Consider the following 109,239-nt stretch of genomic DNA (forward strand, 5'->3'; position numbering starts at 1 on the left):
TTCCATCTTGCTTACCACACAGGAGGAAATTATTTCAGGTAGCAGACCGAATACTGTCCAAATCTGATTTGTGAGATTGGGAACCACAGAAGGTTTGTTGTCAAACACAGGTCTTTTAAGCGAGGTAATATACTTTATGTTCTTGAATGGAAAGGCTTGATAGTTTATCAGCGCACAAAACAAAAGAGGCATTTTGTCATAGGTTTTCAGGCCAGCCTACAATGCTATGTAATCCCTAGCATTTCAAAATGGGATGGTGTAAACCTAATAGTGAAAGAGGCTAGGGACTTCCAGAAAAGCCAAGGCTGCATGGGCTGTGCCTTTAAAAGAGTTGTTGCTTCATTACAATCTTTGCTTGTGTTTGGATCATCTGACATTCCAAGGATGTCTCAGAGAAGATTGGTGCAGTGGGATAAAATGGAGATTCTGCCTTATCTCCTGGAAGTGAACCCTATCCAGTCATTTCAGGACTTGTCTAAGTTTCTGCACAAAAGTTTTATTTGCTGGAATGCCACTAGAAAATCCTCCCAAGAATCCTTTTTATCTTCTTTTTTTAAAAAAAAAAAGCACTGGGCATTGCCATTAAGATGGTGTGCATATGCCGTATCTTGTGATCTATTATGTGGGGGAAGGGCTTACCTGCACCCCCCATATTTTATTCAAGTTGACACCCCTGGAGTCATTGACAGCTAGGGCTGGCAATCTTAAGTTCAGTTCTTCGCATTTCCACAGCAATTCATGATTTTTTCTCTTTTTTAAAAAATACCTTGAGAAAATTCATCAGGATTTCGGTACAAATTCATCCTCCAGCACATTGCTTTGTATTTTTCTTATGCAATTTCCCCTATTGTGCACATTTTGTAAAGCAGTTTCCTCATACAAGCATATTTTTGTATGTTGCCTCCACTGATATGTGCATTTTTACAGTGGTGGACTCTGGGCTCTCGGAATGGTGCTGCCGTGTGCAATGCTAGAATTCAGCTTCGCTGCCTCTTGGGCTCCGTTCTACAGCATTGTAGGGGCTCCCTCTGCAAAGTGGCCGGTTACACTACCCTAAAACTGCACTACCCTAAAACTGCCTCTGATTTTTGTGCACAGCATATACATTTTTGCCCTCATAACTTGGCTAGAGAATTCTACTGCAAAATCTGAAGAAGGGTAACTGCTTTTTGGTTTTCTTCCTCACCCCCCAAAGTGCAAACTAGGCAGGTTCACTTTTAAATGCAAACTGAATCCAATTTTTCCTCGACCCCTATAGACCGCTCTTGTGGCTGCTCTGCCTGACCCCCAATATCACTGCTTTCCAGGCCAACTCAATCTTGCTCCTAGCTGCTCTGGGTAGGGATAAATAAAAGTACCTTTAGTGCCTTTCAAACCAATCTTTGGAAAATCAGGTGCTGCTTTTGGATAAAATAGTATATTTTGAAATGCCTTGGTTAGTTAATTCCGGTATGTTGGCACATACATTGCCTGTCCAATCCTTGACACATTACCCTTTTATCTAAAAGTCCCATGTGGGAAACTCACTATTTGCTTGAAGTCCAGAAGAAGGCCTTCATTACTGGGCAGGGAATATTATGTTTCCTAGTTACAGCTGCAACCCGCTAGAGAGAGAATAGCTTGATGTACTGTTTGCTCAAGACAACAACCTAAACATTAGCATATGGTTATGGTAAACATCCCTGCAATTCTCTGTGCCCAAAGAGGCCCCCACTGCAACACAGCTAATACAAAACACAAACACCACAAATCCTAAAAACCTAACTTTCATGTCTTATGTAGTACTAAAAACTAAACATGACAGACCTTGGCAATCAAAATCTAAAGTATCCTGAAACCACAAAACACAACATTGCAAATAGTGGAGAGTTTGTCCAAATGAATCCCAATCATGCAACTATAACAAAAATGCCACTGAAGTATAATTTATGGCTCTGAAGCAAGCTCCCAGACTTCCCTGTGCAAAACTTGGATTTGGAGACACCCTCAGGTCTCTTAGTTTTCACTGAGACAATTCTGGTACCAGAGATCAGGCCATCCCAGCTCCCCTCCTGTCCTAGGTATCATAGCAGCCGCAGGGTTATATTACAGACTAGTGTTCCTTAACCATTTAAACTACGTGTTGTTCTCATCATCTGTCAGCCATCAGAATAAAAGATGCAATACAAATACACTTTTCACTCATACAGCACAAAAACTTACAGCCAGAGGTGGAGAATTACCCACTCCCAAGAATGTTATTCCCTTTGGGCCAGAATTAAACAGGGATAGGGTAAATTCGTGCTTCCACTCCAGTAGGTTTTTGCAGAACCAGGAATAAATCCATTGCGTGGCACCAAAACTCTGGAAACCCACAATTCCATAGTGAACACACACACACACCCTGTAGGTGCCCAAGCAACTACCAGGCCAGAGAGGAATGGCTTTTTGCATCTTTATATTGCATCTTTGTTTGCATCTTTATATAAGAGGCAAAGAGAGGCAGGATGCAAGCAGTGTGTGGTTTGCTGTGCTGTGCACCCCATGGCTGAAGATCAGCCCAGAAGAAGAATGGAGAAAAGATGGCCTCCCCCTCTTTTGATCTCTTTCAGTGCATGCATTGAAATGTAATGGATCGTGCTCGTGGTTTCCATTGTATTTACAGTGACATGCAGAGAGGAGCCCAGAAACGGCACGATAGATTTTGTTGTATAATTCCTCTCCCCTCTTGATAGGAATCCCCACAGTTCAATGTAGGGAGTTCTGCAGGCCACAGTCATGTATTCCGAGTTCCTGAGAATGAGGGTCTCTGGCTATACCTCCCATATCCCATCTGCCAATACACTCCTATTGCCTGTTTCTCAGTGGAGTACAAAACAATTTTAAACCATTTTAGATGTGGGTGTTTTTAATCACTGTTAAAATGTTTTGCTTTATGGTTAATTTCTTTACTTTTGCTACTTTGCTGTTTGCCATCCTTGGCTCCTTTGGAATGAAGGCTGAGATAGAAATTTCATCATCACCATCATCAACATCAAGACAAACTGGAACAAAATAATTACACATTTGATTCCTGCATTGCAAGGGGTTGGACTGAATGATCCCTGCAGTCCCTTCCAGATCTACAAGTCTATGATTCTATGAAAACAAACAAGGTGTACAAATGCACTCATGCAATGTTGCCCAACTTATTCCAGTTAATCAATGTGAACTAAGTGGTCACACAATATATGGAAGATGACATAGTACACAAAGGCAATTCATTAGCAATGGTCTCCATGTGGACAGAAGGAAGGAACGGGGTGGGGGGGGGAGCTTTGAACATTTGCAGTTTAATCTTGGAGTACTGGTTTTTAGGCTGCAGTCATATAAAATGTAATGTAGTGCAATGCACATACACATTCTCACCTGGGAGAAAGTCTGCTTGAACGTGGTGGGATTTACACCAGAGTAGGCATGCTTAGGATTGCCCTGTTAATAACCAAATATGCATTTTGGGTTATTAGAGTACTATACAAAAGCTGAATTCTCAGGTGCAATATAATATGAAGAAGGACCCATCTTTTGCAGCCCATAACATAAGTTGTTATGGGATGGTGGGAGGATTATGCTGAGATGCCTTGCTCCAGTCCTGATGATGTCACAGGCAGCCATACATAGACAAAGGGACAGCATAAAAAGGAATAGAGCGACCACCGGCTCTCACCGCGTCACTCACTGAAAAGAGAGCAGAGCAGTGCCACTCTCCGTCACTCTAGGGGAAAAGTAAGTATTCCTCTTCAGTTCTGCTTTTCATTGCCTGTTTCAGAAAAAAGTCGGGATGAGCGAGACTAAATAGAAGGCATGCTTTGTGTGGCACCTGTAGCCTCATCAAATAAATTTGGGGAGCGGTCTGAGTAAAATGGCTTTCCATCCCATGCCCACCGTGAGCATTTTCTAACTTTGCTGCTTTGTTGTGTGTATGTGGGCTTGTAATTTCATTTTAAAGTGATAATGGCTTGCTAGGGTAATAAAAACCAAAGGGGTTTCTAGCTAGATCTTCTAACAGCTTACTTTTATTTTCTGAAACCAAAGCTCAGGTATCCCCTTTTGGAGATAAACTAGTGCTGCTCCCAGTAAAACAAAAGAAATAGTAGATGGTGCTGTTCAATAATTTAGGATTTTCAAGATTTTCAAGAATAAAATTGTCCCTGCAATTATTTTAGGTATATAGCCTAAGATATTGACATCAATGACAATCCACTGGGAGGCAATTATTATGCCAGCTTTCCAGTTGGGAAACTGAGGCTGGGAAGCAGCAAGTGACCCAAAGCCAGTGTGTTGAGTTCCATGTCTAAGCTGTGGTTTGATTCAACCTTATTTCCATTTAGGCTTGCTGGTTTTCAGAATGAACAGTTTGCAATGTATTTTGCAGCCAATAAATACAACAACATGGTTGCTTTTGGGAAGAAGCCTTTAAAGGTCAGGGTATTATGTGAGGTTGGACAGGAAATGTGCCAAAATGCATCAGGACTTGGGGAAAGATGCCCCTAGTTCAGCAGGTGTGGTCAGCACATAGGAAAGAAGTTTCCAGACCCAGGAGAGGACCCATGCGCAACAAGTATGATGCTTAGAAATGGTAGAAAGCGTTGTGCTTTCTGTTGGGTCAAGGCTGCACACAGATCAGTTTTCACAGACCCGGCTCACTTTGCTTCCCGGCAACTGAAATCTGCACAGTGGCTCACAATTCCAATCAAATGTTAGCTGAAATGTCTTACCAGTTTAATCTGTATGATAAGTGCTGGGCATTTTTGAAAATTTGGCTATAGTTATCCTGACTACAGTCCCGCAAAACAAATGCATATACATGTCTATATGTGGGAGAAGAGCTTCACACACACAGCCGGAAGTGCCTTTGAACTTTCTGCCTCAGCTTTTTGCACAGCTGAACAGGCAAGCAAACTTTAAACTGAAAAGAGGCCGGCCCAAACATCGAGATGCTGGAGCCATTACAGTAGAAGTTTCAGAAGCATCTCCAGCTCTGCACAGAGTTCTCCCCTTGCACTTTCATGCCATGCTGTAGGACAGCAGCTCTAGCTATGAGCCAGGGCACGTCTGTTTTCTTTCTCTCACCAACAAAGGATTCAGGGAGAGACATAGCAAGAAAAATTGCAGACACCCTGAGAGTTAAAACAATTCTGGTTCCTTTTCAAAACACAAATTTACCTTAAGTTCTTTTACTTAAAGGCTGCTAGAGAATGATGGCAGTTGTTCTTCCATAGGTGAAAAACAACTTTTATTAGCTAACAGGCTAATGTAGAGTGAATGTTAAAATGTCCACATTTTGAAATACTAAATAGGAAATATTGAAAGTAAACAAGGGGCACCCCGATCCAAATATGTGTGTGTGTGTGCACTGCAGCTGCCCCTTTCCTTTGCCTGTGTCACAACTTGTGTGTGTGTGTGTGTGTGTGTGTGTGTGTGTGTGTAACTCTCTTCTTCTGCTGAGGCTTCCCACCTAACAACTTGAGAGCTTCTGGTCCTTATAGGACCAAGTAAATCATTTACTTATTTTCATTTTATCGTACTTACTCTCCAAAGAGCTCCAGGCAGAGCCAGGGACTGGCTCAAGATAAAGCTTTGCCTGAAAGGGATTTGAACATAGGATAGGGCTTCCCACTTTACACATGTGATGGACTGGGATGTGTAGAGTCGATTTCAGCTTCTGCTGGAGAATTGACAGACTTCTGGGTGATGCCTTTTTTAAAAGAGAGAGCGAGCCCATATTTTTCCTGGATGTCTCGATCAGGTATTGTCTCAATCAGATATGTATGGATAGACAAGGATATTCATTTTCATTCACATTCTCCCTCCCCAACCCCACCCCACCCTCTCTCAGACAGAGAGGATTTAGGCATAAAAAGCACCAAATCATGGAAAAAGTAGAAAATTTCTTTTTAAAAAATACTCTGTATGAGCAGAGTGCACTGCATTGTCAGAGACCAAGACTGCATGAGGAATGCTACTCAAATTCAAGCTCAGGGATGGTGAGGGACTGAGGACAACCTGCTCATGAAGACTTGAGGATGGGACTTGCATGTGCTCACTTTGAGCCTTTGCATGTTCAGGCAAATACCTGAATACAGCTGAATACCTTTCCCTTTCCTTTCCTTCCCTTTTCTTTTCACATCCCCCGCTAATAGTTCTTGAAATGAAAGTTTCAAACCTGTTGTGCATGTTGTAGAGTTTTGTGTTACTGCTGTCGCTCATCCTGAAGCGCACTTTTGAAGGGCACTTTCCTTGCCCGAAACTGATAGACCTTTCCCTTGTGACTGCAGTTGGGGCCTGAGCTTCACCAGCTTCCCCTTACAAGTCACAGAACCTTTGAAGAAGGAAAAGGAAACAGACATGAGGCTCTTCATCATCTGCCTCTTGTGCTTGCTGATAGACTGCCTGCTGCTGCCTGACGCCGAATGCCGAATCCTTGAGCGATCCATGGAAGTCAGAAGTAAGTTCTTGGGGACTGTACGGGGTAGAAGACAAAACTTTTAAAAGCAGCTGTGCTGAAGAGACTCTTTCTGAGGAAGCTGTTTATCACTGTAGCACTGGGAAATGGCCAGTGTCCCCTGCAGTGAGTTAAGGGACGTGGCAAACACTGATAACTGGATGAGCAGCTAGACCCGAGTGATGGGTGTGCAGCACAATCATCAAACTAGATGAAGTGGAATGTGAACTTTCATAAAGGAGTTCAGCTCAGGATAGGGTTTGCTGATCTGTAACATGCACTTGTGATGAGTCTTGAGGGACTTTGGGAGACAAGAGGAGGGAGCGCCTACAGAAGGTGGAGGGAACCTTTGGCCCTCCAACTAGAGGTGGAACATTTTTGGAAGTTTTGAAGCCAGGAGAGAAAAACATTCCCCTTTCCTGTGTCTCCCCACCCCCCAGGAAAAGTGGAAATTAATGGTTGGTTTTTCTGATAGCATTCCATATGCATAGAAAGTCACTTTGCTACATGATGTCCTTCCTTGTGTGCTTCTTTTTCACTCCATTATTCCTGCCACTGCCACTCCTAGCGCACAACCCGCAGGCGTATTAGGCAGGTGTGAAATTAGACAGGTAGAAAAAATGCCACCAGCTCAACAAGGGTAGTCTTGCAAAAAAGCTTTGCTGGTGTTGAAAAGCTCACATTGCCTCCCCCCAACAAGTGTGCCAGTGCTTTAGAATATGGCAGAGCAATGCCAGGTATTCCGGTGCAGGAGTGGGAGGACTTTTCTTTTTCCTAGGCTCTCAATACCACCTGGGCTTTGCCTTCCAGATCCAGACATTGATCCTTCCTGGTACACGGGGCGAGGGATCCGACCCGTGGGACGGTTTGGCAGAAGGAGAGCAGCTGGAGAGAATGCCCAGAAAAGTGACCACCGGCCCCAGCAAGCCTGCTTCCCCATAGGAGACAGCGATGAGCAGCTGCAAGATGAATGATGCCTCAGAAGTGAACGATCTCCCATCCCGACAAGAAAGAACATCACAATCTCTCCAGAGGCCAAATAAAAAACGTTGGACTTTTTGCCCTGTCTCTTTTATGTCTCATGCCAGAGGAGTAGAGTTCAAGAGCAGGGTTTGGCTGAAGAATTTCCTTAGACTATATCTCTCTACACCCTCACATTGTATTCCTTTTACTGTCAAATTCATTTTCAGATTTCTTGCACCAGTAAAGGCTGTCCCTTTTGTGAACGACTTTAATGTGTTGCAGAACAACTATCCTTAAACTCCACTCCAAAGCACCCATTTGTTGATGATGCAAGTTTTTGTTTCATTTACTTGCTTTTATAGTACCAGAGGTGTACATTCTTGGGACTTATGTAAGAGAACAGCTCCCTGCTCCCAGGCTCTTATAGCCCAAAATTTAATACAACAGAGTTAACAGAGTAAGGGACAGGGAAGGAGAGTCAGTTGTAAATAAGGAATTAATATGAATTTCTTTTAAATATGTACATACAGACTTTGACCAATTAAGTCCCCCACCCCAGTCAATATCAACACCATCCTGACCTTAACAGGACACCAAATCTAATATATTCCAAACTGAGCATTGAACCAGACATCATTAGAAACAGTTTCCACAAAGCTCCAATTTGCTCATACAAAGAAGGTCTGTGTATGGATGTTCAATGCGTAACAAGGGTGTGGTCTGCCCCAGGTACCCCCACTGAGGGGAGTGACAAAATGGTGGGTGGCACTCACCACTGGGCCTACAGCATGCCCGAGCCACGTGTCTCAGGCTCCCGCAGGCTCCACAATGTCCGCTCACTGCCTCCCCCCAGCTGTAGGGCAGCTGAAGCCCCGGCGCATGCGGCACGTCCCGTCCCTATGGGCACTGCGTGCCCCATCCCTATGGGTGTGGCTTGCACTGCTCCAGGTGCCCAAGAGGCTTCCTTCACCGCTGCAAGGCTCCCCATTTTCAAATTTCATGGAGTCTTCAACACTACCTCTAAAATCAGAAAGGTAGACTGCCGAGCATTGGGGTGGGTGGTCTCCTAGCAGAATCCTCTCCTAACTCAAGAACCCAACACTACAGGCAAACAATCAAGTTTGGTGGACTGTTGGACAGAGACCCCGAACATGGAGGTTTAATCTTGACCAATCATGGCAGCACCCATTCTTCCCACCCATCAAATTGATGCTGCACCAAGAAAGAAGCCTATCAGCAAGGCTGAGACAAGATAACCCCACCCCCAAAGCCACATCTCTGTCATGCAAGTCAGACTGGCATCCTCATCTGGGATTAAGCGGCAGAAGGCAATGGTTTTACTATTCACCAACACTGAAGGGAAATATTCGCAAGCTTGACAAATTAGAATAATAGAACCATAGAATTGTAGAATTTGAAGGGACTCCAAGGGTGACAGGTGGCCATCCAAACTTTGCTTAAAAACCTCCAAGGAAAGAGAGCTCACCACCTCTCATGGAAGTCTGTTCCACTGTCAAACAGCTCTTCCTGTCAGAATGTTCTTCCTGGTGTTTAGTCAGAATCTCCTTTCTTATAACGAAGCCACTGGTTCAGGTCCTCCCCTCCAGAGCAGGAGTAAACAAGCTTGATCCATCTTCCATGTGGCAGCCCTTTAGATATTGAAAGATAACTATCTTATTTCTTGCGTGCCCAGGCACCCCCGGTAAATAATGAGACCTGTGGTATTTGGGTGAAATCAGGCCACACCTTTATTGACTACAGGTGTAGGAGGCACTGGCATTGGCACTGGGTAGAAGCCCACCCCTTCTAGCCCATCTGCTGGTAGGACTTGCACCTGGGGAGTGCTGTGACCTAGCCCCCACCAGGGCATCTGGACAGAACCATCCCTTGGAAAATGGATAAGCCATTTTCTGCAGGGGCAGGCAGAGACAACAACCTCTTCTCCAACCAAGACTACGCCTATCCAATGCCTAAACCACCACTCAAGCAAATGCTCACTGCCAAACCGCTCACATCTGAAGCCAAAATCTTACGCCTCCCACCCGTAAGTCATTTCACACTGCAGACATGTGCACCCATCCTGCTGGAATAAGGCCTCTTAGTTGAAAGCGATACCAGGACACCAAATCACCCAGCTGCCCAGCAGCAGACCTTGTTTTTTATGGCTCAATTCCCTTTCTTCCTTGCCTTGTTCATGCCTGCCGGCTCAGGGGTATTGCCCCTCTGATCACGCCAACACCAACTCTCCAGTAGCTTAGATGCAAGCAGCAACCCTTTGAGATGTAATCAAGTTTCGAGTGATGTGCGTCGGGGCAAACCATCCTAATTTGACATATATGCTCAAGGGATGTGAACTGGCAGTGGCTGACCAGGAATGTGACCCTGGCCCACTTCACTTGTGCTACCGTGGTGTAGCCTTATTGGACTTTACCAATTGGTAGGGAGAGCGTTGCTCCCGGACAGGAGGAAGGAAGTCAAATGACACTGAAGGTTGGTTCAGAGAAAGAGTTTATTCTGCTCTCTGGATAGCAGAAGGCACTTGCGTGATCAGCTCACAGCAAGTCCAAAGAAATGAGAAATTTCATGCAGTATATATATCCTCCAGGCACCCTCTCCCCCTTCCCCAGGAATCCAGCCACGTCAGCTTGTACACGCAGGTTGACATCACAGATGTTCCTGCTCCGGTACTCTTAACCATAAAAGGGTTTTCCTTCCTGTAATCATGACCATAAAAGGGTATCCCTGTTCCTATGCTCTTATCTTGGAGCAAGAGGTCACCAACTCCAAGAACACACTCTGGTGCTGTTCCCGGATTAGGTCTATGCGTCAGAGTGTGGTAAGATAAGACTCAGACATGTCATCCCTACTCCACTGGAACAGCCAAGGTCATCCATTGCCGTGACTGATAAAGGAGAGAGCTTTGTTTATACAGCTGTGTTCTTGTTGTGCATTTGCTCAACAGCTCAAGTTAATGCATTTTAGAAATGCTCCCTTGGAGAAAGAAGAAAAGGGGGGTTGGGGTCCCGTTTCAAACTGACTACACAGAAACCAATTCCTTCAGTGGGAAGCAGGAGACTAGACAGGATAGACCACTACTTTGGTCTGATCTGGCAGGGATCTTCTCCTATTCTTATGAAATGACACAATGCTATATTTTCCTCTTCTGTTTATTCTCTTCATTACATTTGGATACCAAAGAAAAACTATACTATTGAAAGCTTTTACAAATAATTTGGAAATGTGTGTTGTTTTTATGATGTTAGCTGCTCTGAGCCCGGCCTCAGCCAGGGATTTTATTTAAAATTTTATTACAGTGGTACCTTGGGTTACAGACGCTTCAGGTTACAGACTCCGCTAACCCAGAAATAGTACCTCAGGTTAAGAACTGATGAGAACAGAAATTAGCTAAAGTGGTACCTCAGGTTAAGAACAGTTTCAGGTTAAGAACGGACCTCCAGAACAAATTAAGTTCTTAACCCGAGGTACCACTGTATTATTATTATTATTATTAAAACTTTTTAATGTCTTCTCACAGTAAAAAGGAATGAGGTAGGCACATAAAGCAGAGCAAACCCTCCGGCTTGGAGGAGCAGGCTTCCATTTTTTACTGCAGCAGCAACCCCAGCCACACAGAACAACTAATCTCAAATGGCTTGGCAGCATTTCGTTTGGGGGAAACTTGTTTCTCGCAGATCAACACGTGATTTCTTCCATTGTGTTGATTGAAATGTCTTCTCTCTCTCTTGTTCTTGTTTTAACAATTCATGAGCTTTGTGAGGAAGGGAGAAATGGTTATTTTTCTGTGAAATATAAAATTTACAGCCTTAATTAACAGTGCAAGTTTTTACTTATCTGCTTGCATGGAATAACAATTGTCCATGTGCAGCTGTTTCCTCCACCACATGACCAGTTGGTGAGCCTGAACCTGTTTCTGGGTTTCAGAAAGAGTAATGTGATGTCTCTGACCCTTGAAGGTCAAACAGTGGCCTTCAGATGCCCCCTGCCCTTTAAAGGCTAGAAGCGGCAGCTAGAATGGTCATGGAGTTGATGGCCAAATAATAGATCATTGGCCCAGTTTGCAAGACACAGTAAACCATAGTTAAGAACAAAACTTGGCTTCCATAGGTGGCCTTTTGGGAGAGAAACAAACCAGGTGGATGGCATGAGAGGCTAGACTATTGCATTTCCCAACAAGGCAGCAGCAGCAGCAGGACCTGGGAGAATGGGAGTGACTGCAGTTTCAGCCCTACGCATCAGCATGCTGCTCAACCATCTAAAACGAACTGGGTGATTGTTTTGCAAACGCGGCTATTATTCTGGAGCAATGATGTTAAACGGTGTGGACATAGAAAGTGGCTTTTCTCATCTATGCAAGAGTCATTTTACAGCCTCCAGCTCCACCTGCTACAATTGTTTCTTACCACTCTTATATGTTGAAGAGAAAGCAGGTGATGTGCTTTGATGGCTGAAGCAGACACAGGATAAAATGAGAAGAACGTGGAACAATTTCTACAGTTGTGCTCTTAGATCACCTTCAGAAGCACTCTGTCTTGCATGCAAGCAAACTGAGCACGGGCTCAAGGCCTTTAGACTTTCCCTCATCCAGCAGGCAGCAGCAACAGGAACCAAGGATGGAAGAGTCAAGGCTGAACACCATTCTCAACTACACAACTTTCAGAAGACATCTGAAGGCAGCCCAGTATCGGGAGGTTTTTTACGTTTGACATTTTATTACGTTCCCAGCCTGCACTCAGTTCTCACCTGCGGCTCCTAGAAGCTGTCAGGAGGCAACAGTGACCACACCCCAGGAAATGGCTCCAACAGGACAGCTAAACCAGGTGAGGGCTGCCAATAGGTCTCAAACCCTTATTGAGTTAGGGACTTGTCTATCCCCTGCATGCAAAGACACGCTCTGGTGGATTGAGAGGATGGGACCAAGCGTGGGTCTAATGGTCAAGAGGGTACTTTCTGCACATTCTGTAGAGGGAAGTGAGGGGTAGATGGGACCTGTCAACCTGGGAAGGTAGCCCATCTAGGAGAAGGAAAACTCCAACCTCTGCTGCCTTGTGGGATATCTTCAGGGGAAGAAAAGGCTAAAGAGCAAACCCTACACAAATCCAGACTGGAGTCCCTAAGATGGTTGGATGGTGCCTTGCACGCCTCCTTCTGGCAACTCCTGCAGCCAAGTTGCTCCCAAACATCTTGCTCTGCTTTCCTTTGGACCCCATTAGCGAGGCCAAGACAGGGGTTTTGTCATCTGGGCAGCCCAGGACCTCTAGGCACACGGCCCAAACTTGTGCCCCAGGAGGTCACTTCAGTGCTGCTAACACAGCAGTTTGGACAACACCCCCCAAGATGCACTCCATTGTCTCTTGAGACATATGGATGCCAACAACGAAACAAGATCAATACTTGAAAATGAAATAGAGTTTACGTTGGGTATTCAATCTTGAGAGAAGCATAAGAGCATAAATCAGAAGGAAGGCAGGCAAAAATTTGAGAGACAAGAGAGCACCTTTTGTTAAATGTTAACTGTGTAAATTAACTTACCCAGAGACATGAAGAGTTCTGTCACTTGGTAATTAGATTTTGCAGAGGTTTCCATGTACTGCAGGTTCTTTGTTTGTGCAAAATCCTTTGCCTCCTGGAGAAACAACATATCTATGATTTCAAGGAAGTAGACTGTGTGTGTGTGTGTGTGTGTGTGTGTGTGTGTGTGTGTATACAGATATATAGATTCATATATAACACACCACTCAAGGTGGGTTTCTTTCTTATTTATTTATTTATTTATTTATTTATTTATTTGCCTTCTTGAGTTAAGCGAGAGTGGTGGTTTATGTGTTTATTATTAAAAGGCACAAATTTGACCTGGAGAGCCAAATGAATCCCACCAACCATCTATGATTCCTGCATTGCAGCAGGTTAGACTAGATGACCCTCGTAACCCTTCCAACTCTTCAATTCTACGATTCTGTGATGGGCTGCCACATACATGAGAAACTCCAAAACAGCTATGTGAGATTGAGTGTTTCAGCAGAGGAATGTGAATACCTCGGGTTACATATGCTTCAGGTTACAGACTCCACTAACCCTGAAATATTACCTCGGGTTAAGAACTTTGCTTCAGGATGAGAACAGAAATTGTGCAGCGACAGCAGGAGGCCCCATTAGCTAAAGTGGTGCTTCAGGTTAAGAACAGTTTCAGGTAAAGAATGGACCTCCGGAACGAATTAAGTTCTTAGCTCGAGGTACCACTGTATATGTATGAGAGGGAGAAGGGGAGAAGGCCTACGTTTGTAAAAGTCATTGGCCTAAATACAAGAATAACGTCTACCTGTAATGTGACCTCCCGTTCGGCAGAAAGGTCCAGTTTATTGCCAACCAAAGCTATAATTATTTCATCAGGAAGGAATTCCTTCTCCAGTTCTGCCAGCCACACTTTTGCTTTCTCCAAACTTTCCTGAAAAGACAACTTATATGTAAATAACTGATATACAAGCAATAATGGAGCTATAATTTCTTAAGAGAAATTAGGTTCTGTATTAGTGTGCAAAATGTGTCATGTGCAACCAAACAACATTAAAAAGTGTGCTTAGTAATGAAGGATAGGGTTATACTCCCTCTGAAGGAGCAGCTATGTAGCTTGGGAGTCCTCCTGGATCCTTTGCTGTTGCTTGAGGCTCAGGTGACCTCGGTGGCACTGAGTGCCTTCCATCAGCTTCAGCTGGTGGCCCAGCTACGCCCCTATCTGGACAGGGATAGCCTAACTACTGTTGTCTATGCCGTGGTAACTTCAAGGTTAGATTACTGCGTCATGCGGAGGGCAGCCCTTGAAGACTGTTCAGAAACTCCAGCTAGTGCAGAATTCAACGGCCAGGTTGCTCACCAGGGCAAGAAGGTTTGGTCAACTGCACTGGCTGCCAGTTAGCTTCTGGGCCCAATTCAAAGTGCTGGGTTTGACCTATAAAGCCTTAAACAGCTCACAGCTGCAATTCCTCAAGGGCAGTCTCTCTCCATATAAACTGACCTCCCCCATAAGAGGTCCAGAAGATGGCAACACAGGAATGGGCCTTCTCTGCAGTGGCTCCCCATTTGTGGAATGCTCTCCTGAGGCTATGATTCTGTGAACAGTTCCATACTGCTAGCAGCCTCTTCCATACATCTCCACAAGTTAACGGGCTACTTGAGACAATTTTTTGGTAATGAAAGCTGCTCATTTAGAGAGGGCTCCTGGAGCAGAACTGAATGGCAAAGACCATCAGAGGCCACAGCCTTACTTTACATAAAAATTCATAATTCTCTACAACATCATCATATTCAGCAAGTTTGACATCCTTCATTTTAAGATGTTTTGTTTGTCAGTAACACTTTTGTGTCTGATTCATACGTTATTGTGCTTGGTTGACTTTTCTAGGAGATTTTGATTTACTCTGTTGATACTGTGATTGTTCCAACATGCTCCCAAATTGTCCTGGTTTAAGCCACTTTTAAAAAGGTTTTCCAGGACTTGAAGGTACAAAAATGCACCAGAGCAACCTTTTCATACAAATATAGAAAAATATGACAACTTCTCCTTGGAAAATAAAGCACCATTTGGAAATTATGCCAAATTACACATTCAGAAATGGTGAAATGGGGAGCATTCCTGCCTTACCTTCCTCGTTATATCATAAACCAGAATGGCAGCATTCGCTGCTCTGTAATAGAGATGGCAGACACTATGGTACTTCTCTTGGCCTGCAGTGTCCCAGATCTCAAGCTTAATTGTGGTGTTATCCAAACTTAGAACCTGCGTGAAGAAGGAACCTAAAAGCAAAAGAGAAATGAATCGCTTTCCAGTAGAAGCTGCAGACACAATGGAGATTAAAGGTAAAGGTAAAGGTACCCCTGCCTGTACGGGCCAGTCTTGACAGACTCTGGGGTTGTGCGCCCATCTCACTTAAGAGGCCAGGGGCCAGCGCTGTCCGGAGACACTTCCGGGTCACGTGGCCAGCGTGACATCGCTGCTCTGGCGAGCCAGAGCCGCACACGGAAACGCCGTTTACCTTCCCGCTGGTAAGCGGTCCCTATTTATCTACTTGCACCCGGAGGTGCTTTCGAACTGCTAGGTTGGCAGGCGCTGGGACCGAGCAGTGGGAGCGCACCCCGCCGCAGGGATTCGAACCGCCGACCTTTCAATCGGCAAGTCCTAGGCGCTGAGGCTTTAACCCACAGCGCCACCTGCGTCCCTTCAATGGAGATTAGATTTTTGTTAACTAGATGGCCTTACTGGCCGTAAACCAAACCATGGCTTTGCACAAATGCACAAGTGTGAGGGCTCTGAGAAAGGAGATCACAGCTCCTGTGATCTCCCCTGGTCCTCCCACTGCTGAACTGCCACGAGCAAAGTCTTGCTTGGCTTGAGATGTTGTCTGAGCCCAGACTCTTGGCTTGTTTTGCTCCAGACAAACCGTGCAGAGTAAACCTAAGAACAACCTTCGGTTACTAGACCAGTTATTGTTTGGCTGGAGTGAGACAAGCTGCAAGCCCAGGGTTGAATGACATGCTAAGCCAAAACATGGCTTAATGGTGGCAGCACAGCAGGAGGGAGGAGGGCAGCAAGGGCCAGGACTCTGCCCACTGGCATGAGTGCCCTAGACCAAGGCTTGGCTCAGGGCAGCTTGCTAACCAAGCCTCTTAGAACATTTGATCAGCCTATATAGATATGACTTTTCATAAGTCAACCGCTTAGCCAATTAATAAATACAACAACAATCTTTATTACAGTCCAGAGACCCAACAAGTCGTTACAAAGCAATACACAATTCATACAGCCTACCTCCAGGTTAAACAAGCATTTTGTTCAGAATATAGGGATCATTGGTTCTGGCAACCACCAATAAAAACTTTGCCACTGCTAATGTTCTAGCATTAGTCCGGTCTTCCAATAGGAACCTGACATAGTGATTTTCCCAGGAAAGTTACCAGCAAGGGTAGTATCAGTTCAGCCCTGGCTTGCTCATATTTTGCACAGTGCAACAAAATATTTTATGGAAATATGTTTTAATAAATAAAATAATAAATATGTTTTAATAAATAAAGCTATAAATAAAGTCATAAAACTATCAGTGAGAGAGAGAGAGAGTGCAGGGATTGCCTCTTTCAGGATGAGAACTGCTTCAGCCATGTGTACATCAATGGAAAACAATGTTCAGGTCTATTGTTTTTTTTTTCTCATATCCAAATAAATGTGATCAACTAATCTGCACTTCTATCAACTTCCAGACTCACAAAGCAGCTTCAGTAATGTTCTATATTAATCTTTTTCTACTCAAAAGTCAAGATATGGAACTTTGATGTGCAAGTAAGGTTCTACACCTGCCCAGGCATTGCTTTCTTTTAAAATAACAAGGTGTGCCGTGCTGGTTGGGGAGCCTTCCTGGTGCCGGCCAGATGCAGAGGGCCCTGTCCACTGGCCAATCGTCAGGGATGATGGGAATTGCATGTAGTCCGTCTGGAGGGCACCAGGTAGGGAAGCCATCCCTGTTAAAAATGAAGTGGTAATAGACTATGCATCCATTCAGATTACAGGTGACTTTAATTGTACAACATGCCGTCTGTCGCCTGCATTCCCAAGGTGCACAAGAGTGCAGAAATCAATTGTTATGCCAGTATATCAAGCCATCATATAGCTGAGAACCAAAGTCACTATGATGTTGCCCTTCCCAGTGAATGAGTCTGCTCAGTGCTTCTGGCACTGCTGTTTCCCGTTCCTGCACGTGAGCCACTTTCCCAAGTCTCCTTCCTCAACAGCCCTTCCTAGTTTGTTGCTTCCTTGCGCATAGAATCCCAGAGTTGTGAAGTTGGAAGTGACCGTGAGTGTCATCTAGTTCAACCCCCTGCAATGTTACGATAATGAAGCAATGCAGCTGCAAAGTCCTAGCTTGAAGTGTAAACATGATGGGAATGTTGGGACTGCTGTGGGAACAAAGGGGCAGTCATTTCACAGTGCGCAGCTCCGGAATTACCTCACAGTGTATTATGAGCTGTACAGGATGTACAGGAAGTTTTACTCTCAACATTGCTGGAATTTGGAGAGAGCAGTCATGTTTTTTGTAATGCTGCAAATACAGAAATAAAAGCATGTAAATACGTTTCTGTCTATCTCTTTCCCCTGCCTGGTGGGGGAGGCAGGAAAGAGGGGTGTGTTCTTCTCACGTTTGAGAAGAATCGCCCATCGAGACCTTGCCTGCGTCTGCTGGGGAATGCAGCCAGGGAGGTCAACAGGGAATTCAAGCCGGGTGCCTGGGACTGCTGCCAGCTTCTTATGAGAAGGGCTTGAATTTCCAACATGCAATGCTTCGCTCAGCCTCTGTCTATTGCTTCTTTAACCCTGGACTATTTTGAAAGCATGTGAACTCTGCCACAATCACTTCCACGTCCACTTCATTTCCTGGCAATTGGCTGATAAATACTGGGAAGGGCAACTCTAGGCCTCTCTCAATGTCCTCATGATACTTTGCAGGGAGGGGGCCCACGTGGTTCCACTTTCAAAATTGCTTGTGTATGTGACGTTAACATATGAGAGTGCTGGAGGTGAAATAGTTAAACAGGTTACCCAATCAGAACCCAGGGGGTGGAGTCAGAGGGACTATAAAACCAGCTCTGGGAGGGGCGAAGGGGAGAGTTCGTTAGGAGTTGGGTGGCTGGTTGGAGTGGGAGTGAATTGGGATAGAGTCTGTGGGAGGTTGAGTTAGTGTAGCCAAATAAGCCGAGTCAGGAACAGTTAGGAGCCAGGAAGAAAAGTAAATATCTGAGAGGTGGTTTAGTGAGAGCAGGTAGCGGAAGTTATAGGTCTGGATAGGCACCCCATGATTGTAATTGACCAATACCGTTTATGAAACCACACGCTTCTTAAACTGCAATAAATAAACAGAAGTTTATGTTCCAATTTAACCCTGACTGGACTCAGTATTGTACCAGGTAGGGCCTGGGTGCTGGCAGTGAGAAATAAAGTGGTGGCACAGGGATCAATAGACGGTGAAATGTCCAGGGACCCCGTGTGATCACCACAGCGTCTACAAATACACAGACACACCAAGAGGTTCTTCTGTGTCTTCTGGCCACGTTCTTCACCTCCTCATCCGCTGCAATTCAGCAGCTGGAGGGGGGTGGATAGATGTCAATTAGCCATGCCCCCCCCCATCACATGATGATGTTCAAGTTGTGCACTGTGTTGCTTTTATCACTGGGGGTCACTCTGTCACTACAGTTGCAAGGAAAGAGATAGTGCTCCATCCCTCTAGGGTGTTCTGTGCATGGTTGCCATGGAGACAATATTTCATAATAAAAATAGCTGAGGCTGTGCCAAAGCAGTTCCTCAGCCAAATGTTCATGACTTTCATCCTTGGCCTTATTCTGAGTAATTTGTAGCATGTCGGTTAATGCAAAAGGCAGGGCACCTTCAGACAGCGTTGGGATCCTACTCAGCACCATTCACTTACAGCCCACGGTAGGCAGAGAGTCCCGGAAGTCCTTCTTCACATAACGATAGGCTAGGCTTGACTTTCCTACAGCCGTGCTTCCCAGAAGAACCACTTTGAAAATGTAAGAATCTTTTAGGGAGGGGACATAAAGGTAGGGAGTGGCCTCCTTGTTCTGCACCCTTCTCTGAGCCATGTCCTGGAGAGAAAAGGGGAAAGGAAAGGGAATGATTTGGCAGCTCCGGAACTGAGAGAAAGAGGAGATGAAGCGTCACAACTATGCGGCAGTAAATGGAACACTTTGCCGTTGGATAATGACATTTCTCAACCTTTGCACCAAGTACAGTGCTACCTCGGGTTAAGAACTTAATTCGTTCTGGAGGTCTGTTCTTAACCTGAAACTGTTCTTAACCTTAGCTAATGGGGCCTCCCACTGCTGCCGCTGTGCGATTTCTGTTCTCATCCTGAAGCAAAGTTCTTAAACCGAGGAACTATTACTGGGTTAGCGGAGTCTGTAACCTGAAGCGTCTGTAACCTGAAGCGTCTGTAACCCGAGGTACCACTGTAGTTCCTTTCAGCTGTATTTTTTGCCTCTGAAGAATGCATTATCAAAATGCGTGGAGTTTTTTATATTCCACAATTAAGTTTTCCAAATGTGGGCACACATCACACCTCTTTGTTCTGAGTGTTGGCAACCAAGGAAACGGGGGCAACTGGCAGGGCCCCAGCTGGCTTCAGCCCACCGGACGGTGTGCCGGGCAATCTCGAGTCCTTGGTGCAGCATCTGCGACTTGAGCTTCAGAACCTAGGGCACGCTACTCTGCAGAGTCAACGCTACGCAACAGAAGTGGCTACTCTGCAGAGTCAACGCTACGCAACAGAAGTGGCTACTCTGCAGAGTAAACGCTACACAACAGAAGTGGCTACTCTGCAGAGTAAACGCTACACAACAGAAGTGGCTACTCTGCAGAGTAAACGCTACACAACAGAAGTGGCTACTCTGCAGAGTCAACGCTACGCAACAGAAGTGGCTACTCTGCAGAGTCAACGCTACACAACAGAAGTGGCTACTCTGCAGAGTAAACGCTACACAACAGAAGTGGCTACTCTGCAGAGTAAACGCTACACAACAGAAGTGGCTACTCTGCAGAGTAAACGCTACACAACAGAAGTGGCTACTCTGCAGAGTCAACGCTACGCAACAGAAGTGGCTACTCTGCAGAGTAAACGCTACACAACAGAAGTGGCTACTCTGCAGAGTAAACGCTACACAACAGAAGTGGCTACTCTGCAGAGTCAACGCTACGCAACAGAAGTGGCTACTCTGCAGAGTAAACGCTACACAACAGAAGTGGCTACTCTGCAGAGTCAACGCTACGCAACAGAAGTGGCTACTCTGCAGAGTAAACGCTACACAACAGAAGTGGCTACTCTGCAGAGTCAACGCTACACAACAGAAGTGGCTACTCTGCAGAGTCAACGCTACACAACAGAAGTGGCTACTCTGCAGAATAAATGCTACACAACAGAAGTGGCTACTCTGCAGAGTCAACGCTACACAACAGAAGTGGCTACTCTGCAGAGTCAACGCTACACAACAGAAGTGGCTACTCTGCAGAGTCAACGCTACACAACAGAAGTGGCTACTCTGCAGAGTCAACGCTACACAACAGAAGTGGCTACTCTGCAGAGTCAACGCTACACAACAGAAGTGGCTACTCTGCAAAGTCAACGCTACACAACAGAAGTGGCTACTCTGCAGAATAAATGCTACACAACAGAAGTGGCTACTCTGCAGAATAAATGCTACACAACACAAGTGGCTACTCTGCAGAATAAATGCTACACAACACAAGTGGCTACTCTGCAGAGTCAACGCTACACAACAGAAGTGGCTGTGTGAGCATATTTACAAGCAGTTTACTCAGGACGAAAGGGAACATGTCTGATCTCCTTCATGTCCAAAGCAAGAGAGCTAAAGCAAAAGCTATACACAAATGGAAGTTCCCAGCAAGCTGTGCTGGAGTGTAAACAGACATGTGACACGCAACAATCCACACGTCTGTTCTTAAGGTGGAATGGAATATCCCAGCACTGAGAGGCACCATGAGGATGGAGTAAAGAAAAGGCCTATTCATGCAACCGATGACATTAAGTATCTCCTGATCAAATAACATAATGATCCAAAGTATGGTGTTACTTTTAAAATGCCATGTAAACTGTGATTTCCGTAAATACATTTTTATCTTACTTTTTGATCAATATGATTTTCTTCCTGGAGTTCATGCACAGCTTCCTTGCCTCTCATGCCTACTTGGCTGAATAAAGTACACACACACACACACCAGTTATGTTCCGGCTTGGTTTGGGGACTCTTTCATTGAGTGTCTATTTACTTGCCTGTTCAAAGCACTTAAATAGTGACAGCTGCTAAAGTAAGTGTTATCAAGTTGAGGGGGTGCTAGTGTCCTTGTACCTCCACTGCCAACGGTGTGTGACCTCAGATGAGCCCAGAGCATCAGTGCCACTATCTCAACCGCTTGCCTTGCTGTCCTTGTGGAAGAAAATACCTCTGACCTGGACAGAGTGAAGCATCTCTTAAGGAAGTTGAGGGACTTGAGTGGGGACCCAGGGACTAGAGAATGGGTTGGGGAGAGGGAATGTCCACTGATCACGGGGCAAGAATAGAAGAAGCAAAAAACTGACATGGCTCTGAAAAGCTGCTAAATCTCAGGGGCTACAATGGAGAGGCAGGTGGTGGCAGCTGCTACTGAAGGGGAATCACGTTTTTCTGGGATATCACACTTATTCCCAAATGCTGCAAATAACAGCACAGGTTATTCTTTTCACTTGTGCCCGGCCACTGTTCAGTCCCCCGCCCCGCTTTTGTGAGTGGCTGAGTGAAGGTGACAATAAGGGTCTCTTTCTTCAGCTTCAACAAGTTCACCTGAAGGATCACTTTTCTCACATATGCCCACTCACTGCTTCAGCCTGCAGAAATCGTCCCTTTTCAAGAGCCACATACTGTTAATTCCACACTTGAAAGTAATTGAACCTTCAGCATGAAGCCATTTACCTTCCTGCCACAGCAGTACCTATTTATCTACTCGCGCTGGTGTGCTTTCGAACTGCTTGGTTGGCAGGAGCTGGGACAGAGCAACGGGAGCTCACCCCGTTGCAGGGATTCAAATCATCAACCTTCCGATCGGCAAGCCCAAGAGGCTCAGTAGATTAGACCACAGCGCTACCTGCGTCCCTCTTTAATGCACCTGAACTTGGCCACCTCCACTCCACTTCAGCAGTTGGACACATGCCTTTACAGGATGGTGCAGAAGAAATAAAAGGTCAAGTTTATCATACAAAATACTACTTTTTTTTTAAGGAATTGTTCAATCTCCATTCCGAATGCTTCAGAGGGTCACTTCTCCTGGAGCTTAAGCTAGCCTCCAAGTTTCTAACACAGCAATACTTAATAGGATGTAATCTTGAGTCTGAGGAGTAGCAGGTCCAGCAACAGCACTTGGCACCCCAGGAATCCAGGAGGGCCCACCCCCCACGGTGCCTCCAAGCCGCTATTTTAATTTCCTCAATGCTCAGAGTGGCACTATGCTGTGGGAAATTAAAATAGCAGCTCCCCAGTATGACTGGTGTGCTGTTGTCACTGCCAGGTGACTGAGGGGGCCCTTCAATATAAGGAGGGGGTCCCTCAGAGAATGAACAACTTCCATCCTGCTGGGATGTGCACATCATAGTGAGCTCATCATTCTCTTTCCATCGAGATGAAGCAATCGTTCCTTCTCTTCCTGCCCACATATTCAAACATTTCTTAGAAACATTCTGCAAATATAATTCCTGGGAACTTTGCGTAGTCCACACAACTCAGCAGTGGACCTCAGCAGAGGTTGAGCCAAAAAAGTTGAGGCTATTGCTACAGGTCTGAGGTGAAGAGACTGGTAGTGAAATAGAGGTCTTGGGGCTGAGGAAATCCACCCGTTCAGAAGGTAAGGAGAGCCTTGCTGGAGGTGCCATCATGAGTCCTCTTTCTCCTGCTTCTGCTCATCCAGCTCCCAAGAGGAAGGACCACCAAGTCTACTTTTCTGCTGGGTCTTCCCCTTTCAGCAATCCCCTCAGCTACAACTGAGAAGAGAGGAGCTAGCCTGAAAGCAGGATGGAGGGGAAGGCCTGGAGAACATGACCCAAGAAGCAACTGCAGTCTGGGACACCTCAGTGGCATCCCAGCACTGGAGGAGAGAGCACCAGAAGCAAAGCAAGAGAGTAAGGAAAGGTAGCTCTGGGCCCATTGCATGGAGGCGCCTGGGGAAGCCTGGGAGGAGCACAACCTGTTGCACTGCCAGGATTGCAATCCTGCACAAGCCACACAACTTGCCAACGTGCAACAAAGACAGGGAAGTGGGAGGCATTATTTATCCCAGGCTAACCTGGGCCAATCCCCAAAGTGGTAAAACTGTCCTATTTAGTAACAATACTGCTTAGCATTTATTAGGTACATGTTTGAAGCATATATCTTTTTACAAGCTTTACAAAGGACCGTGGTTGCATTGCCTCCCAGACTGCAAACAGGAAGTTGGGCTAACTGAGTTCAGGTCAGAGGGGAGATTTAAGCGAGAACTTCCTGAACTGTAGCTGAGAGGGCTGTCCAGTGGGATCCTTGCACAACAGACCTACTTCCCCCCCCCCAAAAAAAGGTTTTGTGATAAAGAAAGTGACAAGAAAATGCACAATAAAGACACTTCCTTGATGCGATGTCCTCTAACCTCCCCACAACAAATGCAAATGAATGCTCAGTACACAACCAATATCATCTAATCTCCCTGCAAACAAATCAGGATGGATTATTAATGAACAGGTTACCAGGAAGGGCCCTCAATCTTTAGCTGTTTGATCCTATGGCTATTTATTTGCCCAAAAGGAAATGTTATTGAATTTAGTGGAACGGCAGTCCTTAGGAGTGCTGCCCCAGATACAAATCACCTAGATGAGATTTGTAGTTTGGAGCACCTTTGGTTGTGGAAATGCTGTCCCATGTAGTAGTAGAATAACTATTTCTAATGTCTTTAATGGCTAAAGCTAATGCCTGACAGAAATTATCCACACTGGAAGCAAAATGGTTCCTCTTGCAAATTCACCGTGCAAGTCCGTATGGAGCCTGATTATCCCTTGTATTTTCCTGCTATTTTTCTAAATGATACAAGACCCATTTTACATGAGGACTAATCTAACCAGTTTCTCTTTTAGCTGAACATTCACCCACCTCTCATCCAGGCTGTCCATATCAAAGCAAACAAACCATTCTGGTAGCTGCATGTCACAAGTTATATATTAGCAAGTCCCGTTTCTCTCGTGGATCACTGAGTAAGCGTTTTGCTGAGTTTCTTCCATCTTGGTGCTTCTCTCTGAAGATCTTACCTTTCCAGATGTTCCTGCCGTGTTCTCTCCTTTTCAAGATTTCTGCTCATTTACTCGGGGGTGCTGAGGTGGGAGAACGGGCAGCCTCGGCAGTGGCACAGCAAAAGCAAGACTCCTCCAGTCAGGGAAGGGCTCTTGTACTTTCCCAGCTGCCTGCTGGTTTTATCAGGAAGCTGACCCAGAGTTTAAGGTCCACTGATTTCCCTCTTGGACAGTCACCTTCAGAATTGCACTGTAAAGAATGCAGAGCCATAAAACCTGATGATCCAGGTGAGTTGCAGTTGGCAGGGGGTGTTTCTCACAGGGTGGAGCCCTGCGCAACTCCGTGAACCTCAAGGCAAAACCTCGGCCTGATACCTGTTCCCAGCCATTTCCCACAACTGATTTATAGACCACTTCCTGTTTGGGTTTTCCTTTTTAAAAAAAAAAAACTGCAAACACTAGAAATCCAGGGGATTAACCAGAACTACCTACTTATTTCATAAAATCATAGAATCATAGAGTTGGAAGAGACCACAAGGGCCAAGCAGGAAACACCATCAGAGCACTTCTGACATATGGTTGTCAAGCCTCTGCTTAAAGACCTCCAAAGAAGGAGACTCCACCACACTCCTTGGCAGCAAATTCCACTGTCGAACAGCTCTTACTGTCAGGAAGTTCTTCCTAATATTTAGGTCGAATCTTCTTTCTTGTAGTTTGGAACCATTGCTCCGTGTCCGCTTCTCTGGAGCAGCAGAAAACAACCTTTCTCCCTCCTCTATGTGACATCCTTTTATATATTTGAACATGGCTATCATATCACCCCTTAACCTCCTCTTCTCCAGGCTAAACATACCCAGCTCCCTTAGCCGTTCCTCATAAGGCATCGTTTCCAGGCCTTTGACCATTTTGGTTGCCCAGCTCTGGACACGTTCCAGTTTGTCAGTGTCCTTCTTGAACTGTGGTGCCCAGAACTGGACACAGTACTCCAGGTGAGGTTTGACCAGAGCAGAATACAGTGGCACTATTACTTCCCTTGATCTAGATGCTATACTCCTATTGATGCAGCCCAGAATTGCATTGGCTTTTTTAGCTGCCGCGTCACACCGTTGGCTCATGTCAAGTTTGTGGTCAACCAAGACTCCTAGATCCTTTTCACATGTACTGCTCTCAAGCCAGGTGTCACCCATCTTGTATTTGTGCCTCTCATTTTTTTTTTTTTTGCCCAAGTGCAATACTTTACATTTCTCCCTGTTAAAATTCATCTTGTTTGTTTTAAAAAGAGTACCCTCATCATATTATCATACCACAACGTGGTGTTATGGGTCTTTGCAGTGACGTTGTAAGGGAGTTGATCCCAGACCCTAAATAAGCACACGAAAAGGCTTCCATGTGTTTTTGATTAAGCCTAGCTTTGTCTACCATTCAAGACCAGAGCGCCTTTTATCTAGCTCCTCGCCGTCTGATCTTACCTGGGCTACAGCCAGCCATTCCCCATGGCCTCCTCCTCCTGCAAGGAATGAGTCATTCTTGCTGTCTGCTGAAAGTGTTATGTTAGGAGCCACTTTCTGCAGCTGTGTCAGTCCACTGAGTGACAGAGTCTTGTGGCATCTTCAGAAATAACAAATGTTATGTGCAAGTTGTGATGGCGCCACTGCAAGACTCCACAAGACTCTTTGTTGATTTGGAACCAAGTTTTGCCAAAACTTTTACCTGCCTAGTTTGTTCTAAAAGTCTTCAAGAAAACTTTTGATAATGCACATCAGATAGGAAAAAGGCAAGAAATGACATTCCAACTAAACATTAGGAAGAGCTTTCTGACGATAACAGATGTCTGACAGTGGAACAAACTACCTTGGACAGCAGCAAACCTTCTTCATTGGGTTTTTTTTTTAATTAAAAAAAGGTTGGCTGTCCATCTGTCATGGATGCTGTGATCCCTGCATTGCAGGAGTGGGACTAGATGTCCCTTGGGGTCCCTTCCAACTCCCCAGTTTTATGTCTCAGTGAAAGACAGTGAACATCCAACGGTCACCAGTCTCATGTATTGCACTCTCATTCTGCCTTAGCCGCTTGTTGCATGAAGAACAGGAAGGAAAATGCATTTCTACAATTCTAGGAGCCAACTCCTAGGGCTTGAGGTCCCTTTGACTCTCCCCAATAAAATATTTGAGGGGGCCATTCCCTAAGTTGATGGATATTGTCATTCAACTGAGGTCTGTGCACACCCTCATGTGATCAATTATCTGGGGGCAGGCCTTACCTGCCCCCCCCCAATATTTTAGTCAAGTTGCCCCCCTGTCTACAATGGTCATTTCCAATCAAATACAAGCTCAAAAGCTAGCTTGAAAAAGCTGCTATCTTTTAAAAACAGCAACAGAAAATGCCAAATAGCAAAAGCTCTGGCAGATTGTTTTCGGATTGCAAAGAAAAGCCCCAGGTCCATCTCCTCAGCCCAGCCACACTTGGCTTATCACTAATCTTGTTTCTGAATGTATGGTTTTCCCAGCCTCCTTCTCCAGAATCTGTTCTGCTGTTAGCATGCAATCTGCAGCCTTGTGTAAAAACAGCACCTGAAGTTAGAGGCAAGGATTCTCCTGATCTGGTTTTGCGTAGTTTCATTGTGGTCTTCTTTTGTGGTGTCTTATGATCCTGTCCTTTTGTGCCATTCCTCTGTTTATCAGAAACCATATGTCTCATCCCACGGCTGAGTGTTGGGAGAGGGCGATTTGTCTATGGAATGAAATCTGTGGTGTGCATTTTAATTTCTTCCCTCTGTGCTGAATACTAATTCCCATGATGTCACACAAATGACATTGAGCGGTGCTAGGAGGCAGCCCGGCTTGTCTGTGCCAAGCTGCAGTTGCCTTTCCCAGCTACACCACAGCTGCACTCCCTCCTCCCCTGAAGGAATGACCTATATTTGGAGCTTTGAATTTTTGTCCTCTTCTGGGGCCAACTGCAGCCTGAGCGGAAGGAAGAATCGCAGAAAAGTGGCATTTCCTTCTCCTTTCAGTGGAGAGCTTGGAGAAATGACACAATGCGCACAATCCTGGCATGCTGTGGTGTTGCAACATGTGCCCCACTGTTATCTATTTCAAAATGACAGATGCCATGAGGGGAAGATCTACAGAAGCTGCTTCTCATGTTTGTTTTTAATACTACAGCAGATCTTGCATGGGGAGTCTACCATTCGTCCACTGGGTACTTTCTTTTGTGCCGACAGTGTGTAGCATGATGAATTTCAGAAATGGACATGCTCAGATTATAAATTAGCTGGAAGCCAATTCAAGTCACATGGCAACTGTGCTCCCAGCAGCTGGGTTCTGGATTCTCACCTCTTGACCACCCAGTTGGTTTTTACTGCAAACCTGGTAAACTGAGCTCTGGATTTCAAGAGCTTTATCAAGGCTGTAGTATCAAGGACCCCATGGGCGAATCCTGACCCACTAGGCCCTAGAAAGTCCTAGCCTCCATGCTTGCTCTGCCATCTAAGCAAGTGCTCTCTTGGATGGCGACATTGACTCAGTGCCCCTGCCTTTCTCTGGTGGGTTCTTTGGATCTCGGGCCCCGCCGGGCTTTGACTGAAAATCTGCTTCTGACTCATTTTGACTGATAACCCTCTCTGGAGAGCCAGCGTGGTGTTGTGGTTAAGAGAGGTGGACTCGTAATCTGGTGAACCGGGTTCGCTTCCCCGCTCCTCCACATGCAGCTGCTGGGTGACCTTGGGCCAGTCACACTTCTCTGAAGTCTCTCAGCCCCCCTCACCCCACAGAGTGCTTGTTGTGGGGGAAGAAGGGAAAGGAGAATGTTAGCCGTTTTGAGACTCCTTCGGGTAGTGATAAAGTGGGATATCAAATCCAAACTCTTCTTCTTCTTCTCCCCTGGGTCCTGCACCTGTAACATGGAGCTAGTTATGCTAGAGGTTCATTTTTTACAATGTAGTGCAGATCTGGGAGACTGTTGGCCTTCCAGATGTTGTTAGATTCAACAATGCCACCAGCCCCAGCCAGCAACATCTGGAGGGCAAAAGGTTCCTGAGCCCTGGCACGGTGAGTGACTCACTCCCAGACACAAGAGTTCACCAGTAAACAAAAGCACAACTGGCTAAAGAGCAGGCCCAGATGTTTCTAAAAGCTGTCAGCACATCGTTCTCGAAGTTCAAAAAAATGTTCAGACCTGACAAGCTGCAAGGGAGAGATGCTCTCTCTCTCTCTCTCTCTCTCTCTCTCTCTCTCTCAATAAATGATCTCCTGTATCTTTAACAGGCGCAGAAAATCAGTAGGTGCAGCCTTGCCCATCAATGTGTTGTCAGAGGCACAGCTTTCTAGGCTTGGCTCCATGCAAAATTCCAAGCACTGTTTTCTCTTTTTTTGCCTCGCTGCTTTCCCCAGGAAAACCTGCTCTTTAATGCTGAACTGGGGCAAATGGAAATCCAGGTTTTCTGCAGAACTGTTTTCAGCAATGAAGAAAGGGTTTTCGCAGGAAAGCACCAGGGCAAAAACCAAACAAAGCAAAAACCCACCGACACTCGGACATGGAGCTGTAAAGCCTGAACCTGTGCCTAGAAATGTCGCATGAAAGGAAATCTGGATGAGCCCTCGGAGTGATTTTTGGAAGATGTAGCCCTGCATATAAGTGGAGCTTAGACCAGCAAGTTAGATAACAAACTTCTTCATTTATATATTTGGGTGTTTTTCCCGTAAATCTGTTTCATGGAAATGGCATATTATTTATTTTATTTCATAAAAACATATACATCGCTTGATTCTAAAACCTCATAGTGGTTTACAAAGATAAAGCTGTAAAATCAAGAAAAAATCACAACCCAAACCTAATTTAAAGCATACCAAAGTTACAATACTAAAACAGATTAAAGTTATTTCAACTTTCTAAGCATCTGGGTAAAGGTAAAGGTACCCCTGACCATTAGGTCCTGTCGTGAATGACTCTGGGGTTGTGGCGCTCATCTCACTTTATTGGCCGAGGGAGCCGGCGTACAGCTTCCGGGTCATGTGGCCAGCAGGACTAAGCCGCTTCTGGTGAACCAGAGCAGTGCACGGAAACACCATTTACCTATTTACCTACTTGCACTTTGATGTGCTTTCGAACTGCTAGGTTAGCAGTAGCAGGGACCGAGCAACGGGAGCTCACCCCATCGTGGGGATTCGAACCGCCAACCTTCTGATCGGCAAGCCCTAGGCTCTGTCGTTTAGACCACAGTGCCACCCACATCCCCAAGCATCTGGGTAGACTTCTGTAAACAGGAGTGTCTGGGGCAGACACCAGAAACAGTTCTGTGTAGCTGCCTGCTTGATCTCAGTAGGCAGGGAGTTCCAAGGGGCAGGGAGTTCCAAGGGGCAGGGAGTTCCAAGGGGCAGGTGATGCCACACTAAATGCCATTTCCCCCATTAAACTTACTGAACCCCAAAGCTATTATTTGCCTCATCACAGAAATCTTACAGATTCAGAATTTCATCATTAGGTAAATCGCAACCTGGGGTGAATTCAACAAGGAAAATGAGAATGAGTTAAACACTCCTTCCCCTGATTCATGGTCCTGATTCAAATCACGTTTCTACTACAGTTTTTTTTTCTTAAAAAAAACAACAACTGAGACCCCTCTGCTGGGTCTTCTGGGTCACATCTAGTTTGGTCCTTGGGATGATTGTGAACCAGCAATCTTCTTAATTTCCATGTGGAAGGATCTAGAGGGAGAACTGAGGCAGGAATAATCATCAGCATAAAAAATAATTAATTTAACAAACATACTATTAGATACCCAAAGTTGTCAGCTTGGAAGTCTTTTAACTCGAGCTCATTTTGCCAAGTGGACAGTGTCTCCGTTTATTAGGTTCCCTGCCAGGGGGGATGTCAGATCTGCTCATGTGGGCACAGAGCTTTTCTCAGCTCATTTCTGCAGAGACCGTGATGACTTCAGCTCTCTCATTTCCTATTATGTCTTCTTTGCTTTTCAGAATGAGAGCACCCTTTCTTTGTGCCTTCCCCTAGGTATGTCTACATAAAAGGGGTATTTTGTTTTTGTTTTTCGCTTGCTGTGTATAGAGATTTACTTAGTTCTCCAAGAATGCTTTTTTCTTTTAAAAAAAAGGAAACAACAAATAATATGCATTCATGACATGAGCGCACAGCAGTTGAATTGGTTTTTCTTGCCTCAGCTGTGCCTAGGAGGGGATGTGACATTACTGAAGTCTGGTCTTTGAGGCTGATGTGTTCTGATGGCTTGTTCACTGGGACATTAAAATCATTGCCTCTGTCTGTGTGAAATACACAGCAAGGAGAGGGATGGGAACACAGGTCAGAAAAGGATTGTTTGCCCTCCTTTTGTGGTATAGGCTGTCACACAGAGAGCTCGGCTTGCTGCCTCTTCCAATGTCACTCCTTCTACTGAGCTATAAGACTATGGCAAAATTGGACTATTTGCATTTGGGAATTCAGTGACAAGGATCCAAAGAGTTCCTTTAGGAACACCCAAGGGCTGGTGCAAGCCCAGTGGGATTTTGAGTCCTTTGCCTTCAACACCAGCCCGCCCTTGCTTTCACTGGCCACAAGGCATAGCAGTGGGGCTTAAGAAACAAAAGTTCAAAGCCTCATTGCGCATAGAATTTCAATTGCTGGCCAGTATCTTCTTGATGCATAAATAGTGTTTCACAGCCAAGCTGAGACTAAAGAATACAGAATTAGAGCAGAGACCACAACACACACGCTGTCAAGCATCAAAATTGGTCGCAGGAATGATCAATGCATTTGTATTGTTCATAACTTGATGTGCAAAACTGAAAGCTGAACAACCTCACTGTACTAAACCCCAGCATAGGGAAAGGGAAAGGGACCCCTGACTGTTAGGTCCAGTCGCGGACGACTCTGGGGTTGCGGCGCTCATCTTGCTTTACTGGCCAAGGGAGCCGGCATACAGCTTCCGGATCATGTGGCCAGCATGACTAAGCCACTTCTGGCAAACCAGAGCAGTGCACAGAAATGCCGTTTACCTTCCCATCGGAGTGGTACCTATTTATCTACTTGCACTTTGATGTGCTTTCAAACTGCTAGCTTGGCAGGAGCAGGGACCGAGCAACGGGAGCTCACCCCATCGCGGGGATTCGAACCGCCAACCTTCTGATCGGCAAGCCCACAGCACCACTCACTGTCCTGAACCCCAGCATACCCAGAGGTAAATCCTGATGGTGCTCACAGCCCCAAGAGCAACACTAGAGAGGAGGCAGACCGTCCAAAGGGTCAAATATTGGTCCAGGTCCAATTCATTGAGCAAGGTCCAAAGTCAATCCGCAGAGTCAGGTTCTGCTCTCTGCAGAAGATCCAGGGTTGGAACACCTAGGGTCAGCCCCAAAGTCACAGTCCAGTGAGGTCCCCAAAGCAGCCAAGTTGTGCTCCAGCAGCGGAGAAAGTTGAGCAGACACAGTGCTTCTGCCTTGTGGTTTTTTTCCTTCCACCCAATCTTATTTGATGTATCTGAGTTTGTACCAGCTGTGCAGCTATGACCCTCACCTGCCCTGAGCCTCATCCAGCTGAGTGACCACAAACCTCATCCCAGAGCTAATGAGCCCTGTGATTTCCACCTGATTCCCTAATAATAATAATAATAATAATAATAATAATAATAATAAAATTTATTTATACCCCGCCCTCACTGGCCAAAGCTGGGCTCAGGGCAGGTAAAATCACAGTAAAAACATAATAGGTGAAAACGAGAGGGGGGGACAACCAATTTAAAATACAGTTTAAAATGCAATTTAAAATGCAGCCTCATTTTAAAATAGCTGATAAATCAAGACCATAAGAGAAGGGAAACATAAGGGTCAGACGGAGTCCAAACCAAAGGCCAGGCGGAACAGCTCTGTCTTGCAGGCCCTGTGGAAAGATGTCAAGTCCTGCAGGGCCCTTGTCTCTTGGGGCCAGTGCTGAAAAGGCCCTGGCCCTAGTTGAAACCAACCTAACCTCCCTGAGGCTCGAGACCTCCAAAGTGTTGTTATTTGTGGACCTTAAGGTCCTCTGCTGGGCTGGGTTTCCTTGCCTGCCTCAGTCTCCTGGATGCACATCTTGCTGTTCCCAGCTCCTCAGAGATGGCTGTGTTCCTGGAGATAGGGGCACCTCTGGTTCTAGTGATGTGTCCCCCTCCCCAGGCTCCCCTGGCCCCTGCAGCAGCCTCTCATGTCCCGGGAGTACCTCTTAAGTCCCCAACCTCCCCTTCCCTCTCTTCAGCTTATCCTGATATGTACCAATCAAAACTACACCCCTCACCAGGATCCTCCTCCCTTTCTTTGGTGTCCTGCCAGCTCAGGACACTCAATTTCACTGCTGATCTATTGTTTTTGAAATGGAACTTGGACCCCACAGCTGGCAGAATCAAATTCAGAGGGAATTTCAAAGTATCTAGAATCACTTATGCAGCTAATTCCCATTAGCCATACACAAAGGTTCTGTTCACTTAAGACATACATTGTGTGCCACAGATATAGACTGTCTCAGTTTGGGTACCAACTGTATAATGCGGAGTGGACAGCACTGTCAAAGATACATACAGAGAGATTTGTGTTAACAATCAAATTACAAAACTAGTACAGAATAATATGCTGCCGCTATTGGTTCCTCCAGAGCAGAAGGTCCATATCACAATGAAAGGTGACTATCTTTTTTTTACTCTTTGTACATAACATGCCAGTCCCAAGACAACCGTCGTAAAAAGGGTTTTCCAGTAATTAGCCTCAGCCAATGCCTCCATCAAATTCAGCCTTGGCAGGAGTGCCAAGGTTTGAAATGCTCATCTGCTGTGTTTTGTTAGCTGGCAGCCTCCCTCCTCCTTTCTTTCAGAATTCTGAAAATAATTCTGTAGCATCTTATCCTATGGCAGTCAGCACTTCTGTTAAATTTTCCACTTTATCTCTATAAGAAGATAAGATAATCTTAATCCTTGACATTTTCTCTCCTTGTCTCCTGAAGTGCAGAGTATCTTCATTTTGCCAGGGACTGAAGCTGAGTTACCTCAAGGCAACCTATTATCCAAATAACTAACAACCACATATATGGAGCCAGATCCAGAATGCTCTACTTCTTGAACCACAGTATCTCCGACCTAGTTAATTTCTCCAAAAGATGAGGTTTTTATGCAGCAAAGTATCAATGACAAATGTCTTCCCGTCTTTCATTGAATAAGGAGGCTGGAGGGGTTAGAGGACCATTAAGTCCAGCCCTTGCCCCAAGGTAGCTTCTTCCATACATCAGTCTCCTAAAGCTCTAATTCAAGTATCCAGGCACGCCAGGAGCAACAGCAAAATAAGTGTGCCATACCAGGAAAGACAAGGAAATGTCCCATATGCAAGATACAGTCAGTGGGGAATTCACAGAATACAGGCAAATGCTGCACTTTTACATTCAGTGAGAAATAAATAAATAGATACGGCTGTGGTTCCTGCAGGGTTTTATTTTGTACAACCAACAATATCAGAGAGATCTTGTATCTGAGTGTAGATTTTAAGTTGTTCAAGAAGGGGGGGGGAATCACAACTTGCTCCCAGAGATTTAATGTATATAAAATGACAGGCTATTCATAAAGCCCGCTTTCTGATTTTGGCAGGAGGCGGAGTTGCATTATCTACATGAAAGAGATAAACAATGAGTTGTGTTAGTTTAATATCTCCAGTATGAAAGAAATCAATGGACTCATTGAAGTCGAACCTGAATGAAATCAAATTTGCTAATAAATTCTAGTTCAGCAATTTTAGAGTTCTTTTTCTTCTTCCTCAAAGTTAGGAGCAAAGTGACCAGGGACATGGAAAGTTTCTCTTATGGCAAAGCTTTCCTGAATGCTGCTGTTTTTTTTAATATTAGATTTTCTGTTCATATATTTTCTGTCCATACATATTTCTGACAAAATATTAATAGCAGCAGTGTAGCCATAGTGATGTAGAAAGAGTATCACAGGATTTGCCCCCAAATGGTCTGATCTCATCTTTTCTTTTATTGCCTAGCAAGACCAGATTGTTTGGTTTGGCCAGTAACTCACATATAGTAACGCTTTGTTCCTTTCATCCGTGAAACTAGGCAAACTGCAAAAAGACACAGTGATATTTTCAGCCCAGCATGCACTGCACACCTGACTTTCTTTCAGATTGTATTTTCGATGAATTCCACTGTGCGATGGATGTGTAATGAATGAAAAAGAAAAATGAATTATTATTTTTTTTTTAATATATCACTGACTTCTGATTCTCCCACCTTGGTTTCATTGTCTGAAGCCCATCTGCAACAATCTACCAGTGCAGCGTTTCACACAGTAGCAAATATCTGAAAAGATAACCCAAACAAAATGTGCAAAATTTAAAGGTTCTATGGCCTTTCGCGGCGTGGAATATTCTTGTATTCCTTTTGCATCAGGTTCTAGCATAATTAGATACAGCATTATTTCTCAGCAATTATAATACTGTATTGCAGACCCAGTTGCAGTGATGCCCCACTTGCACCCCAGGGAATAGAGGCCTCGACAATGATAGGTGGGACACACTGCACAATACAGTGCTCTGGGATTTAAAATTGGCCACGCCTTTTATTGATTGCAGTTGTAGGCAAGCTTTTTGTCTCAGGCACTGGGTTCAGCCTCCAGATGGAGGGCTGGCACTTCAGCAGGGTTGTGCCTGGGATTAGGAGGCCTCCTCGAGACGCAGTTCCATGTAGGTGGTCCCCCGAGGCAACAGCCCATCTGCCCCCCCTCCCCGCTTGGCTTCTGGACAGAGACTCCCCTCTAACAGGGTACCCTGCAATCACACCTGTTCAGGATAGGGGCAATGCACCAGTTTACCCCGACCCGATATTAGACTAAGGATTCCACCCAATGGAATCTCTTATGTGCCCAAACTTGTTGCCAGTGGCAGAGGAAGGGGGGTGCGGTGGGAGTGATTCCTACCAGGTGTCATCCCAGGGGGGTGACATTCGGAGTGCTGCCCACCCGTGACTCCCAAGCTAACCCTGAGCTGTCGGGGGAAGCGGGGAGCTGCGCCACTTTGCCGGTGGCATTCCCCCCTTCCCCCTTCATTTTGACAGCTTGGGGGAGGCTTCGGAGTCACGGGCGGGCGGGCAGTGTGCCAAATGTCTGCCATCGGCGGCTCACTCCGCCTTCGTGGGCAGCTTGCTCCGCCCTGGACAGCGTGGGCATCTGCTCTACCGCTGACTGTTGCTTATGAGGAAGACAAACCTTCAAATGGGGCCAATCTGTTTGCAGGTAAACTCATTCCTGGCTCTGAATACAGCAACCATTAATGAACCATCACAAGGTCTGTTATGCAGTGCAGGGAAGAAAACGTTAGCATGCAAAATAACCACAGCATGGTTCTTCTGCTGACTGCAACCCCAAATTCAGGTGCACCCGGCCTAGATAGCTGGGCCCTCTGGTCACTGATTGGCTGATTCAAAACTTGGGGATCCTGCTCCCCTTTGTGGCCGACTGGGGGAATTCCCCAGCCACTGGCTGCACAATGGAGAAGACTTTTGGAGAGACCTCTGTGGAGTTGAGGGCCTGACGTGACGAGCTACAACTGCTGTCCACCTGGAGACTGGGTAAGCGGCCATTACGGTGCTCCCCAGTTGCTCGAGGTATTTCTAGATGTGGTGCATGAGGCATAATTGGGGCTTTTTTCCAGCCAGAACTTGCTGGAACTCAATGGGTGCCATTGCCATTCGAAGAGAACAAGGGAGGTGTTCAGGGTGAGGCATTTTTTTAAGTGAGCTCAATAACGCCCCCTAATGGAAACAGTGGAGTGCATGTGCTTTGAACCCTGGTTAATTGTCCAGAGAGGAGGGGGATATAAGCAATCCATTGATAACCAGTTAATGTCTTAATTTGACCCTTCTGCTTAATATGAACTTGAAGGTGAGCCAATAGTTAATTGTATTGATTTAGGAATTAGATTTGTTTCTGTGGTTTTGTGGCCTAGGGAAACAGAGATCCCGGACATTTGTTCTCATTCTCCCCATTGTTTGCTGCTTCCTCTTCACGCCCTTCTGAAATAATTAGTCAGAAAACAATATCCCTCCCAATGTGGAACACGCGTCAACCTTGCTGGGGGCAAAGAGGAAATTCATGTGGAGGAGGACATCTCTGACGTTTTCTGTGGCTAGCGAGATTCATCCTGTCTCAGCCTGCGTGGCAATAAAATGTCACGAACCATATGCCATATGATGTTTTGAATATGCATTCCAAAAGGCAAGCCTATTGCTATTGATTACATATACAGGATGCTACATGCTTTTTAGTCAGAAGGCCCCGATAAACTGAAAGCATTCCAGCATCACAGTATGAACCCTTCCTGACGTCCAAGAAGTCCTGCATTTTATTCTCAGGGTTGTAAAATTGCCAGCCACAACCCAGCTCCAGGAACATGGCATTTCGCCGCCTTGTATGTATTATATGGGTGGGAGGAGAAGACAGCCTTTTGCCTACTTGATTTTTAAAAGATCCTCAGTGTTTTACTGCAGGAGAGGAAGGGAGTGCAAGAACACATCCTTCCAAGAAGAAGAAAATGACGGGGTTTTGCCGCAGGAGGGAGGACTAGTATTGTAGTATTTTACTAGTGTTCACTATGATTTTGCAGGTCTATCTGAACACTTTTGCAGGACAGCAAGGGAGCGCTCAGTTGCCAGGAGAGTAATCAAATGGAATTAAAAAATAAATATTTTTTAAAATGCTGAAAGGCCACAAAATGACAGGCATGGATTGGAGACGTATCTCTCATCCCCCAGTTCTGTCTTTAAACTTAAAATCATGGAATCATAGACTCAAAGAGTAGGGAGGGACCCCAAGGGTCATCTAGCCCAACCTCTGAAATGCAGGAATCTCAACTAAAACCTCCAAGACAGATGGCTATCCAGCCTCTGTTTAAAAGCTCCAAAGACTAATCTCTTCTGAGGGAGTTTGTTCCACTGTTAAACAGCTCTTACTGACAGAAAGTTTTTCCTGTTGTTTAGTTGGAATTTCCTTTCTTGTTACAGTGGTACCTCGGGTTACAGACGCTTCAGGTTACAGACTCCACTAACCCAGAAATAGGGCTTCAGGTTAAGAACTTTGCTTCAGGGTGAGAACAGAAATTGTCCTTTGGCGGCACGGCGGCAGCAGGAGTGGTGCTTCAGGTTAAGAACAGCTTCAGGTTAAGAACGGACCTCCGGAACGAATTAAATACTTAACCCGAGGTACCACTGTACTTGAAGGCATTGGTTCAGGTCCTACCCTCCAGAGCAGGAGAAAACAAGCTGGCTCCACCTTCCATGGAGCAGCCCTTGAGATATCTGAAGATGGCTTCCATATCTCCTCTGAGTCTCCTCTTTCCCAGGCTAAACATACCCAGCTCCTTCAACCATTCCTAATCAGGCTTGGTTTCCAGACCCTTGATCATCTTGGTCACCCTCCTCTGCACATGTTCCAGCTTGTCAACATCCTTCTTCAATTGTGATGCCCAGAACTGGACACAGGACTCCAGGTGTGGCCTGACCAAGGCAGAATAGAGTGGTACTATTACTTACCTTGATCTGGACATATACTTCTGTTGATGCAGCTGAGAATAGCATTAGCCTTTTTTTGCTGCTGCATCACACTGTTGACTTGTGCTAAGCTTGTTGTTCCCTAGATCCTTTTCACATGTACCACTGGTAAGCCAGGTGTCCTCCATCTTATATTTGTACAGCTGCAGTACTTTACACTTGTCCCTATTGGAATTTATTTTGTTAGCTTGTGCCCAGTTCTCCAGTTTGTTAAAGTCATTTTGAATCCCGATTCTGTCTTCTGCAGCACGAGGTACCCCCTCCCACTTTGGTGTCATCTGAACATTGGATGAGCACCCCCTCAATTGCTTCATTTATAAAGATGTTGAACAACAACAGGCCCAGGACAAAACCCTGCACCACCCCACTTATCACTTTTCCTCAGTATGATGAGAAACCATTAATGAGTACTCTTTGGGTTCAGTCAGTCAAATCCGCCTAACAGTTACCTCATTCAACCCACATATCACCAGCTTCCTCACATGAATACCATGGGGGACTTTGTCAAAAGTCTTACTGAAGTCAAGATACACTATGTCCACAGCATTCCCCCTGATCTACCAAGCTTGTAACTCCATCAAAAAAAGAAATGAGATTGGCCTGGCATCGCTTATTTTTGAGAAACCCATGTTGGGTCTTAGTTATCTCATCATCATTTTATCAGTGCTCACAGGTAGACTGTTATATGCACCCCACCTTTCTTTTCTTCTTGAAACTGTCTGCATTTGGGCCTTCAACATTTCACCTTTAAGGACCTTACTTTTTCTTTTACAGAGTTTGAGTTCCACCAGATAACAGGGAAGCTGAAGTCTGCTGTGAGTACTATACCTCTCTTTTTTGAATGTCTGGTAATGTGCTCTAGGAAGGCATCATCCAAGTCTTCAGTCTGGCTTGGAACTCTATAGCAGACACTCACAGTAAGGTCACTGTTGTTTCTCTCTCCAACAGTTTTTACCCATATACTGCTTTCGATGCTCCAGGTCATGGATTCTTCACAAGTGTACATATCCTTTACATATAATACTCCTCCTGCTCTCTTCCTGTTTGGTTTATTCCTTTTGAGCAGGTTATACCCCTCAATTCCTGCATTCCAGTCATGATTCTTATCCCACCAGATTTCAGTAATGCCTACCAGGTCATATTTGCCACCCTGTATTAAAAGCTCCAATTTGTCTGTCTTGTTTCCCATGCTCTGTGCATTTGTATAGAGACAACTGAAACCATGAGTCATTCTCTCCAGCTGCTTCTTCCTTCTAGTTTCTAGTGTCAATGAGCATATGAATGGGATGTTCTAGAAAACATTATGTACTTAGACTTTCAAAAAGCTTATAATAAAGTCCTTCCTCCTGCCAACCTAGCAGTTTGAAACCACAAAGTGCAAGTAGATAAATAGGCACTGCTCCGGCGGGAAGGTAAACGGTGTTTCCGTGCGCTGCTCTGGTTCGCCAGAAGCAGCTTAGTCATGCTGGCCACATGACCCGGAAGCTGTACACCGGCTCCCTCGGCCAGTAAAGTAAGATGAGCGCCACAACTAGAGTCGGCCACGACTAGACCTAATGGTCAGGGGTCCCTTTACCTTTAAAGTCCTTCACCAAAGATTCCTGAGTAAGATTACAAGATAAAACGAATTGCATGCCCAGGCAGATATCCCCCCCCCAACACCGACCCCAGACGACACCCGGGTGGAATAATGACTCGTGACAATGTGTTATGGGATTAAAATTGGCCACAACTTTATTGAACTTTCAAATGTAGGAAGACCTTGGCTTAGGCATTGGGTGTTTATCCCTCCCAGACCCCAGCCGGGGATCTGGGGCGCAGAGGGCTGGCTCTGGAAGACGTATGTTTAAGCAGAGAGCCCACCCCCCATTTCACCGCAACACAGGGGAGTGCACTGACAACCTTTCAGTGTATGGCCAGTGACTCCCCTCAACACAGCCCCTTTAACAAGGAACCCTGGGATCGCCACCGCGGGGGGGGGGCGTGTCACTGCTTCAGCCCCCCCCCCCCATTTAGGGAAGATGGATTAAAGGATTCCGACCAAGGCCTGAAACTGCCAAAGTTGTGATGTTTTGCTACAGGGAAGGCAAAACCTGCCAATGCAGAGAAATTCCTTCCTGGTCCTTCAACAGCAACCATCGTAAGACCGTAGCAGCGCCTGTATAAAGAAGAAGTTAACCTGCAATAAAAGGCCTAAACGAAAGGAGGGTAGGGCGGGTGAAGCTCTGGAGCTGACTGAGAACCCCCATGCAGGCTCCCCCCCTTTTAAGACCCTACCCTTTCTTGGCCTGCTCCCCTAGCTACGCCTTCCCAGTCGCAATTGGTTCTTTGAACTGAGGTTTGGCGGGAACCTCAAGGTTTGCAACTTGGGGAGGCAGTCCAGGAGTGCTCGGCTGGGTGTCACGTAGCATCGGGGGTGCTGCTCGCAAAGGGCGCCCTCCATTTGATGTGGAGAGCGGTCATTGTATTATTATCGATCAATAAACAGGAATCAGAGAGTAGAAGTAATTGGGCAGTTCTCACAATGGAGTGCTGGAAGTAGTCCCCCAAAGGATCAGTATTGAGACCTGTACTTTTAAACTTGCTTATAAATGATCTGCATTGGGGTATTGGGGGGCGGGAATTGTGCATCCCACGAGCATGTGGTCCACCACTGTGTGATGAACAGGATGCTGGACCAGCTAGGCCTTTGGTCTGGTTTGGCCGGACACTTAGGTTTATATGTACTATATCCAGAGAGAGCTCCATTCACATGCAAAAAAATTTTGTGGGAAAGCTTTCTCAGAGACAGTTGTGGTCCGTTTTTGAAATGTATCAACAGGGTCTGTTCAGTAATTCAAAGCCTAATGCCACATGTGCTAATGAACTGTGTCCTGAAGTAAATATTTTAATGACCCTCCAACATTACCTTATTCTCTTCTTGAATTTCACAGTGGTTTTAATTTAAAGAGTGCTTGTTTTGATCCTCTAATCCAGCTGGCCTGCTATTGAGGGAGGAGAGTACAATGATTTTGCCATCTTATATAATTATTTAGTTGATTACTTGGAGCTTGATTTAGCCAAATGCCTTTCAATGAAGGACAACACAGATTCTGAGCTGGAAAGTACTGCAGTTTATCCTTTCAGGCTCCTGACTGTGTACAATTGATAACCCCGCATTGTTTCCAAGCAAAGGGTGGCAATGGAAAATCTCTATTGATTGCACAGTTGTTGTCTCTCTAGCATATGTGTTCTCACATCAGCAATTACTTTTCATATTTCATAGTATACTCAGTAGCAAGCCTGTTAAGAAAATTAGCACTTAATCGTTTAGAAAGAAACATAATTCAGTTTTCATATTGAAATTCAGGAATGTCACATTGAATACAACAACCTCTTTTCAATTCATCTACCAGACTGAGAAGACCTTTGCCTCTCTTCTTAATCTCTGTCCTGTTATCATATTTTGATTTTTTTTCACCATGGGAGTTTGGGCACCTTTTCCTATTGGACAAGGAAAAGTATGTTGCATCGCATGTTTTCCTATTTGCGCTTGCAGCCAGGACATTAAGGGTCAAACTCTGATTTTTAGAAAATATTTGTTATGGCTCCTAGTTGAACAAATAAAATCATCACTGCACTACTTAACCATTATAGATAGAACTAGTGGGAAGACCATTGTGGCTGAGCACAGGCAGGCAGAACAGACCTGCAGAAGTGAACAGTTTCAGTTCAAGGATTTCGGCTTGTGCAGTTGAACAATCTCTCTCTCTTTCCTTGCCCTGAGACCCCTGGAATTTCTTAGCCCCTTAACCCTCTCGAGCAGATCTGCAGATGGCACAAATCCTCGCAGTGATGGGTTGTGTTAGCTAATTACCATCCTAGGTTTCAAGCCTGAACAAGATAAAAACCCGTTCTTGTTTCCAACCTTGCAAAATGTTTTGATGTATCCTTTTGTTGCCTCGATAAGGAATGGCATTTATCTAACAATTCCATTCTTTACTACTCTGCCACAAAACAAAAGGATGCAACATACACACACACACACACACACACACACACACACACAGTATATATACAGTATGGTTGGGACCAAGACACTTGTGCTTGAAGAAAATCAGGGCAAGAAAATCAGGGCAGTTATAGTATGGGATCCTGCCATTTTGTTACATTTGTTCTAAACAATTGAGTTGATTGCTATTTCCACATTAGAGCGCATCTGAATCAGTTCTGGGAGCTCCGGGAATGCCACACCATCAATGGTCCTGATTTGGGGAGTGCCACAATGTACTTTGGTGTTCTTGGACATTCCTTGAGTTTCTGGCTAATGCTTTACATCACTCGAATAGACTTATTTTCATGAAATGGGAAAAAGAAACTGAGAAACATTCTGGCAACCCGTAACATGTATCAGAACCATTTGGTTTGGGATCCTGTTTGCACTTGGCTGATTCTACATTGCAGAAATGGCTTGGCTGCCACCTGCCATTGCTCCACCCATTCTGGTTATGTCTGAACTCAGGAGAATGAATGAAGTGCAGCGTTTAGCATAGTCACAGATTACATGTTTCCAGGATGGCCCCAAAGTACCTGGTTCCTGCCACTTGGATCTCTCAGGTTCAGCTCGTTGATATTATTGCAGTGGAGTGGAATCACCAAGGAGAGGCAATCTTGCTCGTGTTGAAACCAAAGAACTAGCTGCAATGGCCAATGGCCCTGATCCCTCACTTGAGTGGGCTTGCTGCTCTCTGCTATCCAGCCTCAAAGTGGGCTAAATAGCTGTATGCAAAACTGCAGCTTCTGCTCACGAAGCGTAATGAGTCCAGGAATCAATTCAGAAGAAAAGGTAGCTGACATTGACAAGCAAACAAACAAAAAACGGTCACTGTGAACAGGACAGATATGTACATTGGCACAAAGTAAACAAAGGAATCCTTTTTATGCAGTGGGGATGAGAGCGACCTACAGAGTGGATGGTCTTTAGCATCGGTTTTCTCGGTGAAAAGCAGATTGTCATCTAACATGCTACACTTGCAAACAGTAAAGTGGGGGCACATTACTATTTATATTATAGAATAGTAATAGTAGAATTATATCATACCTTCTGAATAAAGAATTTCCAACACATTGAAACAATAGAAAAACTGTCCCGTAACAGGGCTCTCAGAGCAGGATACAATTTTAAAAGAAACACAATAAAATCATTAAAAATGCAGCAGAACCCACAAAAATCTAGCAAAGCTGTACAGCGCCAAGATAAGTAACAATAATAACTGTTTTTCCTGGTTCAGAAAATACATCAAGCTTACCTATCAACAGTGTGACCAGAAATAATATATTCAGTTCATTGGTTTCAATGCCTTGAAATCCTTTGGGAAGCATCCAAAAAGAAACTTCTAGAAATAGTAACTTTGAAATTATACTTAGAATGGTGTCCATTTTCAATCTGCATATGTCATCTTTACATTAGCAAGATAGATTTGCCGGAGTGGAAACAGTTAAATAACTAGGTCACTACAGTAAGCTATATTGAGTGGTACACAACACCACTAGACAAGCCATGCGATTTAACGAGAATTACACTGATGTTGCACAATTCAGATGAATGTGCATATATTCATCAAAATTGTTTGTTCTCTATCTGTTACTTAAAATTAAACAGAAATAGGACTCCAAATGGTGAAGGAGTAATATTTGGCTAATTGCTGGATCCATCTCCCCAGTCACAGGGAACTCCTGTCTGTGAAGCCTTGTGGCCTGAGGGCAACCGATTGGCTCAGTGGCTTCTTTTTATTTGAAAAAAAAAATGTCATCAGAATTACGCAAACATCACTGTTGGTTGCATCCCATTTCAAGGAAACCAAAGGATTTGGGAGAAAATAGGTCACATGCACTTCATCCCATGTCACATGATTTCCATCCAGAGGCCAATGAGGGTTTAGACCTCTATGCATTTGAACAAGATAACACTGTAATTTTACCCATTCGCATTTTTCATCTTTTCTCAACGTGGAAAGAGTGACCATCTGTTTGAAACCCACAGCAAACTAAATCATTTCCAAAGCTGCTTTTTTAGAGGTAAGGAGATTTAAAATATTGTTTTGGTGGTGTGCAACAGCCATTCTAAAGACCCTCCAACCCATCTCCTACCCCAGTGTGTGTTAGTGAGGTGCATAAAGACAATGATAGATAGCAAGTGAGACGAAGGAGCCCTAAAGTATATCAGATCTGTATTCAAGGGGTTGCGATCCTCTGCACGCAGACCTGGGAGGAAGCTCCACTGAACACAGTGGGACTTAATTCTGAGTAAATCTGCATAGGATTCCTTTGCATGTGACGTCTCAGGAATGCTCTTGACAGGGAATCTAAAAGGAGCAGAATGGATGGAATGTTTTCTGTTTGAAAGAAAACCAAGGGAAAACCAATGGATTGGGGTGTCTTTTAAGAGAATCTCCAGACATTGTTTTTACTCAGATGTGCTTGTTTACTACTATAGGCAGAATTGCATCAAATACCTTGATGTAATAGTGATCATCCAATAATACAGTATGATGATTAAACTTAAATAAATACTTTCTCAGTGTGTCATTATGCTCTAGAATGCTCTAGAATGCTCTAGAATGCTCTAGAATACTCACAATTTTGGTAAAATTAAGACGCAGCAAAGAAAACAATACATCTTACAGTTTAGATGGAATCCAATATTTCTTTTAATATTTTATCTAATGTACACATGACATTATATGATCGAATCTCTTATTCCTTCTCTTAAAGTCAGATTTTTTTGGAGGGGGGAATATAAATTAATATCAGTTTTAGTTTAGTCCATAAGAACAGTGTAATGTAAATTAAAATGCATTAGGGTTTTGATTCCACTTTGATATCTAACATTTCTTTTAATATATCATAAAGCTGCATTAAATAAAATATAAATGTGAAATGTGAGTTATACAGATCCCAATGTTAAATAACTTCACAGATATTATGTTAAATTTCACAAATCCATTGCATGTAATATTTCTATTCTGGAATTAATTAATGTGCTATAATTATCCTAAAATGAATCATATACCACAAAACAAAAAAGCATTTCAATATTCATAAATAATAATACTATCAGAAGAATGTCACACAAATAATATTGAATCTTCATTGTCATACAGGTAAAAAATGTGGTAGAATTTCCATGGCATTTCTAATACGAACCTAACGTTTTAGATTACAGTGAAATAAATATTTGAAGTACAGCTCCCCAAATTTCACATCAAATGGTAAATGGTACAGGAAAAACATGCAGTGCAATTCTAAGCACGTTTACTCAGAAGTAAGTCTCGCTGAGCTCACGGGTGCTTTCTCCTTAGTAAGTGAGCTTCATATTACTGCCTTAAGATGTTTACAAGCATAAAAATTTAAAGAATTTTATTCTGAATTGTAAACTGTGCTGAACATTGCCTATTTTTGTAAAATTAAGAGATGGTATACTTATGCTGCAGTCCCCCCCCGACCCCAATGAAACCAGAAACATACACTGTAATCCTGAGCGTATTAACTCAGAAGTGTGTCCTATTGAGCTCAATGGTGCTTATTTCCTAATAAGTGTGCTTAGTATTTAAAACCCAAGAACAAAATGAATATTTGGCAAGTCTTTTATTTAGAAAAAGCTGTGTGTGTGTCCAAAAGTGTGTAAGGACTACTGCAGAGGTGAAACCGCATGTTTTCTGAATTACTGGGAAGGAAAATGGCTTCCTTATTATTTCTTAATGGAAACCCAGATATGAAAATTTGTTGTCTAAATAGAATAAAATGTGAAATGTGCATCACTTTGTAGCATGGAATGTGTTTTTCTGCTTCCCTTTTCATTCTCCACCGTGTAGGCAATGACTTTATGAATTCACAAGAGGGAGGATTTTCTAGAGTTAGAGAACACCTATGAACTATATTCACATTATAAAACTGCCAAAAAGGAGAAATCCATGATTTTTGCATTTTCTCACTACAGAGTGTAATTATGTTGATGAGGCTTCACTGATTGTTCACAAAAATCAATGCTACAACATATGTTCAAGAGTCAGTCAGTGCAGCCTTGAATAGTTAGTGCTAATTATTTCTGTAAAACAAGTTTTGATCATTTGCTTTTGTCAGGTATTATAAACACAGTGTACTGTCCAAGCCAAGGGAAAGAAATAAGGAATGTAAGCACATTGTGTATATATGCCTGTATGCATACATATATAGATATATGTGCATGAATACTCGGACACAAATAACAGTCCATTTATATTTAGATCATTTTAAAAGACTGTTAAGTATACATGAGACTAATTTGACAAACAAGACACATAAGTGTCATTTCTGGTTTCTGAAGAGGGCATATGGAGGATGACATCCGGAAATATAGAGAAGCCCACTCTTGAATATGTAAGGTTAAAGGAAACAAAAAAACCCAGTTACTGCATTTATTTTCATTTTGTACTTCTGCAATGATAGCAGTTCTGTGCGCATGGGGCGCATGATGCCTCCCCCACCTCCCTGTGACACACCAGTTCTCTTTCAGGAAGGAAAGTTGTGACTTTGCATGTGTCATGCATTTCTAGGGTGTAGAATGACTTAAGTGTATGTAAAAATAATCACAGTTTGTAGAGAACTAGTAAGTTGCTCAGAAATATAGGTAAGAATCCTGAAAGGAATGATCCAGTGGCCTGAAAGTGCAGGGGAGATCATCCTGGCTCTCCTCACAAGTGGCAATTTCAGGAGGAAATTGTCCCTCTGTACTGAGCACAGTCGACTCCGTCTGCTGAGCAGTCCTAACACAGCACGAATGCCGCTGCCTTGCTCTAGTCTTTGCAGCAGCCTTGCAAGACAAACGAGAGCATTCAGTGTGGATTTTACCTTTTTAGCAAAAATCTGTGTTACCCAGGAACAAAGACCACAATCCCACACAGAATTAAACTCACTTATATCAATAGGCATTAAAGAGACTTAACTGTGCTTTGGATTGCTCCCATATAATAAGATTCTTTTTTAAAAAACAAAACAAAACCCTTATCTTGATTTTAATTCAGGCTGAGATTTAGGTGAAGTGAAAACAGATCTAGACTGACAGTTTTAGAGCTTGCTGTCAAGGTCAGAATGGAGTGTGCTCAGTTTATGAGGCTTCGGATACTGAAGAGGAGAGAAAGATTTCTGAGATCCATAATCCTTACTGGCAAACAATAGCAATAAGATCATTTCATGAGCAAACCTAACACGAATTAGATGTCTCCGTTTTACTTTTATTTATATATCTTATAAGTTCAACAGAGTTTCCCTAAACAGCAATTCTGATCTGGTGCATCACTGCTGGGTGTCTGAGCCCCGTTATGTTCAATGAAGATTGCTCCCAAGTAAAGGGCTATAGTATTGCAGCCCCTCACACTTGGATTTTGTTATTTAGTATCTTCCAGCCTTTATGATCCCATTTGTGATAATCTGTTGCTCAGGGTGAAATCCTAACCCCAATGCGGCTTAATGGAGCACTGCGTCCATAGCCCCACGACACAAACCAATTGGGGCAGAAAGTTGGGAGGCTGGCAGTGACCGCACTGGGCTGCCTTAGCCCCTCCCTCAAAAGGCCCCTCCGTTTCAGGAACTTCTGCTGGCTGCTGGTGGTGCTTCTGTTTGCTCACTTGTGGAAGCTGGTAGGGTCAGGGGGAGGCCTCAACCCAAGCCGATCGCCCCAGGCCAACGCCAAGAGTATTTGGATGGTGAACTTAGTTATCAGCATTACCTCAATGCATTGCAGGTCCAGGTCCCTATTCAGTCTTGAAGCTCACTGGATGCCTCTGGGAGGGCTTAACCCTAGAATCTGAATGGTGGACCATCTACATACTGATGATATTGAACCCATCCTTTCTTGATGGCATCCCCAAGCAGTTTGCTCTGGATGTTTAAAAGTGTGTGCGTGTGTGTGTGTATTTCAGTTTGTCTTTGGTTTCTGAGTTTTTCTGCTTGGCTTTTAATCTTTTTATTTAATCTGCTGCTGTTTCAAATTGTATATGGATTCACCCAGTGTTCCAGCCATCGCTCCTTCTTCGTTCTATCACCTTCAACTCTACAGAAAACAAAGGGGTTGACTGACTCTTCCTCATGTCAGTCATGCCAATCATCTATCAATTGCTCCGGTCAACCAAATTTCAATCCCTATCCTGGAAACTATACTCCTCAGACAGGGCACTGCTGAGAGTACTGCATGCCCCAGAGGTGTGTTTAACATGTAGTAGAAACCAAGTTTTTATTGTTCCAGCTCCAGTCCCCTGGAATAGGTAACCAGCTGAAATTAGACTCGTGCCTAGACATGTTTCAGCATTCTTAAAGGACTAGAACTCAGCAAAGCCCAAGGATGCTGGACTTCTATTTTCCCATTCTGGTTCATCCAGTTCCTACCACTGTGTCTTTCTCACCCACCATCGATGACCCTGCAGTCCAGGTTCCAACTCCAGTTAACGGATTTCAGGTGGCAGGTGCTGGGTATTTTGGAGAGCTGCTGCCAGCCAAATTAGACACCACTGGGCTATGTGGACAAATAATCTGACTTCATATGTCCACTACTAGCACTAAAATAATCTATTTATATTATTAGAATAAAAAGCTAAAGTGTGGTCACACTACTTCAAAAAACTCTTTTAAGAGTCTCAACAGCGCTTTCCAAAGGATAAGGCTTTTCTGACTGGATAAGGTTTATTTACATTTAAATGATATGCAAAAGAGGGGGGTAACCAGAGATTGCATTAGATCTAGACACACCCTTCTATTGATGAAAGGATTCTTCTGTTTGTGGAAGGAGCTCAGATCCAGCTCGCACCCAAGGGAGAGGGGAAGGCACTGGACGCGGAAAGAGGAATCTGTGAAAATCATGCCCACCCCCTTCCACCTGTGGATATTTTAAACTGCTGACATAAAAAAAAAAATAGATATTCATTTTATTATCCATGCAAATATCCAGGTCACTGGAGGGAAATATTCTGTATATACACCACCCCCTTTTGCATAAATAAATGCTTTGCATTCTGAAATGCAGAGTCACACTAATCTTTATTACATTTACATAGAACTTGCATTCAAATACTGTACATTTTTAAAAGATTAAAAACAAACAAGGCATGAAATGGGGCCATTAAGATTGCTTTGCTCTTGGAATGAGAGGATTTGAGGGACACGGCTAGATCAAGAGATTGAAAACGAAGGCCGATTATTTGGAAGATATTGCCTGTGGGATTAAAACAAGAGCGATGAATGGATTCAGGCTGAGTGAACAGAGGGAGAATCCCAGATGTGGAGGTCATTGGCTCTTCTATTTCATTAATACGAAAGCAGTGGCATCGTGTCACATATAAGGAGAATGACTTTAGGTACCGTTTCAGCAGATGAAGACCTAGGAGGTGATAAGCAGTGCAGAATGGTTATTCACACAGCACTTATAAATGGGAGAGAAGTTCCATGATATATATTTAACTCTTATGTCTTAAGATATACAGTGGTACCTCGGGTTAAGAGCTTAATTCATTCCAGAGGTCTGTTCTTAACCTGAAACTGTTCTTAACCTGAAGCACCACTTTAGCTAATGGGGCCTCCTGCTGCCGCTGCATGATTTCTGTTCTCATCCTGAAGCAAAGTTCTTAACCCGAGGTAATATTTCTGGGTTAGCGGAGTCTGTAAGCTGAAGCATATGTAACCCAAGGTACCGCTGCACATGGATAATTGCAGAACATTTAACAATTCCACAGGAGACACCTTGTACTGTACAGCATGGGAAACCTGAGTCTCTTGAGCTTGCATGTGACTTCCTACACCCATTCAAACACCTTCCCTTCCTTCTTCCTGCTCTTTCAAGGAAGAACATAAAGGATGAGCACAGCTAGCAAACTAAGCAACTATGAGACCAGCAGTGAAGCAGGTCTTATTGAGTGGAGAGAGCCTCATGGAGAGAACAATGTCTGTCTGCATCAATGGTTCTAACAGATGTAACTTTAGATTCTCATTAAAATCTGGGCAGATAATGATGACTTAGGTTGGGCATTCCTATCAGCATGGCCTAGCCTACTTTCAGGCATGCAGTTATATGTTTGGGCTTGGATCTGAACCTCCCTTCTGTGTGCAGAAGGTACCTTACTTTCAGAGGAGGGCTTGTTTTGTATCTTGCATTGCTTGAGAAAAGTAAAATAAAAAACAAAGACAATTTCCTATTTGTTCAACACTTCCTACAAGCAGCTGAATTTCTCTGTAACACTGAAGAGTACTGCACCAACTCTTCTGCTAGAGTTGAGGAAGGGTTTGCAGAACACCATCACTTGTGGTGGGGTTTTCATTGTGATCATTCATCCTCTGAGGTGCAATATGTGAAAACCGCAGGCAGGAAGAGCACCAAGTTGTCTGCAATACAGACAGGAAGGTATGTTTTGGTTCTAAATTTAGGATTGAATAGCCTGGCTTTTGCTCACTGCTTTTGCCTTCTGCTGTCTACTTATTCGCTCCCTCATCTGGGTTTCTGTATATGGCACCCAGCACAATAGGCTCATGGTTTCAACTGAGACAGAAATGGTAGGAATAGTAATGGCAAAAACTTCTGTTGTAACAATTCTGTTTACAAGGTTTCTGTTGCAAAAACCCAGAAAAATACAATAACTTAAAGAACATATGATTTACTGCATACTTTATTCATATTTTATTATTCACACACAGTTTCCAGTGGGAGGAGGGCCAAACTGGACAGTAACAATACAGGAACAATGAAGCTAAACTAAAAAACAGAAATGGAGGTGATGATTGAAAGTAGAAACCCAGCGGCAGGGAAAGACAGCTTAAATAATATTAGCTTTAAGGTAGCCACTTACAAATGCATCACAAAAAAAGAAGACTTACATTTGCCTAAAATGTGCACCTGCTGGTTTATATGTACAGTGGTACCTCTGGTTACAAACTTAATTCATTCCGGTCCATTCTTAACCTGAAGCACCACTTTAGCTAATGGGGCCTCCCGCTGCCGCCGGAGCACAATTTCTGTTCTCATCCTGGGACAAAGTTCTTAACCCAAGGTACTACTTCTGGGTTGGTGGAGTCTGTAACTTGAAGTGTTTGTAACCCAAGGTACCACTGTATAGTATAAACCTGGATATAATTGTTATAATTTGATCAGAAATGCAGTGAATATCATCTTACTGGGAAAGATTGTGACAACTGACCAGTTGACCTGTGCGCCTGCCCATGTGCTCTGTAGATGGGCAGATTCCAGGACCCGATTCAGGGCCAGGCAGTCCATCGACAGGAGGGTGCCTCTCCAATAAAGGACTGTGCTCTGGGTCTCTTGCAGACCTTTGCCTTCAATGGACAGCTATTCTCTGTAAAGTAGGACACACGGACACTGACGGCATGCAATCACTCTTTCCTAACTCAAAAGCATACCCCCCCACACACACACCTGCTTTCTCACTTGTGCAGAAAGATATGTCTTCTGTCCGGGGGGTGGGGGGACTGGGAGCAGTATCTTGAAGACAATTTTGAGACAAAAGGTGGTGGAGAAAAAGGTTAAACAACCTCTCACACTGACTCCGCCAACCTATATTTTTAAGTCAAGAAACTTAAAGGATAACGTATAGTTTTGACTGCAGATTCTGTTCATAGCCAATTTTAGATTAGACAAAGCCATTGAAAACAATGGGGTCAAGAAGTGTCCCCAAGTCTGTTGAGCTGTGAATGTTGTCTGTCTTCCCTTGTTCAGGTGAAAGAGGACCTGGCTGCTGTCATCTTCCTTTACCGGCACAATAGGAGGTCTGTGGTTTTCTTAGCCTCTGGACCCTACAAGTTGTTGAGGGCTGCTAGGAAGTATTTTGAAGTCTTTGTTCTTTTATATGAGCTCCCCATTTTTATATACAGTACCAACATTGCCATAGAAAACTTTGTTACACTGCAGTTTGGTATCTCACTTCAGGACAAAGCATCAAATTGAATGACTGGTTGGAGCAGTCTGCTACTGTTTCAATTGATGAGGGAAATATGTAGCCTGCCTTATATTGACCCCATTCTGGGGTGTGTGTGTGTGTGTGTGTGTGTGTGTGTGTGTGTCTTTGTAGCTACACCTGAAGAGTCTTGCCATGCTGTGAAGCTGTTAAAAACACCAGCACAATAGCTGGCAAAGCTAAAATATTGTTGTACATGAATGTGTTGTGTGAGTAAAAATGCAAATTTGTGCTTGAATTGCATAGAGTTAATTTAGCTTCCTAGCGCATGGACGGTGAGCAGACACAGTTCAATGGAGGTTTCCTTTTCCACTGGACCTGACAATATTTTTTTTTAAAAAAATGATATTTATTGAAATTTCAAAAAAGGTTACAAAAGTAAGAAAAAAGTAGAAAAAAGAAGCAAGCAAAAAGAAAATACAAAATACAGAAAAAATAAAAACAATTAAAAAATAAATCCATCTTTCTATAATTTATCCTTCATTTACTTATTTCCCTGACCTCCCCACACCTCCCTTTTTTGTATTCCAGTTCAGTTGGTTAATTCAGCAAATCCTTTCCCTCTTCATTTTTATCTTAATCCTTTATCTTAATATATTATAACTTTACTTTCTCACCTATTAACAATCCATTTTCACATGCTCCCTTATAGGATTACTGCTAAAAACCACTTAATTTCATTCCAACAACATTCTAACATTCTTTAATTTTACAATATTTCTGTAAGTAGTCTTTAAATTTCTTCCAATCTTCTTCCACCGACTCTTCTCCCTGGTCTCGGATTCTGCCAGTCATTTCTGCCAGTTCCATATAGTCCATCACCTTCATCTGCCATTCTTCCAGAGTGGGTAGATCCTGTGTCTTCCAGTACTTTGCGATGAGTATTCTTGCTGCTGTTGTAGCATACATAAAGAAAGTTCTATCCTTCTTTGGCACCAATTGGCCGACCATGCCCAGGAGAAAGGCCTCTGGTTTCTTCAGTGGACCTGACAATAATTGGACAGATTAAAAGGCTGGGATTTTAGCTTCAGTGAGAAAGAGCAAAAGCACTAAACAGGCAGAGGCACCTGTGGTGGGAGAGTTTTCTGGTAGGCAAGCCGCAGCCACAGCTCATGGGGTTGTTTGGTTACGTATAAAGTAAATATAAAGTACAGTGGTACCTCGGGTTACATACGCTTCAGGTTACAGACTCCGCTAACCCAGAAATAGTGCTTCAGATTAAGAACTTTGCTTCAGGATAAGAACAGAAATCGTGCTCCGGCGGTGCGGCAGCAGCAGGAGGCCCCATTAGCTAAAGTGGTGCTTCAGGTTAAGAACAGTTTCAGGTTAAGTACAGACCTCCGGAACGAATTAAGTACTTAACCCGAGGTACCAATGTATAAAGTATAGCCTGCCTTTATGACGTTCTAGACACTAAGACAGTTACAAAAATGGTGAAAGAACTGTAGCAAAACTCTAACATATTCAACATTAAGCACTACCATTCTCTCTCTAAATTAGGCTGCTTAAAATTAGTATAAACTTTAAAACTTGATGTTGCAAATCATCTCTATGCATAAAAACACTTTATAGAACACCTGACACAAAATATTGAATAGAATAAAGCAAAATGTTATAATGCAAAATGTTGAGCATGGGGTTTGTGAACACAGTTGGTGGTTCTTCTGCATCTGTAACAGCAACACGTGGTAAAGAGTTGCTCTTTAAGGTAGGCAAAAAGAGGCATGGTCCAAAGTCAAAGCAGAATGAGAGGCACCTGTCTAACAGTGCTGGAAAACATTTTTTTGCATGCCCAAAGTCAAATACATATTCATGCTAATCTTTCTCAAGAATGATAGATTTGTGTAAATATTTTCTTTAATTAAAAAGACACTTTCATAAAATATCACCGTGATTACAAAAGGAAGAAAAAAGCAATCCAGGGTAGTCCCAGTCTAGTTTTTGTGGTGCTACCTTTCATGAATGATGTAAATAGAAGAATTTAGATGTTTTTTCTATATTCTTGTACAACCACTTTCTCCCCAGCTCTGCATACTGCAAGAGATGAACCATAAGTTTTAGGAAACCATATTTCCTCAGTGCCACAAAGGAAACCCTGCACTTAATGAAAAATATTTGCTTCCTTCATAATTACTTGCAATGAAATAGCCATCTCAAAAGACCTGTAGTAAGCACCCCACCCCTTGTATTTTCCACCCCTTCTCTTCTTTTAGATCTACAACCTTGCCTGGGTTAGTGAGAAAAAGCTATTGCAGGGGGATCTGTTGGAAGGATTAATGGGGAGATGGGGTGGGCTTCTTTGATGCCCTATCCCCCTTCTTCCATCAGAATTTGCTCATGAGCATGTGCAGTACAACAAAATGAAGGCTGGGTTTGTTTTTTGCCCATATTCCCTATCCAATTTCTATTCAAAAGGTAGACAAGATAAATCAAAATTCTGTAAATCTGAGGATCAGATTCTGCTATATGTCATTTAGTACCTATGTAAGCCTGAAATACAAAGAAGGAAAGGCAAAGGTTGTGTTTATTAAGGCAAATCCGCAGTGGTGCAGAATGCTTAGAAACCTGGCTAGAAAAGAGTGTGCTTCCCCTCTCCCTTTGTAGTCAGAGCCCTGAGCATGGCTCTTCTGCCAAATCAGCCGCAGGAATTGGCTCGTGTCATGCATGTGATTGGACTCGTCCAAAGAGAAAGGAAGGCAACTGTAAACCTGCAGCTGTGGGAACCGAGAGGATTTTTCTGAGCCTGGTACGGTTTGTGGGGGAGCGAAGGGGTTAAGAAGTATGGATGGCAAACACAGTGCTGTTGCTGCAGAGAATCTTTGTTCTCTCCCTGGGAGCCACCTTGCCCTGCAATGCAGGAAATGCACAGCATGGTTATAGCAAGTCACTTTGTACATGCTTTTGATCTGGTGTGCCTATGGACACATGATTGGGATTGGAAGTCACGGGGAAACGCACTTGCTCTCACAGAAGATGTACAATTCTGACATTTCCCCTCTAGGGATTAGGGAATTTGATGGCCTGGACATTGGAAATCATTATGCTGGTATTAAAATAGGGCAGGCTGCAGAAAAATGATGGTTATGGGCCACCTGAAAACATTACTGTTAAGGAAAATATGGTAAAGGAAGATGATGCCACACTGACTGTGTGGGACTGTGACTGGCCCAAGGTCACCCAGTGAGTTTCATGGCTGAGCGGGGATTTGAACACTGGTCTCTTACGTCCTAGTTTACCAGTCTACCACACTGGCCACCACAAGGTGAACTCGGTGCAGGCTTCTACCATAAAAAATGGATTAGTCTTTAAGTTGCACAAGACTCTCTTGTTTTTTCTGCAAGAGACTAATGCAGCTACTCTTTTCAAAATTGTTATCAAGGAAATGTAGCACTAAAAATCTCAGGTTTGATATTTTATTGTTTTTGAAAGAGAATCTGAAGGTTCAACTTCACCAAAAGCAACATGTATTTAGGTTAACCCATTTCAAAAGCATGGAAACAGCTCAGTAATGGGGAAAATTGCCCTCGGCTCTACATGAAGTAGCTGTTTAATGGAGATTTTAAAGCTCAGGCTGAAGAAGCGTTTGCCATTGATGCTTCTCCTACCAGCAGGTTGAATTATATTGCTGAGAGGGGCCATGCTGGCTTGAAATTCCACTAAATAAGCTTATTAATGCCCACAAGTTATTCCAAATTGCAGTGCTGAAGCTATCCTAAGAGTTATTCCTGTATGCATATTGTTATTGCAGGGGGGCAGCGATTAGTCAGGTTTAGCTTCCTTTGGAAGGAGCTCAAAGAATGCTTATGGCATCTGTAGTATTTCAGTTTACTTACAAATATACAAACACAGCTTAAACTCTGCAACCCAAGATAGGTAAAAAGGTAGTATGGCAACACCTGGCTACTTTAAATAAATTCAAATCTCCAGGGGCTGGTGAGCCACATCCAAGGGTACAAAAGAAGCTTGCAGATGTAATTTCAGAACCATTGCCCATGATCTTGGAGAATTCTTGGAGAACAAGTGAGGTCCCTGCAGACTGGAGGCGAGCAAATGTTGCCCCCATCTTCAAAGGGGGGGAGACCTAGGTAACTTACCGACCGGTGAGCTTGACATTGATACTAGGGAATGTACTAGAACAGATAACTCAACGGTCAGTCTGTGAGCATTTAGAAAAGGTTGCTGTGATTACTAAGAGCTAGCATGGGTTTCTCAAAAAGAAATCAATCAAACAAGCAATCAAACAAGCAAACAAACAAGTCATGCCAGATATCCATCCATCTCTATCTATCTATCTCCTCTCTCTCTCTCTCTCTCTCTCTCTCTCTCTCTCTTGGATGGAGTTACAAGCTTGGTGGATCAGGGGAATGCTGTGGACATAGTGTATCTTGATTTCAGTAAGGTTTTTTTGTTTTTTTTTTACAAAGTCCCCCATACAAGGAAGCTGGTAAAATGTGGGTTGAATGGGCAAGTGTTAGGTGGATTTGTAGCTGGTTGACTGAACAAACCCAAAGAATGCTCATTAATGGTTCCTTGCCATCATGGAAAAAAGTGGCAAGTATTCATCTATCCGTACCCCATTATTTCTTGTGAGAACCAGGAAGCAGTGGGAGACATTTTGGTCAGTTACTAGGCAACCACCCATATGCCTTTCCTGCTGTTCCTCCTTTCATGGTTATGGGCCTGAAGACTTGCTGGAATGAAGAAGGCTGTAAAATTCAAACTGTGGTGACAACCACAACCCACTTAGTAACTGTCCAGGGGCCTATTTACCATGGAGGGTGGGAAGGAACCAGCTGGGGGACCCATTTGACCCAGTGCTTGGCTCACACTCTCCAACATGTCCCAGAGGGAAACTGGAGCACACATCTTTCAGGGCCACAATAGCATGGCCCTCCAAAACGGGATGTCCCAATTAAATTGGGGCAGTTGAGGGGTATTTATTATAGCTTTACCTTATGCAATCTCTAAGCTAGCTGTTAACTCTGCATGTAGCTCCTTCCGTGGTCCTAAATTGCCTCTTTAAAAGCCCCAGGCAGAAGTGGATCCGCATATGAAAATGCCCCTTTCCTGAAATGTTGCGTTTTCCAATACTGCTCTGTTGGATAAATTAGGTTCCCCATCCAGGCTACAGAAACCTGAGCATGTGACATTTTCAGTTTCAGCCCTGTTTTTCTGGCACTCACTTCCAGTTGCTTCTCTTTGTATCAGGTACTGAGGGGAAACATTTCCAGCAGCAATTGTCTCATTACCTCAGTCCTCAATGTTGAACCCATGGTAGTGTCTTGGGCCACTATATTCTACTGACTCCCAGCAAGGGATTATCATTAACCCCAGTTTGTAAACAGATAGGGCCTAAGTGAGCGCAAGCGTAAATCAGTGTGGAGAGAAGTGACCACGTAAAATAGGTTCCTGGAGAATGGTATGAATTTTAAACAGGACATGTGAACAAACCATTCAAGGCTAATTCACACGTTGCAGTCTTGATGTGGGAAGCCCTGACATACTTCTTCTGGCCAGTGACTTCACATGGTGACTGCAAGAGCTGAGAGAAAGACGTGGAATAAATGGCCCTTGCACTCTGCAATCCTAGTGGAGGCTGCTATGAAGAAAGCTCTTGATGGTTCTCTCTAGGCATTCAGCCTGGACACATAACAGCAAAAATGTGTCGGAGAATAGGGAGAATAGACTGAACTCCAGAAGAGGGCTAATGCAACCAGGGTGTCCGTGGTGAGAAGCTCACATAAATTATGGCTCCATAACATAAAAGTGTTTTCCACAGCCTCTCGTCTGGAGATTAAATATGAGCATTACCCCCACAGTTTTCCAAGATAGATGCCTTTTAAATTTGTGCTACATCGTTTGGGTGACTAAACCTGAATATAGAGAGTGTTTGTTCTACATGCATAAAAATATGGCCTGTTCCAAGTTCCTACTGTAGATTTTCTCTACCTTCCACTCCCCTCGAGGCAAAAAATTATTGTGAAGTCTTCCTGCAGGATTGCAAAGTCCTAATAAGCTCTGTCAGTTTCTGCTAGTCTGGGCCACACACTGGATGATGCGGGTACTGAACTGTTAAATGCAATAAATCAAAGCCGTATTCTCTGTTCCCAAACTCTTCCTTTGATGGGCATATTCAATGGGGCAGCTGAGGCTTCAGCCAAATCCATTTGCCAGTACAGTACAGTAACTGGAACACATCTTATTGAGAAAGCATCAGGATCCACAATTGCACCACGCAGACAGTAAGATCCATGTCCCAAAAAAGACAAGGATCTTCTCTAGGTCAGGAGCCATGGTCCTAAATTGAATGTACCTCACAGTGTGGTCGTTCACCATTTATGTTTCTTTGACCTTTGACATTCCAGTGCAACTAGTCACACTTAACTATTCACAACAAGGGCTATTATTTATTATAGCACAAAACACTGTTGGGTTCATTTTTATAACTCATTTAGATCTTCAGATGTTGAAAAAGATGAATGCTTATAACTGTCAGAATAGAACTGGACATCTTGATCAGCACTGAGGGACACACCAGTCACAACATCAGTTTATTGCCCCCATTAGGAATGCTATCAATTTAGCACCCAATTCAAAATGAAGCACTTTTCAACCTAGAGTGGCAATTCCAGACTAAATTGCTGGTGTGGAAGCAACCCCTTTGGTGTTTTGGCTCTTGCTGGGATAATGTATCATACTAAGAAGACATCTTAGGAATTTATATGCTGCCACATTGAAAATAATGCAGTAAAACAGGTCAATAAAACAAAAAGAGCATAAAAACAAATGACATTAATTAGGCAGGAGCAGACTGAAAGGTGTGGAAAAATAAAAAAAAATGAAAGTCTTCACCTGGCATTGAAGACACGAAGGTAGGTACCAGGTGACCATCTCAGAGGAGGAGTGCAACCACGAAGAAGTTATTTTCATCCGTTGCCCCCTCCCACACCTGGAGGCACCTGAATAAGGGCCTCCAAAGATATTAAGGTCTGGGTGAACCTTAATGCAAACATGAGAAGTCAGTCTTCTTCTTCCTCTTCCTCTTCCTCTTCTCCTCAACAACCACATTGCATGTTAAGGAATAGTGAAGGAGATTTGATGGATCTCTCCACTGTTCTACATACATTATCACATATTTCAGCAGCATAATTTAGTTAAATATAGTAATCCACATGTGTCTGAAAATGTATTTTCAGAGATTACTGAACCATAAAAACCTCCCTCTTCCCCATTGCCATCTCTGACTTGACCATGATATGCAACATTAAATGATAATCCTGAGTTGTTTGCTCCATATACCATCTTAGCTGCTAAAATATAATGCTTATAATCACAGGATTAGGACCTAATAGGAGGATCAGGCGACAGGCAGTGCAGCAGAGAACATGCAAGAGGGTACTTTTAAAATGTTCTCCAGTCAAGAGATGGCTGAGAAAGGTCATGGAAATCAATGTTTTCAGCTCATCAGAATTTTAGTTTGCAGTCACTAACTGATGGAGGCTTTAGGGTAACGCCACAAGCTTAATGGTTTAGGGAACATGCATAGTTATAAATAAAAAAATCAGATCTCATCTTTCTCCCTGAAGCAAACATTGATACAAAAATGCGGCTTAATATTGAATTAGCAACTGGTCAGAACTGCTGTTTCTTGCTGACCATGTTAAGCTGAATTTGTGGGTTTACATCAAATGGCCATTATGTGTTAGATATCTCATGGGAATCATGAGCTAAAGCAAACCTCAAGTGTGCAGAATTATCCCCCAGATGACCTTGTGCTGCGGTTGCATTCTGGCATGGCTGATCCATTTATAGCATTGGTTTTTATTCTTAATCTTAGAAAGAAGTACTGCTATCACTGAAATATAAATGCAAATATTACGAAACATATAAAGCACAGGACTAAAATATCACATATTCCCCATGCAATAGCAATTGGGCAGACTACCATCTTCCAGAAGAACAGGAAAGGTATGCCCTTCCTGGGTGTTTCATGGCCAGCTGCTACACCTGAGGCTAAGGAATGGTATTAATGCTACTACATCTTCAATGACATAAGGACGGTTTGTGCATTTTGAATGGGTTTTTAATGTAACACTGAGCTTTTATTCAGCTGAGAAGCAACTAGTAAATTTCTTTAACCAAATAAACAACTCTTCCAGTGACAGGCCACACGCTTCTTCCTTTTGGAAGGGGGAACCTGCTATTGGCCATGGAGCATGCTGAGCATCTTCTCTTGTGAGCACAGCATGGTGCCAGCTATGGGAGTTTCCCATTGGGCAATAATCACAGAGGGTCCCATGACTGCTGCTGGGGGTGAAGGCTGGGAAGGAGGGGCTCATGCATTTCCAGCAGTGTGGAAGCTGCTTCAGCATATGGAACCCGGGGGCCAGCACTAATCATGTATGTCTTTCTCATTGATAAATTCTGAGAGCCCTGCCCACACAGTCACATCCGTTGTGTGCACAGCCCTGCGGTGTAGAATCACACCGTGAGGCAGCACTCCCTGCATATGAATCAAACCCTTGCTGGTTCTTCAAGAACTATAACGCAGGTACAGACTACAATTAGAAAGGTCTTACAAAGCTTCTGAAAGCTACACTGGCCTTGTTTAGACTTAACACTAAACTATGGTTAATGTTAGTAAACCATAGCTGAGGTATCTGACAAACAATCACTTGATTCTTGGATTACTATGTTGTAGAACACTTAAAGGCATCAGCAAGAACTGCTAAGGCTGCACACTTTTAATCTTCATGTGTGCAGGCAAGTGCCTGGAGAGGGCTTCTGTTCCCCCTGGATCTGTGGACATTGATGGTAAAATGGATACCAGGAGTGGTGATTCTGATTAAGGCGGTAATGGCATGGGACGTGTGGCAAACCATCATGGGAAAAGAAGGGTTTGGCAGAAGGGATTTGCTCTCTTTCTATTGCCTCTCCAAACAACAACTCCTGAGGAGTCAAGGGCAGCCACAAAATAGGCAGTTAAATGCAGAAATAACTGACATACTGTCAGGCCTACTCAGGCAGGTAAGGATGTCCCAGTTCCCTTCTCAGTTACTGACAGCTTTTTTGTGACCCATTTCCAGGCTCATTGAAGACAGATGAGTGGGTTTCTGTTGCTTGCCTTCAGCAAATCTGGCCTTTGCAGTGTTGCTGACTTGTTGGTTTTGCTACCAAATGTAGTGGAGTTTCAAAAGTGCATTCAGTGGGGTAAATTTCTGCCCTGTGGTCAGTTGGAGATGCTGTGTGTCTTCTTCTTTTCCCTTAGCAGAGGTCAGTGGTCTTTTTTTATTATTTTCAGTGACATTTCTGAATTGAGTTGGAAGCTGGGGAAATGATGTTTCTCAAGAGACTACAAGGCTTGTCTTATTCTGGCCAATAAAAGCCCATGGAGGATTTGAATCAGTCAGAAGAGTTCATGGCCAAGTGGATGGTGGCATGGTCTCTCAGGCGCCCAGGCCACTGTTTGCTCCCACTAGATGTCTGTGGTCTTCAGAGAAGGTCAAACCAAGAAGAGGGGGCTGTGGCCTTCAAGTCCCGCAGGTAGGCTTCCATACAGGCACCTTGTTGGCCACTGTGAGAACAAGGTGCTGGAGAACTAGACGGGCCTTTGCTCTCATCCAACTCTTCTTAGGTTCTTGTTTTTATTACTAAGGTGAGGACAATAGCTGGTTTGGTTTCCAACCACTAGCCAAGGTAAAAATAACAAATACTTTTGTAGCACCTTAAAGACTCACACTCCTCCTCCTCTTCTTCTTCTTCTTCTTCTTCTTCTTCTTCTTCTTCTTCTTCTTCTTCTTCTTCTTCTTCCTCCACCCTTCATCCAAAGAACTAATAACTCCCCGCCGTCCCCGCCACCCAAGCATATGTATTGAAAAAAACATCTGAATGCCTGGTTGAAGAGAATCATTTGTGTTTCTTACAGCATAAGCTTTTGCAGGCTGCTACCTATGTCTTCTGATGTGTGGTTATCTTGAGTTGCAGACATATATAAAGATGGGTGAGGATTGTGAACAGAGAGGCCAGAAGGAAATTAAATGAGATTCATTCCTATACTGACCATGGTGATTATATATTTAACAGTGGCCATTCATAAAAAAGCCCCAGTGGTGTTGATAAGACTGGCCCCTTGGCCTCCATAAGCTACCCATACCCGTAGAATTTCTGAATAGACCTTTAACATTTCCCCTTCCTCCATGCCTCTCTACCATTTTACTCATCCTCTGCAATTCCTTGAGCTATGACATTCATTCCTCTCTCTCCAGCTCTCCCTGGGCAACACAGGCCTCAACTGCGCATGTGTGACAGCTTACCCAGTGCTTTTTTTCTGGGGCTACGCAGGGCTATGCACACCCCTAAACATTTTGTGAATCTTTGTACTTACTGTATTTACTTTTCCCAATTTGAACTATAAAATGGTGGTTTTCTTAAGTCAAAATGAGAAGACCCCTAAACATTTTTTAAGAAAAAAAGCACTGGGTAAGACGTTCAATTACCTATGAATGTCACAAGCTAACACTGGCTGGGAAATGCCTTTTATTAAGAATTGCAAATAGGTAAAGGCCAGTGTTTGGAATTAACTGGTTTGGTTGAAGAAAGTTGTGAAGAAAATAGTGCCACTGTATTCTGCTCTGGTCAGACCTCACCTGGAGTACTGTGTCCAGTTCTGGGCACCACAGTTCAAGAAGGACACTGACAAACTGGAACGTGTCCAGAGGAGGGCAACCAAAATGGTCAAAGGCCTGGAAACGATGCCTTATGAGGAACGGCTAAGGGAGCTGGGCATGTTTAGCCTGGAGAAGAGGAGGTTAAGGGGTGATATGATAGCCATGTTCAAATATATAAAAGGATGTCACATAGAGGAGGGAGAAAGGTTGTTTTCTGCTGCTCCAGAGAAGCGGACACGGAGCAATGGATCCAAACTACAAGAAAGAAGATTCCACCTAAACATTCGGAAGAACTTCCTGACAGTAAGAGCTGTTTGACAGTGGAATTTTCTGCCAAGGAGTGTGGTGGAGTCTCCTCCTTTGGAGGTCTTTAAGCAGAGGCTTGACAACCATATGTCAGGAGTGCTCTGATGGTGTTTCCTGCTTGGCAGGGGGTTGGACTCGATGGCCCTTGGGGTCTCTTCCAACTCTATGATTCTATGATTCTATGATTCTAAGTTCACTAAATGGCACGAAAAACACCTGAAAGTAGTTGCTGCACAGGCCTTTCAGGAGGTGACACGTCCGAGTGACAAGGCCTCACCTGGGCCCAAAAAATGTGAAGGTTTTAGAGATGAAGCATGGAAGCCAGGAGGCTCAAGGCCTCCAGCCAAATTGAAATACAGTCCAGTATTTTGATATTTCAAAGTTTGTGTCCATGACCTTATTCCAGACAGTGCCGTAAAGCAGTAAAGTTTCTTGCTAAAGGGAACAACCATGAAGGTTTTGAGCAGCCATATTGTGAAGAGCCTGCATTAACCTCTAATGCGGCATAAAAATAAATTTAAACAGAACTTAATAATTTTGTCACAGAGGTCAGATCCTAGTTACCACTTTTTTAATGGTGGCAGCATTGGAATTCAAAAGCAGCAGAAGACATCTGGGGCTTATTCATAGAAAAAGTGAACTCCCTTTTGGCATCTGTATCCGATTATTATTATTTTTTTTACTCTTTATTTTTCACTTAACCAATTACCCACTTGGTAGGCATAAGATAAGTTATCTATGACTTTCACCTTCTAGATGGTGTGTGATTTATTATTAATCATTACTATTTCTTTTTTCTCCATTTAGTTTCTTATTTTAAATTTAATTTTTACCTGATCAGATAATTGTAGGCATTGCTTTCTCAAAATGAAATCAAATTCAATTAGCCAATAAGTCATTGCATTAATGTCTGTTCAAGCTACAGAATGCTGGGAAACTGCAGCTGTTAAATCATACTATTTGGGCAATATGGATATGGTCTGATACCCTATGTTGAGATTAGCTCATGCTTCACCACTACCATGTAGGTGGATGGCTGTCAGTGGCAGAATAATGTGACCTAAAGAACCCATTGAATTTTGAATTGGCATATGAGTTTTCCACTGAAATCACCTACTTAAGATGGGGAAATGGGATAGCAAGACAGAATTCTTCCAAAAGGGGATGTATGTGTCAGGGTAGTGCTACCACTTTAGAGCAATGAGATTTGGTTGCTGAACCGGATCCTAAGGAGGCAGGAATTTCCCATTGGAGTGAATGGGGCCTACAGCCAGATTCTAAAATATTTATCTGTATGTAAGAGGCAAACAGGGACGCAGGTGGCGCTGTGGGTTAAAGCCTCAGTGCCTAGGACTTGCCGATCAAAAGGTCGGCGGTTCGAATCCCTGCGGCGGGGTGCGCTCCCGCTGCTCGGTCCCAGCGCCTGCCAACCTAGCAGTTCGAAAGCACCTCCGGGTGCAAGTAGATAAATAGGGACCGCTTACTAGCGGGAAGGTAAACGGCGTTTCCGTGTGCGGCTCTGGCTCGCCAGATGCAGCTTTGTCACACTGGCCACGTGACCCGGAAGTGTCTCTGGACAGCGCTGGCCCCTGGCCTCTTAAGTGAGATGGGCGCACAACCCCAGAGTCTGTCAAGACTGGCCCGTACGGGCAGGGGTACCTTTACCTTTAAGAGGCAAACACAGGTGAGCAAACTGCATATGGTCTTCCCCTGCGTGGTGCATTTACTGGCTTGCACATAACAGAACTTTCAAAGTCCCTAAATGGAATCATAGAAAGCTATGTCATGACTTTTAAAATAAGCAGAAGACAAAAGAATCAACGAAGAAGAAGAGCTTTAGAAAGCTGGCTTAGAGCAGAAAATAAAAGCTATTATTGTGACGCTTTTGAACAGCATGTTTGTAAAACATGTTTTTTGGCTTTTGTCTACATCTGGGTCTGCAGGGAATTGTCAATATGTTGAAGAGCACATGAATTCAAAGTTAAAAAAAAGCCTTTTCTATATTGTGACCCATGTTTTCATTCAGCTCCTGAATTCAGACACAAAATGCATACCTTTCACCAGTATGATTAAGAAAAGGCTAATGGAGCTTTCCTACACACTGAAGCATGAAGCATGTATAATTTAATAACGCTGATAAATCTTAAAGCCAGGAGCATTTGGCGAACACATGACCCACTTTTTCAATCTATTGGAAACATTTACATAACAGCCTGATTCTCAGGCTTTTCGTTTTCTAGATAGAGGAAGAAGAGACAGAAGCACATTTGAACACCTTAAACTCGACATGCCTCAAATAAATTCTGCCATTAAAGACTTAATAGAGCATTCTGGCAAGCCTTTGCTCTTTCTCCATGTACCAGGATCACTCACTGGGGGCAAAATGGACCCACTGAAAAACAGGAATAACTACTGGTAGATATCTTTAGTAAAAGGCGAAAGATTTATACGATCTGAGGTGAAACCAGAGTAGATATCTTGCCCAGTCGCTGTATGAAGAATCAGTACAGCATATACCACACATGGAGAAACAAAATGGTTTGCAAATAATAGACAGCACTTGTCCCCTGTCCTCATTACAATTCCTTTGGGGATTAGAGTGACACAGTTGTTCTGACTTGAGTAACTTTGCAATTTGACCATCATCATACTATATTAAAATGCTTGTAGCTTCCAAACAGCGCAGGCCTCTAATCTCCAGTGTTGCTGTTATGTCCACCTACAAGGGTGGTCTTGATGCTGATGTTACCAGACCATGCTTAGATTCACTTCCCCTTTTGCAGTTCATAAGGAGGTGTCTAACAGCAGAGTCCATCTAGCTGCAGCTGGTAGCTGTTCTCCAAGGGTTGGGAAAGGGGAAAAAAACTCTGTTGTTGTTTAGTCGTTTAGTCGTGTCCGACTCTTCGTGACCCCATGGACCAGAGCACGCCAGGCACTTCTGTCTTCCACTACCTCCCGCAGTTTGGTCAGACTCATGTTTGTAGCTTTGAGAACACTGTCCAACCATCTCGTCCTCTGTCGTCCCCTTCTCCTTGTGCCCTCCATCTTTCCCAACATCAGGGTCTTTTCCAGGGAGTCTTCTCTTCTTATGAGGTGACCAAAGTATTGGAGCCTCAGCTTCACGATCTGTCCTTCCAGTGAGCACTCAGGGCTGATTTCCTTCAGAATGAATAGGTTTGATCTTCTTGCAGCACCAGCTAAAAAAAACCCTAGTCCTGCTGTATAGTCCTTTTAACTGGTGATGCAAGCTATTGAATCTGGGACTTAGATGCAAAGCACATGCTCTAGCACTGAGCTGTGACGGGCTTATAGGGTATGTGCTTGAGGCTGTGCATTTACATATAGTGCCCAGTGATAGCATTGAACACTGAATTTTTACTGCTGTGGGCAACACATGTACCACCATCACAAATGTCAAAATTTCAAACAAGTAAGCATGAAGGTCAGAACCAATGTCTAGTGTTGGTATTATCAAGCACCTGCTGAGGCCAGTACTTGAACTGGTGAGGCACTCCCCTCCCCCAGTGGTGCTTCTCCTCTTCCTCCTTGATGTCTCCATCTGTTCTGCTGCCCTCTATAGCCTGTGGGCAGTGATAAGGGCAAGGGAGCTTCAGTCTTCACTCGCTTGGATCTCTCTTAGGCAGTGATGGAGGGGCATGGTGGCCGTGGCAAGGAGAAGGGGGACCACGGAGGATGCCATGTTGCTGAAGGGCTCTCCAAAATCCTGGAGACAGCACTTGGGTTATTTAACATGGTTCCACTTGATGTGAGAGGGAAATAAAGTTCCACTTGAACAATCCTCAGAATCATACAATTGGGCAAACTACTTAGAGATTGTTCCACAGAAGATCAGACAACGTTTGTAGATTTGCAAGAAGTTTTGTGATGAGTATTATTGGAAGTATTGCAAAATTGGAGAAGGGGAAGGATGATTTGTTAAGAGATGTAAAGGCAATATAAAGTTAAGAAATGCATAAGTGGTTAAAACGGTGGATCATCAGAGGTGCTGATGGAAGTCTAAAAAGATTGTATAAGTGATAAGTTTTGTGGTACATTTTATAATTTATATGTTAAAATCAATTTAAAAAAATTAAAAAAGAGATTGTCACACAAGCAAGCAGTACTGTATATAATTTTTTTTTAAAAAAGCATAAAAACTTGTCATTATTGAATGGCTTGCAGAAGATAAGTAAGACCAACACCTAGATAGGAAACTTCATGGCATCTAGTTTTGATGGGAATATGGGGAAATAGTTTTGCATTTTGGTAAAAGACTAGTCAAAGGAAATTGGAATCACTGTAATATAAATTTGCAATCTGTGAGATCTTAAAGGGAACAAGATGTATAGTGGTTATTTAAGTGCTATTGTTTCTTTATGCTATGTTAAAGCAGAATTCTCCAGGATATCTATCTTAGTAAAATCATACGCATCCCAAATTATTCACAACTTGAGAGAGAAGAAGGAGGCAAATGGAAGATACAAAATATAGAGACACATCAAAGGAAAATTTGTTTTTGAGAATAACTAACAGCAGGGGTATAGAGTGGGGGGGCAGGGGGCCATGGACCCAGGTGCACAATTTTTGAGGGGGTACGACCCAGGCGCCTCCATGCAGACACCCCCAGCATGGCACAGCCTGATGCTCCTCTATGGCCATCAAGGTCTGCGTCAACCAGCCAAACTCCCCCCTGCGCAGGCGGCCAGGTGGCTCAGCGAGGCCCCGCTTTGTTCTGACGGGAGTGGGGTTACTCCAGCGGCGGCAGCGAGGGCAGGGCTTGTGCCCACCCACTAGCCCTGGGCACTGGTAACAGATGCTATGCCACCGACTAGGCCTGGGACATTCAGAGAAAGCTCTTCCCATAGATCACTATCAGTTTTCCAGGTTGTCAAATGCTGTTAAGTGTCCAAGACTGAAAACATTTTAAATCTTACACAGCAACAAACAAAAGTAGCACTTCCTTGTTCTCTTTTCAGGTGGTTTTCTCCTGTGGAGTCACTTTTTCCTTGGGTCTCTGAATATCAGACTGTTTACCATACCACCGCAGAAGATGGAATCTAAAGTTTCTGAAGGTGGCCTGAATGTGACTCTCACCATCCGACTGCTGATGCACGGGAAGGTGAGCGGTGACCATGTGCTTCCTTAAAACAACGTCTTATTCAGGCCCAGCAGCCAGAGATGATTTACTTGTCTAGATGCAAATGCTAAGATTGTGTGTCCATGTCACATATATTAGTTTAGTTCTCTGACAAATATGTGATTCATAACACAACAAACCTGGAAAACTGTTTAATTGGGGAAGTTATTGTTGTCCACCACTATTGATAGCTGGCTTCTTTTGAGATAGAGGCTCCCAACCAAAGTCTCCCAGAGTTCAGACTTTATAGAGTTCTTGAAATAGTGCCCCAACCGTTCTATATCATCCAGTTCCCCATGGCCAAGGTCCTTCCGTAACGCCTACTTGCAAGTAAAGTTTCTTTCTAACGCTAATTGAAAGCTTCAGGGGATTAGTGGTGAAAAGTCTCAGATTTTGTCCTTCAACATCCTCACTGAAGGATGCCAAAGCCACTTTCTCTGCTCAGGTGGTGATGGTGCTGCTTTACTTACTGATTCCCTTTCAGTTTGTTTTCTTTCAGTAGCAGCATTTCCCCAACAAGAGCAAAAAAGAAAAAGATATGTAGGGGGAACGGTATTTAAAAGTGCCCGCCTTGAGGCAATTGTGTGGGGGTTTTTAAACTGGGTTTTCTATATAGTTCAGATATCAGCATAGAACACAAAATATGCACTGTACAAATGTTACGAAATTTAATAATGAACTGTGATCAAGGCATCATTAAAGGTATTAAATATACATGTAATGAAATATCAAAGAGTGGGGTCAGACCCAAAAATGATTTTTAAAAAGCTTTTGGGGAAATTCAATCATGTTTCTGTTTTACCCACAGAGCTTCTGGGAGCACTCAGTCCATGTTGTTTGCCTGATAGTCTTGTCTATTTCTTGAGTTTCAGTTATCTAGTTACTATAATTTTTATAAATTCCAAATAAAGGTTTATTTGGCTGGTACTCTAGTCTAGCAATGTTCTTATTATTTACAAAAGAAAGCATATTGGCAATTTTACCAGAGACTGAATATACCAGTGGTTCCCAACCTTTTTTTGGCCATGCCCCACCTAAGCATCTCTAAAATCCTGATCTCCCCCCCCCCCCCCCCGCCATGACATATAATTCTTAATTTTCAAAAAGTGAACTATTTGCGTGGAGAAAGCCTAAAAGGCCATTAACTGTTAACAACTCATTCTCAAATTGCCCCCCCCCTTTAAAAATTAAATTGCCCGCCTGTGGGGCGTGTGAACCACGTTGGGAACCACAGGTCTATGTTAACCTTCCAGCCTGAATCAATGTGCTGAAATGTTCAGCCTGAAACTTTGGAAGCCCTAAAGAGCTCTTTGCATAGCCCCACCAGAGAGACCGCGATGCATCCACTTCTGTGTGCTCCTCACCTGAGTGCAACCAAGCCATTTTTATTTGATGGACAATACAAACAGAGTACCTGTTTCCCCGCAGAGTACCTGTTTCAGAGTACCTGTTTCCCCGCAGAGCATGTGAGGGATTGCCTCAGATACTGTAATGGCAGTACTTACATTGGGCTTCAAAACAAACAAAAACTTAATAGAGAGATCTGTTTTCCCCTCTTCTGCAAACCAACCCTACAATTTTATGATCTTATGATTGTACTCCACTAGAAATGGTCACAGGCTGGGTGCACATCCTGTGCTAGGAAAAAAGAAAGTAACGCAAAACACTTGTTGCTTAATATTGTGCTTAATATTGCTTTTTACGGCTTTTTAACATTGCTTTTTTAAAAGCCCTGAAGTACACATTAAGCAACTGATTTTTAAAAGATGGCGGAAATTATTTTAAAAACTGCCATTCAGGTGAATTAGACATTTTCTTTCCGCAGCCACAGATCTAGGTCACTCCAACCGGAAAAAAATATAGCAGCATAGTAAATATAATATCCCAAATAGGGTGCAAAGTCTATTGCATTCTTCAGAAGAAGAGCAGTGACAAGGTTGCACCAAGAACTCTCCATCAGGAAGATACCCTCTGCGGCCCATATCATTTACCGTATTTTTTTGCTCTATAAGACTCACTTTTTCCCTCCTAAAAAGTAAGGGGAAGTGTGTGTGTGCGTCTTATGGAGCGAATGCAGGCTGCGCAGCTATCCCAGAAGCCAGAACAGCAAGAGGGATCGCTGCTTTCGCTGCGCAGCGATCCCTCTTGCTGTTCTGGCTTCTGAGATTCAGAATAGTTTTTTTCTTGTTTTCCTCCTCGAAGAACTTGGTGTGTCTTGTGGTCTGGTGCGTCTTATAGAGCGAAAAATATGGTAATTAATTTCCATCTCAGCCAAGTATGTTTATTAATGAACGTTCTTGAATTCTTACTTTGTTGCAATTTTTCTTTTAAAACAGGAAGTTGGAAGCATCATTGGGAAGGTAATTTCTTCAAACTATGCATCTTAATGCTTCGATATTGCCTGTGTTTTCAAGCTACATGTGTGGGAGGGAAATGCCCCTTTCCCAGCTGATTTCTTTTAGTACAAACAAGCTGTAGTGTGTGGTTTGGTGGAATGAGATGTGTTTACTCACTTTAGATTTCTAGGTATGCCTCCAGAATTTACTACCAGTAAATTCTTTAATAGGACCACAAATAATAATCTCCATTTATGTGAAAGAGGCCAGATGGCACGCTATACCCTGCCATTTGTACAGTTCACCTACAAACAGATTCTTCTGTTAATTTAATAATTTGCTAGAAGATCAATCAGGTAATTTCAAAATTAGATGGTTGCTGGCTGATGCAGACAAGTTTGTTACCTATAAGGTAGCTTTAGATGTCCTAGCAGTGAGAAAGCTGCAGGCTTCTTTTTTGATCCCCAACAGTATTGACTGCCAAGGGGATTAAAAACATGATTTACTGTTTCAAGTTTTGACAACTTGTATATGTTTAGCTTACTTTTCTGTTGTCTTGTTTGTTTTTATGAGTTACATTGCAATGGCCATTGACTGCAAATAATAAAAATCCGACTGGCTGACTAAAAAGGAACAAGCGATTCAGCTGCCCTGAACTTTCTTAAGATTCAACTTCTATATGATTATTATTTATTGAATGTATATACCGCCCTATACCCAGGGGTCTCAACCATCTACCTCAACCACGCCCCTAGATATCCTTAGGTGCAAGGCAGATAGAGTGTGCCTTACGTAATGGGAAAAACCACATCTTTCATTTTATGATTATTAAACATTAACATTTATTTCAAAAATCAAAACAATCGCCTATTCTTCCCCTGAGAATGGTGCTATACTGTTGTCGCTCTCATTTGTTAAAGGATGCTTCCACAGCAGCCAGATATTCTCTTTTAGCCAGAGCTTGATCTACAGTACCAAATAGAAAAGATTAAAAAGGGGGCAAAAGTAAAGACAGAAACAATTATTAGTAGTATTCTATATTTATGCCCTTCTCTTTTCTCTGATGGGACTCAAGGCAACTTGCAGATAAAAACAAGAACCACTAAAAACATAGGAAAAACCAATAATTAAAAACAATTAAACATTCATAGAATTAAAACAATATACATATATAAAATCTGTTTAAAAGATACCAATAATTACAATAAAAACAGCTCAGGACCAGTCCTTTCATTAAAAGCCTGTTGGAACAAGAAAGTCTTCACCTGCTGGCGGAGATCTCTGAATGAGGAGGGGTCATATAAAAATTTAATAAAAATGCATACATACATACATACATAAAATAAGATAATTCCCCATCTGGAAGCCCCCATGCACAAATGCCAGTTGTTGCTACGACCACATCTGGAATATATTTAGAAGATATTTCAAAATAGACTTCAAACATCGCAGGAGGTGGGGCTGTATTCTCTCCTCCATGTGCCATAGTGGTAACTTCTGCATGTACCAAGATGTGGGACGGGGTGTTTCTGTTTCTTAGTGAGCACCTCAAGGGGAAGGTGTGATTACAAGAGCTATGGGAGAGGGGGAGAGAGACAGACCCAGCTTAAAAGAAGCTGTGGTTACTTTCTACAAATCTATCTGGTGCCTTAATAGAGTGGGGTCAGGGAAGAGCTGTCAAGTGCCTTAGGCCAAAAACAGCTGAGCTGTCCATTAATAAATGTGGTGGCATATTGGGCAAAGGATTTGTCTATAACAGAGCCGAATTCTAAAACTTTCCTCAGTCTACAGGGCAAACAAGTTCACTAGATTTTTTATACAGGATGCTTATGTGCATCAACGGTGTGTTTCCCCAGTGTTGTTCCCTGGATACAGGGGGAGGAATTCACCGTTCCACCAGGGCAAGCATTTTGGCTTGCCAGATGGAAGGCTCTCCCTCTCCTTCTCCCCCGCAGGCTGTTACAGGAGTTCTTCCTGTCTCCTGAGCCAATTTTGAATGGAGGGGAAATCCTGTTACACAAGCAGCCGTCCTTGTGCAGGGCTTCCGCCGATAGGACTCGTTAGTTAAATCCCTCCAATAATAAGGCAGACATGCTAAAATCCTTTATGGCATGTCTGTTAAATTTGTCTCAAAAGTGTTGATATGATTATAGCAGTTATTTTGCATCTTTTTCAGAAAGGAGAAACAGTGAAAAAGATGCGCGAGGAGGTAAGTGTCCAGTCCTTCATGGTGATGCTGCAACTTAATATGTAAACTAGTATGATGATTTCAGAAGTGCAAGATCACAGGTAAAAAGGGCCATATGTTTTTGTGTGGCTGAGGGGGTTAAGTTTCTTTTCATTAGTAATATGTTGGAACATTCTGGAACAGAATGTAGGAAAGACATTTCCGACCTTGGAGGAGAGCGGGTTGCAGGCAGAATCCCTCCCACACACACACGCGGGGGCTGCCCCCACGTGAACAGGGAATCCCTGGGTGTGTCTTCGACCCTGCCCACCAATCAGCGGGCCGGGGAGGCGTGGCCTAGCCTATTTAAGGCCAGGCACGCCCGGGGACCGCCCACTTTTCCCCTTTCCAGCCGAGCGGTTTTCCCATCCCACCCACCCTTTAGGTTTAGCTAGCTTTGACCTTGCTATGGACTTCGGTTGGTCACCGCAAGGGGCCTGGTAGGAATTTTTCCAAGTTGGTGCACTTCGAGCCTTTTGGGTTTTTTGCCTACCTCGTAGCAAACGTCACAACTTCCGCGGTATTGGCGGTTAGGCATTGGCAGGGGTCAATTGTTATGCAAATGACGGGGGGAAGGAAGCGCCATCACCTTCCCCCAATGGAAAGTGTAGTCCGGTAGAGGACTCCGGGGGGCATTGCCTTGTCCAAAACCTAGGGAGGTAAGGGCCTCCAGCACACCCCCGAACGGTGACACCCGTGGGATCCTAGTTGGCGTACTTCAACAGGACTCCCACGGCTTGTGGATAACCCTTCCCAGTCTCCATGCCGGCTAGTCGATAGGAGCCAATGCCTAAGGCCAATACCTTCCAATTCTGTAATCAATAAAGTTGTGGCCTTTTTATGCCCATTAACCATAATTACTGTGTCCAGTGTCTTCATTTCACATGGGGGAGGGGACTTGCCACACAACATCCTGCATAGCTCTCACAAATGACAGCTGAAGGAGGGATCATGCCTTCCTGTGACATATGCTCAGTGCAGACAACTGTAGCCCAGAGATACACAACAATCTTGTAGGGCAGAGCTTTCCAAACTTTTCATGTTGATGACACACTTTTTAGACATGCATCTTTTCATGACATGGCAATTCAGTTTTACTAGCAAACCGGAGGTTAAACTAACCCCTTTTCAGCTCCAGGAGGAATGCAGGGAGCATTCATGCAACACACCTACACACTGCAGCTGACACACTAACATGTCACAACACACAGTTTGGAAAGCTCTGGTGTAGGGCATGTATTGCTCGTAAGATGTTCTGTTTGGGGTTTTTTTCCACACATGGTTTTACAGATATTTTTCTTATATCCAAGGTAAGATATGAGTAGACATTACATGAGTAAATATAACTAAGCAGATTATCTGAAGAAACATAACTAAGCAGGTATCTGAAGAAGTGTGCATGCACACGAAAGCTTATACCCAGAACAAACTTAGTTGGTCTCTAAGGTGCTACTGGACAATTTTTTAACTTTTTAATTTATTTAAGCAGATTAGCTTTGGCATCATGTGTACTTCACATGTGTTGATTTTATAGATATGTGGTGCAACTAATATATCATATGTATGACGAAGTGTGGTCCTTCCATTCTAGAGTGGTGCACGAATCAATATTTCTGAGGGAAATTGTCCAGAGAGAATTGTCACCATAACAGGCCCCACTGACGCCATCTTCAAGGCTTTCGCCATGATTGCTTACAAATTTGAGGAGGTAAGCAAATTATGTAATAATTTTACAAGTACAGTGGTGCCTCGCAAGACGAAATTAATCCGTTCCGTGAGGCTCTTCGTCTAGCGGTTTTTTCGTCTTGCGAAACAAGCCCATTGACAGTTTAGCGGATTAGCGCTACAGCTGTCAAGCGGCTTCCAGCGATCAGCTGTTACGTGGCTTATCAGCTGATAAGCGGCTTAGCGGCTTAAGAAAAGGGCGAAAAAAGCGAAAAAAACCCGCGGGGGGATGCAAGATTTTTTTCGTCTTGCGAAGCAACCCCATAGGGGAATTCGTTTTGCGAAGCGCCTCCAAAACGGAAAACCCTTTCGTCTAGCGGGTTGTTCGTCTTGCGGGGCACCACTGTAGTTAATAGATAGGCACCTTGTTGATGAAATGCCTTCACAAAACTGCCCATCAGCCCAGGAGTGAATGCAGACCTTCTAGCTGGAAAAGACGCCCCACTCTCACCTGACAGGACGGAAGGAGCCGCTGACAAAGCAACTGCGATGAAGGCTTCCAGGTTTCAGGGAGGTCTTGTGAAAGCCCTGTGAAATCTCATGCAACCTCACAAGATTTCACAGGGCTCTTTCAAGATCCTGCCAGAACCCAGAAGCTGCCACTATGCGACCCTGGTAAGCAAGGCCTGGGGTGGGGTGGGGGTGGCAAGTGGCAGGCACACAGGGCAGCACTTTCCCATTGCGCCTCAGGCAGTGAAAGGGGACATGTGGCACCTGCTTACAGGCATCCCTGGCAAGGTGTGTTGTGCTTCTCAATCCAGTTTGCAAATGGTATGGACTGATTTCTTTAGGATGCTGGCTACACAAAATATAGTTGAGGTGAAGGGAGGTTACATTTTGTTTAGTTCTCTAATAGGCACGCGGGTGCCGCTGTGGGTTAAACCACAGAACCTAGGACTTGCCAATCAGAAGGTCGGTGGTTTGAATCCCCGTGACGGGGTGAGCTCCCGTTTCTCAGTCCCTGCTCCTGCCAACCTAGCAGTTCAAAAGCACGTCAAAGTGCATGTAGATAAATAGGTACCACTCTGGCAGGAAGGTAAACGGCATTTCCGTGCGCTGCTCTGGTTCGCCAGAAGCGGCTTAGTCATGCTGGCCACATGACCCGGAAGCTGTATGCCGTTCTCCCTCAGCCGATAAAGCAAGATGAGCGCCGCAACCCCAGAGTCGCTCATGACTGGACCTAAAGGTCAGGGGTCCCTTTACCTTTACCTTTTACTAATCTTCTAGTTCTATGATATTGTGCTAAATGTATAGCAGTTACAATCTACGATAACAATAAACTTATTCTTAAATCAGGAGATTCAAGCAATTATCTCATAAGCTTTCGAGAGATTCACTTCTTCCTTGTGTGCAGGCATGCTTTCTTGCCTTCTCAACTTAGCAGGAATAGAACAATTCTGTTTATTCACTCACAGGCTCATCAAAATGTCCGCCTCATTTTAAATAAGGTAGCATTGTCATCTGCATCATAAGGCATTTTCTTTCTTTCTGTTCAAAGGATATAATCAACTCAATGAGCAACAGTACAGCCACCAGTAAGCCACCCGTAACGTTAAGGCTGGTCGTGCCAGCAAGCCAGTGTGGGTCGCTGATTGGAAAAGGAGGCTCCAAGATTAAGGAAATCAGGGAGGTAAGCAGAGACAGGCTTTGTAGGGTGGCTGGTGGAAAGTCTGGTTATGCAGATTCTCCCATTTAATTCAGCTTTGGGGATTTGTTGTTGTTGTTTTTGCATGGGGGGGAAGGGAAGGTAAAAATACTCCCTGATCTTCAGGATTAGGACAATCTTTTAAAAAGAAAAAAAGGGGGGGGAATAGTGGGGTGGGACTTACCATAACAGATTTGAGGCAGCAAATTTGTTTTCCGCTTTTTCTTTTTTTAAACAACAGCATTTCCATTGGGCCATTTTTAATATCAGAGATCTAACATTGTTCCTTATTTTTTTATCTTGCCTGTGCAAGTAGAAAACAATGAGGGGATAATTAACAAAGCGAATGGGGAATTGAATTTCACTCCTTGATTCACACATGAATCCCCTGCCAGATTTTAGGCGCTTGCACAAGACTAACGAGCTGTGTGTCTATATTTACTTGTTTTCTCTTATTCTCTCCCTACCTTCCTGCTCTTCTCCAGTCTACAGGGGCTCAGGTTCAAGTGGCGGGGGACATGCTGCCCAACTCTACAGAAAGGGCAGTGACCATTTCAGGGACCCCCGATGCTATTATCCAATGTGTCAAACAGATCTGTGTGGTGATGCTGGAGGTACAGTCTGTAACAATGGGGGTAAAGTATACAGAAAAAAACCAACAACTGAAAACTTGGACAATGTACCTTTCTTGTAATTCAGTTACTGTTTGGTATTGTTATGGATTCTTGCTTGCTAAAGCATTCAACTAATTATGGTTTCAAGGCACCTGCAGATTGCATGAGTGATTTCAAAAAGACTTGAAGCAAAATAACCAGCCTCCTATAAAGACATTGGCCATAAAGCAAACAAAGTAGCCAGTCTAGTTTCTTGCAATGCCCCACATGGCTGTTCGTTGGATACAAAGTGGAGCATATCATGAGGAATGTATAAAAGATGGAATGGAACACTCCAATGGTACTTTAATTAAATAATAATAATAATTCTCCAGAAAACCAAAAGTAACAGAGGAGCAAGCAGAGAAATAGTAGATTAATAAGGTCATCACTGCTATTCTTCTAATTCAGGGTGGTCCAACTTTTCATACCAAGTGGGTCGCAAGAGTACTTTGACATGGAACCTGTAGGCTGCACACTCCCATATCGTGGGGGGGGGGGGAAGAGAGTGAGCCCAAAATGTGATGCTCCCCCAGCCCTTATTCTGCCTTCCGGAAGGTGGATAAATGAGGCATCAGGCTTTGGCAAGGAGCCACAAGGCTCTGGCAGGGTCCTAGAGCCCTCCTATAATCTTCCCAAAGCTGGGAAAGCACTAGCTAGGATTTGCAATGGAGCTGGACGGGCCTACAGGAATTCTAGGCATGTATGGAACACAGGTATACCACCTAAAACTCCTCAAAATCACAATGGTCTTCTGTCATATTCTAGTACAGCCTAACACCTTTACCTTACACCCTAACACACAAAAGTTATTTCAAACAGTGGAATAGGGTTGCGAAATGTAGAATAGGCATAGATTACATTGCAGTAGTCCTCAAATTTTAAGGTAGTGAAAGCAGTCTAAGTTCCCATCTGATATTAGACAGAGTGCAGCTGTTCCATGGATGTGAAAGAGCTGTGAAAATGAATCAACCTGAAATACATGCAAAATAAAAGCTTTAGGAAATTTAATTTCTAAGAACAGGTGTAGAAGCCAAACCTGTGAACCAGAATTCCCTGGTTCAAATCTTACCTCAGTTTTGAATTCACCGGATGGGTTTAAAAGTGATGATTTTGTAGGTTTGTTGGAGGGATTCCTAAGACGAGGTATGTGAGATACTTTGAACACTCTAAAGCAATGTATAAATTCTAAATATTATTTATGGTAGAACCATTTTTTCCTGTTAAGTGATTATTTAGCTACTCTGTTGTCTGGAAATTGGGCACGGTAGATTCATACCTGGCATCGTAGATCCACGTGCAGATCATGGTTTGATCTTTATGTGCTTGGTTGCTCTCTAACATTCTTTTTACTAACATTTCAGGAAATCTGGTCTAATGTTCTCTCTCCCTCTCCTTGTCCCTTTTCCTAGTCCCCACCGAAAGGTGCCACCATTCCCTATCGCCCAAAGCCCGCCTCCACCCCTGTCATTTTTGCAGGTGGTCAGGTAAGAGCCGACCCGCTTGCGGCCTCCACTGCCAACCTCAGCCTTTTACTGCAGCACCAGCCGCTGCCCGTTAGTGCTCTCAGGTTTTCTTGTCTTTTCACTTGCATGATGTCATCCCACTCATGTTGCACCAAAGCACTTGGACTCAAAGCTCTTTATTGAACATAGGGTGTAGCTGCTTCGTCCTCCAGATAAGAGGCATGAAAGCCATTTAGCACAGCTAAAGCTAACAGATAGTGGCTTCTGGTTCAAACAATACTCCTCCTTAAGTACAACATTGGAAAAGAGAATGAAGCTTCCTCTCCCGCTTTGTAGCCACTCTTGAGTGGGATGTTTGAATAGGGTGTATGTGTCCATTAACATGGATGGAACAGCAGGAATGATAGCTCATTTGGAGTGGGGTAGTTGGACAGTTACTGAATCTCTAACCCACCCTATAACAAAAGTTACAAGGTAAAATCATGGGCATCACATTTGATTTTGTTCATCAACGCCACATCCCAATGTGAGTGTCTAGTGGCTTGAGACAAGCATGTTAGGTGCATGGGAAGGCATGTTTTTGCTGACATGAACAGGAGAACAAACTCTGGAGGACAAGATCCTCAATAAGGACGCATTTTAATGTGCTTTGCAAGGTGTATTTGCAAGTGCTTTGCAAGTTGTTCATTTGGTCCTGCAATTTTTGAGCATATACTTATTTTAAGAATTCCAGTGCTCACAAAATCACAAAGATTACACAGAAGCGCATTAAAGAGTTCAAAAAGCAGATTTAAAAATAGGAGACATGAGATCAAATATAAAGCATATCTCAACTGTGCTAAATAGTATTGAATAGCCATGTTTGAGCAATAAATGCAAATTTGATAAGCTTCAAAAGACATTCCAAGTGCACAGGGGTCTGTTTGAAATTTTTGTCTCTTGGTTATTGTAATGGTTCTAGGGGTTGCTCGTGTGTAAGCCGGTGCAAACACCTGGCTGGGTTGCCTGAGTGAACCTTTTCTGTCCGGACAGCCACTCACCCGTGGCTGCCTCAGTCGCTGGCAGAATCCGTCAGTGGGCGTTTCTTAAACTTCTTCCAGCAAAGAAGCTCTTTGACGCCTAGTCTCCTCCTACTCTCTCTGCGCGAAAGCCTTCTGCGCAAGGAGGGCGTAGGCAGCGGAGGACCCCTACTCTCCCCGCTGGTCCCCGGCAAGGAGTCATGGGACCGCCTCACCGCTTCCCCCATCTGCCCCCCTTCTCCACTGGTGCTACGCTGATTCTCTTCCCCAGAAGATGGGCTGCCTCTCCCCATCCCGGGACGCTCTCTGGAATCCCTCTGGATTTTGCTCTCTTCCTCCGGCACTGATGGCAGTTCCCTGACAGTTATTTAACTAATTTCAGTACAATTACTCAGTTTTCTCCAGGGCCATTTTACATTAGCATCTAATTGAAATATTTTTTCTCATTGTGACAGAGTCCAAAAATGGTACTCACAATGAAAAAGCAATGGAGTAGATTAAAATAAAGTAATCATGTGTTTGAGTCTCCAAATCTTGACATTAAAATCAGGCTGTAAATTAACGGAACCAAGTAACACATTACACTGGACTTCTTTCTGCAAAAAGCTTTCACAGGGGAGACTGATTTGAGAGATTCAGCTCACAAAAAAATGTACCAGGTTGTTTTTCCTTGCACTTTGAGAGGTGGGATTTAAGTTGGGTGGTGAGCAAAGAATTAAGGCACTTCCCTGTGCCATGAACCCAGCCAAATCACACCATCACCTCTGGGCTACTTTTTAAAGAAGAAAATTATGTGGGAAATTCCAGATACAGAATTCCAACATACCATGCAGTTTGGCTCTATAAAAGAACCAGTTCGTTTTTGTATCATACTTGATATTTTAGCAGACACAATAAAAATCATAAGCGTATGCTTATTTAATGGATAAGAGTCCACCAAAATCACAACCAGTGCTATTGATTGTAAGAAAAGTATGGAACCACATGATGCAAACACATAAATTCACAGCAAGATTAGAAATAATTAAATGTTTTATAAGCATATTCTTGCAAGTTGCCAAGTAGTAAAACTGGAAAATTCATGTTGTTCCTCCCATTTGAGTTAACGAACAGCATTTGCATACTCAACTAAATAAATTTCTGCAGATTTTATCTACCTAGATATTGTGCCTGACCACAAACGTTACCTCTGTTCTGTGCATTCATGCTGATTTGTTGGGAGGATAAAAATGCCATAATGGCCCCTAACACTTGTTTATCACTCTTGATGCCTTTTCTCTAAAATAGCAACCTAATGAAAGAGCTTTGGGTCCAGCTTATGCTTCTCAAAGGGAGAGTAAGACAGAAGGAGCACTGCCAAATCATACTAAGTAATAAAGTGTTTGGGATCCTCATCTGTTGATCTGTTATGAGGGCTAGGGAGGCCCAAGCAATAGCAGCCTGCTTCTTTGTCAGGGCTACCAAGACCGTTAACAATACAATTCAGTACAAAATAGAATAAAAAACAATGCACTAAAGTATAGGGTGGAAGTAAATGGGTGTTCGCATCCACCCAGCAAAGAAAAAGGAGGTGATTTTTAATTGCAGCCCCATCTCCTAATTCTCCTAATACTTCTGCAGGACTCCTAATTTGGGGGGGGGGTGTTGCAGGGTGCTATGAGGGGACTAGAAATTGCTGAGAATTTCTTCCCTCCTCCCCTGTTCCACTGACAGATGCCCATAGACACTCATAGCTCACATCACAATACAACATCTGGCAAAACAAAAGCATGGCAAAAACAAAATCCAGTTCAGCTGTCAGTGAATAGAGTGTTTGGCACCATGAGAACAGTAGCTCCTAACATAGAAAGGTAGGTGCCTTGAGCAACCCTTTCTCTATGTCTTCTGAGGAAATACCTTATTGCTAAATTCTCACATCTCGCAAATTACTTTTTTGGTGTCATCCAAATTGAACAGCAACCCATTTTAGAAGGCATTCTATGTTTCCTTATATACACAAAAATGGCATATACATTTGGGTGTCTATAGGGGATTGATTGTTTTAGTATATCATACTTTGATCTGAACTGCAGAACAACCAACATTGGAGCTACGGTGGTAAAACTGGCCTCTCCTTTCAGTCAAGCTTCAAGGGGGCTTGATTTCCAAGTCAGGCTTAGGCAAACTTTGCCAGTATCACTAACAAATATTTGGGAATGTGTGGATTTAAGGGTGTATTAAAATGAGGGAAAACGTTTAAATTAAAAAGGGGGTAACCAGTTGATTTGGAAATCAATATCCGGCAGCATTTCCAACTCAAATCTCAAGCACTGCTCAGTTCTTTTCAGCCTCCATTTCTAACTTTAATTTGAGGATTTCCTCTTTCTCAAACTTTTACTTCTTAAATCCAGTTCCTTGTTTTCAAAGAATTAGACATCTCTTTTCCTTTGCTGTTATTACTCTCCCTTTGCAAGTGGTTGTCCATTTTTATCCCATTTATATTGGAATTGTCTTTAAATCACTTTAACTTATAAGAAATGCCTTCCTGAACAATAAGCTTCTTTGGCAGAAAGGCATCTTTAGTTGTAGTTATTTATACAGTGTGTTGTTCATTTCCATTATATTCAAGAAACAGAAAAGGGTTTATTTTAGGGCAACTGCAAAACTTTATTTAGAAATTCTTGATATAAAACAAGGCAGACTCTTAAGGTTGTATCCAGTGAAATTATTCCGTTAGCTCAGGCACTTCTGCCTGTGGATCAGGACTTCCTCTCCCTGTGTGACCTCAACCCTCTAAAGCAGATTTGGGGGAAACAAGAGTGAGGGATGCCAAAATTAGCCCTAGTGCTAATAGGATGATTTTGTTGGAGACAGCCCTCAGATTAAGATATACACTTCTGAACCAAGAGTCTGGCTCACTCATAAAAATTACAGCTGTGCATTTGTGTTGTCTATATTTTAGAATCATGTAAAATACATGTGTGTAGAAAATGGGCTAATATTGCATATTTATAAACCAACTACATGGAAGAGGAATTGATCTTCTCCAGGATGTGAGACTGGGATTTTGCATCATCTGTGCGCAGGCTAAGGAACTGTATAGCATCACAGACTCCTTAGCAGCTGACATGTCCAATACTAGGCTATGGTCTTATGGAATTCTAGTGGAGTAGCTGTGACAAATTAATGTAAATTTTAGACTGGGTGCTTTGCTTTGATGTGGCACATTTTGGTGTGTTCTCCTAGCAGCATTCATGTTTGAGCAAGCTTCAGAAGGTGAATATTTGAGATCTAAGATCATGGCTTTTGAGAGGAGCTACTGGGAAATGTTGGAAATGGGGATATTTAGCCTAGCCATAAATTCATGGGGGGTGTTGCTCCTGTCTCTAACAACTAACAAGGGCAAAGTGCTTTTATATGACTTGAAGTGGGCCATTAATACAACAAGGGGGTTGTAGTCCAACTTCAAAAATTCTATTCATGCAGTAAACACAGCGTGTAACAGAAATGCACAAGAAATATTAGAGCTGTTGTTGTAAACTACTTGCAAACGACGTGGCCAAGTTACGTTGTCCACAAGAATGTATGGCAGCCTGCAAGGAATGAAGTAACCCTAATATTGCCAAACTAGGGGATTGTGCAACTGAAAGGCCACGCTACAAAGCTTGGGGGCTTCTCCAGCTTCCAGAAGTTCTGTTAGACAGAACTAGGCACGGACCACCTGCAAAAGACACTCTGAAGGGCACGGACCACCTGCAAAAGACACTCTGAAGGACCTATGGGTATAGAGTGGTTAATAATAATAATAATAATAATAATAATAATAATAATAATAATAGTTGTTTCTACCTAGAATAAATACTTGAACAGGATATCAATTCACAGAAGCAGTTCCTTTGATGATCTGCTGTGTCTTATCATTGGTGTCTTGAGGCAGTAATATTGGATAGACCTCTAAGAATGAAGAGATGAAATATGCACCGAATCTGTGCAATGTAATTGTCACACCAAACAGCAGCTTTTGAGGCAGGATGTCTTAGGCTTAATTCAGCAGCAGATATGGGGGTAGAGTGGATTAGAGACAAAAGAGAGAGAGATAGTGAAGTTGTCACCAGGTGGTTTTTCTTATTATGCAATGGTCACTGGAACATGTTGAGATGCCACAAACAAATGAGAAGATTGAAACCCACCATGTTCTGGCTCAATTCACATTTCCTCAGTTGAGACATTCTGTAGTAGCTCTCAATCTTCTTGCACATCTGTGTTGTTTCAGAGCAAGCATTCAAAACTGACAGAAGTGGAATCACCTGTAGTGGCCTTTGTGTATCAGCATATGTGTGTCAAACTCTGAATTAATTGCTCAGTCTCCTTAACCACAGCTTAATCTTTGTCCATATGTGGCCCGCTCCCTGGTACACATTTGGTCTGAGTAAACCAGTTCCACAGATATTATACGATGCAGAATGCCAGTTCTGCAGTTATAAAGAAGGCTGAATTTGACATTCCATATTGAACGCTAGTGGAAGTTTTAAGTTTAATGACATTATTTGGTAATGAAGGCTCAAGAGCCCTTACAGTGGGCAACTGGCTCTCAGTTTTATTAAATGTTTCATTAGGTACATACATTTTGTCACTCTGTATATGAAGGTGTATTTGATATGAATGTCTAAATCTGGCTAGAAGAACAGATGAGCTTAAGATACTTGGTGTATTACCATAGGGATGAGAGAAAATTATAAAACCAATTAGTTCCCTCCAACTGTGGTGTAAGTAGTCATTAGACACTACTGACAAATTCTTACACTGTGTGTTGTTTCTCTCTTGCAGGCCTATACAATTCAGGGACAATACGCTATTCCACACCCAGATGTGAGTTTTACCTTCATTGTTTGTATAAGAAGTTTGCTTTCTTATGTCATCTGCATGCTACTGCCAAATGCAACAAATATTAATATTAGAAATTAATATTAATACAACTTTTCTCAAAGTAAATGGCCGTGTGTAGTATTGGTATTAGCCTTTAACCTATTAGCACTCAACTATACTTCTGCTGAGGACTTGGCCTGTTGTGAAATTATTGAAATTATTCTGTGCTATCCCTTTGCTACATTGTGCGTGTGTAAGTGTGTGTACAACACACAAACACACACACACAAATATGCATTTTGTGCCTCAAATATTGGCCATTCAAAACCTTTCCCTCTGCTTCTCCTTCCTGCCCGCAAACAGATGCACCCTTCTAAGTTATACATTTGCTTATTTGATAATATAGAGAATATACCCAGAATTGTTAAACACTGTGTGCTTCTCTCAGACTTCACTTCCCGAGTGATTCTACAATCTGTCATTGTAGATATCCTCAGTTATGATGGAAAAGATGTCTGAATACCTGATGATGCTGAAACCCTTCCTCCCAAACCTAGGGGAAAGAAATCATGTTTAAATTTGGTCATTGTTATTCATGTTCTGGCACCCTGTCCATGGAGGAAAGTGAACAGATGTACTTATATACTTAGCAAAAGTTTGATTTGTTTCTTATGCATCATCATCTCTGAAAAGAAATATAAGCCACACCTAGACACAATCTTCTAATGTTATTTGGAAATGTTTCTTTGGTGAGGTTAGAGATTGGCGGAGAGAATAAATCTGTATTGGGATGGAACCATTCCAGCCTACAGGGGGGAGCTCAGTTTTAGTTTTACTTCTTCTTAAACAACTCTTGTGTTTAGAATAACACGAAGAAGCATTCCAGCTTTGCCTTCTTCTGGAAATGAGAAGGCATCTTTTCATATGGAAATATGTGGGCCTTCACCTGTTATCTGAAGTGGTATAACCAGGTCTGAGCCAAAACATCTAAATAGACAATATAATATTCTGAGATATTTTTTTTTAAAAAAAATTCCTTTTGGGGGGCTTACTGCCAATGATGGAGAATTTCAGGCAGAAGGGAGACTAAACAGTGGACAACTTCTCCCACTTCTCCACCCACATATAAGGTGGGGAAATTTGCTTGCAACAGTCAATCCAACCCAATATTATTATTATTATTATTATTATTATTATTATTATTATTATTGAAAGTAGCCATGGCCACCCCTTCCAGTCTCACACCCTTAGTTCATTGCACACTTCATCTATCAATAGGAACAAACTATAGAGTTCCATTCAGTATTAAATGAACCCGAAGTGGGTTTTCGTGGAAGGGAGGGCAAAATCTGAGAATTTTCGTTTAGTCACCAGCCCAAACTGTTGAATGGTGGAAAATGGCGAAATGTCTATCACAGCCTTACAGCCCAGAAACAACATGGAGAGGTACTTTTTGCTCAGTCTTGGGGACAACCCAGACTCAGGCCTAGAGAGAACGTGGCCTCAAGTTTTGCATTGGTCTGAGGATATGGGTTTGCAGTGGCAGAAGCAGGAGGAGGAGGAGGAAGTTATTTTGGACAGTTTTCTTTTTGCATTCAGCTGGGTTGTATGGCTCACAGTGGCACAGTGCCGTGTCTTCTGTCAGGTAAGCCAAGTGACAGGAAAAATTTGGAAAGGAACTGAAGATAATAATAAGGAACCTGCCACTGTGCCCAGTGTATAGCAGGGGCATGAATATTGTGAACAGGAATCTTCACCTCACCAAATACATCTTTAATCAGAAATGGTACAGAAAACACCAAAAATTAGAAACACTTTTCAGATGATGAAAAGTTAACTCTTTAGGTTAGAAAGTAGGAGGCTCGTACCCTACAGATCCTATGTGGCTACAGTTGGGTCTATTGACTTGTTGTGAAGAGGACCTTGTTGAGAGGACCTGGAGTGTCCGTTAGATAAGGCAGTGAGGATAATCGTGGTGGGAATAGCCATGAAACAAGGCTGGCACTGCTGTTTGCTTTCATCCCAAGCCCACCCTCTCATCCTCAGACAGGAAATGTACAAGTCCTCTTCCTGCTACAACATGAAATATTCCTGTTAAGTACTAACCAAAGGGGAACTTCATAATAATAGATTTACACAGCAACCAGAAAGCCAGGATTACACTGCTTGCTTCATTAATTCAAGTGGTTGAAATGGCAGGGCGTTATGTGAAGGGGAAAATTCTGCTATATTAAAAAAAAAAGACTTCCTTAGTGGTCCTGTAACAGATTTGCATCAGAAGGCAGCTCATAGCCTCTAAAAGTCAGAAATGGCAAGAGCATAGGGACAATGGCAAGGGATGTTACAGGCATTAGCCAAAAGGTACTTGTGACATTTGTACAATTTTTTTAAAAAAATGATCAGAGCTTTGGAAAGTATCACATTTTCCTAGAAACAAAATATTGCATTTTGAAAGCTGGAAAAGTCAGATATCTCTACAAGACAAACATTACTCCCAGGGAAAACAACTCTATCTTACGCAACTGACAAATGACAACTTGTGCACTCGATGCACAAAGCAAAATTAGTAATTTAGGTTGCCATAGGCTTGCAGTGCAGAAAAAATTAGACTCACTTAATTCCCATTTCAGGAGGGCTTAATATAGAAGTTGTCTTTCTGCAGATTGCTTCTCTGGCAGTCCTTTTTCTGAATACTGTACTTGTGCATATATTTATATGATTGTATTTGACTAGAAAAGGACAAGGTTCTAATGCTGCACCAGGACACTTTCAACAAACTATTGAGAAAAATCCCAATGCTTTTTCCTGCTATGTAATTCTTTGTTCTGCTGAACTTGTAGGCCAGGCCAGCCATAAATAAAGATTCTCCCTGCACATTGCTATGACCCTAAGTGAACTCGAGGATCACACCCAGAGCCTTGCCATTTTCATTTATTCTTGCTGGAATGTTTAGATTCTTGAGCAGTTTCTATTAATCTGTCTATGGTGTAGTTAAATAAATACCAATGCATTGGGGGGGGGGGCGGCTTATAAATTTATGTTAGAAAACACATTTGCCAAAAGGTTCTATGAATTATTGCCTTTTTCTGTTTTGTGAGCATTGCATACATTGATTTCCTAATCTTCCATTGACAGTGTTCAACTTAACCATTTTTTTCCCAGTTAAGCCCCAAGGTTCTAAAATAGCCTAGTGTGTTATATCAATTGTTTGATTTATCACAGAATCATCAATATCATGAGATGGCACACTGAGATTTTATACACCAACCCTTCTTTCAAAATTGTTTTGCATTCAAATTAAAGGAGTTTAGCTGATTAGTTATCTGGTGCTTTAAAAAATCTGTCTTATAACTGTCCTTCTTGCAGAAGGAGCCTCCCCACCCCCACCCTGCAATTTTGGCGGGGGGTCCATCTCCCCCCTCAGACCTTATTATATAGCTGCTCCATGACTCTCAACTCTTGGTAGAACATTTTCAAGGGAAGTCCAGTTTTCACCATATTTAATTCTGGATTGAGCCCATTATGTTAAAAAGTATTTTGGATTTACTAATGAAAAGAATGACCCTATTTTCTTTCAAAATTATTTCCGCTGCTCTGAATAAAAGCCAGATCTGGTGAAGTGGCTAGAAAATGTAGAAGAATATGCCACCCAGTGGGTTGAGCAAGACGAAGAAATTACACTGATCAGGAAATGCTGCGTCTCTCCTAAGAGACAGAAAGAGGACTTTCAAAGGAAACTGTCTCTATAGCTTTGAAATCTCTATAATTTCCTTTTTCATATATTCACACAGACCTTTTTATTAAATCTACTGCTCTTACTACCAGAATTAGTGTGGCTGCATGCGGTGTAGGATAAGCCTAAATGAAGAAAGGTAGTGGAAATGGACAAGAAATCAAACTGTTGTGAGCAGAAACCATGCAAACTGGACAAGGATAAACAACAGGAAAAATGGTTCATTGCCTCCTTTCAGTACAACTGTGTGGGAATCACGCTTCCTCTGACCTTAGGAACATAGATAATTTGCTCTGAAAGATGCAATTCTTAAGGGTAAATTTAAATACATGCCGGACTTTTGAGGGTGATATTTGCTTTGAGTTTCATTTGAAAAGTATTATTACTTTACATTAGGTTCTGATTTCTATCTGTGAGCTTCTTTAAAAGTGGAGATAATTTGCATGCCATTTTCTTCTGGTGTTTTGCTTGCCAACTCTGACAATGGATTGAAAGCTCTATTTTTCAAACTCCCCTTTACCTTCCTACCTGTCTTCTTGAATAGCCTCCCAGGTGTTCTGCCTTCAGTGCTTCACCCTGACTATTACCAAACCAATGTCAGACTTCCCTGCACCCCTTCCCTCCAATATGCTGCAGGAGCAAGAGTTTCCCAGTTATTTTTGCCTAGAATTGAAAGTATAAGCTTCCCGTGCCTTGCATTTCAGGGCGCTGGCCTGACTGGCTTGGTAGTAATGTTCCTATGGCTGATTTGTTGTTCCTATGCCATCTAAAGCAGGGGTGGCCAATGGGGTGCCCTTGAGATGTTGCTGGACTTAAGTTCCTGTCATCCCTGAGCATTGGCCGTGTTGGCTGATTGGAGTTGGGAGTCCAACAACATCTGGAGTGCCCCACATTGCCTACCCCTATTACTCCCCAAGCCTGCACAGCAAAATTTTGAAAGTGGACATGCTTTGCCATTATTTTCCTTCTTGGGTAATAGCAGAGATGCCGCGCAAAATGTATTCCAGATGCACTCCTCTTTATGAGCTCTTTGTTAAGGGGCTCTTAGAAGTCTCTGAGCACAACAAGGGATGAACGGGGTCTGAAATACATACCTATTTTGGCCAAACCCACACACATTGGACTTTTCACCTGGCCTACATATGTCCTAAACCCGCACTACTGCTTTGGTCCCTAGAACGTTTCCTGCCTTGGGCACCAAATCCCAGCTCCGGTTCAGGAGCAGTTAGCTCCTCTGCTAAGGTGCCCAATTTGCTGCTGAAGGTGCTTTATGTGTGCACTCTTGGTGGTCCAGATGTTTCCCAGTTTTGTTCCAGAAGATGCAAGGCAGAATTTTATTTAGTTGTTTTAGCTACAGGGATAAACACACCAAAACTAGGCTGCTGTATTTCAGACCCTGATCGAGCACAACTGCCACAGATTTGGGCATTTCCGTATTTACCCAGGCCAAGTCCTTCTGTTAAAGCTGTGTTTGCCATGTTTCCACATGGCTTCCTGGTGTGTGTTTTTTCCTTTTAATTATAATTTTGTTCTTAGTTTTTGGTGTGACTTGTATTCTATAACAATAACCTTCTTAGTTCTAATGTCCCTCCTACCCCTCAGCAGTTGACCAAGCTCCACCAGTTGGCTATGCAGCAAACCCCCTTTACTCCCCTTGGACAGACCACCCCCGCTTTCCCTGGTACGTACCCAAATACCCTTTACAGATTTCCTTCTCTTCTTACCTATGCAGTTTCTCTTTCTTTCTAAGTTCAATTTGTTTAACGGTTTTTTTAAAAAATAGGATCTGTAACCAAAGTTGCAAGTATCAGTTTCAGATATGTTAAAGCACTAGAATAATAATCCAGTTTTTCTTCATTGTGGGTATGAGTTCAATCCACTCATGGGCATTTTTATCTACTTTGCTCTTTACCTTGCTGAGAAATAGACAGGTTATGCGTCTGCAAGTCACCTGCTCGTTTTGTCTACTGCAAGACATCCATGTGGCCAACAACACTTTGTTTATGGGGGCATCGAAAGTGTCAGTTGAGAGGATGCAAATTCCTTCTAGTTCTCTGTCATGGTTTTGGTCACTGTTTGGTCACTGTTTCATTCATGTATTCAAAGACATGAATTCATTGTTAATTAATGTTTAGCAGGTGAAGCTCATGCTTTCATGAGAAATACTGAGAGGGAGCCGTTACTCTAGTGGATAAGCCCTTTATTCGAAGCATGGCGAAGACTTTAAGGGCTTCTGACAGAAACTTAGTAGGTGCTATTGTGCCTCACAAATTTAGTAAATTATTAAGTAAAGTGAAATCATTTCAGCAGAACACTCAATTAGTAGATACTACATTTCATGTGTTACGTGTATCTATTTAATATATCTTCATTTCATTTGGGCGATCACAAAATGCGTGTTCTGCCATTTTGTTCATCATATTTTGAGCTTCCTAGATGAAGTGACATTGCTTATCTCCTCGAAGGCAAAAAACATTAAATCTGTTTCTTCTTTGCTCTTCAGGAGAAAAGCTGCCCTTACATTCCTCCGAAGAAGCTCAAAATCTGATGGGCCAATCATCAGGTAAAACAAAGGCTATAGGCAAATACACAGGGTACTATCTGCATTTATAAATATTTTTTCAATTGGATTCTGCCACTTTTGTAGCCACTTACAAATTGACTGCTCTCAGTGGGCATTAATATGTTAGTATAACACAATATGAACTGCTTAAGCTATAATGGTATACAGTGAATCCTTCTTTTTTTTTAAGAAAAACACTGGGATAAAATGAAATTACAGAACTGAAATGTCTCCTCTTTTACAGAATAATTGCTCTGTATAAGAACAGGATTTTGGCTCCTCCTGCTTTCTGTTTTCAGTCAACCTGTGAAACTACTCTCCTCTAAGCCTCTCCAACGTCCTATCAGTGGGTTTTTATAAGCACTGGCCAGGATCCAAAACTTATGCAACTAGTTCTGTGCACCTTAGTGAGCTTTGGGTTTTTGTACATTGAACAGCAACCCTCCACTTGACACACTGCTTTCAAACCTGATATAATAATAAGAAGAAAAAGAATTTATTATTTATACCTCGCCCATCTGGCTGGGTTTCCCCAGCCGCTCTGGGTAGCTTCCAACAAAATATTAAAATACAATAATTAATCAAATGTTAAAAGCTTCCCTAAAGAGGGCTGTCTTCAGATGTCTTCTAAAAGTCCAATAGTTGTTTATTTCTTTGACATCTGATGGGGGGGCGTTCCACAAGGCGGGCGCCACTACCGAGAAGGCCCTCTGCCTGGTTCCCTGTAACTTCATTTCTTACAATGAGGGAACTGCCAGAAGGCCCTCAGCGCTGGACCTCAGTTTCCGGGCAGAACAATGGGAGTGGAGACACTCTTTCAGGTATACTGGGCCGAGGCCATTTAGTGCTTTAAAGATTAGCATCAACACTTGGAATTGTGCTCGGAAACATACTGGGAGCCAATGTAGGTCTTTCAGGACTTGTGTTATGTAGCCTCGGCAGCCGCTCCTAGTCACCAGTCTAGCTACCACATTCTGGATTAGTTGTAAGTTTCGGATCACCTTCAAAGGTAGCCCCACATAGAGCACATTGTAGTAGTCCAAGCAGTAGATAATCAGAGCATGCGCCACGCTGGCAAGACAGTCCACGGGCAGGTAGGGTCTCAGTCTGCGTATGAGATGGAGCTGGTAGACAGCTGCCCTGGACACAGATTTGACCTGCTCCTCCATGGACAGCTGTGAGTCCAAAATGACTCTCAGTCTGTGCACCTGGTCCTTCAGAGGCACAGTTACCCCATTCAGGACCAGGGAGTCCTCCACACCTGCCCGCCACCTGTCCCCGCAAAACAGTACTTCTGTCTTGTCAGGATTCAACCTTAATCTGTTAGCCGCCATCCATCCTCCAACCGCCTCCAGACACTCACACAGGACCTTCACTGCCTTCACTGGTTCTGATTTGAAAGAGAGGTAGAGCTGGGTAGCATATGCATATTGATGAACACCCAGCCAAAAGTCCCTGATGATCTCTCCCAGGGGCTTCATGTAGATGTTAAAAAGCATGGGGGAGAGGATGGAACCCTGAGGCACCCCACTAGTGAGAGCCCAGGGGTCTGAACACTCATCCCCCAACACCACTTTCTGGACACGGCCTAGGAAAAAGGAGTGGAACCACTGTATGGCAGTGCCCCCAGCTCCTAGCCCCTCTAGATGGTCCAGAAGGATGTCGTGGTCGATGGTGTCAAAGGCCTCTGAGAGATCCAGCAGAACTAGGAAACAGCTCTCACCTTTGTCCCTAGCCCGCCAGAGATCATCGACCAGTGCGACCAAGGCAGTTTCAGTCCCATGGCTGAATCCTGACTGGAAGGGATCCAAATGGTCTGCATCCTGCAGGTGTGCCTGGAGTTGTTCAGCAACCACCCGCTCCATCACCTTGCCCAAGAATGGAAGATTTGAGACTGGGCAATAGTTGGCCATATTGGCCGGGTCTAAAGTTTGTTTTTTTTAAGAAGCGGTTTAATTACTGCCTCTTTCAGTGGGTCTGGGAAGGCTCCCTCACAGAGAGAAGCATTCACCGCCCCGCGGAGCTCATCGCCCAGCCCTTCCCAGCTCGCTTTTATGAGCCAGGATGGGCAAGAATCAAGGAGACAGGTGGTTTGTTTCACTCGTCCAAGCAGTGTGTCCACATCCTCGGAGGTAACAGATTGGAATTGATCCCACGCAACTTGACTAGACAGGACTCTAGCACTATCCCACCCCAGCCCTGCTCCCATGGTGGCATCTACCTCCTTCTGAATCTGAGTGACTTTATCTGCAAAAAAAAAAACCTTTGCAAAATCATTGCAGCAGATCTTGGGGCCTTTACCGGTCTCCTGCTGCTGTTTTCTGCAGATGCAATAGAGGCGGTGAAGAAGGTCCTCTTCGTCATCGCTATTGCCACTTGGTAGGCTCGACGTTGAGCTCTAACCTGTGTCCTGTCAGATTCAGAATGAGTTTTCCTCCACTGGCGCTCTAGCCATCTCAGTGATTGTTTCATCACCCTCATCTCCGAGGAAAACTATGAGTTGTGCCAAACTTATTCAGGGACAGCCCCATGGAGGCCATGCTTTCCACGAAGTCCCGAGAGGCCCCATGTAAGGTTGTGTCGACTTGGATGTTAAAATCCCCCAGGACAACCAAACTAGGTGTCTCCAGGACGACATCCGCCACGACCTGAAGCAGCTCGGGCAGGGAATCCTTGGTGCAGCGGGGAGGTCGGTACACCAAAAGGAATCCTGTACTGCCCCTATTGCCCAACTTCTGGAACATGCACTCAGGAAACTGGGTCTTCCCAATAGGACACCTGGTGTAAAATAATGACTTCCTAAAAATCACTGCAACCCCACCACCACCACCATATGACCTGGTTAGCTTAATATCCCCCCACCAAGAATTTATTTGGTGTGAAAACTCACAAGAGCCATATGAATAATTTCATGTTTTGCAGCACAACTTGTGTTAGAGAGGGATTCTGATAAAGAATAGCATTACAGGAGAATATGGTTAAAGCCACCTCCTGAGCACCAGGTTTCCAATATGAATTGGGATTTAGTTTACTTTTTAAAATGGTGTCTCAGCTCCAGAGGTAACCAAATGTTGCTGCTTACCTGTGGTTTTTTCATCTGGGTCCTGAACCTAGTTTTGGGACTTTTGGTGAACAATCTGTGCTATAAGCTGGTCACGGGGAGTGTGCCTGAATGTTGTCATGTGAGATGTAGACATGAGGAAGCCTGGAATGACTTGGGACCATGGGGCTTGGGAGGAAGAGTTTGACTTTCTTCCCCTACCATGATCCCAAGAAAAATCACCTCTCCAAAGTTGTTTCTTGCATTTCAAGGGAAGCTCTCATTGGTGCTGTCAGAAGCTTCCCTTGAAAGGCAGAGAGCAGCTTCAGAGATGGGGAGTGGGCCTGTCAGGAACAGAGGTTCCTCCTTCCTCTCAGTCCTATGCCTGTTCAGGCTTCCCCATGTCTGCTGTTCACTTATTTAAAATGTACATGCTAATTACATTCAGGCAATAAATGTCACAACTGGTTAAAATTAACAATGGCAAATATTCACATGTAATTTTCCTTGCTTATTTTCAAAAACAGCAAAATAAAATTTAAGAATTGAGTATCTGTGAGCATTACATAGACAAGACCTAAGATTTGCCCCTGATCTAACACTGCATGAACACAGGCTTCAGTGCTGGGAAGGCATAGATACCTGTAGCTCTTTCAAGGAAGCTGGACTTCTGCTGATCAGCTCTTCTGGGAGGGAGGAGACTGAGTTCAGTTCTCCACCAGATTGCTTGTTGGGTGTTAGCAAATGGGCCAATAAGAAGCTGTTTCATTACAAGATCATGGAGAGGCAAATTGCCATATTAGAACTGGAAGCCTAAGGGATCACAGAAGTGAGTGATGAACTAGAGAATAAGCACGCTAACTTCATTTCTTTAAATGTTGAAATTATAAGTCTTGCTTCTATTTCACATTATATTGCTTGTAATTTGCAGCAGATCTGCTTCCAGGCACAGTCAAAGGAAGCAGCCTAAAAGGAAAGTTGTAGTTGAGCATGTAGCCTTGAATCTTTGTGCAGTCCAGGGAATCTTTCCTTTCAATCTAAATAATAATAATAATAATAATAATAATAATAATAATAATAATAATAATTTATTATTTAGTATTTATACCCCGCCCATCTGGCTGGGTTTCCCCAGCCACTTATCTGAGGCCACTTATTTGAGGCCATTGTGGATAGGACATTAACTAATTCAAAACTTAGGCTGAAATAAATTGGATGAAAACCTCCAGGCAGCCTCTTTTGCTGCAACATTTTATAAATCACACAGAGCGTGTATACAGATACAGACCTCTTCTTACTGCCTCTTCTTACCTTTGCAGCCAGCTCCAAAAGAAACAAGGAAAGCTTCCCTGTCAGTGGGTGGGTCTCTGAATTTACACTTATTCTTTCAAATGAGTATCTGGAGCAAGAATGGGATATCTGGCCTTCCAGATGTTGTGAAACTCCCTCATCTCTGACCATTGTCCCTATGGACTCAGGCCAATGGGAGTTGGAGTCTGGCAACATCTGGTGGGCCGACTACAGGTTCAGAATAATTATGTGAGAACTGTTAAGTTCCATGGAAAATCATATTTTTGCAGGCAAATATCCATCTTCTTCTGGGAGAAATGAATTATACATTCCTTGCTTTTTCAACATGGTGTTGAAATTGCATAAAGTAAATTTGGCACTGGAAATATGCTGTATAAAGAGTGAATCATTATGACTGAGGTGGTCAGGGACATGTTTTCATTCTTCAAGTCATTGGGTTGGATACTAAGAACTTTGAGTGAAAGGAAAACATTAGTTAGCATTGTTCTGCAAATACTTGCTCAAAAGACCAAGAATTCACACCAGGCTTTATAGCGCTTCTCACGCATTCACTTGTGCTACAGATCGTGCAAGGGGAACAACACGTCTGGATTTAGTTTCACTTTTCTTGCTGTAGTGTGAGGTGGAAAACAGCTGTTCTGTGACAGGTAGGTAGCCGTGTTGGTCTGCCATAGTCGAAGCAAAATACAAAAATTCCTTACAGTAGCACTTTAGAGACCAACTAAGTTTGTTATTGGTATGAGTTTTCGTGTATCTGAAGAAGTGTGCGTGCACATGAGAGCTCATACCAAAAACAAACTTAGTTGGTCTCTAAGGTGCTACTGGAAGGAATTTTTTAAAGCTGTTCTGTGAGTGAGAGGCAGTTTTGCATATGGGGCAATTTGAGATGGAGCAAGTTACTTTGTGAAAGTTTTCACAGTTCTTTGACTTTTCTAAAAAAGAATACTGTGGTTTCAAATTGGGCAACTTATTCAATATATATAGCATTACATTTAAGGGTAGGTAGACTGTTTTTTGAGATGACAGCATATAAATTAAAGGAGCAGATCAATATATATTTTAGTCATAGATTTCAAAGCAGAAATCTCTTGTCTTGCGACCTATTCCTACAAGAAATACATGCAATAATAAAGTCTAATAGATGTGGCAAAATACAGTAGCTACAGTGGGAAAGAGCTTGACCACAATCCCAGGGTCTGATGATAAGCTATGACAAACTTTAGCTTTGGACTGGGGGTGGGGAGCAAAGCTGGACAGTCAACACATTTGCACAGTCTGGGTAAGCCAAAATTTCACTGACTGTGTTGCCTGAACTGCGCCAATTAATGAACACTCCTTGATTCAGTGAGCGGTCATGTTGTCAGCTCAAAAAATATTTCCTGTTGTACTGCTGAAACCTGATTAATGTCATCATCAGGCTAAAGCGTTCATCTACTGTGGAATTGATGATGATGGACCTTGGACATTTGATTAGAAATTGAAACAATATAAGCTATTACAGCCGGAAGCATCAATGCTTTTGAATACCATTTGCTGGAAACCACAGGAGGGAAGAGGGCTCTTGTTCTGGAACCCTGCTTACTGGTTCTCCATAATGGGCATCTGGTTGGCCACTGTGAGAACAGGATACTGGACTAGATGGGTCATTGGCCTGATCCAGCAGGCTCTTCTTACATTCTTACTTGCTCGTAGCTGCCAATATGACAGGACATTTTGCTTCCCCCCTCCCCAGTTTATACCTTTGACCTTCACACCACTTACCTCTGGAGTACATTTGCAGTAGAACTCTATCCTTATATTGAGTTTGGTGTCAAGATATGTCCCATACTTGTCAGGGGCATCAGCATAATGCAAAGTGAGTAGCAATGTGGGAACCAATTTGTTTATGTTTGGCAACCAACCAACAGTCTGGGTGGAGAGACTGAATACGATGTGCTTCACAAAATGGACTTCTGTGGCAGACATTGCATCGTGGCCTGGACATGTTTTCCCCAACACTAACTCCAAGGTACCACGAGGTCCTGGCTGTGTTTTTGCTCTGTTGATTAACAGCAACTTTTTGAGCCAACTGTTAAGGAATGGTTTTATCTTTGATCCCGAAACGGAAGCAAGGTGAGGTGAGGATACGGTACCTATGGAGTTTGTAATGATTTGTATTAGAACCAAATGGTTAAGAGAGAATTGATTCTAGGAGCTCTAGGTTAGTAGTATTAGTGCTTTCCTTGTTACTTTGCCAAAACATGTTCCTTCCTTACCCTCTGGCCCTGGTGCAGTCTGAGAAATTCACAAGGTCTGCTATTTTGGTGGAATACCAGACGCTGTGCAGTGCTATGTCTTCAAGCTATAACCATTTTCCCTTCCATATGCTCAGGTTTGGATGCCACTCCCCCGGCCAGTACTCATGAACTCACCATTCCCAATGATGTGAGTATCGCATCTCAATGCTCTCCATACCATTCTTAAAACATGTTTCTCTACAAATGACATCTAGGACGTTTAGCAAAGCCCATGCATCAATTCCAGGCGTATCATTTCAAAGTCTTTTAACAAAGTACAGTTACTAAACTGAAAGGGGTGGAATAAAGAATTGGGGAGGGGGATGGCCTTGGCAACCTTTCTTCAGTAGTCTAGTTCTTAGGAAATGGACTGACATCTCTAGAGAACGACACCATTTTCTGACCCTTTCTAGTCCTACAGCATTAGAGGTTTGCCAGCTGCAGGCAGGTGTTGCCTCAGTAATTTCACAAGTTGCCTTATGGGATGAAAAGGGAGTTGCTTTCCTTGCCCATTCTGATCCTGACCTCTGTGTCGGGTGGTAATCAATGCAGTTCAATTAGAGCTGAGCTAGAAAATGGTGGGACTTACTTTGTGCATAGCTGTCAACTTTTCCCTTTTCTTGCGAGTAATCCTATTCGGAATAAGGGAATTTCCCTTAAAAAAGGGAAAACGTTGACAGCTATGACTTTGTGGTGGGAGAGAAGTGGGAAGTGGGAGGGGTCGTGGCTCCATTTCTTATTATCTGGGTACTGTATTCTAACAGGATAGGTTGTGCTTCGTTGACTACTTGTTCATGCAAATATCCCATTTGTTTCTAGATAAAAAGCAAGTAATTCCTCCCCTATTTTTAAAAACCAGTTTGACAGTTTATGAGAAACAGAACAGAAGACATATAGTACTCCTTTTCAAATAGCCCCTGCAGAAATTCTACATTTGATGTCGTTTAGAAAGGTTTTCATGCTGGCTATTTATTTATTTGTGACTTATTTCAGAGCACAGAAATGTAAATTGACCTCTCTTCCAGTCCACTCCAGCTGTGCTCATTTCACACATTATGAGTATGGTTTAGAACAGGAGTTCCCAAATGTTTTGGACCCAGGACAGCAGCACATTTGAAAATCTAAAAAAACTGCCGTGAGCACCACAAAACACTAATTTCACAGAAGAAAAAAGAGTTATAATAGCCCCCTGTCCCAAGCAGACAAAATATATATATTTTTTTATAAATGTTTATTAAGATTTTTTAAATACAAATGCATAGATTATAAACAGCTTTACTTGTATAACATAATTTCTTCACTTCTTTGGACTCCCTCACGTCTCCCGCTCCCACTTACATCGTTAAAATTTTTTTCCATGTAAATTATCATCTTGTTTACAATCTTATGTCCATTCATTTAAATACATCTAACATTTCTCCAAAAGGTTTATATTTTCCTTAATCTCACTTATCGTCAAATTCAGGTTTAATTTAGTGGTAGGCAATTATTTATGATCTAGCATCCTTCTTAACATTCAGCCAAATCGCAATATTTTTGTAGATAAGTCTTAAATTTCTTCCAGTCTTCTTCAACCCTCTCTTCTCCCAGGTCTCGGATTCTGCCAGTCATCTCGGCCAGTTGCATGTAGTCCATCAGTTGCATCTGCCACTCTTCCAGTGTGGGTAGATCTTGGGTTTTCCAGTTCTTAGCGATAAGTATCCTTGCTGCCGTTGTTGCATACCCAAGCAGACAAAATACCTCCACCTTAAAAAAAATCAAATAAAACACAGAGGAGGGAAGTACACGCCCCATAACAAGCTATCTATCTGTCTGGAGGGACTAAGGGCCTTGGTGGACACCAAGGGTGGTACAGTGCCCCTGCCGTATGCACCACGTTGGAGACCCCAGGTCTGGAAACAGTTGAGAGTTAAGCAAGACAAAAACCATGGTGGAGTGCATTTTAGAAAAAGACAGTGAAAAGGGTCTGACTGAAGTTTCTGAACATGCGTTTCCAGCTCCATGAAATTGTGGTTTTGTATCTATTGGCTTGGAGAAAAGGTGTAATATAAATGTTATAATAAACAATGTAGAATATAGCTCTATCTTATTTGCAATTGTGAGCTTCCTGTCAATTTACCCTGGCTCATTAGAGGACCCTGCAAAGATTAAAAAGTTCCTATTTCAAACAGACATAGGTCCTTCAGAGTCTCCCATTCTCTGTACTTTTCTTATGAAATTTTCAGAGCCCAAATGTACTGTTAATGTTGGTTGAACTGAAATACATCATTGTTTCTGGTATGCTTTTAATTTGTGGGGGCAATTTGCTTAGCAACAAACATTAATTCTCCCCCATTGAGCATGCAAATTTTGGCATACTCTTAAAAATTAATCTCAGTTATATTTAATTTGTTTGAATTCATCTTCCCTGAATATGGGCAACCAAAACTCTTTCCCAGGTTTGTTCATTCATTCCCCGGGGCAAGCAATGACAGTCGTCCCCTACAGAGACAGCAAGACCACCATTAAAACCTCATGTATAGATGGTTTGCATTGTTTATCCATTATGCAAATGAAAGCAAACTGAGCTCTGGTTTCAGTTAATGTATGTGCAGGGACACTGTCTACCACAATTACATCAACACTCTTCTGTTCGACATTCAATAAAACCTTAACAAAAATATTTAAGCAGGTTTCTAAAAATGCATACCTGCATCTGAAGGTGAACAAATAATGTGGTTGAGGAGGAAAAGGTGATGGAGGAATTCTGACTTGAGTGTTTCAGTTTAGTTTAGTTTAGTTTAGTTTAGTTTATGCCATTGATTTTTGAGCTTGGCATGCAACCTGAAATTTAGAGGCCACCATAGTATATTTGAATGAGACAAAGACTTTTGGCTTTTTGAACAGCAAGTCATTATTAATTCTGGTGTCTTAAAGTGGTGTTATCCTCAACAACAATAAATGGGATGTTCTCTCTAGGACTAGGAGCTTCTTCTGAATCTGTAATCCAGTCTGGCTCCCTGGCCCATTATAAATGATCTGCCTCTGATCCTACAGAACAATTTTTCAGGAAATCTACCATTTAAAAGACCTATTTTTCTTTCTACTAACTTAAATTATATAGACAGCAATATACCGCACGTTGAGTATACTTTGACTTCATGTTCTGGACGGATATAGGCATGAATATGCATTATTTTCAATATGCAAGCCATGTTCACTGTAACCTGTTCCTCAATAAGATTCCATAGAAATGCATCCATAGAGTTATGGAAGCAGTTTAATTTTAGAGTATGAAAGAGACTATATTCTCTTCGCTATTTGCTTCTGAGGTCCTATCATTGTGGATTCTGTTAGATTTCTCCCCAATACCTTGTTGCTTTCTGGTTGATAGGGCACAAGCTTGCACATCTTTCTATATTCTTACATGGTTCATAGAACCATCGAATAGTAGAGTTGGAGAGGGGGCCGTGTTCCAAATTTCCACTTGAATCAGAAAATCCAGATGTGGTGTATTCCCAACAGATGACTGTCGGACCTCTGTATGAAGACCTCTAGCACACACACATACACAGGCCAGCAATTGGTTCCATTGTCAAGTGGTCCTTACCAATAAGACGTTGCTCCTATCTTCTGCGATAGAAGCCCATTAGATCTAACTTTGCCCTCCTAGGCAGAAGAAACCAAGTCAACGCCCTCCTCTGTGTGACAGCCCCCTTGGGTATTTGAAGTGTGCTTTCATGTCCCTTCTCACCTTTTTTATTCATGTTACAAATGCCCAGTTCCTTCCACCTTTGCTGTCCATATCCCTGCATCTTCACTGCCATCTTTGGAACCAATTTTTCTACATCCTTCTTGTCATGCTCTGCAGTTCTGATGATGTCTGACAAGTGCAGAACCAAGTGGAACCATTATTTTTCATAATGCAGCCTAAACTTACACCAGCTTTTTTTACGCCCATATTCAATTGCTGTTTGTAAAAACATTGTTGGATTTATTTGTATATTATTTAGATTTATGCCCCACCCTTTGCACACATAGAAAAAACACTGCAAGTTGTCATGATATAGACAGCTGCTTCATTCCTCCAGAAACAGGGTGTATCTTGGAGTCCAGCAGACCTTTATGTCTCAAGGCAACTGAAAATGTGGACCCTCCAGCTCCATAGCATTCAATGGCAGAGAGTGAGAGATGAAAGAGATACAGCTTCAAAACATTCAACTCTGCTTGAATCATGTGGAATGTGGTATATTGCACTGTGTATAGGGATAAACAAAGCTGTCATGTTGAGTTATCTAAGTTTCTCATGTCTCCAGTCTTAAATTCAGTTCTTCACATTTCTACAACAATTTGCAATTTTATATTTAAAAAAATCCTCATGAAAATTCATCAGCCTTTTTTGTGCAAACTTCTCCTTCTTGTATGTAGGTTCTCAGTAACTAGCACATTTTTCAAGCAGTTTCCCCTAATAAATGCATTTTTGTGCACATTTTCCCTTAAAATATTCATTTTGTACATATTGCTTAGGCGGAGGATGGAAACGCAAAATTCAGAGGAGGACAAGCTCTAAAGGAAAGCTGTGTTTTGGTTCACATATTGTTCCAGAAAGTGCAAAATAACTAAACTAAAATGTTCTAACTAGAACATGAGCAAGATTGAGTATCTCCTCAATCCCTAGCTCTGTATGACAATTTCAGTTCCATTGACGTTCAAGGCAGCTACTTAATTAGATTTACTTTATCATATATTGTTTGGGATGATTTCTTACCTGCTCCTTCACCACGGTCCCAGGGCAGGTCACAGCAATGCAAAAATTGTTTTTACTGGAGGGGTGGTCCTCCTAGGAATTTTCCTCGCGGGCTTCCCAAAGGACAGCCAAAAATGAGCAGCAGCAGCATTTAGCAGACCTACTTAGATGTAAATTTACCAGTAAGTAAATTCAAAAATACTGTGGACAGGAAACAGCGAGATAGATTTTGGAGGCCTAAAATTAAAAGTGACAAAGGTGCTCACAGAAACAGCAACCTAGGTGTGGCTGAGTGCCCCATTGTGGACACAGCTGTAGTGAATCTTTCTTAACACCTGTTGGCTAAAATTCCTGTGTTTATAGCTGAAATAACATTTCAATTAACACTCATGTGTTTGAAGACTACTTTTATTTTGATGGTGGTTCTTTTTGCTCAGAAGCGTCTTTTGCTTGAGCTTGTTTGACCATTCTTAAGATTTTGCCTTGGGGTTTTGGTTTCCAGCTGCCTCTTCTCTTTTTCTATTTTTTAAGTCATGGCTGTGCTTAGAAGATTTGCATGCTCACTTTAGTTCACTGACAGCTACTGGTATTACTGAAGATTTGTTCTTGTTAGTGGCTTTGATTGGAGGAGCTAATGAGTTAGTGGGCACAAAAAATCAGTTACCTTCTCATCCCTGCTTATGTGCCCACCGTCCAGCTCTGCCACTACGGAAGTGGGGCACCAGGCTGTGTGTTGACCTGGCCGATCACAGACCTTTCTGTGCCCCTTCCTTTCCCCTGCTGCTCAGCTCAGAGCACAAGCCCTTGCTTCATTCTGAGCACACCTGGGAGGAGAGAAAAGGCAGAAGGGCTGAGGCTGAGGAAGAACACCACACCTGCAGCTCACAGCCCTCTTGGAGAGAAGGGTGAGGGGACAGAGAGCCCTTTCGGCCCTTATTCAAGGCACTGCCACCAACACCATCTTATAGTATAGGGAGAAGGGGACATGGAGCTGACTGGGTCCACCACATCTCTCTTTTCACACCATCTGCCACCACAACATGCAGGGAGCTGGAGGGGTTGGGACTGGGGCAAGGATGCAGGCCTCTAAAGTCTCCTCAGCCATTTTGTTAGCCATGATTTGTGTCAAGACAAAGTGCCATGCAGGTCATAAACAGGCCTGGTGGTGACTGTTTATAACCCGAATAGTTTGGAAGAGATTGCCAAGACACAAGAACAGTTCAGCAGGAAAGTGATATAGCAGAGCTCTTTTGAATATTACATATCCAGAGTATTCAAAACAGAAACATGTGCCCTGACATATCTCACAAGCCCTACGATACTACTCACAATCTTTAACACCAGTGGACCAAATTAAGAAATGCCCCTGTGCCTTTTTTTCTAGCTAATAGGCTGCATAATCGGACGCCAAGGGACCAAAATCAATGAAATTAGACAGATGTCTGGAGCACAGATCAAAATCGCCAATGCCACAGAAGGTTCATCAGAACGCCAAATTACCATCACAGGAACCCCAGCTAACATCAGCCTTGCTCAGTACCTCATCAATGCCAGGTGAGAGCTGCTTACTAAGGTTTCCTAAGTACCTCCCTCACCCCACTTTCATAACCCAAGATATAAATAAAGTGGCCAATTAGACCACAATACAAATGTCTCTGATGCCAACATGTACTCTTTGCTCTACATGGCAGCAAGAAGTGAGATCACCCATCAATCTAGTTTTGGGGAATTCAGTGAACAGTTATGTTGATGGTTCCCCTTATTCTATTAATCTGGTAATGATAGCTGTAAACGATTAAAAAAAATCCAACTATTTTCTCAGTACATATATCTCTTTTCATAACTTTCAAATTAGTTTGGCTATGTCAGAATCTCTCTTAATTCATTCAAAGAGTGTAATTCAATGTCACAATTCTTCCGTCTGGAAAAGCATTTCCGCTTGCCGGAAGGAACAACCCCACCTGTCGTCCCCCTGCATGCTGTTCTGGGGTTTCCTAATTCCCAAGCCAATTTGGGGGGTGCAGCGGGGAGCCCCATTGTGCAAGTGAAAGTCCTTTCACAGGGCTTATGCTGAAAGGGTTCATTAGGTGAATTCCCCCCACAGAGATGCATAATTTATTTTGCAATATTATCACTTGTTTTGATCCTAAAAAATGAATTGCATTTGCATTTCCTGTATATATTTTTATCTTATCAGGCACTTTTCTGAATAAGGGCAAATAAGGAGAATGATAATAGGTTGGTCATTCCATCTTAATCAGACTTTTAAAAATTATCCTATCTGCTATTTGAAATAATAGGATGTGTTTTAATAGCGGTCAAACTGGTATGGATGAAACAGGAAATGTGTGGGTGGCACAGCTGCACAGGAAGGATCATAGAGTTGGAAGGATCATAGAGTTTGTCATCTCTTCCAACTCCCTGCAATGCAGGAATCATACATTCCTCCTCATTCCAAAGCTTCCAGTGAAGTTGAGTCCACCATCTTATGAGGGAGTCTATTCCAATGTTGAACAGCTGTTTCCGTCAGAAAGTTATTCCTGAAGTTCACTCAGAATCTCCTTTTTTGCAACTTGAAGTTCTGGGTTGCACCTTCTGGAGCAAGAGAAAACAATCTGGCTCCTTCTTCCACGTGACAGCCTTTGAGATTTTTGAAGATGGCTATCCTATCTCCTCTCAGTCACTTTTCCAGGCTAAACATACCCAGCTCCTTCAACTGTTCCTCATAAGGCTTAGTTTCCAGACCCTTGATCATCTATGTTGCCCTCCCCTGTACTCGCTCCAGCTTGTCAACATCCTTCTTAAATTGTGGTGCCCAGAATTGGACACAGTATTCCAGGCGTGGTCTGATGTGGCAGAATAGAGTGGTACTATTACTTCCCTTGATTGGGACACTAGACTTCTGTTGAGAATAGCATTAGCGATTTTTGCTTCTGCATCACACTGTCAACTCATGTTAGATCCTTTTCACATGTTCTGCTAGTAAGCCAGGTGTCTTATATTTGTGCATCTGGTTCTTCCTGCCTAAGTGCCGAACCTTATATTTGTCCCTATTGAAATTCGCTTTCTTAGTTTGGACTTATTTCTCCAATCTGTTAAGGTCATCTTGCATCCCAATTCTATCTTCTGCGGCATTGGCCTCCCCTCCCAGGGTTGGTGTCATCTGAAAATTTGCTGAGAATCCCCTCAATTCCTCCAACCATGTCATTTATAAAGACGTCATACATGCCTGCCTGCTCACTATCCTACCAGGCAAATTGAAACCAAGTTCACCACAAGAAACATATGTACTCTTGTAGACAATCAAATGTCACTTGGGTGAGGAGAGCTGACTTGTCTCCTCTTGGGTCAGGGTTGCTGACCAACTCAGGAGCAGCGGGCAAGGGTGGAGTATTCTGGGAAAGGGCCTGTCTGGCTGACTGGAGCGCTGAAGGTGAGCCCTCCATACAGCAACGCTTCATTTGTTATAACTTCCTTCTTTTTGTCTTCTTTTAAATATACTAACTGTAATTGTGTTTAAATTAGATCAGATGCTATTTTTTAGGAGAAAAGGATGAGTGTGGCAAAATCCATGGTATTGCAGGCAACGTGAATGTAAATTAGCTTGTCAGAATCATTAGCAAGCTCTTTTCCATGTTTGAATTTATGTGAACAGGGGACCTAAGGAGTATGGCGTGAAGTCCTCAATGTCTATGTTTGTCATAAACTTTAAGCGATTCCCCACTTTTCCTCCCATTTATTTTTTACAATTATTTATTCTAGGCTGACGTCTGAGGTCACTGGAATGGGCGCACTCTAATTTCTGCCAATCACACATCATTCTGCATCACATGACCCTCTCTAGCCAATGACGCTTCTTCACCCAGCTTCTACAATGCGTATACTTACGGCTTCACACACCCCTCTTCTCCTTGGAAACTTTTCTTTAATAACAAATATATGTATATAAATATATATATATCTATATATATATGTATGTATGTGTGCACATACTAATAAGTTGCTTTATAAGTTGCATTTTGTGATTTTGATTTTGTTCCTGAATTTTAAATTTATGCTCCAGGCCAGTTTGTGTTTCAGCTGTACAGTGCTAGCTATTTTATATAGGTTTTGCCTGGGATTTCCCTTGGTAAGACTTTGGAAGAAGGTTGGTCTCGCTAGTCTTTATTTAGCTCAGTTTAGCTAAGATGGTTTTTTTTAATTTTACCCTTTTTTTGCAGCACCTGTAGTAGGACTGAGATCTGGCCTAATCTAGAGCAGTGGTTGCTTTGAAATAGCTGTTTCTTTTAATTATTCAATTGTTCCTTCCATCTTTGAACCCTGATTGTCCTTGGCTCATCCTTAAAATGTTTGGATCTCTGTCCTAAGAATGTGGCATGACTTTCTCCCATTTCATGTTGGAAGTGGAACAGGCAGGAGCCCAGGAGCATCAGCCGGGTCCTCATGGGTTCCTGCAAGGACTGGGCTGCTTCCAGTGAGGCACAGCCAAAGCAAAGCAAGCCATTTTCGTTACCAAGCAGAGAACAAGGTGAGGAAAATATTCCTTTAAATATAGAATTATTTCATAGAAATGGAGACAAATAAAAAATTTAATGCGGCAGGAACTGCTGAAAATATCCTTAAGAGAATCACCCACAGACTTTTGGACTTAGCTCAGGAAGCTCCAGCCTCTGGGAGCCTGCTGTGTTTGCCATTGTTTGTATTTAATAAAAGTCTGTGCAGCTCTGCTAGTAACACGCTCTGCCTTTGGTCTTTGTGTGCTCCTTCTTGGTTTTCCTTGACGGGCTCTTTGTCTCACCTGCCTCCACTGCCTCCTTCCTCTTCCATGCTTCTGTTTGATCAGATTGGATCCAATAAGCATATATTTAGTGTTGGTTGATTTTTTTTTGTTTGTTTTGATCCTCCCTCGACATTCCGATTCACTTTTAAGCTCTGCTGGAAACTCTGAGACACAGGTGGCACTGTGGGTTAAACCACAAAGCCTAGGACTTGCTGATCAAAAGGTTGGCGGTTCGAATCCCCGCGACAGGATGAGCTCCCGTTGCTCGGTCCCTGCTCCTGCCAACCTAGCAGTTTGAAAGCACATCAAAGTGCAAGTAGATAAATAGGTACCACTCCAGCGGGAAGGTAAACAGCGTTTCCGTGCACTGCTCTGGTTCGCCAGAAGCAGCTTAGTCATGCTGGCCACATGACGAAGCTGTCTGCGGACAAACACCGGCTCCCTCGGCCTATAGAGAGAGATGAGTGCACAACCCCAGAGTCGGCCATGACTGGACCTACCTTTACCTTTAGAAACTCTGAGCATCTTGAAAGGCAAACCTCTGGGAACAAACCATTCTGAAAAACAGGAAGGCAATACATGAATAATGAGAATTTACCAGGTCCTCTGACGGTGATGACTCTACTGCCACCCCCTGAAGGCTGGGGGGGGGGGGAGGGAGATGGGGAGGGGGCAGAGGAGAAAGAGGAGGGGAGCTTCAAGTGCAGGACTCAGGAAGCGGCATGCTCCTTGTGGGCCTCTGGATCTGCCACCCCTCCCAGCTTTTCTGAGCCCACTGCCCCAGTGCTTCATGGGCCCTGGAATTTACTACAACAGGATATAGCACAATCAGTTCACACTCCTTTCTCAGCACCTGGGAAATGCGGGGTGAAATCAGCATATGCTAACTTCTGCTCTCATTGACCAGTACTGAGACAATTAGGTGGAGCTCCCAGCCCTGGGTTCCTCATCCACAGCAGGGTGTACTTCTGCCAGCCCATAATCTCCTGAATTGCTCTCCTCCCATAATCCCAGTTGGGTGCCTATAAGAAACCAAGTGGGAGGTTGGTGGCTTTTTAATAAGAGCAGCAAATAGTTATCTCTGAAAATGCCAAAAACACCCCTCCACCCCCAAAGGCATGGTCTTTTCCATTCATAAAACTCTACAGATTGTAGTAAATTGCCAAGCACCAGTTGATTACAAGTGCAATAAATGGTAGAGAGCAATTCAAACATCTCTTGGTACACAACAATAAGTAGTGATTCCTCACAAAGGGACAGCACAGCACAGCACATGCCTCGTTTATATTCTGCATTTGAATGTAACATTTTCATTTATGGTAATTAAATGTGGTAAGGAATTTTCACTTGCAAAGAAAGCTGTCCAAATGTTGGAAAATTAAGGTCAATCTGCTCTTTTTCTAATAAACACTATAAAACCCTTTTATGACAAATAGTTATCAAGGTCTGTAGAGACAGATGATTTTTCCAGTGGTCTTTAACAACCTTATGGAGACAATGTTGAGTAGCAGAAGTCCACAATCGCATATTGGATCTATTAGGACTTGTACAACATTGTGGTTTTGGCAAATTTGAGAAAACTTGAGGTGGCTAAAATCCTTCGCGCTACACCTTAAGTCTATGGTTCTATGCAGTTTTTACAACATGATGCCTGAAAAGGACATTTCTCAACAATAACTGAACAAAGCAAACTGCATGCTAAAAGACCACATCAAAGACGCTGATGAATCAAGAGTGAGTTTACTTCTACAATTTATTATGGGAATAAAATGATGTAAAGAATCTAAGACAAGGTGACAGCATATCATGGGAATGGAGGGTGGGAATCATGCATGGTACTAAGACTTGCTATTGGATTCAACTTGGGTAGAAATCCTGTGTCAGCAGAACAGACATACAGACAGACAGAATACCTTTAGCTGCAAGCATGATATGAGCAGAGAAAGGCAGCCCATTATACATTGTTGCACTTATAAGTGCATTTTTGTCTAGAGGGAAAAGGCTGTGAAGCAATGCTAGGAAGCAGTGTTATAACATTAGCGGGCATTGGCCAGCTAAAACAACCAGTACTTTGGGTCTCAGAACCGCATGTGAAGTTAGGTGTATAGACAGCAATTATTGCTCATCTGTCTGGCATCAGAAAACAGCCAGTTAATCTGATGTGCTGTTACTTCTGTAAATATATGCTAAAATGTTACCCATGGACTGTCAAATTGTTGGAAAACCGGGAAATACGTGCTGTAGAGTTTCTGATCTAGATTAAGTCCCCTTTGACATGTGTTACATTGTGCACAGTGAACCAGAAGGGATAAGAGTCCATATAGAGCAGAACTCGAATGCAGACAGAATGACACCGATTCTTTAATACCAGTAATTCTAGATGAATACCCTATGGAGATGGTTGTCTGCTATCCAGCTAGATTTGTTTTGGAATCACTGTTGCAAGGTAATACATATTAACTGACTGGAGGGGTGGGGAACATGATAAATACCTGGGAGGCTCTCTGCACATTGATTTATGCTACATCTTTCTCAATGCCAAAATCCTGTCTGCTGTTTGTGTGGGATGAGCATGGAATTTAACATGGAGCTATAAAAAAGGTAAACAGTATTTTGTGTAATGGATAATATGAAGCACACAGGCAGCATTTACTTCGCATAATTGCCAGAGGAACTAAAACAGAGTGAAGTTCATTTGGGGCAGAACTTTGAATGATTTCTAGCTCCTCTTCATCTTCATTCCCTCCCACACTCCCCCAGCAGGTGAACTGGACTCTTGCATTTTTTAAAACACAACAACACAGCAATAAGTCAATTGGACATCTATAATGAAAGTTAGAAAGCAAAAGAGGGCAGCAACATTTTTAGGCATATTATGCAGACATGGAGGAACTGCTGTTTCTGTGGATGCTTTGTGACTTAATCACTGCTGCTAAGCATTCAGAAAGAAG

General features: G+C 43.1%; 3 protein-coding genes across 33 annotated transcripts; 2 read left to right on the forward strand and 1 right to left on the reverse strand.

Moving 5' to 3' along the window:
- Positions 1-3,331: 3,331 nt before the first annotated feature.
- PRLH (prolactin releasing hormone) lies at positions 3,332-7,522 on the forward strand. Its single transcript, XM_081921326.1, has 3 exons — positions 3,332-3,744; positions 6,297-6,466; positions 7,274-7,522. Exons 2-3 carry the CDS (start codon positions 6,367-6,369, stop codon positions 7,435-7,437), a joined length of 264 nt encoding a protein of 87 aa, XP_081777452.1. The 5' UTR covers positions 3,332-3,744; positions 6,297-6,366; the 3' UTR covers positions 7,438-7,522.
- Positions 7,523-10,995: 3,473 nt separating this feature from the next.
- On the reverse strand, positions 10,996-24,443 carry RAB17 (RAB17, member RAS oncogene family). The gene is made up of 6 exons (XM_081899082.1): positions 24,319-24,443; positions 18,913-19,090; positions 15,084-15,235; positions 13,764-13,889; positions 12,977-13,070; positions 10,996-11,195 (listed from the first exon to the last, which is right to left on the reverse strand). Exons 2-6 carry the CDS (start codon positions 19,085-19,087, stop codon positions 11,071-11,073), a joined length of 672 nt encoding a protein of 223 aa, XP_081755208.1. The 5' UTR covers positions 19,088-19,090; positions 24,319-24,443; the 3' UTR covers positions 10,996-11,070.
- On the forward strand, positions 24,327-106,249 carry PCBP3 (poly(rC) binding protein 3; the record flags this gene model as incomplete). 31 transcript variants are annotated; one of them, XM_081885453.1, is made up of 15 exons in its annotated part: positions 35,499-35,551; positions 38,638-38,678; positions 67,783-67,925; positions 70,280-70,303; positions 72,456-72,488; positions 74,098-74,214; positions 75,730-75,861; positions 76,362-76,511; positions 77,942-78,085; positions 83,821-83,862; positions 89,195-89,273; positions 90,096-90,155; positions 96,878-96,930; positions 102,893-103,062; positions 105,271-106,249. In XM_081885453.1, the coding sequence occupies 13 exons, from the start codon at positions 67,857-67,859 to the stop codon at positions 105,305-105,307; spliced, it is 1,110 nt and encodes a 369-aa protein (XP_081741579.1). The 31 variants fall into 31 exon arrangements, with proteins under 31 accessions (XP_081741566.1, XP_081741577.1, XP_081741591.1 ...); XM_081885450.1 differs by lacking the exon at positions 35,499-35,551 and adding an exon at positions 35,805-35,886; XM_081885452.1 differs by lacking the exon at positions 35,499-35,551 and adding an exon at positions 36,118-36,199.
- Between the last annotated feature and the right edge of the window lie 2,990 nt (positions 106,250-109,239).

The sequence above is a fragment of the Podarcis melisellensis genome (assembly GCF_964234715.1).
Source record: "Podarcis melisellensis genome assembly, chromosome: 1".
Taxonomy (NCBI): domain Eukaryota; kingdom Metazoa; phylum Chordata; class Lepidosauria; order Squamata; family Lacertidae; genus Podarcis; species Podarcis melisellensis.

Coding starts and splice junctions, on each gene's coding strand:
- RAB17 (XM_081899082.1), bottom strand. CDS start 19,087: ATGGCTCAGAGAAGGGTGCAGAACAAGGAGGCCACTCCCTACCTTTAT. Junction 13,890..15,083: donor TTTATGATATAACGAGGAAG/GTAAGGCAGGAA, acceptor TTGTCTTTTCAG/GAAAGTTTGGAGAAAGCAAA. Junction 13,071..13,763: donor AACGGGAGGTCACATTACAG/GTAGACGTTATT, acceptor TTGTTTCTCCAG/GAGGCAAAGGATTTTGCACA.
- PRLH (XM_081921326.1), top strand. CDS start 6,367: ATGAGGCTCTTCATCATCTGCCTCTTGTGCTTGCTGATAGACTGCCTG. Junction 6,467..7,273: donor GCGATCCATGGAAGTCAGAA/GTAAGTTCTTGG, acceptor TTTGCCTTCCAG/ATCCAGACATTGATCCTTCC.